General features: G+C 44.3%; 4 protein-coding genes across 6 annotated transcripts; 2 read left to right on the top strand and 2 right to left on the bottom strand.

Moving 5' to 3' along the window:
- Positions 1 to 15,683: 15,683 nt before the first annotated feature.
- On the bottom strand, positions 15,684 to 51,412 carry PDGFRA (platelet derived growth factor receptor alpha). Of its 2 annotated transcripts, none has more exons than XM_030013320.2 (23): positions 51,304 to 51,412; positions 43,477 to 43,537; positions 41,745 to 42,059; positions 38,481 to 38,744; positions 37,628 to 37,758; positions 36,074 to 36,245; positions 35,781 to 35,970; positions 35,140 to 35,255; positions 34,524 to 34,650; positions 33,328 to 33,521; positions 32,773 to 32,867; positions 32,530 to 32,662; positions 28,325 to 28,429; positions 27,499 to 27,609; positions 27,062 to 27,215; positions 25,803 to 25,969; positions 24,543 to 24,658; positions 23,856 to 23,978; positions 23,135 to 23,246; positions 21,306 to 21,405; positions 21,079 to 21,184; positions 20,137 to 20,372; positions 15,684 to 19,082 (listed from the first exon to the last, which is right to left on the bottom strand). In XM_030013320.2, the coding sequence occupies exons 2-23, from the start codon at positions 43,523 to 43,525 to the stop codon at positions 18,935 to 18,937; spliced, it is 3,264 nt and encodes a 1,087-aa protein (XP_029869180.1). In that variant the 5' UTR covers positions 43,526 to 43,537; positions 51,304 to 51,412; the 3' UTR covers positions 15,684 to 18,934. The 2 variants fall into 2 exon arrangements, with proteins under 2 accessions (XP_029869180.1, XP_029869169.1); XM_030013309.2 differs by lacking the exon at positions 51,304 to 51,412 and adding an exon at positions 50,791 to 50,935.
- On the top strand, positions 48,878 to 54,490 carry LOC115341132. Of its 2 annotated transcripts, none has more exons than XM_030013501.2 (2): positions 48,878 to 50,058; positions 54,185 to 54,490. In XM_030013501.2, the coding sequence occupies exons 1-2, from the start codon at positions 49,573 to 49,575 to the stop codon at positions 54,341 to 54,343; spliced, it is 645 nt and encodes a 214-aa protein (XP_029869361.1). In that variant the 5' UTR covers positions 48,878 to 49,572; the 3' UTR covers positions 54,344 to 54,490. The 2 variants fall into 2 exon arrangements, with proteins under 2 accessions (XP_029869361.1, XP_029869372.1); XM_030013512.2 differs by lacking the exon at positions 54,185 to 54,490 and adding an exon at positions 51,367 to 51,489.
- Positions 54,491 to 89,765: 35,275 nt separating this feature from the next.
- On the bottom strand, positions 89,766 to 91,619 carry GSX2 (GS homeobox 2). The gene is made up of 2 exons (XM_030013491.1): positions 91,017 to 91,619; positions 89,766 to 90,833 (listed from the first exon to the last, which is right to left on the bottom strand). Exons 1-2 carry the CDS (start codon positions 91,507 to 91,509, stop codon positions 90,493 to 90,495), a joined length of 834 nt encoding a protein of 277 aa, XP_029869351.1. The 5' UTR covers positions 91,510 to 91,619; the 3' UTR covers positions 89,766 to 90,492.
- A 16,211-nt stretch (positions 91,620 to 107,830) lies between these two features.
- CHIC2 (cysteine rich hydrophobic domain 2) lies at positions 107,831 to 140,629 on the top strand. Its single transcript, XM_030013528.2, has 6 exons — positions 107,831 to 108,149; positions 115,650 to 115,704; positions 115,866 to 116,021; positions 130,235 to 130,291; positions 130,458 to 130,517; positions 133,433 to 140,629. Exons 1-6 carry the CDS (start codon positions 108,031 to 108,033, stop codon positions 133,481 to 133,483), a joined length of 498 nt encoding a protein of 165 aa, XP_029869388.1. The 5' UTR covers positions 107,831 to 108,030; the 3' UTR covers positions 133,484 to 140,629.
- The last annotated feature ends 2,680 nt before the right edge of the window (positions 140,630 to 143,309 follow it).

Raw genomic sequence — 143,309 nt, 5'->3', positions numbered from 1 at the left:
AGGCTAGCTATTTCAAAAGCTTTGAACACCACCTCTGATGTGACTGACCTTGAAGAAATTTGTTATTTACAGTGCCATCAGCCAAAAAGGTTTGAATTCCTACCGAGGCTTTGCAGGGTAGTTTCCTAGGAAATTTATAGCAGTGGTAGCAAAAGCAGGAAAAGCAATTCAGATAAGCAAATAAGTAGAGCCAGACCTGCATTTTTCAGTGGATGTAAAACACAGAGCCAGAGAGAGAGCAGAAAAGTTCTGTTTTACCTAAAGGATAGTACTTATTAATAGATAATATATCATTAACACATACTTAATTTCTGAGGGACAGTAGATAGCTCATAACTATAGTGTATAACAACCATAGCAGCTTTTACCAATGGATCTCCACTTGCCATTAGGGCAGAGTAAACATCTGGGTGCTGTGTCATCTCTCCCTTTGCCAGCACATTCCTCGAGTAAGCTTTCTCCACTTCCTCCAGTGATGCACGCTGCTGGCCTCCCTCCTGGTCACACAGCCACCCACGCTCCTCCCCAGCCGCACCACCCATCCCATCGCAGGGTTTGGGCTTCTCTGCTCCTGCTTCTCGCCCCTCACCTCACAGCTCTGTTAATAAAGACCCTGACATAGCATTTTCAGGCACTTAACAATCCTTTCAAAATGGTGTATTAAACATACCTGTCTGTAAAGAAGAACAAAGAAATATTTGCTGTTGGTTCCACCTCCAAATCAATTTCGGAACAAGTTATTTGCAAACACTGGCAGGGTCCCCATCATGGGTTTCTTTACCCGTACTCATTACCACCAATGTATTTATTCCTGTTACTCCTGCATAAGCGTGTCAAACTTTGGTAATGCCTTAGAAACCACAGGAAGATTTCTGAAGGTTTGCTTGGCCCCTGCCTTCCTCCTCTTCCTCCTGCGGCCACCCGCAGCACCCCACGAGCCCCGGCACCCGCAGCACTGCCGCCGGCACTGCCTGATGGACCGATAGGCAGTGCAGGAAGCCCTGAGGGAGCCTGAATTCATACTGATTCTGGGACTTCTGGGCACTTCAGATAACCTCACCACAAGTCCGAGCTGACTTTTGCTTCGGTGGTGGCAATGCTCTGCTGTCCCCGTCGCCAGGCTGTTTTCAGCCCTGTTACTTAATCTGTAGGGCGATTTACGATCTTTGCTCTATTCAGAGTGAGGACCACTACTGAAAAAAGGACAGGGGGAAGGGTCTTTTAAAGAGACAGATGATTACAGCCCTCTGACAAAAGTCTGAAAACTTTTAAACACTTCTCTTGACAACAAATGAGGTATCAGATGTCACCCTAGGAACACACTGACCTACACATTTCAAGATACGCTGTCAAAGAAAATAACTACCTGATGCTTTTCCTTGTACAGCACTGTAAATGCTTCATATTCATGTTTCCATAGTTTCATATTTTCCTGTAACCGCATATACTTAAACCTGCTTAGCAATAATAAATACAGTACTTGTCGCATCCACAGCTACAGGACCTCAAAGCATTATCCAAGACTGACGTTTTGGTTGATCTTCAAAATCCTCTAGGTACAGGGTCTGCCTGCAGCATCCTTTAGTTTAATATGTCAAATGTGAGGTAAGAGGCAGAGGCACTGACTGGAAGCTGGGAACACAAATACCTGGGTGCCCCATTCCCCTTTCGGCATTTAAACACCTCTTGGTTTCTGCAGAAGTTTAGGCATCGCTACATCACCTCTCTCTGCAAAACCTGGACACAGCAGCATGCCTGCAATGGGGCAGTGTGTGGGGCTTGGAGAGGGCCGTCTCCTTGGGAGGCTCAGCTCATGCCCTGTAACAGGGAAGCAAAGGGGTTCCTCTTCAGTATCCTTAATTGTTTTAATTCCAGCTTTTGCGTGCATTGCTCCCAATGGGTGCCACAGCCTCTCCCCTCGACTGCAGCAGGGCCCGAGGGCCACCTTTGGGAGGTGCCCAAAGCCAGCCTGGACATAGCTGAGTGCAGGAATGCCCAAGGCACAAGTTAGAGAAAGCCAGGAGAAATGTCCAAGACACAGGCAGGTTGAAATCCAGAAACAGAGAGGGGTTAGAAAAGGAGCAAAGTAAGACAGATGAATCATTAAATGAACAGCAGCACACTGTCTCTCTTTTCATACCCCACTTAGGAAAGGATGTGATTTTTCTGATGAGAGATCATGGGACAGATCAGAGGCTAGCCAACAAGTGATTTACATAATAAGCTTACACTAAAGGATGTGATGCCAAAACACCCTGTAACAAGGATACTAGAGAACAGTTTTAATAACATATTCCAAACTTCCTGAGGTTGTTTATACCTTACTTCAGACTGATTAAAAGCTTTTTCTTACATGTGGACTGGTGTGAAATACCTTTTAGCTAGTGCTAAAAGATCTGGGGGTAGAACACAGCACATACTTTCTCAGCTGAGGACAGAAGAATTGCTTATGTACCTCAAGAAAAAAAAGAGTTGTGTAATTACAAGATTTGGGGTTTATTCCAAAGCCTTCCCTTCTATAAATTAACATCTCAAACAGGAGATTAGCTGTTATTTTTAGAGTAATTTTATGGTGTAGATGCGATTCTGCAGCTTTTTCTTTCTCAGACATTAGAAGGGCTCTGGGGATCAATAAAGAGCTGTGAAACATCACATGAAAATCATTAGTCTGGCCAGAAGGAGGGCCAGATTTGCTTCTGCACCCCAGATGTATGCTCATGCAAACCCCACTGACAACGGCTCAAAGCTCAAGAGTTACAACCATGAATCAGACCCAAAGTCATTACAGACTGAAACTAGTTACTAATGAATGGCTTGTTTGGTGAGCCATATGAAAAAAGATGGTGTTTTCAGTACAGATCCTAGAAGACAGATGTCCACATTTCAGAAATTACTTCCAAACTGGCACTACTTGGCACTCTCAGAAGAGAAAAAAAGATTTAAAAGAACACTCTTCATCTAAAAACATATTTGTGTCTGAACTATATTTACCCACTATGGCCTGTGAGGTTTTGAAGGAAAGACTCAGTTCTGCAGTTGTATTGTTGATTGTGGAAGTCTGTACACCTCAGAAATACTTTAATGCATCTCACCTGAACTGATAAAAGCCAAAAAAGCATGCAGCTATTTCTAGTTCATCTTCTTCTACTGGGTGTTGTGCCCCTTTACCCAAGCATCTCCTCCACTTGTTTCCAGCTCTTCTGATCTACTGAAATCCCCCCAAAGTTGCCAGGTGAGGACCCTAGTGCAAAGGATTTAAAATCTCTCATGTAGGCTTAGGCTTCTTAAACACTTTTCATGGTCCTTTGCATAGCTCAGAGACTGAAGAAATCTCCACACCCAAAGGGGAACCCCACAGACCCACAGGCTCGGCACATATTCAGGGTGAGGGAAAACCCAATTCTGCCCTGCTTTCCGCTGTACAAGGAGATTCATACCTGCACCCCTTCCCCAGGAGACCATCTTAGCCTTGCAAACTGTTGTGCAGCACCAAAAGGCTTCTGCAGTCTCTCCCCTTGATGTGGTCTCACTTTGCACATTACATTTGAACATGAATTGCTCCAGAGGGAGCGTTCCAGTGCAGTGATCAGGGCACCCAGGTGGGAGCTGGGACAGGCAGGACAATCGGCGCTAATAAATATTTAATCTTTGCACGCAAAGTGTGACAGCTTCAGCGAGAAAGACTCTGCACCTGCCAGCCCCACTCAACTCAGAGCCTGCTCAACCAGGACTGCAGGAAAATGAGGCTTCAAGCAGATGGCGGAGTTGAACTTGGATCTCCCAAACCATAAGCATGTGCTTTAGTCAATCTGCACGTTCAGCCCAATTAGTGAATAGTGCCAGATCCACCAAAGCCACATTTTTCTCACACTAAACGATTGATCAAAACAAAAGAAAACATCTCACCCAGGCTCACCAGTTAGTCTTGCTGCTGATCACGGCCCCACAGGCAGTGCCAGTGTTTCACAACAGTCGCTTTCTTCAGCTGTCAGCGTGCATCCTTTAGACACCAGCAGGAAATAAAGCACAAAACTGGAGACAGGAAATTGTTTAATGACAGAAATTGGCAAAGACATGTGTAATCCTCAAGCTACTTTTAACTCATTTTAGGAAATAAGCAGGTATCATTTTGACAGCATGCCTTTAGCAAACAAAGGTAGAGATTCCCATGGTAAGATGTGGTCTTCCTAGAGGACCCAGTTCTCTTTCTGTTGGTAATTAGAGAGTGCCAACTTTATCACAGCTGGGATGGGAGTTTTTGTGAAATCAATCTAAAGAAGTACATTTTAAATTCAGCTTTCAGTGCCATTTAATGTTATTGTTAAATGATGGCTATAGTGTGATACAAATTGAAGGAAGTCTATTAGTATGTGCCCTTGATTTCACAGCTGCTGTATAAACACAAGCTTTGCCTCTGGTATTGCCCTTTCCTTACCTACAGCTGCTCCTTTGCTGTAAACTTTGAGCCTGGTTTAACTTTGGTTCATTTAATCTCTAGCACCTTCCCTACCTGTGGACTTCTCTCTGTTCTTTTCCTGCCTCTTCTCATTAGCGTAAACTGGACAGTTTTATCATAGAAACATAGAATCATAGAATGGTTTGGGTTGGACAGGACCTTAAAGATCATCTAGTTCCAACCATGGGCAGGGACACCTTCCACTAGAACAGGTTGCTCAAAGCCCCAGCCAACCTGGCCTTGAACACTTCCAGGGATGGGACACCCACAAATTCTCTGGGCAACCTGTTCCAGTGCCTCACCACCCTCACAGTAAAGAATTTTTTCCTAATATCTAATCTAAATCTACCCTCTTTCAGTTTAAAACCATTACCCCTTGTCCTATTGCTACACTCCCTGATAAATAGTCCCTCCCCATCTTTCCTGTAGGCCCCCTTTAAGCACTGGAAGGCTGCTATAAGGTCTCCCTGGAGCCTTCTCTTCTCCAGGCTGAACAACCCCAACTCTCTCAACCTGTCCTCATAGGAGAGGTGCTCCAGCCTTCTGATGATCTTTGTGGCCCTCCTATGGACTCACTGCAACAGGCCTATGTCCTTCTTATGCTGGGGGCCCCAGAGCTGAATGCAGTACTCCAGGTGGGGTCTCACCAGAGCAGAGTAGAGGGAGAGAATCACCTCCCTTGACCTGCTGGTTACACTTCTTTTGATGCAGCCCAGGATATGGTTGATTTTCTGGGCTACAAAAGCATATTGCTGGGTCCTGTTGAGCTTCTCATCAACCAACACACCCAGGGCTGCTCTCAATCCATTCTCCACCCAGCCTGTATTTGTGCTTGGGATTGCCCTGACCCATGTGCAGGACCTTGCACTTGGCCTTGTTGAACTTCATGAGGTTCGCACGGGCCCACCTCTCAAGCCTGTCAAGGTCCCTCTGGATGGCATCCCTTCCCTCCAGCATGTCAACCTCACCACACAGCTTGGTGTCATCAGCAAACTTGCTGAGGTTGCACTTAATGCCACTGTCCATGTCACCGACAAAGCTGTTAAACAGCACTGGTCCCAATACCGACCCCCTGAGGATCATTTTGCTTCTCAGTTCTGCATTCCTCATTATTTTATTTTCCAAGGAGCAAAAAGTGAAAAGAATTATACATCTAAAACCCCAGGAAGTACCAAATTTAAACCAGGGAGATGATTTGTGTCCTGGGAAGAGTTTGAGGTCACACCTTTACTGCTCCTCGTTGCGACCAAGAGTCCTGCGGCCTCCTTGACAGCTTCCACTCACACAGACAGGGTAGCTGTAGGAAATAAAGGACAAACACCACCCCCTCTCCAGCTGTTCACTCACATACACAGACAAATCCTGCAAGGAAATGACAAGGAGCAGCTAAAGGAAATGGACTTCAGAGATATGAAACGCTCATCTCTGCCTCCCTAGGAATGGATGAGATGAAAGAGGAAGTGTCAAATCCAAACCAGACCCTGCATGTACACCTGTGACTGTGTACACACAGCCATCTGAGCCTGCAGAAGACAAAAAACAGATGAACAACTCAACTTGATAAGGAAATACGCATATTTATGTTATTACATATTAATGACTGCACATAAGCCAGAGTATAAACCTGACCTTTGTGAAAATGGGGGAGATAAATAGGAGTTAATCATGGTTTTCTTGCAGTTCTGCTTTATGGATGTGAATACTTGAAACTGAAGGCAGTGCCTGGATCTTCTATTGAGTATAGCCCTTGAACTTTCTTTTGGCTTAATTCAAATTACTGTTAATGATCAAAGCTCATTCAGGCAAACTTTAGTACTGTTTAGCAACAGCTTCTGTAATTCTTATTTTTAAAAAGTTACTAGCAAATTTAAAAAGACAAGAGGAAGGATTTTGTTTTTCTCTGCTAAAGCAGATAACTATGCACATAATACTATTTAATCAGCTGAATGCTGGTGGTTTTCCCAGAGAATGAAGTTCTGGAGAAGGAGCCCTAAAACCTGCTGTGGACTTCTGTTCTGGCAGGAGAGCTTGACCGGCTATGTGCTGTATCAGATTGCTTTGCCATGTCTTTGCGATGGATGGTGAAGTCCCAGCTGCTGGAATAACAGCTTCTTCCCTTTCATTTGTACATAGTGAATTGCTAGGTCTTATCATTGCAGATAAACGTTATCACATGAAGCAAGCACAACTTGAAAGTCCACCAAGTAGAACTGAAAGACCCAGCATGTTTTGCCTTGGTTTTAAATCATGCCTTGGAGGATCAGCCTATGATTTTTTTTATTGGGTACAGCAATGCTTCAGGTTTTTTCCTGAGCACCATCATCTTTTTGTCCCCTAGATATCTATCAGGGCTAATAAGGTCAGCCAGTGAGGAGCATATTGCACACTATGTAATCAAGACACACTTTGAGCTGAAATCCTTCTACGTCAGTAGGAATCTTTCCAGGCTTGTACCAGAAGATGAATAGGGATGAAACAGCATGTGAGGACATTTTGGATAACTCTTTGATAATATATTGGAAGCAGAGATGGGAATGAACCTTCATTTACAAAGGATTGAAGAGTCATAAATTCAGGATCTGGAGATGGTATTGGGGGGCTGGTGCATATTGTCCATTTATTGTTTTGATAATATTGTTTCTCTGCTTTTTCTTTCTCTTCTCCAATGGACAGCTCTTGCATCAAAACACTTATTTTTTAAAGAGACGATCTAGCTGTGTTCCTGGACAGTCACTCACATGTATGTCCCTTCAAAATCTGTAGGTTTTAAACCCAAGACCAAGCTGTGATTCAAAGTATTGCAATGAGCATGGAGCAAAGTACCACAGAGAGCACCAAGCAAAGCATCTGTGTCCTCCAGAGCAATGATCAGGCGAATGAGTCACAGCACCTGCAGGGAGGGAAGGAGTCAAACTGATTTTCCAAAGTACTGACCACTGACATATCATGGGGGTGATGTGGCCTTAAGGGAAAAGAATGACAAGAAAGGACAATGCTATTGCTAGTTTGTGACTTCCATGATATGTTTGCAAAATTAAGAAGGAGGGAAGCAGGAAAGGCAAGTATTTATCAGTTGCCACTTTCCAGTTGTTGCACACCAAGAGACCTTTGTGCCAATTTCTTTGCAAAAAGAGCTGAGCTTGCTGAAACCTAAGCTGGGGGACTTATATTGGGGCAGAACACATTGGAGACAGGGCACAGGCAAGCCCAGCCACTGCACAGATAGTCCCTGCTCCTCCTGCTCCCCTAGGACACTCTTATTACCTAGGATCCTTTGCTTTCATTACTCCATCCAAAATAATAATTTCATTTTCATGCAAAGTTTTCTCTGCAGAGAGAAACTATGGCCCTTTTGAGCAGATGTATAGCTGCACATCTACGTATTTAGCAGAATTTATTCTACAGAATTACTGACAACTAAGGTCACATGCAAAGGTTGATAAGCTGAAGCTGCATGTCTAGATTTGAGACAAAATTTTGACAAACCCTTTTGATGTAGTCATGTTAACATAATGAAAAGTTTGAAAGATGTATAACTTCTGCAATAAACTAATATTCTCTTTTGCTTTGAAGTATTAGTGCTTGTGTCCAGCCTTTGAGCACTTCCAATCACAGAACTACTAAAGCCAGAAAAATTCAGATGGTTAGCAAAAATGGTATGTCTTCAAGATGTGCTTGCTCTACTAAAAAGATTTGATCTCAGCCTAGGCTGTGGATAACATAAGATAGATAATAATTGATTTTCCTTTGCTATTGTTAAAAAGTTTTATATAAATGGTGGTTTTCTCACTAAATTAAACCTCTTTTCATCTTCTTTTTTCCAGATTCATAAAAAACTGAAAAACTTCCAAACATTCCCAAAACTTTCTGGTAGGTATTTTAATGAAATAAAAAAATAAGCAAAATGTTTATTTTCATTTCATGAAAGATGCAGAGGATATATTTCAATGCACCAGATGACAAATATTTGGAGTGCTTGACCATTCAAAGAGAGAAGAGGGTACGGTTATGTATGTATACATATAAACAATCCAATCTCATGACATCACATCAGGTTCAACAATACAAGAATATCCTATAAACATAATTTGTCAGTGTTTTAGCTGCTGCATGGCTACTTGATGTAAAACTCTAGCAAAAAAGAAGAATAGGTGTTTTAGGGAGTTGACAGAAGGATCAGTTGTCAGCTGTTGAAATCCAGCCAAGGTTGCCAACAGCAATAGTGATAGTAATGGAACTACGACTGCTACTACCTTCTGGCAGCTGTTTGACTTAAGTAAAATGAGTCAGTGGACTACTCCAATAGTTTTAAGTTACCCATCCCTCCGGTTTCTAGACGGTGCCTTAAAAGCTCTCAGACCACTCCCTAGAACAGAGATGTCAATGCACAAAATTCAGCAAGGGTGTCCTGGGTGATGTTAAGCACACCTAGAAGTAAGAAACTTCAAGCCAGAACCACAAAATCCTCTGAGCCCTAAAAGAGCTTCCTTCAGTGCAGGGCTGGGACAAAGTGGCTGCTTTTATGGTTTTCTGAAGTTCTCCTGGTGATTTCTTCAAGGCTAAATCCTTAATTGTCCCTCAAGGTGGCCCAGAAGTGTCACACTTTTGGACTTACTGGTCTTGGCCAGATCCTTGCTCAATGCTCCTGTGTGAATGAGAACAGAGGTGCTTTGTCCTGGACAATGGTGACAGGGTTTGATCCTTGCTAGGGCTGTGGGGAGTGTTATGTGATGACATTTATCCTGTCCCAGTGCTTACACGGTGCTGTTCCCTCTCCCACCACACACAACCGTACGGGGGTCCTCCTACCTCCCTCACCAGCAGCTGATTCAGTGCCACCTCCTGTTGTTGGAGGGGTCTCCTGGGCCAGAGCTACTGTTCCCCCCATGGTACAAGGCAGACAGGTCTCAGCAGTAGGGTCAGCAGTACACTTGAGGCTGGGGGACCTCAGCAGGAGCCTGGGGACAACGTGGTGGACAAGCTGCTGGGGCGAGACACATAGTGTTGGAGGGAGGAGGAGACAGGGAGAGAGGTTTGCCATGAGCTACATCACCACTGTTCAGTAAATATGTAAGAAAACTCTCCCTTTCTGCTGACTTAACACTCTCACAAGCCCCCTGCTCACTCTTCAGTGCGGGAGAAGACGACGACCCGAGCAGCGTCGTGACAAAATCCAGCGCTGGCGCAGCAGATCTCCCCTAGCTGAGACGGTCTCAAGATAAACGTGCAGGAGGTTTGCAGACAGACGTAGTGTCCTTTACGAGCCCTGCCCACGTGCCTGGCAAAACCCAGGCAGCACCGGCAGGCATCTCTGACCGGCGTGAAGTTGCAAGGCCACGGTGGGGCTCAGACCCCCTCTTCGCCTTGCTCCTGCGACATAAAGGTGAGCAGCCTGTGGGCAGGCGGCAGGCAGGCAGGCGGGCAGGCATGTGCCCGCACACAAGCACCGCCGTGTTCTCTCTCGCGCGTGTGAGCCCTTGCGTCAGCGATGCTCCCGGGAAAGGAGGCTCTCACCGGCTCCCAGAGCCGACCGCCACAGGGCAGAGCAGGGGAACAAAATGCATCTTTCATGCCCAGGCAGGCGTTGCCAGTCCCCTGCCCGCAGCTTGAGCAGCACCCCAGTGGGGGCAGCTCTCGTGCCCTTATGCTCTGCCGGCATTTTTTTTTTTTTTTTTATTTGGAAGCTGCCAGGATAAGAAATCCTGGTAAATACTTCCCTGGAGTTGCAAGGCAACTTCTAACAGCTGTTCCTATGAAAGGTCCTTGTAGCAGCGCAGTCTCGGTCTCAGCACAAGATGTCATAACATGCGGGATGGGAAGGGGGGTCCTTTGCGGGAGGCAGGAGGTAAAAGTAGATTTCAACAGGGGAAAAAAAACCAAAAGCTTGCTTTCTACATTCTCCATAGCGAACATGGCATTTTCAGGAGAAAATTTGAATACCAAAAATATTCGAGCCAAAAAATAAAGTTTTTAATTTTTGGCAGCTCAGGACAGGTTTGGGCTGCTCAGTTTTTGACAGTAAAGCAACATACATTCGCACCATTTTTTTTCTTCTTCTTTTACAGAATGCTGACATTTTCAAATGCTTTTTCTCTCAAAATGCAGTTTCTCTTGAACATTTTCAACAACGCTTTTTCACGGTATTTAATTCTGAGGGTTTCTCACTGCCAGGGGAACAGCCGAGGATCCAGGGAGGAGCTGTGGAAACACGTTAGCTATGCAGACTCTCGGGAGCAGCTTGGAGTGGCACTGGACCCATTCGACCCTGGCCTTTGACACCGACTGGTGTCGTCCGAGTCTGAAGCAGGGCAGGGGTGCGGCAGAGCTCCCAGCTGGCTTCTTCAGGGGGGAGGCTGAAAAGGGTGGACGGAAAGAAAAAGACCCAACTCAACTGCACCTTTGAAAAAATCGTGCAGTCTTAGCAAGACAGCAGAAAAAAGCAGAATATGCCATGCCCCGGCATCATCTCACTACTTATGCCAAGCCTTGCGGCCAGGGAGAGCATCTCCCAACCAGCCAGCCCACAGCTGCAACAGAGCATGGACAGTCCCCTGTGCTTGCAGCCAAAGGCAGAGGCCAAACCTCCGTGTTGCTACATTACGTTGTAGCTGGGATCGGTATAGAGGGTCCTCTGTCCACTCCTGCTTTTGCATACGTAAAAGCCAAGCGCAGGGAGCTCTGACTGTGACCCTGGGGGGCGGTCAGCAGTGGCACCCCTCCTGCTCTGCTCAGAGCAATCTCCCTGGGCCATCCAACAGAGAGGCACAGCTCACAAAAGCATGAGAAGGCCTTGGGACAGAGAGGGAAAACAAGTTTAACTAAATTCACCCACATTTTCTTACTGGGTAGAAATGTTATACGATTTTTTTTGGCTACAGGCATCTTTCCTCCTTCAGGCCAGTCCACCTCCACTAACTTCCAGCCAGAGGAACTCCTGTTTCATACACAGAGCATCAGAGTATTGTATACACATAACCGAAACTGCCAAAGGCAGCCACCAGAAACTACGCTGAAAGTGATTGAAATATGTTGATGAAATCCCACTCCCCTGCTCCACCCCATGATCAGACTAGAAATGATGGCAAATGGGTTTCTGAGCTCCTCTGAGCAAACAGTGTGGAAATATAAGTCTTGGTTTGGTGCATGCCCAGAGTGTTGAACTAATAACACTTGTCTCACATGTAAGCAGCTGCAAAACCTGATATTTACACAAGGATTCACAGAGATGAGAAAAGACTGCTTTTTTTCTAGATGACAGGCTCTGGTTCAAATAGGAATTAATTTGGGAAAACCCCCCTGGTCTGTGTTATACTGCATGCCAGGTTAAATGACGGCAGTAGACTCTTTTTTTTAATAATTGAAGATTGGCTTTAAAGCATTGACATCGTTCCCACATCAATATAGCAGCATTTTTACCTACCAAAGCACCCATCATTTTGCATGTCAAATAGATAGTGAGCAAAACAAAACTCTGCCTTTGAAAGCAATCAATCAATGAGCTCACAAATGCACTTGGTGTAAATACAATACACCCAAATACACTTGCTGGTGGGAGCCACTTTTTTGCAGAGCTGTCTCTGGTAGCACACACATGCTTGGCTTACCTTGGACAAGGTGGCTCCAATTTCAAAGCTTAGAGCTGCCTTTAAATAGGCATTTCTAAGACTCGGGCATCAGCTGGCGCATGCTACTGCTGGCAACACAATGGCTGTTGTCTCAGCCACCCAGAAGTAATATGCAGAAGATGACTTTTATGAGGCCAATTAGTAGAGCTGGAAAACACAGCCCAGTTTTTAGATACCCAAGCCCTACCTCAAGTCCTGACGTAAGTTACTTCTCGGTTTTTTTCAGCTGGTCTAATAAATCACATCCTCCTTCCTACAAAGCTTGCAACACTTTTATGGACAAATGATAAAGCAGGTGATGCTCCTGCTGGTGGAGCGCAGCAGTGCTAATGGCAGGGTGGATACGGCAATGTCTGATATGTCAGATTGCTGCAGGATTTGGAATAGCTTACAAACTCAAACTAACCCTCGAACCTGCATGCTTTCTGAGGGTTAGAATTTGGGAGTCTGGCTACATACATTAGGCTGGTCCCACCTCTTTATTTTTTTTAATACCACGAAGGCACATAAATTTGGCCCTCAGCTCAGAAGTGCTTCTGGCTCCTCATTTGACACCAGCATAACACTAAAGCAACAAAAGAATGAATGCAGAAGAGATGGACGTAGTCTCAGCTGAGTTTGGGATATCCAAGGTCTCACTCGTCACCATATTTAAAATTATATTTTATTCTAAATCCCTCCCTCTCTCCACTAGAAGTAAGTTTTTTGAGGCAAAAGGCAGAGTGTCCTTCAGTGCCATCAGGTATAGCATGGCAGTTGCCAGTGAAGTTTCCAGCTTTGCAGAATTTGGGCTGCATGCTGAAACACAAAATGGATAACTATGGCCCAGAAAAATCCTAGGCAACTTCCCTGACTTCCACTATGTTGTTTCAGTTTTCCCTTTTGTAAGAGTAGACTTGAGGACATATTTCATTCTTAAAGAGGACTGTGTATGGCAGATCTTATCCTATGGAAAACTATGGTTATTATAACATGTTCAAAGTTCTTCCAAAAAAACATTTGGAGTTGACGGACACCGTATGTAGTCCTTTACGTCCTATTGCTATAAAGGCTCCAGCTGCTCTGCCTCTGCAGTGGCAGCACAGCTGCTGTGGAAACAAAAACAGAAAAGGGATGAGGAAAAGAACTATTTAACAGATTTCTGTCTGATGCTTCCATCTTGTGGCCAACTCAGAAAAGAAAAGGTTGGCTTTTTATTTCAGTAAAGGTATTAACAAATGTAAGGAAACATTGAAATTTTTAAAAGTGTCCCAAATCCTTACCTGCAGTTATATGGATGGGGATGAATTGGGGTTGGAAGTTAGATGAGTTTTCCCTTTGAAAGGCATTGAACATCAATGCTGGTGGAGGAAGGGGCTGGTGCCCCCTCTGCCGCCTGCTGTTTTGGTCTCCTGTGGGCTGGCTGTGCCAAGGGGTGCAGGACAGAGATCGGGCCAGGTGGACAAGCCCATGAGTGCTAAGCCCAACCCTTCACTTTGCTGTAGGCATTGGTTGTGGGATTCCCATGGTGTAGGGACTTTGCTTCAGCTGTCGGCTTCATGCGCCAGCCCAGGTCCATGGGGTCACTTCTTTTGGTTTTGAGCATATGAATGGCTTTCCTTTGCTCTCCTCTGATCTTTCCCAGGAATTATGCCAGCACACAGCTCCTGTACCACACAACCCCCCCTCTAATGATGGGGATAGGGTGATGGGACACGGCTGTCACCCCGAGAGCTGCAAGGGCACCATATGCCTCAGGTTCCCAGAGCCACCAGGAGCATCTCGGGGTGGCTGACAAACCTGCTGCTCTCCTTTTGCACCACCCATAGCGATCCAGAAGCTTAGCCAAAGGTCTGTTTACGTGCATAAACTGAAGTCTCCTGCATAGGGCCCATGTGGAAAGCCATTCCCTACCTTTGCCTTCCCATCCTGGCCAGGAACCCACCCCTCTCTGCTGCTCCGGGCACAGTGCCGCTCTCCCCACAGCTCCTCTCTCCTGGGCAGACCGCCTCTGCCGTGTGCCAGTGCGCTCCCTCAGCACATTTCCAGCCAAACACTTGCACAGGCCTTGCAAGAGGGAGCAAGACAATGAGCAGGACTCCTGCTGGACACCCGGACTGTGGTTAGCAGCGGAGTGAGGGGCTAGGCTTTTGCCCAAAATGGATCTAGTTTAGCGAGAGGGTGAGACACTCATCATCCGTGCTCCCCAGTGTGGACACACGCTCACAGGCACACACAGCCATACCCTACACATTGGAGATTGCACTCCTGCTCTGCAAAGGGGAGGAAGAGGATGGAGAACTGAATCTGAGCTCTGTACCCAGCTGCAGGTTCTTGCATAGAGAGGAATTTTAGTACCACCACCCTTTACCATGCACAGCAGGAATAACGAGTCCATCAGTCCTCGTCTTACACAGCTGCTGAACTTCCAGAAGAGCAGGTGCATGGCTGAGCAGGACAGATGTAAGGACACAAGCGCTGCCGTGACCCTTTCCCGAACCCCTGCGGTGACAGGAATTGTTGTGTGTCAGTGCAGTGCGGTAGAATAAAGACTCCTCTTCGGCAAGGATGCGAAGGAGAGGGAACCTGCTTTAACTCTTATCTAAGGCACGGGCCAGGGCTGCTGCACCCTGTTTGAAGCAAGGAGGAGTTTTGCTTTGGAGGAAGTGGTGAAGGAGAGGGAGATGTTAGCTGGAGAGTTCATCTCCAAGCATGTTTTAACAACAGTGACCACTCCATGGACAGAAGGTTGCTACCCTGCCCATTCACAGAGCTTTCCCACAGCCAGCCTTGCCTGGCTCCTGCTGGCAAACCAGGAGAGGCTCCAGTGCAGCAAGTGCAGTTGACAAGTTTAGCTCTGTTTTCAGGTTGAAATCTTCTAATTCTTCTCAAATCCATGTTCAGTTACACTCACTGGGTAAAAATTAATTACTGTGGGAGCACAGAACCATAGGACAAAATCTGGTTTGATTCATAAAGGTGAGTTCAGCATAGGTTTAAAAAAACCCTGCAGCCAGAGGCAGAGAAACCATGACCATTTCAAGGTGGGGCCATCTAATCCTCTGTAATCATCAAAAGCTTTAGGCTGAAGACTGACACAAGTCACTTTTAGTCCCTCGTTAAAAGCAACCTTTGCATAAAAGCCTTTATTGTACAGCTGTGCTAGAAGCAGCCGAGAGCACGTATCACAGACAGGCAGTGCAGCATGTCCGTTTGCATCCCGTGTCCCCCCTTTCCTCGGTGTGTGCAGAGCAGCAGGCATCAAACTCCCCCAACACACACGGTGCCTATGTCAAGAAGGGTTTCATCTCATGCGGGAAGCCCAGTGCCCGCCTTGGGGCACATGCTCTGCTCCAGACAGCAGTTGCTGGAGCACCGCACCTGCTGTGTTTTGAAGGACAACATGGCTCCCCACAGATGCCATTTGCTGTCCAGGTCATTTGCTGCAGGTACTTCCCGACTATGCCCACTGGAAGGGCTGAGAGACCTGCTTGTCATTGCTGCCTGATGGATTTGCAGAGCACTCAACTAACCAAAAAACCTTTGGGGGAAAAAAAAAACCAAGCAAGACTGATTCTATGTAATCATCTTTCAATAAGTGAGTATAGACCCCTCACATATCCTTAAATTATATATCATTTATTGAAATATAGAGATCTTAATTTACAGGATTTTTTTCAAAGACAAAATATCAACAGGGGCATTTTTGAAATACATTTTGAGCCTACCATCACTCAGGCCAGTTTGCCCTTCTTCAAACATTTCACAACAGCCACCATTTTGGAAACACTTCCTTTTTTATTATTCTAAAATATAACTTTTGGACATTCAAAGTGCAACAGTTAACGTGCCTGTGGAATATATCACAGTAAAAAAAATATAAACAAAGGCAGTGATATAGCTGTCATAAATGTTTTGGCAGTATTCTAGAAGTCTATATAAAAATACTTATATACATATTGATGTATAACATCATCATATCTCACGTCCTTCATCATGTAATAGGACCATTTTGTACAAGTTGCAGACCACGCTGTAAGGAATTGGTTGGCCATTCCAAATCAAAAGCTGTGTTTCGTAGGCTAATGCTGATTGTCGTTATACAATTACTGTAGCAAAAGGTTTGGGAATATCTCTTCCAGTGGCTTCTCAAAAATTAAGCCGTAAAAGAAAAAGTCTGTAATACTGATAATATTGTAAAACTAAACGAATCATCCTTTCGTACTTCTCCCTCTCTTGTAAATCCCCTCTCTTCCTCTGCTTCTCATTCCAGTTTCCAGGCCAGCTTATCTGATTCCAAGCCTGCAGTGAGCTGGGTTTGGCTAGACCCCTGCCATGGATGCAGTGCATCTACACAATACTCATGACAGGATGGAGAATTTACATTACCATGCATCAGAAAGTGAGCCAGCTCTGGTTCACATCCACCATCTAGGTCTAGCCCTGAGATGTGCTGCGAGGTACAGAATGAAACCAGTGAGGGGAAAGGGAGACCGCATGAAAATGTCCTTAGATTCCAGTAGCTGGTATAATAAAACATGCTGGGGCTGATTTTCAAACCCTGAAGAACACTAGGCCATGTGCAAAAATGCAGGTGAAATTGCTTGCCTAATTTGAATGTGTAGTTGTGATGACTACACATGCAAATTAAGGCACATGTGGTCTCAAGTGGCCATTCAGATATCTGGGATATCCAATAGACAATTTGTGTTTCCTCAATTCATAGTTCATAGCTGGAGGGAGACTTCACATCGTCTCATCTGTCCTGGCTTTATCGAGAGTCTTTATGTTTCACAGTTGTCCCCATACAGAGCTCAGTGTCATGTGTTTGGCTAAAGCACGGCTCCCAGGAAGACACTTGGTCTTGATCTGTTGACTGCAAGAAATGGAGGACGCGCCATCACTCACAGTTCCCTCTGATTGTCAGCATCCATCACGTTGAAAATGTGGGTGCCTTGCTGCCGGTCCTGTTTTCACATCTGAGTATGTTTTTACATGGCCTCAGACAGGTGACATTTTGAAACCCAGACCCAGAATTATTTGCCTGTAACACTGACAACATTACATTTGCTTTCATTTGATTCACAACTGTCCACAACAAGTGAAGTCAAGGGGACTTGTGTAGCTTTTCTTTGGGCCATTTCAAGTTAAACTGTAGTTTAACATGGCTGCATGTTCTGTCGGTCACTGCTGGCCCGTCTTTCACACTCCCTAGGAAAAATACTGCAACACAGGGATGACTTTGCACTGCATTTGCATTGGTTGTGTTGTGCCGGAGGCTGAGCACGTCCTGCAACGCGCTCATCGCACTGGATTAAGGTTTAGTTTGAAAGTTGAGCACCAGAAAGGATGGGGCCCTTCGCAGTGATGTACCTTTTTTCACATGTAAGTCTTCCAAAGCATCATATCTCAATAACACATTGTACAGTGATAGCAGTAATCGTAATACTTTGTTCATAAAAGTGGTGTCAAAAAACAACTATTGCAGGCTGAGAGCAGGTTCATTTTCATGCACCTTCTTCCAAAAAACACTCTTGGAAGCAATTACCAGTTGTAGTTACAGTCTGCAAAGATAATAGAGTTTTCTGTTCCTGTTGAAAACTGAAAACTAAGACAAGAATATTTGATGCAGAATTATTTCTGCTAGTTTAAACTTGAGTTCCAGGCTGGGAGAGATGTCTTTGTTCCTTGAGCAGTTCAAATATCAAATCGATTCTTCACAGCTAACCCCAGGATAGGATTTCTTTTCAGTACCCGTGAAACACTAATAATGGGATGTTGCTGGTGGTTTATCATAATCTTCCATTCTCCAGCATCTTGGAGATCTGGCATAACTTTTATTTTTTTAAATTTAAATTTTTAGAACCTCCCTTAATCAGAGGACAATCATTGCTTCTAGTATACCTGATTAGAAAAGCTACTCAGGTCATGATAGAAAACAAAATCTTAAATTTTTCTCTATGTTAAAGTAGTTTTAGCTAACCAGAGCAGTTACCATACTGCATAGAGCCAAAAAAAAGAATTGTTTCATAAACATTTTCAGGTCATAAATTTTTTCCTTGTACTTAAAAAAGTTTCTTGAGACTGTGCTTTTACTGAAGGACAATGAATTGTAAAATATACATTTAGTGTTACTGAAAACAGTAGTAGTATTATCTTGAAAACAGCTATCTTCTATAGTTAATAAAGACTTACTAGGTTTCTAACACCTATCATAGACTGGTTTTTAATTATTATCATTATTATTATTATTATTATTATTATTCCCTGTTACTTGCATTAATGGTAAAAAGTAACATGTTTTGTAGTACCGGTCAGTCCCTTGTGGTTTTAGACCTTTTTGGTCCAAAAGTGGTTTTTGCATGTTCTTCAATTCACATGATAGTTAACAGCAGCTGACATTGAGATTGAGGGAGGAAGTACACAAAATTCATGAGCGATTTCTTCTAAAATCCATGGCATATGTTCAATGTGCACCTCAAAAGATCCTTGAGTAGACAGTTATTTACATAATTACAATGGTGAAGTATTGCTGCAGTGGAAATTCGATCCATCAAAGTCATATGAATGCCCTTGAAACACAAAACTGGTCTGTTTGTGGCCTTTTCCTTCGTCCTCCTACCAGTTCAAATGGCAAACAACACTGAGATGCTACTGAAGTACTGCAAGAAGCAACACTAAAAAAATCCATCTTCAACACGTCTTTATCATTCATAGGCTGATTCCTCTGCCCATCGCTGGGAGTTTCTCTGTACAAATCCACCTCCTCCTCACATCCTTGACATTGCAATAAAGTGGTTTTCTCTGGGGAGCAGAAGTCTGTAGACGACACGGCAGGCTTGCCCGTGTGCAGAGCTGGAAGGTGTCTGTGGGGTTACAGGAAGCTGTCCTCCACCAGGTCTGAGGAGTCGATCCCAATGTCGTCCATCATGTCAATGTCCTCAATGGTCTCGTCCTCTCTCTTGATGAAAGTAGAGCTACTGGAACCGGTTTCAATGGCACTTTCTTCAGATGTCTGGGAACTGGAAGAGACAAACATCTCAGAGAGAAAATACATGGCAAATGTGGCTGGATGAGTACTCCAGTCTCTAGCAGAACTGAACGCTACCTCCCCACATGCTTTCTGACCCACGGCGCAATCTTAGGTGACTCTGACCGCCCATTTCTTAGGAAATGACACATCTTGTATCTCAAGAGTAATGAACCACCTTGGAATTCAAAGGAGCGGGTTGTTCACATGTTCCTCCAAGCACTTTCCACCGGAGACTCATTAGAGAAATAGCTTTATGACACTGCTGTGACAATAGGTCACTTAGGCAAATCTAGGGAGGCCAGGTGAAAATAAGATAACAGTAACAGACAGTAAGATAAGAATAACAGAGAGTGGTAATAAATCTTCATCTGGATAGTGCTTCTTAGAGACTTCATTCATCCCCTTCTTGAAAATTGCGCAAAAATATCAAAAAAAGAAGTATCTAGGTTGCTAATTCTATATACTATGAATTAAGTGCTGAATTAAGCCCCCCCCCCTTTCACAGGAAGGGTTGCACAGTCTTGTGCTGTAGCAGAATCGGTCATGCAAACTGACTAGGGAGCAGTAAAAAGTCCTGGATACTCTGCTGTCAATGAAAAGAATACCATGGAAGATACTAAAAACAACTTCTCCCAAATTTTGGAGCTGGTCTTTCACAGAACAAATCAATCCCTTGACATCTCATATGCAGCTCCAAGGCATTGAGCTGTAGGCAAGACGTGTTGCAAAATGTGCCCACAGAGCTGCCAGACAGCCACTGTGATGCGGCCAAGCTAGCAAGAGAGTTTCAGTGACACACAGGAGCACCCTCCCAGAAGTCCCCTTCCCCTGGCCATCACAAAAAAGGCAAAATTAGTTTTTTCCCATTGAAAACACTGTGGCCAGTCATACTACCATATTTACATGGGACCTTCCCAATCAATAGTTTCAACAGAGCTAAGGAAACCATTCGTGGAGTAGGATGCTAAAAAGTGTTAATGCACAATGCCAAACATGATCCCGAACAGTGACTATGGGCTATATGATCTGCAAACCACACCTACCTGTGCCTGTTCCTTTTGCCAAGCTCATCTTCAGAAACAGGGTCAATGTCAGGCAGGGGGATGATGTATCCACTGTCAGCACTGAGCCTCTGCTCATCAAAACCGCTCTCCCTGTCCTTTAGCTTGTCTTCATTCTTGTAGGTGACACCAATGTAAGCATTGTCACAGTCCCCTCTCATGCGTGTGACAGCTGGGTGATCACTTTTCAGGAAGTCCAGGTGAATCTTCTCATAGCTCTGAAAATATTCATTTTAAACCCCTCATTAGATACTATTCACTAAGGCTGCCTTTCTTCAGTTGGGGAGCTGTGATTCATTAACCCAGCAAATATTCTGCCCTATGAGCCAGCAACACTGGATAGAGAAGCCCATCATCTTCAAATAATTCAAAGGGAGAAGTGACACGTAAGTTTTAGATGATGCAGGAGTGAGCGTGGCAGCACAGAGCAGACAAATAGATGTGAAAGAGGGGTAGGGAGAGGGGCAAGGGAGTGAAGGTAGGTGGGAAAATGAAACACTGAATGATGGGGCAGGCAGAGCTTGTCCAGAGGTACCAGAAGTACAAGGGGAAAACTTGCTGGTGTCAGGGTCCAAAGGGATAGGGAGATCATACACATGGGCCAAGTAGTCCCTTGTCTAGAATTCTTTCACTGCCTAGAAAATCCCATGAAAATATATAAAACCCATTCTCTGGTAGAAAAATTGAGTTGGTAGGATTTCATTAGAAATGGAGAGCCCTGCTTCCCAGCTAACACTGCAGAACTGCTTCTCTCAGTAAGCTTGCATGCAGAAACAGAACATGCAATGTCCCTGTCCAAATCACGTAATTCACGTAGGTTAGGATGTGCCGGTTCAGTGCTCATGGCTCTGATGGCTGGAACAACACTTATAATTACCTCTAAACAGTATCCAGAAAACACAGAGAAAATTTCAAAGAACAAACCTTTTTGTACTCTCCAGGCAACAAGCTCTCCACAATTTCACTCAAATGGTAAAAAGAAGGTCTTTTCTCTGGTTCACTGTTCCAGCACTTCACCATGATCTCATACCTGCAGATAAGATGGAAACCAATTTAACCAACTGGTAAAGGAAAATGACTAACCAAACAGAAACTAAAGCCAAAATCGTCTGGAGACTGGCCAGGTATGGAAAAGCCAAATGCACACATACACTTCATTGGTAGCATGATCAGGTTTGGCCATTCGGTATCCACTCTTGATCTTATTGTAGAAAGTAGAATCGACCATCATGCCAGGATATGGTGTACCACCTGCAGATAAAAGAGAAGAAAACATACTACTCTATACTTGACTATCCATGCAGAGTTCCCAAATACCGTCTTGCTGTTCATGTCAAAAGTGTTAATGCTATAATTTGACATGCCATCAGAATTAATCTTTCCTAGCCAGTGTTTCACATCAGAGCTATTGTCTTGACCACATTAAGCCCTGACGTGAAATGTTGGCTAGGAAAGATTGAAGTAGGTACTACTTAGGAAAAAATACCTTTACAGTGTCTATAGAATGTATTGACTGGGCACAGAGGTTGGATGATACCTGGATCACGTCATCAGCCTGCATTTGGCAGATCTGAGGTCATGGCTCTGGTCTGCCACTGACTTTCTGTGTGACCTTAGGCAAGTCACTTGCTCTGTCTGGTTTTATTGCCTTTGGCACCTGCACGACAGCTAAGAGTCTTCCCACCTGGGCAGCTAGCTTTAGACAACAGCTAACATTGGGTGCATGGGTTGTTGAAAAGTTTGGACTTGGCCCCTGAGCTGACAAAGTTAAGCGATCATTTGGGGCCACAGCATGCAAACATCATTGCACTCATGCTCAGTTGTCGCTGGTGTGTAAAAGGATCATTCAAGCTGAAGTCAGTGTTGCAACAAGATGTCAAAGTTGACCTTCTTAACAAATGCTGCTGAGGATATGTTTTGCTTCCCGAGAAAGATCATCTCTCTCAGGTGGAGGAGACATACTATAACAATACTCCAGAAACCTCAGCCCTTTCAAAAGCAGGATTTTCACTTAAAACTGAGCTTCAGTGCCTTCCTTACAGATAAGGCAGTGAAGCAAAGGCTTAGCTGTGCCTCTGTTCCTGAGCTATCCAACGGTACTCCCATGCCTCCCAGGGATGCTGGGGAAAGGATTTTTACAGGATCCTATGATGCCCAGAGATTACAGTAATCAATACCCTAAATAGTGGTGCAACTGCTGTTTTCTGAGAAGCAGCTATATGACAACTTATTCTAGAAAATAACATTAGGCTTTGGGTTGCCGTGGGGCAGTAGTAGATACAATACAGGCATGATTAATTCTGCTGGAAGTAAATCTGGGCAATGCACACTTACTGAAGCAGGCCAGCCACCCGCCCGGGAGGCTAATTAATGAGGCTGAGGAAAGAGCCAGGCTGTTCCCAGTTGGGAACTGTACATTGTCTGTAACTGCTATACATTGTCATAACCACTTTACGCTGCCATAAACCAACTGTGTGAACAGTGCTGACCTGGAAATGAGAAATCAGCCTCCCAGAAGATTGACATTTGTTTTCATTCTGTAATGGGAGTAAGAGGGGTTCTTTGGAAACACATATGAAGAGACTGTTTCAAACCAGCCCCTGGGCTGGGCTGCAGCCCCAGGCACCCTATTGCAAGGGGGAAGCATGTTCTTTCTCGTGTTAGCCAGAAAAACCATCCTGGCTCAGCACACCAATACTTTTCCACAAAAGCTTTTTACTCGGTGCTTTCTGTATTCTGGCAAAAAAAAAAAAAAAAAAAGTATCTTGCAAAAACAAAAAAAAATCTAAAGAGAACTTTGGGAGAGTATGGACATTTCACTTCATGCCTAACATTGGAATCTGAAGCCCAGTATAGAAGAATAACTAACAGTTGATTTCACACATATATTTTTACTGCAGAATTTGAAATACTTTATGGAGAACAGCTTGAACTGACAAAGCTTAATCACTACACATAAGAAAGTGTTCACAGTACGTACCAAGAGAAAATATTTCCCACAGCAGAATGCCATAAGACCAGACATCACTTAAAGTTGTGTACAGATTGTCAAAAATGCTTTCAGGTGCCATCCATTTTACTGGGAGGAAAGTCTGTAGCAAAAAGAAAGAAACCCCAAACCACTCAGATGAGTCATTAAAGAAATGCTTCCCATTACAACTGGTGTTTGATAGCCAGGATTAAGTTCTCTCTAATAAGAAAAGTTGTGTTAACCTGGCTAGTGTTTACTTTTGATTCCTTATAACACAGAGGTACCAGGACTATAAGCAATGCTGCTATTTGCTCCCCACAAAAACTAAGCCATAACTGCATTAATTTTATCACTAGAAAATGACCAGGCTGATTGAAGGTATGATACAAAAGCTGGCACTGCTGATCTAGATCTGATATGTCATTGATTGATGTGTCACTACTCTCTATATCATAGTGACAGTTCCTTAATAATTTATCCAGTCACAAAACTTGCCAGTTAAAATGTAAGCCTGTGACGTACTAAGTGTGGCCAAGTACTTTTTGGCTTTAAAGCAGAATTAGGAAAGTTACAGGAATTAATGAACTGAAGAAAAATTGTTCTCAGGAGCGTTCATCCCAATGGTCAATTAATGTAACGAACACTGAATGGCAAGAACATCAAACAGTATCTAAAACTGACAGTTCTTATTTCAGTTAAAGCAGAGCTCAGGAGATTAAGAAGTACATACGCTGCCCTTGGAGACATAGTTGGAATCATGCATGATGTCTCTAGCCAGCCCAAAGTCACAGATCTTCACGATTTTTCCTTGAGCCAGGAGGACATTACGAGCTGCCAAGTCACGGTGCACACACTGTATGGAGAGAAATTAAGTTGTTCAAGGACATACTAATTCCACGAGGGCCATTTCCCTTGCAAAGATCCCTGAAAAAGATCTGTTGACTTTCTGGACACAGTCTTAACAAACCCTTCTACTGAACAGGCACCTATATTGCCTCGCTAACAGGGGCAGGGAGGCACCAGTCCTCAGAAACAGCGAGGGCTCATGCGGATGCATTGTAGTGGGGGAGAGACAAAAGTGAAACCACCCTTTCCCCTTCTACCCATCATGTACTAATGATATGTCTATGCTTCTGACCATGCTGGTCTGCGGCTGTATGGACCCTCCACACAGACCCTGCCTAGATCCACCACCATCTCTGGCACCCTGACTCCATGAACGTCACAGGCTGCAACAGGAGAAGAGGACTGACTGCTGCTTTGATTTTTCCAACCATGGGGATCTCAGTTGCCAGGTAAGTGAGAAAGCTGTCTACAACCCCAAAAAGAATATTATATTGTGTCATGTTTTCAGAATCTAAAGTGAAACCCATAGCTGGCGATGAAGATATTTTTACACTCTCTTCCATTTACTTACATTTTTAGAAGCCAAGAATTCCATTCCCCGTGCAACCTGGTAGGTGAAGCTCAGCAAATCCAGTAGGCTGAGGCCCTCCGAACTGTCGTCTGAAAGAAGGTTTTTGACTTCTGATTCTATTGAAAAAGAGAGAAAAATGTGTTTGTGCTGTGGAGTGTGAAAGCAGCACCCATTTCTCCCTACCTATCATGATTCTGAGCTGATGATTTTAACAGAGTACCATGACCAAACCAGTCTTTTCATAACAACTAACCACTTTTAATGTCTGCATCAGTCACTGACTCATACTGCATTCTTAAAAACATCCAGTATTAGATATAGGTTTTGGGTTTTGTCCTGTCTGTGTTTTTTCCCCAGAGAACTACAGGGAAAGGTAAAGTTAAAAAGGATCACTGAAGTGTTATACAGGTTGTTTACAACACTCAGTGTGTGGTACAAAACCACTTATTTAGAGGTGGTGCCTTCATGAGGTTTTTGTGCACGCACGTACATTCTTATCCGTTTACTTTTGCTGAACGCTGTTATGTTTCCCAGAAAGTATTCACTGGGACTAATCCAATACCAGCAAAAAGGGTCAGGAATTCTATGGCAACCGTTCTTATTTTTTTATGAAAGATGTCAGCAAAAAAACAGTCAAAATGCAGTGATTCATCTACCCTGACTGTTCTAGAGCACAATATGAGTACATTAGTCTGCCATGTAAATCTGCGACTGGATATGGTTCAGTTTCTGAGGCCTAGAGGCAGAAGTGATGGTGCCTATTTTTAAAGCAAAGCATATTTGGTTTCTGAGAACAGGGCCAGGGAATGGGATGCATTCATTATCTTCATTACATAATCCAGGAAAGTATTTGGGAGTGTTCTGCATTTGCTAAGTGTCAGTTAATGTGAAATGTAAGTGGAAACAGAGCAATATAAATTACTATTATTATTGTTCATTGCTATTGCTCAAAATCTTGCAAACTAGAAGGCTGATAAAATCACTGCCTCCAAAGAGTGCCTACAGCCCCGTTGCAGAGCACAGCTGCTCAGCGCTTCAGCATAGACGCAAATACACAACTGGACCCCTTCTACTCCAGGAGCACTCACTCCTATCCCTGGAGCATAATGAAGAACACAAGCATAAACTTTTAGCTTATAGCTTATACTCACACGCTTGTCGAACACAGCTAAGTAGTTTACTAGGGCAAAAATAAGGTATGCATCTACGCAAGAATTATTTGTATCAATTATGTATGCAGAAGGGACAATTCTATGTTACCTGACATAGATTTCTTCTTATATGAAGCAGGACGATCATACACAGATCTCTGAATATCAGAGTACTTAGATCCCTCCTTCCTTTCCAGCATTGGCACGTACTGAGTGGTATCAGCTTGTTTCATGTCCATGTATTCTCCGGTGTTTTCAAATGATAATATCACATAACTGAAATTGGAAGAAAATACAGGTGTATCAGCTGCTATTGCCCAGGTGATTTCCCTGCCACAGGATCCTGTAGATCTAACAGTTCTCTTATGGGGTATAATTGTATTGCTCTGAAATATAAGAGCTGGCTTCTTGATAGGGAATACATAAAGATCATGTATTATGACATAACCATGTATTATCACATATTAGTACATGTTACCATGTATCACTGTAGTCAAACACAAGTGCTTCAAACTTATCCTTTTGTCAATAGTCAGGTATGTAAACATACATTATCTAACTTCCCCAAATCCCACTGAATTCAAGTATTACTACCTAGGGCTTTTAGTTCAAGGTATTCCGAATGATAGATGTAATTTATTCACCCAGACAGTTTGCATCAAATCCAGTCCTGCTGAACAAACCCATGCTCAGATGAATAGTCCTGGCTGTACTCAGCTACTGAGTCAGTTGATGTATTTGCCTGAGTGATTTTTTGAAGGAATCTCTGTTCACCTTCTAAATCCTGGCTAATTTTATGACATTGCTTTATTACTGAATGTATGACAACAAGCTTCCTCCACCATCATCTGGAAAAAGCTATGGGATGAACCGTAAGGCAACTATTGAGAGTGGCTAAGCCATTGGTAGATAAAGGAGAGTACTTGAGCTTGGACACAAACTCTGCCAGGTTGTCTGAAGGGGAGGAGTTTTAGACAGTGGAAATTCCCCAAGCAGGGAAACAAGGAAACCAGGTAGTCGCACTTTACTTTTAAAACTTAGGTTGGTAGAGGCAGAAGGATGTTTTTACAGGAAAGCTTTATTAATGGAAATGTTCTTTGGGACCTCAGGATGTCTATGGAGAACCCACGGTGGTCCTGGGACTGCAGGCATCTCTACACAGGGAGAACATGGATCTAGGACACATGTCAGGGAGACTGAACAAAAAATGCTGAAACCTTCCCAGATCTATGAAACCTGATAAATAAAACTCTAAAGAGAAAAATTAGGGAGGGCTCTAAATCAATGAATGAGAGGAATGGAGTAAGGGTTAATAATGACATTTCCTTAAGTTGCAGGTCATACTTTTTTTTCTTCCTTTTTTCCCACCTTCTTGTGCTTTCATCAGCTGGGTTCATCCCAAAGATATCCAAATCTTTCTTTGGCTTCTCTGGGTGTCGGTTCAGGAAATTGTCCCTGTTCTTATGCAGATAGTTCACCAAATCACCATAAAAGCAGTATTCAGTAATGATGTAAATAGGACCTGATAAAGCAAAATCATGCATTGATGAGTGGGGTCTTTAAAAAAAAAAAAAACCTCACTCCAAAAATAGTAGGAAATAGAACATAAAACATAAAAAGTATGGTGGGTTAATATATTTTTATTTACTAAGTTATGCCTGCAACTACTACCAAATATCAAGTAGGTTTGTGAAACCTTTTATTTGTTTATATTTATTGTTAAATCCTTTACTTGAAATTTGTGTGCTTGTTAAACGGTGAGTGATGGCTCCACAGGAAACCTCCATTTTGCCAGCCAAACCCACCTGATTTTGTACAAGCTCCAAGCAGATTCACAATATTCAGGTGAGGGCCAAGATGTGTCATTATTTTCAGTTCAGACATGAGTGCCTGTTTTTCACTTGATCTAGCTGTAGCTGTTGAAAAACAAAAAAACACCAGCCACTCAGTGAGAGCAATTGCCTTTTTCACAACAACAAAAAATTTCTCCTTACTTGCCTCAGTTGAGCATTGCTACCGTGGTTTCTTGAAGAAGACTGTGTCCTTTACTTGATAAGGGGCTTTCTTAAGTCTTGGAGAGGAGTCACAAATCACTAATAAAGGACTCACTTGATGCAGCTCAATAGCTAACCCAGTCTGTTTGTCCCTCTCCGGGGGTACAGTGGATTGCCTAGGTGGCACAGAGGCAATTTACAAGCTGCTTGTTTCAACACAAGCAAGTCCTTATGGTTCCTCCAGAATCACTGCATCAGCTTCTCAGCTTTTATGAATGGGGAAATCTTCAGTGAGCTTAAGATTCTCACATGAGACCTGCCTATTTCTCCTTTGTTGTATAGCTTTCACTTCTTCACAAACATTCATGGTTATTTTATCTTTTTCTGATCTCGCTGAGTTATTGTGGCTACTACATTCCATACAGCTACAACCAAACTTTGGATGTTTTCAGAAGCCTGGATACTTTCAGTCTTGAAATGCCATGAAGCAAGCTAAACTATAATTTTAAATTTCAGTCATTCCACAGCTCATTTGCAACTTCAGATATGGAGAATCTATTTATACCTAAGCAGTGCTTAAGTAACCCTGTGGGAACATGCCCTACCTAGCTGGGGAAATGGAACTGCGACAACTTACGTTTCAGCATTTTCACAGCTACTTTCATCACCGGTTGAGAGCGACTCAATCCATATGCAGTCCCTTCAACTACTTTTCCAAACGCACCAGAACCAAGGATTCGACCTGAACACAAAGGAGAGCATTATTTATTCAGAAAGTAACAGCAATTTGCCTCGTTTCCCACTGCCATTCCTCTACGGGTTGTGATTCTTGTGCAGAAAGAGCACGCTCAGTTAGCCAGACCAGTGGTATTATTGTTATTACCGTTGTTGTTAAGCAGAAAAGGCAAATATGAAATACTGTCATTAAGTACAATTCTTAAATAAAAACAAGCAAGTAAACATCAGGAGCACATCTGCACATGGGAGCTCAACTCATTCAAATTCGTCTTCTACTGTGCCCTGCCACCCTCACTTTATCCTTTCTAATCATTGATTCTCCTGTATTTAAGTTGACCTCTCTGCCTCAGTCAGCACTTGACTACAGTACAGTTGTGTCCTTTGCTTAAAAATCTGAATTGGACTCCTTAGTTGTAGTTTTGGGCCATTGCATCAATGCTGGATACGTCTAGCAGTACGATAGACTGAAGCACATCAACAGCACATTTAGAAATAGACAAGCAGGGCCATTAGTGATCTGCAAGAAGCTGAAATACATGTTGGTCACACATGAGGGGAAACTTCTCTGAAGTTTAATGTACAAGTGTGTTTCATATGCTGGAATAAATTTTATTGCAAATTTCCAAGTGCTGGAATGAAACAGCTAATGTTTATACACACTTAACTCTTCCCACAAATCAATTTAGACAAAAATTTTGGATTATCATATCCTGTCTCCTGATATGTATACAGTGTGCAGAAGAATTGTGTACAGATTGAGTGAGATTTTAGGAAAAATATGAACTGCACAAACATACTCCAAAATACTATATTTCATTGTTTCCGTATTGAAGAGCAAGTTCATCAAGGCTACGCTTACTCAGTGAACAAACCTGTATATGAGCTCCAGATGCTAGGATATTTTCATATTCCTGACACGCTCTCTATTTTATTTTATGTTACTTTTTGACTTCCAGCACAGAAAGAATAAGTAGTGACTTTTACTATGGAGATATATGGCATTTTGTCTTTGACGTTCGTTTGCAGTTTGAACTTGCCGCCTTTTATGCTTCTGAAGGTGTTATCTGGCATGCAATGCCATATGTTTCTGTTATCCTTTAGCTACAGCCCCCATTTTTATTGTATACATGCTTTTAAAAGAAAATTTCAACCAAACGATATCTACTTCACTAACAAGCACACGAAACGGTTAAAGAACGCTTAGCTGAGTTACCACTGAAGAACCTCTCCAAGAATATGACAGCATAGTTTGTCACGCACACAAAAACTATGCGATTTCTTTTCAAGATTCCTGTGCTCCAAAGGTTATCCTTCCCAATCAGGATGTGAGAAAGCTTCCCACTAAATTTCAGACTAATTCAAACAACCTGAGTCTGAAATTTGGCCCCTGAAACTTTTCAGACCGAAGGTCTGGGAGCCATATGGCAGGATGCAGCCCTTCAGAATGCGATGGCATTTGCTGATGCTCCTTGATCTTCTTGTCTTCACGAGCCAATTCCTCCCCAAACCATATTGTCAGCCGAGCACGAGGCGCACATCTCCCTCTCCATCACCTCTGCTGAGCCGGGGTGCATGTGGAGACAGTGAGAGCGCTTCCGGAGCGGCGGGGAGCGATCACTGCTATTTCCCCTTTTCACCCCTCTCCGCAGACGTAGCCCAAGCCCCATGTGTTTTACACTTGAAATTTGGAGCCAGGTGGGAGCTGACTGCTCGAGAGCTGGAGGCATCTGTAATGCCATCACATTCTTGATGTCGAGGCCTTCAGTGGAGCCCAAAGTTATAGCGTGTGTGTACTTTTCTTAGTATAAAGACACGGCTGTGATCCGCTCGCCGGAGGAGCAGCGCTGCTTCTCCGCCGCAGAGGGACGGTGAGGACACAGCCACAGCTCAAGGCCCCTCAGACTAATGGAGGAACAGCGCGTGGGGGTGAGAGCTATTTCAGCCTCTGTACCCATCCATAAAGCTTATCTGCTGAGCCTGTCGGAGAGGTGCTGTTTTTCTGCTCGGGGGGACACAAATACAAAGGTGAAGTGTGTGAGTTCGTTCCAGACACAGTCTTCTCAGCTGGGTGCTTCTTTGGCTAAAATTGAACTGGGATGATCAGCCCACCCCAAATTAAACCATAACTCTCTTGGTCTACATCAAAAGCCAAACAATCTACATCCAGTTTTTAGCCTCATGAGAAATTAGGTACCACATCCCTAATTGCCGTGTTACTTGAATCTTAACTTGCCTTTTGCAAATGGGGATGGGTCTGATTCTGTGTCAGACCAGCATTTCATTTTATTAAGATCACCAGGACAAATGGGTGGCTTGCTGGGAAGCGATAGGAGCAATTCTGCCCTCTCTTTACAGCCACCCCGAGATCCTGAGAAACAGTAGCATTCGGACCCCGTTCCTCAAAAGGCCCTGCCCTCTGCCGTCCAGACAAAGGAGGAGGTCCAGGTCCTGCTGGGACCTTGCCACTTCCCAGAGCCAGGAAAAGGCAGTGGCATTCAAACAGCTCACTGCGTTACTGCATTTCTCATTCTGTTACCCATCTCCCAGTCTTGGGCTGGCTGCTGAGTGCTTTAAACAGCCGCACACTACATACATTGTGGAGGCGTGATAGCAAAAGGAAGTTTGCAGTGTAACCCAAATTTATCAATTGAAGCTCCATCCAGCCAACATTCAGAGTTGGCATGTAACACAGCACTGCACTCCAGGCACTACTAGCTAGAAAAACAAATAAATGCCAGCTGGCTTACACAGCTAGGATGGGAAATGCTCATCTGGCTGAGCCAAAATGGGTTTGTATCCTGCTTCAGAGCCTCCCTGAGCTAAAGGTGTCATTGCTTTGCTGTTATCTCCCACTTCGATAAGAGAAAACCCGCACAAAACAGAATTACCAGCCCCAGAAACAAAAGAGGTCCCCACCAGCAAGCATTTCATATGGCAAAACTGCCAGCGGGTAAATGTTAACCGTGTCAAGAAGAATGCTTGGGCAATCCAGATCACTAAAAGGACATCTAGCATTAATATTTAAAGCAATGGCTGTCCTGAATATACTTGTAAACAGGAAGGCATTGAAGTAGGATGGTGCTCATGAGTCAGAGGGAGACCAAGTCACAGTGGTGGTCTGTTAACAGCTCAGATCTGACAAATCCTATTTAGGCATATAATTAAAGTCTGGGTTGTAATAAAATAATTCCATTAAATATCTACCCTCCTCTAGTTTTCAATTAGCAACATGAATTTAATTAAAGGATATCACTCCTGAACCAGAAATTTTTGTGCTGCTTCTTTCAAGAATTAACATCAATTCTTCCTCTGTGATGGGGAAGGAGAACTACACCAGGGGAGTATGTTTCTTAAAATATATCAAACAAAAAACATATTTCATCTTCTTCTCCTGTATTTTGTGATACAGCTTGGTGCACAGATACCTCCAAGAGAGGGAAACCTTGTATATTTAAAGCACTATCTGGATAAAGCATTAAATTTTCTATAGTCATTACACTTTCAATTGATATAAGTGACAGATTGGGCCGGCCTTGAAGAAGTAATTACAACTGAATTCTGTATGAACTCCAATGCAGGAATAACAAAGCAAGAAAGCAGAAGGGGAAGAAGGAAGAACAGTAGTCACAAAAATAAGTTATGCAGTTATCAGCACTGATATGTGCACACCATGGATTAATAATTTTAAAAATATTTTTAATAAAACTACATAACTACTTGCAGATTTCCCTTGGCCTCTGCACTTAAGTATATAAATGTCTTGCAAATAAAAAATGCTGGTGCACTTCTTACGGGTGCCTTAGCAGAAGTGAGTGTTGAAGAGGGCATTCAATGCTGGGAGGGGCCCCCTAAGCTACGTGGAGGTGGGCACTGCACGCAGGGCATGTGGAGGAGAGCTGGAACGGAGGTGCGGGAGACACTAACGCAAGGAGCTCAAGGCTGACACCACTGCAGGAGAAGAAGAGGATGCGGAAGGAGAACTGAGGCTCTGGACTTCATGGCCATAACTTACATTGCAAATCCTGGTAGCAGAGACCTCAGAGTTGTCCTTAATCATCCTTCTCTCCAGAGAAGAATGAGATTAGTCCCTTAGAGGAAACTTACCAAGCACTAACCCGTCTCGAGGAAACTCCCATCTGGAGTCATAAGGCAGTTGCATTGGGTCCACATAAATGTATTCGTGGCCATCAGGGCTGATAGACTCAATGACTCTCCATCTTATCTCATACCTCGGCTTCTGCAAAGCACAATGAATGCAAAACCAACCATTAGTCCTGTGCCTGACTTCAGACCAGATCAAAAACCAGCAGGGCTCAGCATCCAAACTGAAATACTTTTCTACATTACCTGTTTCCATATGATGACCAGGACAATCAGTGAAATTATCACAATCACTAACAGCACTAAGACTGCAGCAGCCACCGTTAGTTCTGATCGCAAGGCTATGGAGTAAAAAGACAGACCACATTTTCCTCCTGAGCTACGAGGAACACGACACACACATAAGACACCCACCTCCCCTACCATCGCAGTTCCCGTGTCCTGCAGATGTGGCAGGAGCAGATCCTGAGGCTGGTGACTGTGAAGTCTTTCCAAGCCCAGAGCTGCTCTGCCTTCCTGTTTCAAAACCAAATGCAGAGATTGTCTAGAAGAACACCCCATAGCCAGTGGCCATAAAATGATAAAATGAATCATGGAACCACATAGTAAGTGAAAAACAGATGCAACATAAAGACCCGTAGAATGCCTCATTCTCAGATGTTCCAGGGTGGAAAAAAATCCACTTTCATTTATTTTTATCTGCAGCAATTCATATTTTTATCTATTAAGACTGAACTGAGGTGTGTTGGAGAGGGGTCAAACTGGCTGCTGTAATTTCACGGAAATACAAAGCAAACTCACTGGGAGCCACAAGCTTCAGTTCCCGAGTAACAGCACCAAGGTCATTCCTTGCCACACATCGCACAGCCAGGGTTTCCTCTACCTTCTGGAAGGTCACCTGGCTTTCCACCATGTTTTTCTCATCCAGGTGGGCTTCCATGTGTATATCAGAGATATTGTTAGTCAAAAGTGTCCATGAGGTGTCGTTGCTGCACCTGCAGAGAAGAATAACAGGGGGAATGGGCGTTGGGCATAGGTATGGATAAAGAAGAGTGAACAGAACAAGAATCACCTTTCCCTACAACTTCCTTCTGACAATGATCCTTTTAAAGACCAGAAATGCTTAAGACCACCTCTGTGAAAAGCCTGCATCTTTCTTCCCTCAGAATAATTTGCCTTCTGATCCTCATTACCGCTGCCACTTTGAGGGCCTGGCAATGCAGTCCAGCAGGTCCAGTATAGATAGACCTTGGTGTCACTATATATCCCATAGAGCTACAGTACTGGATGGATCTCTATTTCTCCCTGAATCTTTAGTCCTGTACAAGGCTCGCTGGGGCAGTGCTAGGAGGACAATCATCCCACCAGGCAGTAAGAGGTTTTAGCACAATGAGAGCAGAACACAGCTGGGAGGTGCCCAGGGCTCCTAGCCTTCTTCCATGCATGGTCTCCCTCTCCCTGGTGGATAGATAACCTCTCAGGGAAAAACTAGCCTCCCAGTAGCCACAGAAAGAACCAGTCTAGAACCAGCAAAAATGGGAATAATTACTCCACGTGTCTAAAATACTTTGAAGGCAAAAATTATAATTAGGGGGGAAATAATTACAAATGAAAATTTAGACGCACAAAAGAGTATTAATGAAGCAGACTGAGCTATCTGTGAAATGATAGGAACTCCCTGAATGGAGGGACAGTTGCTTCTTGAGATCCTTACTCAAACCGGGACTGTGAAATCTGCTGAGTTCACTTATTGAACACAAAGCTTTTATGAGAGAAACCTCCTGAATCGATGCATTGTGTCTTCTCCTGCAGGATGCAATAGGAAGGGCGCTGACAACCTCCCTTGAAATATGAGCAATGTGCCTCTAAAAAGGAAAATATTATCTAGACCTTACTGGCCCTTGATGAGGAAAATGCAGTATGGTAACTAATAGTGTTAAGCTAATCAAGGACTCGACAAGTCATAATTTAGGTAAGAAAGCGCCCGCTCCTCTTACTTTTTAATGTCCTTGCAAACCAGCCATTCCACATCAGGAAGCGGGGTCCCCTCCGCCAAGCACCTCACCGTCTGCCCACCCGCAGAGCCGTGGTGATCGTCCACGAGGTCTAAGATCAGGGCTGGAACTGGGAAGGAGTCAGGAGTTTGTTAAAGTATTCGTCAGGGTCTACAAAAAAAACAGCCTGAAATTTCAAATAAAGCAGGTGTTTTGGTGGTGGTGTTTGGCCAACAACTTAGCAACAGCTAGAGACCCAGACTTGTCCAGGAGGTCCTTATCTCCTGTAGAATAGAGCGGATCCTAGGCTAGAGCCATGAAAAGGAAGTGCTGCGGTTATGCCACGTCCTCATGTCATACTAAATGAGCTATCGTCCCCGCTGTCAGCTGGAATAACTTAGGCGGGAGGATAAAGTTTCTTTTTGGCTCAAGGCCAGCGCAGAAGTGAAAGCCAGGATCAGGGTAGGAGAGCTCCAAGGACTCGGCAGGCATGCACTCCTCTGGACACCCTGGTTCACACCTTTCTTATCTCCACACTCCAGGCAATCCAATGTCTAAGTGGATCAAATCTTTGCCATGTGCCATCAGTTCTGGTGGGCAAGGCTTTGGGGCTCCTTACCTTGTATTAGCAAGGAGAAGGTGTATCTTTTAATCTCATCTTCATTTTCAGCAACCAAAGTATAATATCCGCTGTCTTCTTCCTTGGCCCGGATCAATTTTAATATACTCTGAAACCTGCAGAAATGAGAGGTTTTGTTTGTATATTTAAAGCAGGCATAAAAAAAATTTGCATTGGTGCAACATGTAATCTGGGTATGTAGCAATTATAATGCAGTGACATTTAGCATTTCTAGCATGCCTTTAACCAAAGTCACTACTTGAGTGGTAAATAACTACCAACATACAACTGAGAAACAAGTGGGCGTAGTTATATTCTGCAGGGATCTGACAAAGCCCTTAATATTACTGGAAATAGCCAGAAATTATTGGTATGGAGACATGTTGGAGGGACTGAAGAGGCTTAGTGCTCAGAAATCAAGATTTCTATGGTTTGGAGAGGTTGATGTTATGAAGGGAATAAGAAGAGGCAGATTAGGCATCGCCATTTAGAGTAGAAAACAACAAAAAAATATTTTTTAAGTGCCACTGAGGAAGAAGCAACAAACTGAGGTGGAAAGAGAAAGCAGGAGCAGTGCCCAGGTTTCTGGGGGAGAAACTCAAGTCAACATGGCAAAGCAAGGGTCAGAAGAATATTTTTACCTTGTTTCCTGGACTCTGTTGGAACTAGTAACAATCTCAGTAAGATTTTCAATCAGAGTTACATTATCCTTCAACCAGTACATTTTTGGTGCTGGGTATGCCTGCACGTCGACAACAAAGTTTTTGACTTCGTGTAGATTGACAGCTTCCAGAGGGCTAAATTGAGGCTCCAGGTGAACAAAGCCTTTGTCTGTAAATGAAAAAGCCTTGTGTAAACAACGCTGTGCAGCACTTTTCCAGAATGGTGTTTTCCAATGTGTTAATAATTTTTGGACACTAAAATCAGACTATACCATGAACTGTAATGACTACTTTCTTATTTTCCTTAACCTCCTTGGTTGCATGCCGAGCAGTACATTCATAATCCCCTGTGTCTTTCACTGATGCCTCAGGAATGGTCAAGGTGTAAACCAGCTTCTGCGATGGGACTTTGATATCATCAAGTTTTATCAGACCTTTTTCTTTCTGTAGTTTGGAGAAGGAAAAAAAACCTTACTTAAGTAACTGAGCTGAAAGCACACCGTTGAGGATCTATGATGCCACTGGAGTGAGAGCAACCATCTAAAACCTGTATGGCAGAAGACTTGTTTACTCAGTCAGGGACGTATTTTTCAGCCACAGGCACAAAAAGTATCTATAAAAATACACCCTTTTGGGGGCAGGCACAGAAGGACGAGGAGGTTGAGAGCTCATATTTTGTTCACTCAAAAAAAATACCATTCAAAATTTGGGTGAGCAGCCTGAAAGAGCATTTTACTGCTTATGCACTACCTTCTCCTCAGACACAAAAGCCACTTGACTTTTGCTTGTTCACTTCCTACCCATGAAGTAGGGTGAATTTTTATCCCCTCCACCAGACAAAAAGTAACCAGTTGCTAGATTCTATGTTCCGCGTGTTCGCAAAACAAGAATAATTTATTGGCAAGGAGAAGACTCCTGCAAGTAGAAGGATGGTGAGAATGGTAGATCATGTTATCTTGAGAGGCTGGAACAAAAACTATGCTGGGGCTAGTTTTGAAAGGTGGCATATAGCAGAGATTATGATGTGTAACATGGAAAATAGAACAAAACCTTCTCAAATAATTTTTCTTCTTGTGCTCTTAACTTACTTAAATAAAAAGTGGGATTTAGGGTCACAACTAGGTACACTTCAACTACCCCACTCCTGCAGTGACCAGACTTTTAACATGAGATACTCTGAAATTCTCCATTGACCGGGACTGGCTCTGATCAAGTTTCACTGAATAAAAATTTTCACTGCGGAAGGATGTTACGCCAGTTTGAAAATTTCCAAGGTTCTCCAAAAGTTTTAAGGTTTTCTTACTAGATGGTTCTCATTAGTGAGTAATTACACTGACTGTAAGAGTCATTTTAATTTACACCTGCATAAGGAAAAACAATTAAGACTATGGACTTGATTCTTCATCGTCCTTTATTATGCCCAAGAACCCAGGGTTTAAGAAAGCCATTTTAGAAGTTCAGATCTTCAGCAGCAGAGCTCTATGTGTTCAACACATTCCTAGATCTTTCTATTTCCACAACATTTCTTTTTTTGAACCAGCACAAGACTTGAGAGACAGCATTCCTCCATCAGAGGATGGACTCCCAGCCATACCTCTCCTTCCTCTCATGCTTTGCATACTTCCTAACACAAACTCTAACTTTTGGGACTGACTTTCTTTTGTGGTAACCTAAAAGTAAAAGAAATTACTTTGTTTTCTCTCCTCAGCTGTCCTTATTCAGAGAAGAGAAGAATATTTTACAACCCCACCTTCTTCCCCAATAAGTAACTACCAACATTCAAACAGAACAAAAGAAAATAAAACAACAAAAAAAGAGATATTTACCACTTTCCCAGGATAATTCCACTGTAGATTAACCACCTCATTGTCAAAGACCACACAAGTTACTACGATGGTCTCGCCTGTTTTGTAGACAGTTTTAAGAGCTTCAATTTCAACCGGCAGCTGTGAAGTAGCTAAGAGAAGAGAGACAGCAGATTTAGTTTTTAAAAGTATGCAATTTCACATGGTGCAACTTCAGGGGAAGATTTCCATTTCACTTCCTCTACTGAGGAATTACCTGGAAAATTCAGGGAAAGTGCTGCTGATTTATACTGATATAAACAATTTGTATTTAAAGCATGAAGTGTATGGGCATTGAGTTAAATCCCACAAAGAAATTATCCATGCATAAAATTTCAGTTAGAAGTTCCTATCTCAAATGCCCCTGTAAAAAGGCACTTGGTATAAAATCAATTTCCCATTTTGCTAATCAGTGACTGTCTTTGAGAATCCCTCGCTGGCCAATAAAAAACTTGCTTTCAAAATATTTGAATCATGCTGGTTTTCAGACTACCCAAAGTCCTATGATTTGAAGCAACTGGGAAACACCAGTCTTTTAAGTTACATTTCAGCAAACGGGATGAAAATACATGGATTATGGAAGACTTTTCTTGCAACCATTTGGGAGAGGAGATAAAGTTAAGGACACTTTATTCTCATCAAAATTTTATGCAACCGCTAAGTAAACTACCAACTAAGTACCTGGCAATACTGCCAGAGGAGCAAGGAGCTCATCGTTGGAGAAGTATCTGACATAACCCTGTGATGCTGTGTTAATATGGCTCTTACAGTGTGAGGGAAGAACGGGGATGAACATTGTTACTTTTTTTTTTTTAAAATGAACAAAACCAAATACCTCTCAAAATATAGATGAGGAATTCATCGGACTTGAACTCCACGCCTTTAACCATTGTTTTGCATGTATATGAGCCCGCAGGGAAATTCCCTATGAAGCCTTGTTTGCTGTCATAGAAAGCATAGACAGCCTTGTCTAAACTGTTAATTAAAGTCACTTGAGCATTTGGGTCACTTGTCCGACAAGGGATAACGGTGGGATCACCTTCTTCTACTAGGATGAACTGGTCTTCTGGTATAGAAGGAACAAAAGGCATGTCTGGGTCTGTAAAAAACAAGAGTTAATTTTACACTTTCTTGTACAAGACTTGGATATCAATGACTGCTTATAGATCGTAACTGAAACTGGTACAGTTCATTACCCCACTTTTTCAGAGATTGCAGGTTGGGCATGGTAATTGCATGCGGTATCTCAGTTTTGCTATTTGATCTGACATTGTAGTGAGACATTTGACCTAAGCACAAAATAGGAAAGGGCTTGGGCTCCTTTGTGACAATTCAGGATGCAGATTGAAAGATACAAATGATCCCTCCTCCCAAAAAATGCTAAGTATTATTAATCCCCTTAGACTTGGTTCTGACATATCTTTTTGCCCCCACTGTAGGAATATCTAGTGACAAAAAGCAAGAAAATCACTTCTGGGTGTGAAAACATTCATGCAATTGCTGAGGACTAAAGTAAAGCTGAATTCACTTTATCATAGACAACTCTATCAAAATATATGTACAGCAAAGATCTCAGGGAAGACTTTGGACTTAAACACTCTATTTTTATGACACAAGATTTTGCACTTAGGTGCAACATTCACTGCACAAAAACATTATTAAAGATCCTGCCTTTTATTGGCACAAATCACTCGTCTTCTTCAGTTAGATTTTTTTTTCCCTTTGGTTATAGTAGCTGTCTCCTAACCAATATATAAGCAGAGAAAAAAAAAAAAAAATCCAAACACTTTCTATGTTAAAAAGTAGAAATCAGTTTCATGTTGTTTACGTTGAACAACATTAAAGCCACATTTCATCAAAAATAGTTCAAGGTACTTATCTTCATGCATTTCTAACATGTCCAACACTACAGTTATGAGACACAGTTAATTATGGTCACAGCATGTGGTTTTCAAAACATGGTATTCAACCAGAAAAAAAGCAAACAAACACCTGGTAGTTTTATTTCTTTTGAAGTCAACAAAATATATGCCAACTTTCCAATCCAAAGTCTGAGTTTAAAACACAATTGCATAATATAGCCAATTTAAAAAGCATAGCCCTCAAATTATCTCCATTTGGCCATTTGCAATAAACAAATAATCCCTGCTAGCCTGAAGCTTCTGTGCAAAGCTTTATAATAAAATTTAATAAATAGAAATCCAAATCCCTCCAACAATAGACTTTCTGCTGCACTGGCAGGCTCTTTGTAGCAATATTCCAAACACAGCGCTCCATCCCAAAGATGCTGCCAACTTCATGTATTCATTTTCCCACTGTAATTTAAAACAGAAACAGGATTCACCTAGTTTGGTTTTCTGTGTGCTGTTAGTGAAAATAGGATATTGTGTGAAGTCTCAACATAATCCTCCTTGGCTAAAGTGGGTTGCTGCCACCCATTGCCCTCCTAATTCATTGCAGGAAAAACAATTGTAAAGACAAAGTTTATAGTGGAAACAGAAAGACTCTCTATAATTTGGAGAAAAGGATATGTTTCTGCATTTATGACATCTTGATGGTTAGTGAGTGGAAAAAATTACAGGGTGTCTCTGCCCTGCAAATCTGGTAGGCTGATGTCTAGAGGCTTTTAAAAACCAAACCAAAAAGCCCTCTTGAAGAAATCTTCCATCTCTTGCCTTTATATTCCTTCACTGAGTGAGTTACAAGACTGCTTAACACCAACAACATCTTCTGGTGATTTGGTTAGAGCTGTTTAGAAATTGAGATACACATGCCAAAGCCTGCAGCTTCTGCCGAAACATCCTGCTTCAAGAATGAACGTAAACACTTTACATTTGCTGTGGGAAATGGAGAAAAAGCCTTGGAAGAATCACTGTCCTTGAATCACACATCGTGAAGTGCAGAAACTTAATGCCACTGGAAAACAGCCTTTAAAACAAGTCCTGTTATTGCTTCTTGACTTTTTTCCCCTTCCACAGTCTTCCTTGCAGTGGCAGACATCATCTCCCTCACAACATACTGCAATTTTGCAGGATGATTTGCAATCTCTTCTTCTCTCTTTTGTTTCCTGTTCAAAATATTTACTGCAAATCTACTGGCTTGATCTTTCCTGGCCCTGTAGTTGTGTCACTCATCCCCTGAACCCCAGCCAATGCCAAGGAAACATCTAGACAGGGCTTTACAAAGGCAGTCGGTTGTGGCTTAGATGCTGGTGCCTATCTCAGCTATGACAATAAAGATCTTCATCCCATGGATAGCGTGGAAAGCCTTTAAACAGACTTCCAGTCGGAACAAGGGGGTGGGAGGGCAAAGCTGGGGATAGGTACTTCCAAAAAGAAGGGATGCCATTTCTTCTGGGTCCAACAAGTTTTCCACCACTAAAGAGAAAGGCGGCGCAGGACCTGGGAAGGCTGTGTTTGCTTTGAAAATTACAGGGCACTGCATGGTAGCACCATATTTTTAATCTTGCATCAGACTGGCCAGCAACAACACTTCTCATTTCACTCTCCCTTGTGACAGTCACCTCCAAGACATCTCTGTTGCTTTATACTTCCCAGGCCCTATGCACACACAAGTTTTTTCCAGTTCTCAGTTCAAGCCTAATTCCAGTTAAGAACGAGGTATGGCCTTCCTCATCTGGCAACTGCTTTAGTGTCAGACATGACACTGGTTTGGTCAGTACACGTCCCAAACCATCCACCCAAGTCACCCCTGAAAGGACTGCCATTGACGTTAACGCCCACCTGGGGGCCAGGCAAACCCGAAGGCTGGACATGCTCCCACAGCCAAGTTGACCTGGCCACCAAGGACTACTACCTAGCCCCTGGTGGTCAGAAGACCTGAGCTCTGAAGTTGCAAATTCATCCCTCTTCTTGAGAACTAAAACTCTTAGCAAAAAAACGAAAACCGATAGAAAGAAAGAGGAACATATCCGTAGACTCACAAGGGCTGGTCTTGATTTACACGTTAGGAAATGGCCCTGGGGTCATTTATCTTCTTCTGACAGCAAATTGCCACCAGCAATACTCCTCTTCTGAACATCCAGAGTTCAGCTCTCCCATCCAAACCTCCAGGTACAGCTGTGGCATCCCCCACTTACCAGGCACATAGATGTAGATGTCCTTCCCTTCCACTTCCCCATCCTCCACTTGAGTGTGATTATAATAGCAAACATATGAGCCCGTATGAGCAGCTGAGGCATTTCCTACTTCGAGCACCGTCACGAAGAGGCCACTGTTGTTTTCTTCATGTCTAATGTCTATCCTGTGGCTTCCCTCGGTCACTGGGTACTGCCAGCTCACTTCACTGTCTCCAGAGCATTTGAGCGTGAAATTGGAATTCAGCTGTACCACCATTTCATTCCTATTGGGAACAATAGTCGGCAGAGGAAGCTGGCAGAATGTTAGGAACGGTCCTGCAAAAAGACATGAATAAATAGCATATGAACACACAGAACAGCCTCAGCACGGGGATGTTAAAGCAAGCAGAGTGGATCCAGAGCAGCTCTTTTTCTGATCATTTCAGACATGCTGGTGTCCCAGGAAATTGGCCCTTGTTAAAAGCCAGAGCTTTGCCCAATGGATGACAAACGGCTTCCCTTTGAAATGCTAAGTGTTTGCTTGCTGACTTCTGTTTGTCAAATCAAGAGGTGAAAGACAGATGTGAAGTTAGAGATGGCTCCCAGTGGGCACCTCAGCTTCCCAGCCCCAAATGTGGGCTCGGCTCTGCTGCAGACCAGTGAATCCCACACCCTGGCTGCTGGGTCATGGGCATCTTACAGCTCCTTCCAGCAATGGTCAGGAAACCACCAGTTCTGTCAGCCTTCGAGTAAGCTCACAACCAAAAGTTAGAAACCACTTCCCAAGACCAACACCTGCGTTTTACATCTGGCTTCTATTTCTGCAAAAGGCCGGAGCAGGGGCTTACACCGAAAATTTGTGCATCGGGTCTACCTCTAGCCAAAATGTACAGAAGGTTTATAGCCAAATAAAACTGTAATTCACTGAACTAGCTGTTGTAGATGGCACTGGTTTTCAGATGCAATCTCCAGTTACAGGCTCAGATTTGCAAGCCTAGGTAATTTGTAGGTGGGCTGGTGCAGGTCCAACTCCCAGAAGCAAAATTAGGAGAGCCACACCCTAAAAACATAGGGAATTCACCAGGGAAACAGACATGTTGTTTCAGTCTATCGAATGACCCGTACAAAACAGTCCAGGATAAACAAGCACTTAGGCCCACGGCGTGAAAGTGGGCTCTGTGCAATAAACTGGCAGCAGGAATCCAGACTCTCTTTGAAACCAGTTTCTCACTCCTGCACGTGTTATCTCAGTTTACAGGCCCTTTCTATATTTGGCACCCTGTGGCAAACCCTGCCCTCCCCTCCCAGCACCATTCTCTCGGCAGATGTCGGGAGGCTCGGCAGGCAGCCCCGGCGAGGGCGGTTCGGTGGTGCGGCGTGGGAGGATGCGGGGAGCCCACACAGGCAGCCTCGCCTGCACCACACTGCTGGAGAAACCCCAGTGGGGCAGGGCTGGGACAGCTGGAGGTAGGCAGGCTCACTTTCCCTGCGCAAGGCAGAGAAACTGGGGCGGGGGGGGGGGGGCGGTTATAGCAGCTGTAGGGGTGCCAAAGTGGCTGGCACAGGCTAGCAAAAGTACTGCCTTCTCCGTAGGTCTGGTCTTAGCCTACCGAAGGGAAGGGCATTAAAATAGAGTCTGTAGCCAGCTGGCAACCATTTGGCATTTGTCATTGTGGGCACAATGAAAGCAAGCTTAAATACAAATTTACAAAGGAATAGCGGCGGAGAGGCTTAGAGGACTGAGGAACATTACCTGTGAGAAAACATCCCAGGATCAGGAACGTCCGTGGGGAAGTACCCATAGCTACCAACAACTGAAACAGAAAGGAGAAGGCAAGAGAGAGCCAGTTAATGGACTGACAACAGTATGAGAGGTTGCAGGACCCCTCTCCTGCAGTGCCCTAGCTCAGCTTCCCAGCACTCTGCACGATGCCATGTAGCGAAACAGCCTGGGGACCCCGGCTCCCACCCGCAGCCCATTGAGGGTCATGCCACCACCTCCCATGAGGTACGTGGGGCCACAGACACATCACCGGCACGGGGAATGCAGCTAAGGCACCATAACCCCTTCTCTCTACTGACAGCGTAAGGAGCCAAGTCCTGGCGCATCGCCCTTGCAAACAGCCTGCAAGCAGCTCCGATGCCCACTGCAGCACCCGGGACCGAGCCCACAGAAACACCCCTCCACAGAGGCAGTACCCTCACAGGCATCCCTGAGGATGCAATGGCTTTATGCAGTAAGCTCTGACCTTATAGCTGCAAGCAGCTTTTATGGGAGAAAAAGCATATTTTGAAGCTGCTTTTATTACAACTAGTACAATCCTGAGTGATATTTTTGTTTTGCCATTGTACATATGTATATATATAGCTTAGTGAATACAATGTAATACAATAGTGTTTATTGCTTATTTTGCAAGAATTCCCTTGATCGAGAGGCATGCTATTTAAAACATATGCTGAAATCTTCTAATGGAGTAAATCCATGACAGACTGCAGGCCAGCACTGCCACTCGCAGAGCATCTCTTCTCCCCAACACTGTGGAGAATCATAGATCGTATGTGATAATTTCCGCTTTCAGACACGTAATCCTAAGGCATCAGTCCTGAAGAGGCAACCATAGCAATAAGCGTCTATGTAATTTTTGTGCCATCTAACGACATTTCTACTTAAAACCCTCAAGCAGCCTGCTATGTAATTTCCAGAGGAGAAGCTCCTACAACCCCTGCTCCCACTGAAATCAATCGACATTTTGTTGGTGACCTTAATAGTAACTGGATTTGGCCCAGAGCCAATTTAGATTTAAAAAAAGACTGCACGGAAGAGCCTTTAATCTGAAACACAGACTGAGGAGTAAAATAAAAGATGATGTGCCAAGATAGGGACTACTTTTCAAAGGTTTTGGAGAGTTTCTATTCCCCCTCTGGTATCCAGTTCCTGATGCTGAGATAGGAAAGCCCATAGATCCATCTAGTTACTACGACTATGCCAGTGCCATATGGGAGTTAAATGCTTACATCATGCCAAGGGGTGTTTCTGAACTAGTCCTGCTTTCCTCCTGCAACGTGTGGAGCAGACAGCATGCCTTTGCGATGCAAAAAGTATTTGATACTCGAATCAAACCTAAGGGTCTCAGAAGCAGGATTAGAAGACTTACAAACTACCAGCCTCAAAAACATGTACAAACTACTTCGGAAATTCAGCTGACAACGTTCCAGCAAAGACAAGGCATTTTGCCTGATTCTTCAATTAGCAATAATTGCCATGTGTTTATGTATCTGTCTCCCACTGATAACAGACTCTTGGATATCAAAGAAGTCCCTCGGTTTCAGCCTCCTTACTCATTTTTATCACATTTATATCCTGAAATTTTTTGTGATAAAGTAACCCGCTGTAAATCTTTAAAGACTTACCATGGTCTGCCTTATTGATCTGACTTCTAGCCTCCCAGGATCCACAAGACAATGTCACCCCACTGTCTGCCAAGTTTCCTTCTGCTTTTTCTCTCAGAAAAGACAGATCTCTCCCCCTTTTGTGTTGTTTTTCCAGACTATTCAGTGCAAGTGATGCAGCACAGAAGGAGAAAAAAACAAAGCTAGCTCATCTCTTGTACACCAGTCTGTAGAAGCTCTGCTGAAGTGGACTTGCACTGTTGCAGAGCTGTGTAAGTGAGAACCGAAGCCCCATGGCTATACTGGTGTAAGTACAAGTGATGGCATTTCCAAAGTGCTACTTTGAATTTGCTGTCTTGGTTGGGCTGTCACAGAAATCAGTAAGAGCTGAGTGCCTCAATCTATTGTTGCAGTTTGAAAATACAAGGACTTAACTAAATTTGCATTTTTCATTTGGCTATTCTTTCAAAACCCAGAGCTTTGATCTTTCCTCAGTGATCCGTTAATCTCATCAAGACCCAGCGCAACACTTCCTTGCTGTGAAAGACAGAATAATGTACTAAGGGTTCACCATCATCCGTACTCAAAATCTATTTGAACTGGATTCAGTTGCATCATGCATCTGACTTAAGCTTGCTAGAGTCCCATCACCAGCATATCCTCGCACGTCAGTGCTGGAGGCAAGGTTTAACACAGGTACAATTTCAAACTTCTGGGCAAGAGAGCATTTACTCGTTCCCACAACACCAAGCAGGTACACTTATCGTGTTTTTCTTTATTTACAATCACCTAATTTTTTGTATGCATTTATTTGGCTTTTTTGCCTTCCTTACGGCAGAGCAGCCCTCATCGTCCCAAATCACCCAGATCTCAGCTCTGAATAAATACATCAGGTTCAGTTCCCAACACCATTCAATCAAATGACAAATTGGTGCAACCTCACTGAAGCCAGTAGATTTATGCAAGCTGAAGTCCAGTATTGACAGCACACATACAACGTAAGTTTGAGCCAACCTTAATTCCTTGCATACCTTGAACATTGCTAGCTAAAATAGAAACATGGACGTATATAGTGAAAGCTTGATGATGCCACAAGGGGTTTGCCAAACTCTCTGCAGGGGATGCTGATTGCCCAGGGTAAAACAGTCATTGCATCTACTTTAACCACTGGGTTTTGAAAGGATCTGACTAAAATCCTGGTATCTCTCTTGTGTGCTTTAGTGATAAAAAGTCAGGAAAATAACATCTGAAGAACTGTTATCAGTGAGGAGCCAATCTTCCAAACACTCACTGCCAAGCGCTGGCTTCCTACCAAGAAGGGTTTCATTGACTGCACCACAGAAGACAAAGTAAAATCAATATCCAGAAAGCCAATGGAAATATGTCTGTAGAAAATGGTGGTTTTCCTAGGTGATTGCTCTACATGTCCTAAAGAGAAAGCACAGTGGTGGACCAGGACGAGCCAACAGTATATATTTTTTCATACTGCTGTAAATCAAACAAAGACCTCTTTCTTTCAAGACAGAAAACTAGCCCATCTACCAGAACACTAGAGACTACCACACTGATTTCCTGCCAGCTACCCAGTCACGACAGTTCATCCTCTTGGCCACAGGATGGCAATGTTGATCCACATTAATGAACCAAATGTCTTGCCGAGCAGAAGGCAATGCTAGTCTCCAACGTAGCAGATGGAATCTAAACTGGATCTCCTGGATCAATTTAAAATTCAAATTTTGTATATTTTAATTTCATGCAAGTTCACCAACTTAAAAAAAATAGATAAATAAAACCAAACTGGTCCCTATTGCTCTGTATTTACATAAGTGATAGGACAGTAGTTGGATTGCTAATCTTGGCATGTAATGATGTGATTATCCTTGTTATGAGAGGGCTGGATAATTTCAGTGGTGATTTTGTCAGAGTGGCATTCTGTCCTTCTGGGAAGACTGATCTTTTCCAGGAAGAGCTAAGGCCAGCCCAAGAAAAGAGGGGAACATTTCCTCCTTGTGGTATATGTCACTAGCTGAATGTAAATGTTCAGACAGGAACTCCTGAAATACGTCTTGGTTCTCAATTCCCAAATTGCAAACTTAGTTCTCCACAGGAGCGGAGCTGCCCTGCAGTGCCCACAGGTGGGTCTGAAGGTTTCACTGGGGGAAGGCTCAAATAATAAATGAAAATTTCTTCAATGAAAAAGACTGGCATATTCTCCTAAAATGAGGCTTGTTCCACATCCAAGTTATTTGCATCCAGCATAGCCTGTACTCAGGAATAACTACGCACCAAGACTAGCCCAGTGCTGGGCTCCTGCAGAGAGCTTCGGGCTCTGCAGGACACGCAGTGATGGCTGCTACCCGATGTGCCTTCAAGCCAGCCTCAATTCTTCAGCCTAACCCTCAAGGACAGACTCCACATGCAGCCTAGGAGCTAAAGGTGGGGAGAAATTTGCAAAGTCTAAATTTCCCCACTTGGTCCAAAGAGGATTTTCCAGACTGTCTCAGCAAACAGACAAAAAGACTGGCACTTCCAAGGAATACATCTCACTTAGATTCTCGGGATCAAATCAAAGAACACCTCAGATCGCAACTCAAGTGCTCAGAAGCATTGCATGGAAAAACCAATCCATCTCTGTTGACCACAAGAGCTAAGAAGCCTAGCTGTTGCAAACTTTTCCCCTGGGTGCCCATGCAAAGCTTTATTGGCTTGAAAGAGATGAGTCAAGCAGGAGAGCAAGGCAAGAGGGAGAGAAAGGATTGTTTGCTTACTTACTTGCTTTTTTAAAATTATCATCAGTTTTTGCCACCACCAGGAAAAAAAACTCTCAGGAGTCATTCCCTGGTCTTTAAAACAAGTGGAGCAAATGTCTTCTATTAAAATTTTCAGAGTTCACATGCAGAAGTAGTGCCATTGTGGCCATGATGATCTAAGGATGCAAGCAAGGCGAGGACTGTATAAAGTTACACATTTCAGCCTCACTTTCAGACCAACTGGTATAGCTGGAAATAACCAGCAAGGTCTAGGGTATGCAATACTTTTTCTGTCTATACACATTGTACTCGAATCCTAGCTCGATACTGTAGTACTGTGGAGAGGCATTTTATTAAAATATTTATTACTTCCTGCTTTCTTGAAACCTAATACCTATATATTACTCTCACAGCCGCATGAAGATTTCCCATATATCAACGAGCAAATAACAGCGAAGACGGCCCCAGTGCCCAATGGCAGCTGGACTGGCACACCTCCTGCCCCTTGGTGCCTGGAGAGGAGTACCAGAACAAGGGGTCTCATTTTAAAGCAGCGGGAGAGCGCCTGCAGGCTGGGAGAGCTGGTGTGCTTGTGGACTGCTAAATCCCAGTGCTTTGTGCGGTCTCATTTTTCTTCAAACTTTTTTTTTCAAGCTTTGAGGTTGGCTAAACCGCTGTTTAGCTGAGGGCCTTTCTAAAATGCTCTTTGTTAACTAGAAGCTAAAACTGAAATCCCTTGCTGGGAGATCTTTCCCTAACGTTTCTAGACCCAGAGTTAAAAGTGGGATCTCCACAGTTCAGATTTTGATCTGCCAATGACAGAGGAACCTTTGATGCCTGTCTCCTTGCTTTGATCCCGTCCCTTGCCCCATCCAGGGACACGGAGTTAAGGCAGCCGAGCTGGAACTCCAGCTGGGCTCTGCATCGGCCCTGGGAGGGCATAACAAGCCGCCCCCCCTCCCCCGGTGCGCCCCGTCGGGGAGACAGCGGGCTGCCTACAGCCAGCCGGGACTGGGGTGGAGATGGGGGGGGGGGTTTACGTTGACACTCTCCAGCCCCCATCAGGCTGCAGGCGCTTGCCAGACCCTGCGTGGCCGCAGGGAGCCCGAGCGGCAGCCCCCAGGGAGCGGGAAAGGGCCGCGGCTGCCCCTCGGTCCGTGGCCCTTCGGCGGAGCCCGAAGGCTAGAGCCGCTGCGGATCAAAGGCTGCCCGGGGCACCGAGCAAACCTAGCAGGGATGGCAACTCCCAGCCACTTCGCTGTTTGTCTGGGAAACAATAGGAAAGCCTTTGCCAAGCTGGAGCGATTTCTTTTTTTTTTTTTTTTTTTTTTAATGCGAGGTAGCCAGGAAAAAGAAAAGCGGGGTAGGGGAGATGGAGGGCGGCAGAGCAAAGCCGTGTTTCCCTCCGGGGCTGGCTAATTCTGTTGGCGCTGCGACCCGGGGCTTCTTCTCCAGCCCTCTCCGTCGGGCGAGGCACGGACCCCCAGGGCGCGGGGTCCGGAGAGTGGGCGGGCGTCTCGGCGGGGCACAGACGTCGTGCCCCGGCTCGGAGCTGCGGGACCAAGGGAGAGCGACCTGCCCGGAGCCTTGGGGACGGGTCCGCCGGTCCCCACGCGGGCCGAGGCGATGACCTGTCCGCCCCAGGCGCGCAGCCTCGGGCCCCGGAGGAGCACCAGGGAGCTGTAACATTTGCAAGAGACGCGCCGAAAATGCCGTCGAGGGGCGCTGGAAACGTGCCCCCCGGCGCGGGCGGGGGCCAGGGCATCGCCCCCGCCTCTGCCCCGCAGCCGCCTCCCCGCCGGGATGCGGACAAGCCCCGGGGGCTGGCGGCTGCGCCCCGGGGCTGCTGCTGCCGCCTCGCTAGATCTGTCGCTGCTGGCTCCAGAAAAAGCTGTCCAAGTCCTGTTCTCTGGAACGGCTCCTGGGCCGCGGGATCCGCGTCCAAAAATGTTGAGCAATGCCGCGGACAGCCAAAAAGCCATTTCCTACTTGCTCCTAGGACTTTTCCAGGGGACTCCAGCCTGGCAGAGGCTGGCAAGTTTGCAGCCTCCGCTCTTGACAAAATCCAAACGGTGGCCGCGAAGACCGTGCCCTCCCCCGGGAGAGGAGGCGGTGGGCTCCAGCAGTCCGGCGGGGCATGCGGCAGGGCTGGCGTTCCCGTTGCGAGAGGGGGCTGTAAGCTGGAAAAGCTCCAGGTACCAGTCCTGCCTAAATTCAGCATCTTCCCTTCGGCTGAGACGTGTAAAAAAAAGACGGGGCGCGCAGGGACGGAGATCGGTTTGCCTTGGGGGGGGTTGCGTGCGTGCCCCCGCCCGGGATCTCGGGGCATTTTAGGCTAGCCGGTCAGGGGGAGAGAGGTGGGAAGGGGGATCTGGAGAGGGGAAGGTGGTGAAAAACAAAGGGTGGGGGAAGGGACGGGAGAGCAGCGGCGTGAAGCAAGCAAGGGATGCGAGAACAGGGGGAGCCGCTTACTTTGCCGGTGCGCGGCCCCTCGTCCCCCCGGGCGGGCACCGCCGCTGCCCGCGGAGCCCCGGCGGGTCGCTCCCGCCCCCGCGGCAGGAATGCGGCGCGGTGGCCCCCGCGGTCCCAATGTGTTTGTCATTAGCCCTGCCCGCGCTGCTCGCCGCCGCGCCCCGACGGCCCGCGGAGCGCCGGCTCCCCGCTCCCCTCCGCGGGGGCCGCCAGCGCCCGCCGCCCCCCGCCGCCTGCGCCCCGCGGGAAGGAGCCCCCCGCCCGGCTCAGAGCATCGGGGGAAAAAAGGGGGAAAAAAAGAAAAAAGGAAAAAAAAGCCCCAAACCAACAACAAATAAATGAAGGGGGGAAAAGAGAAGAGAAGAAAAAAACCAAAACAAAACACAAAACAAAAAAGAAGCGGGAGAAAAGGTGAAAAAAAGGAAAAGGTGGGGAAACTGCCCCTCACCTCTTACCTTCTCCTTTATAATCCGCAGCCCCACTCCTGCAGATTGTAAAATATCCAAAATATGTCCACGTCTTTTGTGACTTTCCCCGCTCAGCCGCGCTCTTTCCCTCCCGCTCGCCCTCCCTCCCGATCCGACTGTAATGGTCTCACAAACCGCGTCCCGTAATTGATTCAATGTTATAGTCCATCCTTCCAAAACTAATCATTTGCTTTAAGTAAATAGCTGTCAGGAAATGAAGCCCCCCTCCGGCCCCTTCAGAATAAGAGCCGCCCTGGCTCGCCCGGCGCCCCCAGCCCCGCGGCCGGAGGCGGGCGCGCCGGCGGGAGGCTCTTACGCAGGCAGGGGGGCCAGTCTCTGCCTCCAGATTTCACCAGCCTTGCAGGGGAGGGGGGAGGTTAGCCATATGGCAGGGGCGAGGGGGAGGAAAGGGGGAAGCGGAGAGTTTTGCACTGCAGGGGGAGAAAATAAAAAAAAAACAAAACTAAAAAAAACCCACCAAACAACAAAAAAACACCCGACCTAAAAAACTTTCATGAAAACTCCGAGTGCTCCCAATTTCATGAATGAGCCTTCCCTTCACAGACCCTCCAGGATGGTGGGTCGGGCGCCGGGCTCGGTGTCCACGGTCACAGTGTGAGTTTATGGATGGGGAGTTTGATCTGGAAACGAATTTGCGGCTTCCTCGCGTCCTTTGTACACCGCTGAACTCGGGCTTGGGCTAGAGAGCGGGACGGACGGACGGGAGCCAGCCAGGAGCAGGCGGCGCTGAGAGAGAGGGGAGAGAGGCATCACTAACTTTTATGAATGAAAGACACAACGAAAGGTAACCTTCGCCTGGAGCCGGCCCCCCCAAACCCCGCTGCTCCGATGGGACCGGGAAAGCTCTTCTCTTCCTCTCCGCCTTTGCTTTGCCCAGCGCGAACAAACCCCAGTAACAACCGAGCCAGGGGGCACGGCGAGGGCCGGAGGTGCTTGCGGAGGCGAGGGCAGCGCACGTCCGAGCCCGTCCTGTTTGAACACGCTCCCGACGGAGCTTTGATCCCCGCCGGGGAGCCAGCACCGGGTATCTCTGCTTTGTTGGCCGTCGCTATCTGCTGGCGATAAGGGGCGGCCGGGGGAGCTGCCGGGGAGCTGCCCTCGCAGCCCTTCTGCTGCTGGCTCCGTGCGGGAAGAGGCGAGCGGGGCCGGCGGGGCGATGCGGCGGCCGCGGGAGAGGGGGCAGTGCAGCCCCAGGAAAGGAGCGGCGCGGGAGGCCCCTGCCCGCCCGCCTGCCTGCCTACCCGCCTGCCCGCCTCCTGGAGAGGGCACTGGCCCGAGAGCTGCGCCCCGGGGCTTCTCCCGCTTCCTCCCCTCCCCGGTCTGGCCCTCCCGCCCCCCGCACCTCTTTTTTCCTTTTAGTATTTAACAAAAGAAAAGTTTGTTCTCGAAGTCAAGCGCCAGGATCCGGTCTTTTTTCTCTGTCCTAAGCGAAGGGGAATTAAACCTCTGAAGCGAAGATGTCCCGAAGGGAATGGGGGCAGAAAGGAGACCCGGCTCCCGTGACAAGCGCGCTCAGGCTGAGGTGCCCCGGGCTGGGCTCGCAGGGTCCCCGGCGGCGCTCCCGGCCCTTTGCACGCCCCTCCACTAGGGCATCCTCGGCTCGGGTGAGTGCACAACCCCGCTATTGCTTCCACATGTTCCTCCAGGAAATCATCGGAGTCAGAGCTGTGAGGAGCCCCTGGACGGAATGCTAACAGGATACCGTAATGCTTGTGAATAAACAACAGGCTCCCAGTGAGTCAAAAGCATGGCAAAAAAAAAAAAAAACGCAAAACAACCCAGGAAAAAAAAAAAAAAAACCAACACACCCTGGAACTCTCTACCTGGGGGGGAGGGCGGCGAGCGCACCCAGCAGCCCGAACCCCTTAATTTGTGGAGGGAAAAGTCCTACCATCACTTGGGTCGGAGCTGCGGGCCCCCGCGGGCTTAAGCCCCACGAAGATGTGAGGTTCAGGCCGACGGCAGCAATCGCCTGTGAGCTCCGAGGCGATCCTGCCGGGCTCGGGCCGTGATTTACCGGCGCGAACGTATCTGGTTGAACGTGCGGGGAGGTTGAGGTGATTCCTGGCCAAGTACCGTCAGGGTGGGACGTGATGCGAGAGCTGCTCTTGCAAACAGAAAGGAGCAAAAGGAAAGGGGAGGAGGCGCCTTCTGGTTGCAATTACCTGCCTTATTTGAATAATGCCTTTGTCATGATCATTATCGAGCGGTCGTTAACGGCTTCCACGTGGGATCTCACAAGACCCAGCGAAAAATCAAAATTGCAGACTGGGGGGGACCGGCAAAGCTGCTTGCCAGGCCAGGCCGGCGCTGCGGGCGGGGAGCCCGACGGCCCCAGCGGGGACCGGGACGGCAGGGTCCCGTCGCCCAGGGCCCCTCCGGGGGAGCGGCGACACTTTCCCCGACGTGGCTTTCCCCATTCCCCACGCTAAGGGCCGAGCCGCGCCGCGCCGCGCCGGCCCCACGCCCGCCGCCGCGGGGAGGAACCGGCCGGCGGGAGCCGGGCCGGGCTCTGCCCGTACGGCCAGGGCCGAGCAGCCGCGGGGCCGATCCCCCCCTGGGAAGTGCCGGCGGTGCCTATGGATTGATGCCGCGCAGAGGAGGTGGCAGTTAAAATAAACCCACCAGGACGGCTGCTGAGCTCTACCGTGTGGCGCAGGGGGGTCCCGTCCAGGGGGGCGCGGGGGACTTGGGGTTAGCGAGAGGACAGGCTGGGGGTGGGGGGATTTTTTTACCACTGCGGCCCCCTCTCCTCTCCCCTCTCCTCCCGCCTTTCCCTCTCCCGAAGGGCTGGAGCATAAGGCATCCCGCTAGCCTGTGTTTATGCGGCAACCGATGCAAGCTGCACATCTTCAACAAAACGGCGGCGCTCGGCCTCTGCCTGTTTATGCTCCCAACCTGCCCCCCCCCGGGGGGGTTCCCTCCCCGGGCCCGCAGCGCCGGCAAGCTCCTGGCAGCAGGCACCGACGGGGTGGGTTTTTGCAGGGCGGCCCGCTCCGTTCTCGGGGGGGGGCTGGGAGGCTGCCAGCCGCCCCGCTCAGCATCGCCCCCCCCCCCGAAGGAGTCCCAATTTGCTGCAAGTAATGAGCCCTTTCCTGCCGCTCGCTCCCAAGGGTGAGCCGGGCAGCGTTTAGCTGGCTGAGGCTATTAGACAGCCTAATAGGTGGCTCATGTGGGGTCCGGGCGGCCTCCTGTGGGGCGGGGGCGGGCCAGAGGGAGTGCCCCGGCTCGGGCCCCGCGGGAAGCCCCGCCGTGGGGCCGCAGCCTTTTGTCTCGGTTTGATTATGGTTACCAACGTTGCAGCGATGCACTGTGCGGGGGTCAGCCGCAGCCTGCTCACCCTTTTCACCTTTTGGAGCAGGAACCCCTGCGTGATGAAGAGCAGCTACGGCCTGGAGCAGAAACCCCTCAAGCCCCTGAGAGAGGGAAAAAGCGGAGCGGCCTCTCATCGCTTGTTGCTATAAATCTGCGCTCGCATCTGTCGCAGAGGGAGGAGAACACAGCAGTGAGGCCTTCCTGAGACAGAAGGGGAGCAAGTTAGGGGACCGCCAAGCCCCCCAGGCCCCCCGGGAGATGCGCGCTGCCCGCAGGAGGGCCCTGTGTGCATTTACAGTCCTACCAGGGGTGGGTTTTTTTCTTTCTTTCCCTCTTTCCACAACACTAGATTCCCTCATTTTGTTTGTTCAACAGAATTTGGCTCTGAATAGCAGGGATCCCGTGTCACCGAGAGAACAGGGAGCCAGACAAAAGAAATTAACGTTGCACAGCCTGCCCTCCCCAACCTTTATTTTGATTCCCCACATGGTTGGTTAAGGTAGTTCCCCATGCCCGTCGTTTTCCCACTGAGGCTGCTGCTGCCACAACGTCGAGCTGTTTTGCTTTCGTTGTTGCGTTTGGCTCTTGACATTAAAAGATGCCAAAACAGCCGTGGAAGCCTTATTCTTTGAAAAACAGGCTTTGTTTTTCCTTCTGCTCCCGTCCTGACTTTTTGACTGGGGCAGGACAAACAGGCAGCTCTGGCCCAGAAGCGGCCCGAGGCCCAGATGAGGGCTGAGGTAAGGCAGCCCAGAAGGCAAAGGCCAAGCGGGTTGTTCCTCCGGCTAGCCCTCCACCGGCGCCCTGCTCTGCGCTTCGCTTTGCCCCGGCCCCCCCCAGCCCCCGGGTCGGGGACCCCCGGACCCCGCCACCGCACCGACGGGGCGGGGGGGCTGGGGGCAGAGCCGCCCTGCCTGCCGGCACCCCCGGAGCTGCCCTTGGCCCTGCAGCTGCCCTTCGCCGCTGGCCGGCCGACCGAGTGTTCCCGCGGCAGCCCCGCCGCCGCCCGCGACACTAGAGGGCACCGGAGCCCGCAGCGAGCCCAGCCCAGCCGGGGCACCGCACGCCCCGCCAGCCTTTGGTGTCCCTGTTGTTAATTAAGGGATCGACCGGGTTTGGAGAGGATGGTGAAGCGGGGCCGGCCTCCCGTCCCCGAGAACCTGAGGGCTTCATCCCTGCAGGTCCAGCCCTGCAGCAGCTCGGGGGATGTGGCGTGCTGCAAGTAAAGCAGAGAGAGCAATTCCTCCCGTGCCACAAATGAGAAGTTTTCCCTCTGAAATCAAAGGATCTCCTCTGCTGATTCAGCCCAGGTTTGATTTCGGTTCATAACTCCCGAGACCATTATCTCTGCCTTTGTTCTTCCAAGCTGCAGCAATTAATGGATTACAGCAGGACGAAAACACAGCCAGACCAGGCTGCTTTGGCTCTGCGTCTATTTACTATTAGTACCAGCTTTGCCCCCTCGGGCTGCTGTGCTTGGGACCCAGCCCTGAGTTCTGCACGGGGGAGCTGGCTGCACGGCCACCCTGGCCATAGTGGTCACAGTCACCCTTGATGCGACAGGCATGGGCCAGCCCTGGTCTGTGTCAGTGTCCATCCCCGTGCGTGCCTGGGCTGACCATGTCCACCATACATCCCTCCCACGGGCATGGAAGAGCCAAGCTAGGCTGAGCATCACGAAGTGCCAAACTTGGGAGAGACCCAACATGTCTATTTACTGACTACCCTGAACTGCCCATGCTCCAGACATGGGATGTCATTTTTCTGCTTCATCCCACAACAGATTTTCTTCTGATGCTTAGTGATTAACGATACATCCCTTCGGGATGATTTGCTGTAGAATAACTTGAGCCATGGCCAAGGTTTCTGAATTGTAATTGGCTTTCTAAAAGGATCCCTCTCCTCCCTGGATGTTTCATGCTCCAAAATACCATCACAAACAAAACACTATCCCTCTTTTTGTGGCATTGAGAGATTCTGAGCATGCGTCTCCCCCATCCCAAGGATAAAGAGGAGGGAAAGCTGTCAATGCCTCCTAAGAGCTTGCAGAATTGGGGTTTGTGCGGAGACAATGGAGGTTACAGGTTTCACCCAATACTTTCCAAAACAGGTCGACCCCTCATCCACCATTAGGAATTGCAAGAACCAGCATCCATGTTGACACAGTCAGCCAAAAGCTCCAGACCTGGAAACGAATTTAGTTATTCCTCTTAGTCATTGAATTCATTCATTCATTTTGCTTTTATTTACCAAGATTATGCCGGAGGCGCATTGGCAGGAGGTGTGAATTACGTTGTCTTTCTTCTTGCAGCACTGTGTGTTTCCTGTACTCAAACACAAGATTGAGGTTAGTTCTGTAACCCTAATCTGTGATGGAAGAAATCAAGCAGGCGCCATTCGCACCTAGAGCTGTTCCAAGAGTGCCAATGACTGAAGCCTGAACGTTCAGCTTGCTTTCTTTAGTTGGGAGACAGGAGGGACTGACACACTGAAAAGCCAGGGGAAAATGTTCCTCTCTTTTCTGTCACTTCTACAAAAGGCTGTTTGGGCTTTTCCTTTTGTCTGAGGTCACCAGATTTCAGTCTGTACCACCTCTAATTCTGCAGGGAGCACTTTCTGCTTCAGTTACATGTTTATTTGCCTGGCTGTTGTTGGCAGTCTTTTAGAGTACTCAGTTACATGCACTTCACTTAGGCAAGGTGGTTGCAGAGGGAGAAATGCGAGAGTGAGATGAGAAGAAAACGCAGGTACGGGTCCCTTCCCTGCAGATGAAAAGCTACAGCTCAGGCTTAGCTCAGACAGGGGAGCACTGGCATGGCTCAAGAACAGGGGGTACGGCAGCATGTAGGTAGGTTTTGATCCTTGGACTGCTGGCTGTTTTAGTCAGATACTCTGGTTTTTAACCTAAATTATCTTTTGAGAAAGAGTCTAATGTGGAAACCGGGAGAGATTCTGCTTTGTGTAAATGTGGTGTAACTCTAACTTCAAGGGAAATATTCCAGATTGAATCTGGTATAATTAAGATTAAAAATTGGCTCTGGAAGTCTTTTCTTTGGCAATAAACTTAGAGAAGTACTGTGAAGAAAAATAATTCAAACCAGAACAATGTTTCAGTGCTCTTTTAAATAACATATGCTATAGGCACTTTGAAGGCATTTGTTCTCCATGGCAGCAGTATTTTAAAACTTTCACTTTGGTTCCACTAACCAAGTTAACCCTTGATAACCAACTGTGTTTAAAATAAGTTATGTACAGAAACTTATCACTTTGCAGGACATTGTCCAAATAACAAATAAACAAAAAAATTCCATTAAAATTATACAATTACTGCTGGGGCAGTAGCAAGCTTCCTCTTGCTGGTGAAGTAATGAATTTCATTTTTCTAGCCACAAGACAGGCATTGCAGTGAATCTGAATTTATACCTTACTTGTCAACAGGTTTTTTTCATGGTGCAAACTTTGTTATTTGACTGCTAAACTCAACACACTGAGAAGGAGCAATTTTCAGAAGGCAGTTGCTTAGTATCCCTGGGAAGCAAACTCTGAAAGGAGTCCCTAAAGGAACGCTGAAATATTGAAGACCCATAAATTACTAGACATTTTTCTAGCTCCCATGAATCAGACAACAAGATGTCCATTAATAGTTTCCATGTCCAATATCACTTCATTTGTTAGGCCCGTGTCCCTAATAGAAACTGTTTCACCATCATTTGTTTGCAATTGGTGAGAAGATGCTGGCCAATTTTTTCCAGGTCTGGCATTCAACACCAACAAAACCACAAGGACTTTTGTCATTCTCTTGAGTGGTCCCAGACTTTCACCACAGGTTAATCAGATCTTTCTTTAGGGTGTGTAGGAAAAGGCGGGGGGGGGGAGAATCAGCCGTCTTTGATTCCTTGTAGCGTATGAAGAATACGGATTTGGAAAATGTGTTTTGCTCTTTTTAGGTGGGGTTGGGATGTAGGAGGAGTCAAATCTTGTTATTTCAAAAATACAGGAATATCAAGCTTTCCCCCCCCTTCTTTTTGCTAGAGGACTCCTTGCTGAATCAGTGAACAAAGACATCATGGTGAAACCGACTCTTTCACAGAGCAATCTTTTAAGCTGTTTGTTGAGCAGGTTTGTACAGTTAGGGAGCAGTGAGACAACCTCCTGCTGCGATGAGCTTATCCACCATCCTTTCTCTGCCCTGCTCAGGTACCTCAAGAGGGATGCAGGAAGCAAACGAGGGAGAGCCCAGACTGCAGCTCTGAAAGGACCTGTACTGCAAGAGCCGCGAAGATGGGGTCCATTCTGGTTTTACCCATTTGAGGTTTCTTTCAGAGAAAGGGAATCGTGGGATAATCCCTCACCTTCCTGGCCCCTATTCCCATCCATGTTTTTCTTCCTTTGTCCCACGTTAACAGGCTAAGTGCTGAAGGAATAACAGTAAGGATATGAAAAATGCCCAAATCAGGACAGTGCTCTTTGCTGGCTCTCTTTGTCCAGCAGTCAAAGACACTGCAAAGAAGGAACAGAGTAGGAACAGGCCGTTTCACCCCTATTTTGTATTTTCATAGTCAAAGGGAATAGAAACATGCTCTCCTCATTGTCAAGAGAATACAGAATTTCCTTTCCCTCTGTCTTTGTGATGGGAAAAAACATTTGTAGAGCCAAAGTAAATCAAAATAAATTCTTGCAATTCCTATCCATCACCGAACTTACATTTTCTCTTCTCAGTTATTTTTCTCCCAATGTGCTTTATACTACTATAAGAAAAATGTATTCTTTAAATCCATGCCTCTATGAAACTTTGTTGGGAAGCTCTCGTTAAGAAAGCTGCAAGCAGAGTCTCTGGTGGTCTGAATGAATCTATGAAGCCTGCTCTGATTATCCTTTTCCAAAACATAGTAGGATTTAGTCAACTTGACAAGATGAAGGATTTGAGGAAATGTTTTACTCCAGAAACATCAGCAGCTGTACAGCTGGGGGCTGATCAAAACAGTGCTCGGAAGTATAACTGTAGCCTCCGCCGTTAACAGGGAAGTCAGAGGCATGCAGTTCTGCTTACGGGAGGTTAAAATATATAGGTAGTTAGACAGTTTGAGTGGACAGAAGCCATTGTAAATATCTGAAGAGTCGAGTGCTTTTTTTTACTGGGAGACAAATGGTCCCCCAGCCCACTTAGCACCTGCCAGTGCCTCTCTGCTGCCCTTTGCCCTGTGGGGCTGCTTCTTCTGACGGCTTCTGAAGCTCTCCCGGCTTCAAATTCCTTCTCCGTATGTTGGCTTTTTTCTTTGCTGCCTATCCCAATATTGACTTAGGAAAGAAGGAGAGTTAAAAATAGCTAGCTCCCGTACAGTCTACAGACCTTCTGCCTAGCTTTGCTTTAGGCCTGTGAATCACAAACATTGGTTTAAACCATCATTAGCATCTGAATGGAGATAAGGGGGACAAGAGGAGCTAGGGTAGGCAGTCACCTTGTGTAAGTATCACCCCTCAATTATTTTGAAGAGTAGGAGAGAAGCAGGATCACAGTGGAGGATGTTTGCATCCCATTTCAGCAGCGGGGGTTATTTGGAATTAAGGATGTAACAAATTTGCTTTCAAAAAACCATCTTGGATCTCTCAAAGAGTCTACTGAAGCCTGCTGTCATTCACGGGTAGCTTCGTTTCCTTCCTTCTCCTCGCTGCCATCCTTGCCTCTAAACTGCTCTGCCTGCCCAAACCCAGGAGAAGCAAGTGTGAAGTCCCAGGTCACTGGGGTACACAGTGTGAAGGGGGATGTGTGTGGCGTGGAGGGGGGTCTCACTGCAGTGGGTGGCACAGCTTTACGAAGGTCAGTAAACCTGGGCTCCATCAGACCACCAGAGAGAGTGGGTTTCCCAGCTGGAATCACTCAAACATGTGGCCCTGCACTGAAAAACACCCTCACTCCAGTCTCTAGGAATGCATCTCTGCCATGGTTAGTAAAAGTGTCCCAGAATATCTCAGCGTCGCAATGTTACACAAGAAGAGAGCCAAACTCTGAGAGAGACACATTCGAATTGGGATTAAAACCAACTGCTGGCTTCCCACCCAGAAGCAAAAATAAACCAAGCAGCAGCGGTAAGCACAGGCACCACGGGCTCCCTCCGCCCAGCTCCATGGCTTCGCCAGCTCTGCAACTCCTGCAGCATCTCCAGGACCCACAAGCAGAAAGGAGACACCACAAAAGTCAAACCCAAAGTAGGCTGTGGTAAGGTGTCCTTCAGGGAGAAAAGCTTTCAGATGTCTATAGCGGTTAAAACATGCCGGGAGTGACTGTTTTGACCCTGTTTGGATTCTGAGAGCAGGTGGTGAATCCAAAATATCCCAGCAGTGTGGTTTTCTTTGGCGAGGAGTCAGCGGTGAGAAATCTGATGTCATCCTGATGTCAGAGCTTGAATGTGACACATTGATATGGCAACGTAACGACTAACCCATGTGGACTTGGGTCTCTACCATTTGCTGGGGAGGCCCGAGGACGAGTCCCAGCACACAATGAGCCTGCAGATATGGCCAGAGGGGCAGGATGGTAACACGCTCGAGGGGATGCTTGCTGGCATGCCCTGGCAGCAACCTGGCAGTCCTTGAGGCAGAATGTAGATGGAAGGCGTGCAGCCACCAACCACACAGGCCACTGGCTGCTCACAAGGCTGCTCTTCCCTCGTCATATCTTTGTGTCTTTGGAGCCTGGAAAAGAGCATCCCTGTAGCTCCAGCCATGGAGCATCAGGAGGGTTCAGCTCTGGGAACCACAGGAAGGGGGAAGGAAGAAAGAGGGATTGTACAGAAGCTCTAAAATAGCCAAGAAGCAATTTTATATTTATACTTTATTTCATTCTTCAGTTTAACAGTGGAGGCAGAGCTGAGACAGGGTAAGATTGGGTGGTGTTGCACATCTATGATCCCTCCACAGCAGGCTGCAATGCCGCTGCATGACATCTTCTGCAGGAAGAGGGACTGAGTTTCCTCTGCGTGGTTAAGTAAAACAGGAGCACTAATGATAAAATGGTAAAAATCCACCCTCCCTCGCTCCTGTGTTCATTACCACCTGAAGCTTTGCCCACTCCCAAAACCTGGTGGAGCGCCCTTGATGCCAGAGGTGTCGTGCGGCCTGACAGGCATCTTCAAAACTAAGCTCTGTTGGGAAAGATCTGGGCACAGTCCGTGGTCTCCTGAATGCAGGGATTACGCTGAGACCTGGAACCTGAACCAGACCACAGTGCAAGAAATGCTGCATGCAGAGGGTCCAGGCAGAGCTTGCATCCTCCTAGTTTTTACAGTGGTGGTGACAGGTCTCCAGGCTTATTGAAATGCGTTGATGCCAGCCCTTAAATTCTCCATCTGGGTGGGGAGTGGTTTTGCTGATGATTAGAGCAGACATAGTGATCAGGTCCACATTAGGAGCATGAGTTTGCCTGGAGCAGGGAAAATTCAGGGTAGAAGGAACAGCTAAGCCTGTGGAGAAAGCATAGGCAGAGGCTTGTGTCCTCTTAGTGGGATTTAAGTTAATTATGCACTTAGCAATTCACTAAAGCAGCTACAAGGCTACAAAGGTGCAAGTTTAGACTGCCTAGCATTTCTGTTCATATTAGCTTGGAAACCTTTGGGCCCATGTATATCACATATGAAATACCTGTCGGAGTTACAGTCCAGGAGACTGGGTTTGACCAAGTAAATAAAATGGATCAGCTTGTGTTTAGTGCTAGTTGTAAAGGAAAAAAAGACCAGTCGCTTCGCAGATGCAGTGACTTCACTGGTGTGAATGATAACTGTTGAAATCCACAAAGTTGCAGTGAGCAAAGAACCGGACCAAGAGGATAAGCCTGCTTTCTTTGAAGTTACAGTGATCACCCATTATGTTTTTCATTTTCGGAAAACTGAAATGGTAAAACAGAAAATCTGTGAGGACAATATTATATGTAACATGCTGTATCTACAGGGGTTGGTTAGACATCTCTCAGAAAAAGCAGCTTCCTAAAGGTGGGGTTCTAAGAAAAGTTTCTAGCGTTTTTGTTTCGCTCATTCAATCTATGTTAAGAACACCACTGAAAGGGCTTTGTTTTGGAAACACATAAAAACCAGAGCCAACTTTCCACTTCCAGCATCTCCCATTCAGAAGGAATGTGCAGAAGACCTTGATATGATATGAATTAAAAGGATTCTGTCTTTGCCAGCCCTAAATTCCAGGAAGTGAAACACAGCATCCTCATCTGCTCTTGCAGGGAACATTTGTTTTTACTCTAGCCTAAATACCAGACTGTTTCCTAAATCTCAAGAAGTTGACCGTTTGCTTAGATTCCTCAACCTCTCACAACAGAGCAGCAGGCTCTAAGCAGGCATTTCAGGCGCTCTTGCACGCCGTCCAAAATCAGCTCCTGCCCCTGGGGATTTAGAGGCGCCTCTGGAAGAAACACAATGGGACTCCGCTGTGAGCAGAGCTGGTGGGACAGAGCTGGTGGGACACACAGCTTGCCCAGAGGCCCCTCGGTGGCAACGCGCAGAGTGATGGGGCCAGGAGATCCTTTGCTATCCGAAGCCAGGCTAACACACCAGCTTGTGACCTGCAGGGGAGTAGATTTCATAAAGTAGATTCAGAGCTTCATTAAAACCTTCCATAGCCCTGCAAGGGCTGCTTTTGGTTATTGCTTCTTTCCTTCCTCTCTATAGTGTCTTCCATTATTCTTCTTTCTGTGCACAGGCAGTGGGCATCCTACCCGTCTAGCACACATAGTCCCAAAAATGTGCAGAAATTTTCTGGCCCCAGCTTCTGAACTGGCGGATATTACTGAGCCAGTCCCTCGCTCCCTGCAGAGCAACTGGGCTGATGCTCTCCGAGTGCGAAGCGCATCACGCTAGCAACATCTGACACTCTTCAAAGAGGTTGTATACTGCATCTGGTGGAGACGCTGGATTTGCTGCTATCATGGAGAGGAAGGATGCAGATAAAGAGGCTTCTGCAATCACCAGACAGCTATTAAAATTTAGAAGCCCTGATCCTGAGGACAATTGGGTCAATAAAAATCTTAAATTTGTCAGGATGCCTATGCCTGCTGTCAGCTGGTAAACCACCACCCTGCCTGCTTCCCCCTCCTCTCACCAAATTCTGCTGATGCTGGCATCCCAGAAGCACAGGACTGGGGCAGCAGAGCAAATAGTCAAGCATGATGAAGTGTGTGGGGTTTCTCGTGGTTTAAAAAACCTCACAAAAAAGCAGTAAGATACCAAATATTTTCTGAAGTTGCTGAGGGATTTAAGTAGCGGGCAACATTACTCAGAGGTAGTATAGTAGCTTTTAATCTTGAAAAATAATTAATTAGACACAATAGCATATTTTGGCAAGCATTGCTCTTTCCCAAACATTTTAAAAAAATTATCATTGTAATAACTACATAAGAATTAATCAGAGACTCTGTAAGCATTTGGTCAAAACCCGTACCTCTGGATATCATATATAAAAAGTCTTTCTGCTTGGCCGTGCTACCTGGGGCCTGGGTTAACATCAGCATTCCCAAAACTCACTATAAGGTGGTTAAAAAACTTCATTGTGCTATACCCATATATACATCACCTCCTGTCAGAGGTTCTCTTTCAGCATCACTATGGAAGAAACTTGGGACAGTGAGTGTAGCTCAGTAGGGCGTCTCCCATCCAAAATCCCTCTATAGCTAACAGTGTAAAATCACTGCTCCACATGGGCTTCTGGCTGCTGCTAACATAAATGAAAAAAGCTTCAACTAGCCAAAACAGGTCACTGCTTTTTGCTGGAAATTTTTAACAGACGCTGGTGGGAGTTTTTTAAATTTTCTCCAAGAAATCTCTTCTTTTTTGACAAAATTATGAAAACCCAAATTGTAAACTAGAAAAATCTATTTAAAACACTGTCAGGTTCTCATTTTCCACATTTCTTTATGAGTTTCCTTTTTCCCTTTTTTTTCCCAAAGCATATAGAAAAAAAAGGGAAAAAAAAAAAAGAAAGAGAGAAGAATACAAACATCCCTGCTGCATGGTGACTCTCTCCAGCTCGAGAGTTAACACTGAACACCAGGGTTATCTCAACTCCGTACTCCAGTTGGGCTTGTTTACTACTTTGTGCAACGATGCAGGCGTGCTGGCTCGCTTTCAAGCTGTTGCAACAGCCAGCCACATCCTGAGATTCTTCCTCCATCTGTCTGTTGTCAGACTGAAGCACGTTCCCATTTACTGGACCGGGGACAGAGAAAAATTGGGTCAAGAGAAAGACAGGTCGATGCTCGCTCCTTTGTGGCAAAACCAGCGCTGAAGCTTTGAGCTGTGCTGGTGGCTCAGGCAGAGCAGATGCTTGCTGCAGTTCTGGACTGAGTCAGGAGATACATGCCCGAGAGAGAAGGAGATTGGGATGGGTTTGGTCTATCTAGGGATCCAAGACTTCTCTAAGCAATTTTGAGAACAGAGAGCGGTGAAAAACAGGGACAGGAATGAAGAAATGCAAATAGTTCCTTTCCAGCTCCTTCTCCTTCTGCCACCAATATCATCTGGTTAGAGCTGATGTGGCTGAGTACAGGTTTAACAGGCAGAGTGACTGTAATCCTAAGTGTTCCGATAGTACATCAAAAGACAGGATAGTGAAAAATACATAATTTTATGAAAATATTGACAAGTGTATGGTATGCTGCCTTAAGAAAATGAGATATGCAGTATTTTTAGTAACACGGATAACAGTTATACAAGAAAAACTTAGAAGAATGTGACTACACACAATATTTAGGCTGATTTTTACTTTATTTGACAACTGCTTTGAACAGAAAATAGCATTTTAGAAAGATTTTTCATTTCCTATACTCATATCAAAAGGATTTTGAGGTGCAAAGGTCACTCATTTTTCTAAAGGGTGTGGTGATGTAGATCAAAAAGTTGTATCATGGCATGAAATTTGCTTCATTACAAACTTTGATCCCTATCAGATTGTTATGATTCCTATTGGAGAAAAACTTTGAAAAAATCAAGTCCCAATAGCACAGTTCTGAAATGCTATCTCTAGCATTTCTTTTGAAATCCCTTTGAAATATTTTTGTCACACTATTTGTTCTTACCAGTTTGTTTTTCTAATCTTTGAGTTTAATCTTTTTAGCAAAAAAATCTGAATAGCTCCCTCACAAGAGAGAAAAAATATGCCAGGTTTGTTTAGTATATTATATATTACTTGCCACTTCGATAATTACCTAATTTGCAGGCATGGGCATAATTTCAAGTTGGCAGTGTCACCTTAAACTATGATTTCAAGAATGCTGTTTTATTAACATGACCTGACAGATTCCCATAAACCAGCAAAGTTGTGCAATGCTTCTCCTGTGTTTTCATCCTTTAGCACAGATCTTTTTTCTCAGAAAAGAAGGGCATTGCAGCATTTCTGGAGCAATGTAGATAACTTCACAAGACACCTTTTCTAGAGAAAGATTACCATAATTCATTATTTCCTCCTCTAACTAATCCAGGAACTGTCAAAACCAGCTTGATTTACTGTCTAGAATAAATGAATGGAAAAACAAAACATAGGGAACCATAGGAGTAAGCTACATACAGAAGCAATTTATTATTGTACTTTTCTATGCACTTATATATGCAAGCATACTTTTCTTCTGGCAACTTTCTCGATTTCTCTACATTTTCCCTTCACACTTGAGTTTGTTTCCAACAATTGTTTGTTTGCTTTTAGCATTTTGTCATTTATTTTTTATTGCAGTAAGTACCAGTCAAGATCAGGGTTCTGCTGTGATAGATGCTTTGTATACACACATGTACATATATATGGATATATAAAAATATATATACAGCCTGTCCCACAGCCTGCAGTCACATGAGTGTGACAGATCAAGTCAGAGGCTGCGTGACAGTCCTTGTCGCCAGCTCCTGTCTCAGACCTCGGTCACAGGGGCAGTCAGCAGAGCTCAGCTCTGGCTCAGCCGCCATGTGGAGGTGAAGCTGCTCTGGCCCTGGTTTCGCCTGAGATGGAGGAGCTACTGAGCAGTGAGTGCCGCTGGACCACGATGGGCTCTGCGCGTGAAGCGATGCCTGTTCTGCACCAGGCAACGCTCCAAGCAGACACGCCAGGTTTCACAAGGGGACATTTCACTTAAACGAGAAGCTTCTCAAAATGTTAAAGTTAAAAGGAAATCAGAAAAGGAAGAATCCAGGATTTGTGGCCAAGATAAGACTGTAACAACAGCTGTACCAAGTCAGATCACAGGCCCATCTTGTCCCTGACCATGGCCAGCAGTGAGCAACACAGAAATAGAGGCAAATGCATAATGTTACTTTCCTAGAGTACCACTGTAGCCTGCAACACTTTATATCTCAGAAGGAGTTCCTTCATGTTTAATAGTTCCCAATGTACATGAATTTTTCCAGTTGCACTTTGTATCCCAGCAGATTTTTAGCCTCTGCACATCCAGCATCAAGGAGTTCCTTGGAAAGAAGTGTCAGCAGAGCCGCAGGAGAGATGAGTACCACTGACAACGGTATGGACACTGGCAAGGTCGGACAGACTCAAAGACAAAGTCAAAATGGGGAAATCAGATTTTGGGGGTGCCAATAAAGAAAAACATAAATTACAGCAGGCAAATAAGAGGAAGGAAACTAATAGGAAGAGTCATCATAAATTTCATAAAGAAAAGTACAAAAAGTTTAAAACAAACAGTAAGGGATTCTTTACCTATATCGGAAAGAGGATCTCATGGGAAGAACCCGGGGACTCACTGGGTTGCTGAGGGTAAAAGGAAAAACTCAAAATAAGCACATTGCTAAGAAGGTAAGTAATCACCCTTTGTTTATGTTTATCATCAGAAATATGGAAAGATGCCTGCTCTGAACTTGGTCACTTCCTTTAAGAAACATGAGGCCATCTTGGAGACAAAGAAGTCAGAAGAAACCAGAGTTTACAGAGCAGTAAGTTGCCAGTTCCAGATGTTGTGTATCTAAAAGCTGTGATGAAGCTCAAGGCTGGAAGAGCTGAGCAGCCTGGGACAACACACAATCTCCATGGTGGCTCTTCCAGGAGGCCAAAGGACTGGAAGACCACAGCTGCTCTCCAAAAGCCTCTCCAGAGCAGCACAGCAAGGAAAAGTCTGCCAATAAAGTCTATTGAGATCAAGTTGGGAAGCATCACTGGTAGACAAGAGGACCGGGACAGTAGGCAAAAAAGAACTTAAGGACTGAAGTGAGAGAAATGAGATGAAATCTGGCTTGAGAATGTGCAAGATCATGTACCAATGGGCTATGAACAGGTTTTGCTGTGGAATAAGAAAGACTGTAGACTGATGGGAAAATTTTGAGCTCCTAGACGTGTAATGGCCAAAATAAAAAATTTTTAAAAGCAAACAGGTAACAGGATGTATCAGGATAAGAACTGACATCAGAGAGATGGAAGAATAAATGCCTCTCTAAAGGCACTGGGTAAGATCTCAACTGAAATAGCCTATGCAGCTGTACTCAAGCACACCCAGCCAAGGTAAATCCTAGGTACAGGAGAAGGGCTACCTTGAAAATGGAAGGATAAGAGGACACCTAAGGAGCTTGGGTATGTCAGCCTGGCAAACTGAAAACTGAAGAAGTATAAATGTCCTGTAAATGTATCAGCAAGAGTAAATACCAGAAGGGAGAAGATCCCTTTAAGAAAAAGCAAAAGAATAAATGCGTTAACAGGTATTGGTAAATAAAATAACAGTAAAGAAGTAAATATTGATCATGCCCATATTTAGGCTGGTAATCAAAATGTTTCCAAGCACCAGACTGATGAGGTTAGAAATGGTTCACTAAAATGGTGGGCTAGTCACCTGGAGCCCTGCAGCAGCCTGAGAGCAGTGAGGACAGAGCCGTGCCTAGCTTCACCTGGGAGGTGAAAGACCTCTCATGGCCCTAGTCTTGGAGGACCAGGCTCCATATAATCCTGAAGAGCATTTATTTTGCCAGAAGGATGGAACAGCAAAGGCAAGCGTGGCATCAAAACTTTCGTATCCCATCCCCAGTTTGGGGAACCAAGCTATGAGGCAATGGCTCTTGTTATGGGGAGGAGGCATCTCCCTCACCAGTAACCTCTGTTATATACACACCAGTTCTTCCCTTGCTGGTGGCTGCAGTAATGGCAGTCTGATTTTTCAGAGCTTTTAGATACGTAGAAGAGGCAGAGATTTGCCCATGCTGAGAATTAGTGCTGAATTATGACACTCCACAAACCACTGCCGTGCAGAGAGGAATAAATCTCTTTATCACTATGTTTAAAGGTCCTAAATAAAAGGAAACCATTAATTGCACCGATATTAACTGGCTTGTTAGAAGCTCAGTGTTTGCTCAGGATTTCCTAGGTTACTGGGCAGGTCATCAGAAAGATTACACTTTTCTGAAGCTTGCAGTAATTGGCTGGTAGCTACGGCTTCTCCCCAGTATTGAGTTAAAATGGTGGGGGAGGAGACAGAAAAAAGACCGGGAAAGGAACCAAGACTGCAACCTGTTAACTTCACTGAGACCTGGCACGCTCCTCTGAGAGCAGCTCAGCACATTGTTAGTGCATCAGTTTGTGAAGCCTCCCTTCTCACCACACAACCCTTCAGAAGTTGGCTGGAGATGACAGCATAGCGCAAAATACCTTGGCGATGTGCTGGATTGTCTTATTACACTACCACGAGTAAAAGAACGCTATTAAGTCAGGCATAGCTGGAAGCTGTATTTGCAGAGTGGTCTGGACCTCATGTTATTTATATCTGTAAAACGATTAACCCTTGCACTCTTCTTTCAACACGTCGATTCTATTTTCTTTTTGAAATGATAAAGAGAATGAAGTTTGTGAGTATTTCTTAAGTAACTCTACACACAGCTGCCATCGTTGCTTGCTCTCGAGGGTTTCTCTCTCTTCAGCACTCAAATCTAAGTTTCTTCAAATAATTGTATATAGGGGCTGGTACTGTGCCAGCCTCCTCTCACTTGGATATACATGTTGCCTTTTGGTTGCTGAGAGACACAGAACAGAGATTTCCCCAAGGTGGAGGGAAATATTTCCTTCTGCTTGCTCAGGCTCACAGGGCAAATGCCACCCTTGCTTTGTGAGTTTACCTTGTCAGCTCTCTCTCCCCTTCTTCTCTGCTGCTTCTAGAAACAAAAACATTTTGCCTTGAACCAAACTTCCTGCTTTCCACTTGTTATTTTTGTGAATGGTATAAGGGAAATGCCTGCTATTCTTTACTCTAGCAATCAGCCAGATATTTTTGCACAAAGCTTTGGGACTATGTAGCTGGACAGGGATGCTTCTTCACCTCTGCGGGTGTATGACTCACCCTCCACCTCTGGGGACACCATCTGTGACTCAGGGGGCAGAGATCTGTATTTTGAAGCTGAAGGAGGATACTTCTGTTTCTATACTCACAGCTCATTGAGTTTTAGAAACAATTTATGTCAACTGCGTCCCGAGTCTGTGCCACATGGCTCCGCTAACATACCCACAAAACCTATTAGAAAAATACACTGGTTGACTGCATCGATTTAAAATGTTGCATGTTTCCTGCAGAGTGACAAATTCCAGCATTAACCAATGGAAAATGAGGTCTCTGTATCAGCACACATGGAAGCAGGAGGGGATTAGAGTCCTTTCAATAATCAAAAATGTATAAAGTTAAGGCTTGATTCAAAGCCTGAATCAGAACCCATTGAATTTACTGGAGTAAGTCCAGAGGCTGCAGTAGGCTTTGGATCAGTTCCAGCCTGCAAAAAATAAATAGGTGAAATTTAATATCCTGAGATATATGGGAGCCCACATTAGATGAGCTAATAATTTCGTTTCAGACTTCAACTGTGTGCATCTTGTCAAGTCTGAGGCTTTTTTAGCCTCTTAAAAACAGTTGTAGCATGAATGGTCTGAAGAAAACACAAAGTAGATGACTACACTACGCAGCAGGGCATGTTACAGAGATCCCAGAGCCACTGCTGACTGCACGCTGTCCCCTCAGCTGCATGGCACTGTGCCCAGGCTAATAAGACCTGCTGAGCGACAGAGTTTGTTAGCGTCATAGCAGCTTGGCTTTTAGAGCTTCTCATCTCCTCTACTTCTTGCATGCATCCCCACGTGGAAACTCCACCAGTTTCTGTCCTATCTGCTCAGCTGCTCATGGGATTGCTCCCTGATATGTTTCTCACAAAATGGGTCAGGTTAGCAAAAATCCCCTCTTTAAACCAATTAAGTTAACCTGGTCCATCTCTGTTGACTATAAAAAGGGAAGGGCTTTATGGGAGCCGCTCCACAGGCAGATGCAAGCAGTAGGGAGCGCTAGCGGGAGGGTAAGGACAAAGAGCTGCACCAGGCCATCTTCCGCCACCCAGCTGCCACCAAAGTATTTACCCCAAAGAGTTTACTGCAGAAATATTACCATGGTCTGTCATCTAAAAATGCTTGTGCCTTTTTCTCTCTTAAAAACAGTGCACCAAGTCCTGAACATCTTATTCTAGGCAATGCTTGCAGCCTTCTGTAACCCAGATTCTCGGACACTGACACAACTGTTTTGTGTTTGAGCAAAGCTGCAGCTCAGCTCACAGTCAGGAATTTAGGATTCAGCATGATATTGATAAGCAGGCATCAAACAGCATGTAGAACAAACACAAAGAAAAACAGAAAAATCCTTTACTGATTTGTTTCATCACACTTCAATTCTTACAGGAGAGAAAGCAAATGTAGAAGGAGAATGGTATTGCTCCACCTGCTATTAGTTTCAAAGCAGAAAAACTTTCCCATCATCATAAACACACAAACACCAACATGGTGGGATAACATTTTTCCCAGACTTTGGTTTCATCAAGTCTTATTCCCTCTTGAGACAGTTGATTATGTTTCTATGCAAGAAGAAAGACTATGATTGCAGGATTCTTGCTAATGTTGTGCTTTCTAAATATTAAAAGGCAGCAGTGGCAATTTCGCTGAAAGGAGACGTGGTATGTAACATTTTCCCATCATGCTTTAAAGCTGCTTTTAAAGTGGAGCGAATCAGCGCTGTTTTCCAAATTATGCCAGGAAGAAGCTATAACTCTTAAGAACTCTGGAGGAATGGAAATAACAGTTGGTTGTTTTACTGTAAAAAACAGTATTACTCTAATAATGAATCATTTCAAACCTTCACACAGCCCATTATAACAATATTTTAAATCAAACTGTAAGGGAGTTAACCCCATAAATCTGAAAATGGGCTAAGCCCTCTGGGAACGACAGTACTTTCTTGATAGGCCAGATTCTGCACCACTGAAATCAAGAAAGATTTTTATTTTCCTGGGAAAAGGTATGAGGAATTTATGTTGTCAAAGTTCATCCCACTGTTTTAAATGACAGCAATGCCAACTGAACGTATTGAGTGCTCTATTATAGGCATTTTCTCTCATCAGTCAAAATATTCTCCTGAGCAGTTTAACAAAACATTCATTAGCTCAGCATAAAGAGGTCCCACTCTTGCCTACATACATCCAAATCAGGAGGAGTCCCATTGGACTAACACCACATCACTGCACGCCTGATATATGAAAGGAGAATCAGGTAAGAGAACGAAGAAGGTGTATGTTACCTGCCATTTAATATAAACTACTCCAGGAAATGTCTATTCACATGAGAGACTTCTCGAACTAAACACCTGTTCACATTAATTTTATTCAGCTGTATTGTATGTAGTTGAAAAAAATCTGTATACATATATGTGTTTGGCATTTTAAAATATAGTTTCTTTTCCATTTAAAAAGGCATCAGTCTTTCACACCCATCACAAGAAAGGCTCTTGCACCATCCCATCCCCAATTTCTGGTGTACAGTATGGGTTTCCCAACCTTGTGGTACTGCAGAAGTGCTCTATGAATTAGCAGTGTTTAGGAAGAAGAAGTAAGAATGCCAAGAAACCCCAGTCCCAGTCCCGGTTTAGACAATATACCAGCAGAGTAAATCTGGGGCCCGATATGGAAACTTATAAAGATGACTTGAAACTGAGGTCAACATTAATATAAAGAAGTAATGTCATTAATAAAAGTGCATTTAACATTTTATGCTATATGTGCTACCCCCATCTGGAACTACTCTATATCATGTGCAAAGGTGCTTCTAGATAAAAGCTCACAGAAGTTAATGTGTAGTTACTGATATCATATCATTCTGGTACTACTGTCTTTTTTTTCCTTATAAAGCTGTCAAAATAATATAGTAGATATAAATCAGACCTCTTTGGTTTTGGCCCAGTCTTTGCCTCTTTGCCAAGGCTGCATGAGCAGCATTCCCTCAACAGCTCTTGACTTCATGATGGGGAGAGCAGAAAATCCCATCTAATATTCTTTCATCACATACCTGCCGTACAGCAACCAAGTGTGAGCTGCTCTATGAGCTCACTCTGAAGCACACCCCGCTCTCTGACAGCCATGGTATAGGTTGGATGGGGATGGAGGAGCTGGGAGGAGCAAGGGTCTTGACCCCACTTATTCCATGTTTGCTCGCCAGTGAGTTTCATTTCTTGCCTACCAAAGGAGTAATGGTGAGTTACTAGCCCAGACTGCGTATGCATCTACACGTAATTGCTATTCCTAAATCAAAGGTATTTCAGATTTCCTCTGTTAGATCCCCTGGTTCAAAATAAAACCCCTTTGAAAGGCTACTACTCACTCTAAGAATAACCTTCCCCAGGAAGAACCATAAAAGGTTCACAAGCAGAAGTGAAGATAAAGATATGGAGTGAGGAGTGGGCAGGACTGGAAATTAGACCTTCCACCCACATAAAAAAAACCCCAAACTGAAAATCCTCCCACCTCTTACTACACCACCACCCTGTGCTCAAGTAAAGCAGGAAAATGTAGGAAAATCTAAGAAAATGTAGGAAAACCTAGGAAAATCTCATCTTTGCCTTTGTATGTCCCTCTCAAAGACAGAAAAGTTTCTGAACTGGCAGGGAATACATCCACAATTGTTTTTCTCCCAAATGTTAAGGGTTAACATATAGTAGTAAGAAAACAAACAGGGGGGCAGACAAACTTGTAAGCACAAGGCACCTCCCGAAGAAGTCTGCTGCAACCTTCAGAGCTATAACATAAAGAGCAGCAGAACTTGCCCAAGAGAGTCTAATGCCAGTTTGAATGACATTTTTATGCTGTGAGCCAGACCTGGAGAGGAAGACACTGGCTGATGGAGCTTGACATAAGGGATCTGGAAATGGGAAACTGTCCAACTTTATTTTAGGTTATATCCTAATATATCTCCTTCGATATATTTTATATATCGAAGGAGAAGGAACTTAAAGCAGCCAGCTCTAGCCATCTACATGCAGGTACCCAGGCTGAGTTGGTTGCCTCTGTATTCATGGAAAGAGAGAGGTGTCTCCAGTGATTCAGGAAAACACTTAATCACATACTTAACCTTTGAAGTGTGCTTAAACAATATTGAATTCTCTAATTAAAAGCCTGGGTACATTTCCAGGGTACAGTCCTAGTGATGAGAGATGATTCAATGGACACGAAATACTAAGAGCATCAATCTACTGTTCCCTCCTATTATAAACTGTTTGCAAGATTTCTTTTTTGCCTGAAATGCCTTTAGCTAATCTGGCCTCCTGCAGAAGTGGAAGCAGGATCAGGTCTGTAAAGAAGTCATCAAATAAGAAAGTCTTCTGATTCAAAGGCTTGTTGGACTTGGTTCCCAAGGGGAAATCCCTCTACACTGATGAGTGGGATTAACAATAGCACTGTCAACTCTTCTTGTAAATCCACTACAGTACCTCTAAAAAGGTTCACTTGAAACACTATAAACAAGACGGCTCTTTGTGCTGCAAGCAAGATAAGTGTTTGCTTATGGTGAAGTGTGTGTGTGCATGTCTTTCTCTGATGCTCTTTTGAGTATTTCAAGTTGAAATCGTCTATGCAGTATAATGATTATGTTTCTCAAAGAATTTGAACACACTGTTGGGTATTCTAGGCACCTTAAAAAGTAAAATATTCCCTTGACAATGTTGTATCGCAAATGCCAAGGCATACTTACAGCATTTTATAATCATTATTTAGAGCAGAGGGTGGGAGGTTGTCTTGTCTTTGGCAGTTCTCACATTTCTGCAGTCTGAGTAAATGTGAAACAACAGGAAGCTCTGATACCCTGTAAAATATATAGCATAGCCAATTCTTGTGCTTTCATTTTCTTCCATCCAGTGAGGGTTCATTTTGCCTTGCTTCAGGCATCCAATCTAAGAATTTATTTAAGCAGGCTGGGATACAGTCCATGGAGGAAAGTAAGGGTGTTGAAGTGACCTGAGCCTGTATTTTTTACATGTTATTTTATTTTTCCTTGGGTTGTCCTGCTTACAGTAAAATTGTTTTCAAATGTGTGCTTCAATTATTACCATTCAGTACTAACAGAAAGTAATTTGTGTACACATATCACCTTGAAAACAAAACCAAACTAAACCCGATAACAATGAAATTTCTGCCCAAGGTGCCTTATAATCTAAAAGTGTATTTGTGCTTCCTTTGTTTTGAATAAATGGTCACTTGTTATAGTGCTTCACCATCTTCAGAGTGCAGACTGCAAGTTTTCACACCGAATACCAGAAATATGTTTATCTTTCTGAATTTACAGTAAGGCTTTAGTAGTGCTCCTGGATCTCAAAGCCAACGGTCTGATGGTGACAAAATGACAGTAAAACCTGGCGAGCACAGTAATTCAATGTAAAAATTCTCTCACTGAGAATTTAATAAAGACAGTCATTTCTGTTGTTTGAAAATGTGGGTGTTTGAGGAATAATGTATGATTGACTCCATAGAAGAGTATCATAGGAATAGCTGTCTTGTGTTATACTACAGTCTAGGTTTTATATGTTGAAAGTTCTTATGTCAGTCAATATTACCTTAGGAGCTGACCCTGCAGCCAATGAAATCAGAGAGTACTTTGTCACTGATTTCAGAAAACCATACTCTAAAAGAGTAGGCATTTCTCAAAGCAAAACACTTTCTTCTTCCGAAGCTTTTAGGTGACCTATAGGAAGATGTGGAAGACTGGAATGGCAATCTGTTGAATGTGAAAGTGGAGATGGCTTAATGGTATAGACAAATGCACCAGCACTCCTTCATATTGGGCTGATCTTGAGCGGTGAGTATTATAGCCAACAGCATTTCCAAAATTTGGTCTTTGTCCAACAATCTGTACTCAGTGGTCCATTACTTTCATCCTCCTCACTCAGTGTAAGAATGAGGAATGTCAGTAATTGTTCCTTAAGAAACAGATCAGGGAAAGCTCCGACAAACAGTACTTTCTGCTATTGTAAAAAACTGAGAAACTTAATAAATAAAATCAGGTAAAGAAGAGTAAATGCAGTGATAGCTTTCCATTCATGTTCAGCAGAGAACTATTTTGAACCAAGGTGCAGTAATGCCTAAGGGTTTGCTCTGCATTGTGAAGGCAGCAGTTTGGTTCCTTGACGCTTAACATTGGGCTAATAAAACCTTAGAAGAATAGAAAAAGAAAGCTGATGGAAAGTGTCCTGCATTGCTTTTATTTTTGGGTTGCCCACAGCATTGTTGATGACACACTGCAATGGCTCTATAAAAGCATTAGCTCCTTTTTCCGCAGGTATCTAAAAGCAATACAAACATCAGTCTCTTCAGATTTGCATCTGAATATAAACCTTCAGAGAGAATCCGTTTCATTTAGACAACAAATTAGCACCTCCTGCCATTTTATAACCTGTATATCTGGAAAATTATCTTGCCTTAATGTTGCTGAGATGCATGAATGCATTGTGATCCATTCAAATAAACAGTTGCATTTATTTCAGTGTATAACACTTCGAGTCTATTCCTTTTGTTGAAAATCTATTCCTTTTACTCAGAATACTGATAATAAATTTAAGATGAGATCACTGACTATACATACATGGTGGGTGCTTTCCAAATACCACAACAGCAGAAGGACAATAGGGTCCTAAAAAAGACAGCAATTTTTAGATTATTAAGTCCCAGAAAGTATTGAAAAATGCAAATGAGCTAAAATAGCTAATTCCTCTGGCATGGATAATTAAAACAGAATTATACAAATTTTGTGTGTGTGTGTGTGTTAGATGGAAAACCTAATTAAGCCCTAAATGGGAAGCCATGACCCCTCCCATTTCTTATCTGTACTATGAATCTTTTATTAAAAACAGTGTAAAGTACATTATAAACTTAGCCTGGGTGTATCTTCCTCCATAAGTACCTCTCAAAGTTGTCATTTATTTGCTAAACAACACATAATGCTGGGACTTCCTGAGTGTTCTGATAAGGTGCCAAGTGTGCATATATATAGGAGTCACACATCTTTTAATCAGGTTTTAACAAATTCTGTTAACAAATTTAAATGTTCTACAAAAAATATACCATGAAGAGTTAGAGGATCACCTAACTGGAGAGACTTGGCTTTCATCCTGGCCCATACTTACTCTCAGTCCTGCTCCAGCCCTACTCTGACTTTGGCTTTAAGACTTAGCACATCTCTAGCAGTCCCCAGGAGGTTTTCCTGTAAGGACTTCTTTGACCCTCGCTGTCATTCTCTCCTAAATTCCTGTCCCACTTCTCCTCTAGCTGGATACAAACCCAGCAAGCTGTACTTACAAACTAGCAAAGTCTTCCTGGTGCTTTCCCAGGAGAGTGGGAAATGGCTAACAGCATGAAGTGGCCCAGGTAAATATCACCATCCTGCTTCACTTTCTAAAACAATTAAATCAATGCTTTCATGCTGTTTTCTGCTCCATCTAGTTAGTGTGTGTGAGCAAACTCCCATTTACATATACACCCTGCTTTGCATGGGCAAACACATGCCTGCACGGACACCTCAAGGTCTGTTTGTGGGTCCAGTTGTGTTTGCACTATCTGAGCCAGACACACAGTTTGAAATATTTGTCCCTTGACCTTTTCTGCTGAGAATAAGCAGAACTCATCTCAGACAAAAAAATCTACTTTTCTGAGTGCTCTAAGTGGCTGGAATAGGCTGACATAGCAAGTATAGCCTTAGTCACTGTAACATCGCTTCCATGATGCTATAGAACAGTTCAAAGATGTTTACAGATTAGCATTAATGTAATCAAAGTGGAAACCTCTGTTCTTCAAAGATGAAAAAGTATTTGCTAATGCACTGCTCCAGGGCTATGAGCATGCAGTCATTCTAGCAAAGAAACTGGCGGATTGCACAAAATAAAGAGCCAAAGAGTGTTAGGACCACACAAGTGTACCTTGTTAGGACTGGAACGGGTTACCTTTATGCCATTCCCATTCTCATTTACAATCATTGCCCCTAGAATGGATTCATGTTGTGCCATTTTCTCCTCTGGCTACAGTAGGAATGAAGTTTTCAAATCCGCATCCCCTCTTTGATTTGATGGTCATTCCTGTTCCCCCTTTTTATACAGTCTGGCAGCTCGAACAGTAAAATCGCCAGTGAATCAAAATACTCCTTTTCGTAGGGAAACCTTTTGTTCTCCACTTTCTCTTTTCAACTTTCACCTTTTGCCTTCACCATACTTTCCAAAGAGGGCCCAGGGGGGAACCACGACCCAGCTCCCCTGAACTGACCCCAAACTTCCACGCTCCCTTCTGCTGCAGTGGTTCCCACTCTCCATTAGGTGGCATTAGTTCAAATTCCCTCTTGGAGCAAATTACTCCAAGGACTGTGCTCCCCCCACCAAAGTCCCCTCTCGGAGTTGGCTGGACCCTGTCTTCTTTCACTCCTTGTCTCAGGCCTGGATGTCGCCCATCCCCAGAGCTGTTAATTCCGTAGGCTTGCCAGCGTCCTCTGCCAAAACCAGGCCTTTTGCAAATGTGTACCTTTTTTATGCGTAAATAATCTTTTAAAACACACAATTTCCTATGAGTTTCTATAGCTCCTTTCAGTGTGTAGAAAGAACTGTGCATGCACTTATGTGTTTAATAGAAAGCATGTGTATAAAACGAACAAATGAACTATAAACTGGTATCCAATATTATTCTGCTTGCTTCCAAAGGGTAAAGATGTTAGAAGGTGAAAGAGAAGCAAGTGCTTTCTTAACTCATTCCTAAATGACCTCCAAAACAGAAAAAGGGAATAACACAAATCCAGCAAAACAAGTTGGTTCTGTGTTGTTCTGTGAAAGGCAGTGTTACATAGTAAAAAGACTGGGGTATAGTACACCCCGCTTTCCTATGCAAAAAAAAAAAAAAAAATTCTTTCTGCAAAATACGACCCAGGAGATTCCCAAGTTCCCTCAAGATAAACTGAAGCCTGAATAAGATGAAATGGTAAGGCCAAGGTGAAGACACAGAGGGGGACATGCTGACCAAGGACTGCGGCTTGCTGCAGAGCCTGGGGAAGCTGAAGCTCGCGGTTCTAAATTAAGGTAAAACAGAAATAGTTTTCAAATATTTGTATCTCCTGTTTACTTTTTACACAGAATTTACTCTTTAATTTCAAATGTCAAATTTCTTCAAATGCCCTGGAGCTTGCCTCAGGGGGGAAAACACTAACATAAGGAAAAAAACAGTAGAACTCTTCTACTTCCCTTCAGAGTTATGGGAAGAACTAAACACAAGACTAACAAGGGAAAAAACAGTTATGAAAACAACAGAACTGTGCTGTCCTTTGCTCTAAACATGCACTATGTTTACTCTCTTCTCTTCCTGCAGTTTTATGCAAGTCTTTTCTTTGCAGGTCAGAACCCCCTAGTCTTTAGGCGCAAAGGACGCCCAAAGTATGTCAGCTTTATGGCTTCAGGCACGGCATGTTCCTGCTGATATTCCTGTACCTCAAGCATGGGAGAAGCCTCCCTCTGGAAAAACCTCTTTCAAAGGCTGCATTTACACTGAATATTTTTTAAACCATCTCAACTTTGACCTAGCAACTATGGGAGTACAGTTGCTGCCAGCAGCTGATATTGTAAACCTCATTTTCTAGAAAGATTAAATTTGTGAGAGCAATCTGCCTGTCCTTCCCTCTGCCCGTCTCTCAAGCTTGTCCCACCCACTCAGCTCCTCTGTAATTTTGGGATCTATTAGCCAATGTCAATTAGAAAGGAGTAGAAGTCTTAAAGATATACTGATGCTCTCTCCTCCCATGTAGGTGCAGGGCTGTAAACAGGATGACCCAATGACATCCTCTACATCTTTTGTGTACTAGTCAAGAAACGGGATGAAGGCAAGGGCAGAAGTTTCCATAGGAAAGAAACAAGTGCAAAGGATGGGACAGCCACAGAACAAGAGGCAGGGAACGACAGGAGGCAAAGGCCGGCTTTCCCAGCAACAACACTGGCTTCTTTCATGAGACTCCAGCATAAACAAGGCTGATACACATCATCCTGGCAGACTGTGCTTCTCAGGATTCACTTTCATTTACTTTCACAGGGTTTCCCTCCATGCAAAAAGTAGCATTGTCCCCTTTGCTTTTCTGATGGGCACAATGGCTGGTGCCCTCAGGATGGTGAGCTCCAGCACTGCTGCTCCAATCTCAGCAGCATCAGTGCAGCTGCTGAGGTCGGCACAGTGGCAGGGGACACATGCCCTCCTACCCCTTGGAGTCGTGCATCTGCTGCCCCTATTACCCATACTGATAGTATATGCAATAAAGAAGCCCTCCAAGAATCAAGGTGATGATCTCAGTCTTGTTCCCAAATGTTTCCAAGAGCATCAAGTCCTGAATCAAGGTGTTTGAAGGACTTGGTGCCTGTTTTGTAAGAGGTCTGTAACTAACTGGGGTTTTCTTTCTTCTCATGCTCACCTATAACGGCAGCTATCCCGCAAAGTCTGAGTTCTTTCCCTAAAACAAATTCCTAGCTTAAACTCATTCTGAAAGTTAGTTCTGAAGATAAAAAGATCTGCTCGTTTTATCACAAAGTGGGAGATTGCCTTGAGAGGCAATCCATTGCTGAGGCAGCCTAGTGTAGATGGACACACATTTGGAACCCACTGGATTTTACCTTTGCCTAAGAAAAAACCAAAAACTTGAGAGCTACTTTCTGTGCATGCAATCACTTACTCACATTTAATAGCAATTGGGAAAGAGAAAAAAACTTTGACCACTTTACTGCAATTCAACAACTTTTGCTGAAAACCCAGTGGACTGAACTGCCACAATCTATTAAACTGTACATTGCTTAAGCCCACTCAGTCTTGCATTAATTACAAAAGACAAATCAGATCTTGAAAAATGGTTTTATCAAAAGAAAACAGGCAATACCACCCCCCCCAAAAAAAAACCAACCCTCTGCCTTGTGATCTTGTCTTCATGGCAGAAGCATTTTAATATAATGATTTTAGAGCTGGTATCTTTTGCCTGTGAAAAATTGGCAGGTCTTGCAAAAAAAAAAAAAAAAAAAAAAAAAAAAAAGGAAATCCTGATGGCTGTTCATTAACTCATTAAAGTCCATCTTTCGTTTGACTGAATTAAAAAAAAAATGCAATCTCAAAACTATGGGAGCAGGTGAAAATGATGACAGCAACATGAAAATTATTGCTATAGGCATCAAGTAGCAATTTCTTCCGCTACCACCCCAGTTTCCCCTCAGAGGTATTGCAGTTTTTACACAAGCAAGACTGACTCACCAACACAGTTCTCCTGTATTCAGCTGAGACACTTACGTGTCTAAAGATTTCGTGGTGTCTTTACTATTACTAGTTTAATGAAAGTCAGCGTAGGATCCCTGTCTGTCCACTCCACAATGTGCATCAAAACCCAGGACTGGTCGTTCAGGGGAGCTGAAACAAAAAGCAATATATTCCCCCTTTGCGGTACCTAAACTGGGGGTGTCTACTTGGTCTTCTGTGGCAACACTGAGAATATGAGGCCATGACTGCTCTGACAACTGTTCTAGAAGAATAGGATAATGGTGGTAGGTTAGTTAAAATCTAAGCATACTGGAGAAAAAATAGAATACCAAGGTTTTGTTCAAATGCATTGCACATGTCTTATGCCAAGTATACTTCTTGGCTCAATGGTGTTTGCATCTTCTGCATGTATGGTTGACCACATTCTGGCCTAAACTTCATGCCATTTTGAGAAGACTGGGAGCACTCATAGCACAAGACCAGCTTGAATTTTCTCTGTCATTGTATACTGCTATAGAAGAAAAGGGAAAGATCCGTGGTCACATCCATGCATTTGTGACCAGGGTTGAAGTCTGCGTGATCCCAAGCACAGTTCTGCATGCAATGGTACGTAGTTCTGACTAAAACTCATCTGCTATAACGAGAGTTGGATTATTTCGAGTAAGATGACTATGTCATGCAGGATATTTCTCAGACACGTTGGATTTTGGAGTCTGAAATTGTGTTTTACATACCGACTATAGCCATGCATGTATTATGGCCTGTTGGCTTGGGAAGATAAAGCTGAAAAGCAAATGGAGAGTCTGAGTCAATCGTAAAGTTAGGTCTCCAGCATTTTCTCTTCTTTGGCTGGCCTTCAGCCTGCCCTGGGGTTTCACGCCCCTCAGCCTGTGAAAGCCCTTTGGCAGGCTCACAGTTGACCCCTGTTGAGTGGCAATTAAAAAATAAAGAGAATTCTTAGAGAAACCCGACAGCTTTGCTAGTAGTATATTAACCGCCAGTTTTAGCAGAGCCGTAGCCCTCTCCTGCAGCCTGGCAGGCAGCCTCCCTTGCTCCTCTTTGCAAAGACCCCGAGGCCGGCGGCGGATGCTCCTGCGGCTGGGAGCGGGACCTGTCCCCCCGCGGCCGGGGGGCTCCGCGGCCGGCAGCGCCCAGGCGGGCCCGGGGCCGGGGCTTGCGCCCCCCGGGCAGCGCCCCAGCCCGCCCCTCCGCCTCCCACCGCCCCTGCCACCAAATACATACATAAATAACGGGGCTGACACGTAAAAAACCAAACAAACATACCCAACACCCAACCCAGTACCGCGGTTGTCGGTATTTTTCACCGCCCCTTCGCATAATTAATATATTCGCGTTTCCTCCCACTCTCCCAATGGGCTACCAGCTGCAGAGGTCCTGAATAGCGAGCTTAATTGGGCTTTGTCATGCAGAATACTCCTTTTTCTATAGCAGGTTACAAAGGGGCCCTTGGCAGACGTGGCGGGCTCCCCTGGCCGCGGGTCCTGCCCGCCTGCGCCCATCACCTCTCCGCAGGCCGCGCAGGTAGCGCCCGCCGCCACCGGTGCCCGGTGCGGGGTCACCGCCGACCCACCCACCCACCCACACCCCTCACACCCCGGGTGCCCGGTGCGGGGTCACCTCCAGCCCGCCGGTGTCCGGTGCGGGGTCACCTCCGACACGTCGTTTCCCCGGTGCCCGGTGCCCGGGTCATCCCCGGCGGTCGCTCCCCGGAGCTGCCCGGTGCAGGGTCACGGCTCCCGTCCCGCTGCTCTCCGGGATGCTCCCAAACGCCCCCGGGACACTCCGACCCGGCTGGGGCCCTTTCCCTTGCGAACACGGCAAGAGTCGCTCAGCCAGGTTTTACTTCCGACACTACCTAATCTTTTATTAAAACTCGGACCTTATGAACAAATGTTCCCGTTTCATAGCAAATCGGGGTGATTAGGGTTAATTGGCAAACCCCCGACTCAAAAGAGATTTGCCATTATAGGCTAATCATACATTCTCTATATGACATAAATAGCGTAGAGTGTGGAGTGTAGATATTCACCGCGAATTACAGCTAATTATTATTTGGATACCAAGCTACTCCTTCTGCCCGCTGATTGGCACCGTTGCCTTCAGAGTATCTTTTTTCCCCCTCTTGTTTCTTGTTTTGACAGTTTAAATCCAGGTCTATGTGACATAGAAAGCTAATAAAATTCTCATTTCATTGTTAATCTGATTTCATCGCAGCATAGGTTTTTACCCTCACACCTGCGTAGCAGGGTGTAATTCCATTAATAATAATAAAAAAAAATCAACATATTCATTGCATGTCTTTTCCCTGATGATATATTGTGAGCAGTGTGAGTTGAAAAAGAGCCATTTATTCTCACCGTGAATGAGTCTGCCTGGAACTGAAGACTTCACCTGCCTCCTCAGTCAATTAGGAATGTATCGAAAATTCTACCAGAAAACGAGTTAAATTAACCGTTAGCTAATTTCCTTGTGTCCCTCCTACATAATCCCCCCTTTTCAGCTTGCCCCAGAAATTACCACATGTTGCAAGGTTCAAATAGTGCCTAATGAAACAGTGACTAAATGGTTCGCTCAACCCCACAGCGAAGCCCTTTCGCTGTGCCTTCAAAGCCTGGGGGGCTGCAGCGGTCGGGGGTCCCCATCTTAAAAAAAAAAATAAAATATATATATATAAAAAAATATATATATAAAATCCTCGGGTTTGGCAGAATAATCTCCCCCGGCAGGGCTGCGCCCTTCCCCCCGCCGCACACACCCCACCCCGGGGCTGCGGCACCCCGCCTGCCCCCCCCACCTCCCCGGGCAGAGGAAAGGTGTCCTCCCACCCGCGGCAAGGCGCCCGGGGGACGGGAAAGACCTGGGACCTGGGGGGACGAGACCCGGCGGAGGCCGTGCCTACGGGCGGGACGGCCGCCGCGCGTGGAAGCCCGCCCCGCGCGGGTGAGAACACGCGTGAGCTGCCTGGGGGATTACGCACAACCTTATTTTCACACACACACCCTCTCAGTGTTGGTGCTTTCTCCCAGGGTGCAGAAAGGGATTTAGAAAGGACCGCCCCCGTACCGCCGCGGTCTGCCGGGAGGCAGCGTTTCTCCCCGGCGTTTCGGGATCTCCCCGCCGCTTTCTTTACATTCATACGGAGCCGGAGCGTTTTCTCGCTTTTGCACAGCGGTTCCACGTAAATTGTAAACCTTGATCAAACTGAGGTTCCTTAGTCTGAGGACAGAAAGGAAAACCAGCCCCGGGTCGGCAATCTTCTTCGCCAAACCCGTCGGAAGAGGAGTTTTGCCCCGCAGCTCCCAGCTCTTGTTCCTGTCCAAAGCGGCTTCACTGAAGTGTCATCGCCTAAAACTCGGTGAATTCCGCAAAGAGAGTCGAGTCACTTATTTGAAACGGTGAGGCTAATACAAAGTCATCAAAGCACTATGGTTCTTGTCTTTAAGTGACAACCCTCTTTATTGAACTGTTTGAAATACGCCTCCTGCTTTTCAATGTCTCTCTATCCATCTTTGTCTGCTCTTCAGAAAAGTAGACAATATAAAGCAAAGCCTGGCGAGCTCCCCACGCTCTGGCTCGGGCAGTGCCAACGTTAGCCTTGAAATTGTCACTCCTTCATTAATCTGAAACTAGTTATTTTTGCAGAGCACACAGCACACGCTTCCGATTTCTTTGGGTTCGCTTCCAACAGCTTAAATCCGCCCCCCCTCCCCCCCCCGCCGGACACGCCGGATGGGGTCGGGGCAGGGGGGAGGCGCGGAGGGGCCGGCGCATCGCCCGGAGCGGAGCCGGCTGGAAGGCGCGCAGGGGGGCGGAGAGGGGCGCGGAGCAGATCCTGCGTGAAATCGGCGCTTTCACGGCGAGGGCCGAGCGCGCTGCGGCGCGGACACACGCCCCGAGGTTTCCCGAGTGGCACGTTGGGTTCGGGCTGTTTGTTATTCCGCTGTCATGCGGGACCCCCCGGCAGCTGCCCGGCGGACGGCTTTGCGCCCCGCGGAGCGGCCCGGCCGCCGGCGGGGGGGCCCGGCGGGGCGGGTGCGGCTCCCCAGGGCTGGGGTCCCGCCGGGCACCCCCGGGGCCGGGCTGCAAACCCGCCCCGGGGTTTCTCCCCCCGACCGAAACCCAGTTCAGCGGGCGGAGGTGCGCGGAGGCTGCGGGGTGCTGTTCCCGCGCTCGTACTGAGAACCTTCACAGGCACCCCGGATCCTTTTCGAGCAGCCGCGGCCGGGTTTCTTTCCCGAAGGACTGCGTGCTGTCATCTTCAGGCCCCGGATCCAGGAGGGGAGCGCTCCCCGCCCTGCCCGCGTCCTCCGGGCTGGTGGCAGGATGCTCGCCGGGTTCCCGGGGCGGCGGCAACCGGACCCGTCCCTTCCCGGCCGTCTTATCCGTGCGGGCAAGACAGAAACTCCCGAGCGGGCCTGATCCCTCCGGCCGTGGCCTCGTCCCGCGGCTGAACCGTCGGGCTGAAACTCGCAAGAAGGGAAGGGAACCGGGCGCTGCCCGCCCCAGCGCCCATCACCGGGGAGCCGCTCCCGGCCAGGGCCATGTCCCAGAGGGGTCGGGTCAGCGGGAGGGGCGGGAGTCGGAAACTGGGACCAGCTAGAGATGAATGCAAGGAGATTAGATAGATCGTCCCCGCTCTTTCCCCGCTCCAAAACCGGAGCTGCTGAGGAAGGAGAGTTTCCCGCAGTCCCCTGGCCTGGATATGAGGGTCCCTGCGCTGTGAGCCCTCCTCTCCGTCAGCCCTCAGGCCCTGGCTGAGGGGGCCGAGCCCGCTCCGTCCACCCCAGGGCGGATCCGCAGCCGGCCGGCACCGCTGAGCCCTTCGGTTCGGGGCTCCCCGTCCCCGCGGCAGGGGCTCAGGACGAGCCACGGCAGGTGGGAGCAGGGAGCTACCACCGAGGGCTGCGCTCCCCCGCGTCCGGGGCGGAGGTGCGAGACGCCGGTGATGGGCGCTGCGGCAAGAGCTCCGAGAGCGCGGAAAGGTTTCAGCAGCGCCCGAGGGGGACTCCAGGGCAGGACTGGAGGCAGCGGCCGGGAGAGCACGGTGCCTCCAGCACTGCCGAGTGCCGGCAGCTGGCGGCCGGCGCTGCCCTTGGGCAAACAGGTCGGACCAAAGCCCGGTAGCAGGTTCAAATAGGGGATTCGGAACCGGAGAGGCCGGTGCCGTGGATCCGATCTCGGCCGTGCAGCCCGAGGTCAGGGAGGCTTTTCAAGACGGATGTTTTCCTCCTCCGAGTTCTTTAATTGGAAAGAGTTAAATCGAATTAAAGTAAGCAAATTAATATCTAAGGGGGGGGGAGCTTCGCTGGAGGAATGCGATGTTTGCTCATTCAAGCCCCGAAAGGTTACAGAAGGTCGGTAGCGGGGTCACTCGCACAAACGTAACCCGCATCCCTCGTGCAAATGCACGGGCTTTTAATTAATTGCGCGACCTTCCCCTTGCGGCTCCCCGCCCGCGGGGCGGGGGCGGGGGCGGCCGCGGGGGCTGCCCGGCGGGTCTCGGCGGCCCGAAGGGGCGGCCGGGGTGTCGCCTTTGGGGCTGTCCCATACCTGAAAGCCACCCGGGACACACACGGCTGCCTGAAACGGCCACGCCGGTGAACAGGCAGCTCCTCTGCCGTCGAGTTACGCCAAGATGAGCGGCTCCAGCAGCAGCGGTCGCAGCTAGCCGCCACATGCTCCTCTTTTCCTGACTGCCCGGAGTGGGGCACATCTGGTGGATAAGGCGCAGTGAGTGCGGTAACTACAGCTGGAGTATGTCGGGACCGTGCCTGGGTCATATCCGGTGCTAAAAACGGGAATAAGGCTGGGAAGTTGCCTGGAGGCTCACGATGTGAGGGCAGTGCCGCAGCGGCGGTCTGAACCTCTCCGAGGCTTCGTTCTCGACCTCTAAAGAGAAGCGAATTTATTGCTCCCACGGGAGCGATAAAGATAAATGCGGTCATGTTTCCAGTGCTCTCAAACATCGTCGTGACAAGTACCAAAGGAAAATAAGAGGGTAGCATTTGTTTCTCATTCACTGCACTTGCAACAAATAAGGCTTTGGATCACCCTGAACGGTAAAAAGAAAAAGCTGTTACCTGGGTGCTGTCCCATGTCCCCCAGGCCCTTCAGCCTCCTCCACAGCTTCTACTCCCAGCCCTGTTGCTGACCATACCCTCTGCCTCAAGGTCCGCCTCTGTGATACCCTCTTGTTCCTCTTGTAGACATCCTCTTCCAGCAGGCTGTTGGGCAAAAGACATCCCGCTGCCCCCCCAGTTATGGGTTGCCCGATTCCTGCCAGGCTGGGTGGTGGCAGCTGAGGTCTTTCCCATGTCTGTCCACCCCACCCCAGCCTGCTGCTGAGCTCTGCAGAACTCAACATCTTGAAGACCCTCGCGGAGCTATCATGTCAGCCCGCTGGTTGGTATTGACCCCAGGGTTTAAGAGTTATGAGGGAATGAGCCACGGATAAGCAGAGCGACTGCATAATACGTATTTCCCTAGGAAACTAATGGTAAGAGGAATATTAAATAGGGAGCTGAACACCGCCTGTCTTGGGCACTGAGTGAGCGGGGGGGGGGGGGGGGAAACCTGCACTTCGCAATTTGTGGGAGAAAAAAAACAATGGAAAGAAGAAGAAGAAGAAGAAGAAGAAAAAAAAGAGGAAAAAACACCAACATATTATAATGTCAATTTGCCTAAATTTCTAACTGTTGAATGCTGGACTCCAAAACCCTGCAGTACATTTACTGCAAGTTAGGGTATGTACAACTTCCAGCAGTGCTCCTGTCACACTGGCTTGGACTCCCCAGTGATAGATCCAGGTTGAGCTGGTTGTACCAGCCTTCTGAGATGTGTCAGGGCAAACCGTTGCATCATTCCTCTTTTCCAAAATTTTTAATGTAAAACATTTACTTTGAAATAAAAAGAAATCTGGTGATGACACAACAGTTTGAACGGTATAGCTTGTATGTGATAATAATATGGCACTATTTCCTTTCAACCCTTGAAAGACACATGCAAACATTGATTACTACAAGAGATAGCAACTAATTTCATTTTCCTTTTATTTTTAAGAAATTGTTAAATACTGCAATGAAGTGATCCCTTCTTGTGTATCTTCTAGAAGCAGAGGGAAATACCCATTTATTCACTGAGATGCATGTTTCCAGAGTTACGCTGAAAACAGAAACACTCTACCAAGAAATATCTTCGCAGTTTTAAAATAGCTTTGAGTTTTGCAGTCACGCAGTCTTAAATTTCAAAGAGCGTGATGCTTTTTTTTCCCCCAGCAAAGCTTTGCCTTCCCAGGCTCTGGCAGGCCTGTTGGCTCTCCCCTGTTACAGGAGGGGGATGACACTGCCGAGAGGGTGGGCAGGACTTTCTGTGGTGTTAACGCCTCCTCCCAGAGCTTCTAGGTTGGAAAAGACCCGGTGGGATTATAGCAGCAAGCTAGACACAGGTGAACTGAAGCAGAGGAACAACAGTTTCCTGAGCCCACTTCAGCAGATTTTAGGGTAAGGGGAGGCAGCCCCCTCAGGCAGGCCCTCTGGAAGGAAGTCACAAGGCCCACAAGGCTTTGGCCCTCTGGTCTCCCCAGCCTGGCAAGTGAGGGGACAGCCACTTGGGTAAACAACATCCCCACTCGCTCAGCTGGGATGTAGGCTGCTGGCCTCCGTACAGGCCCTCAGCTGAGGCAGTGAAATGGTTGTGATATGGAAGAGTGAGATTTTGTATGGGTTTTCCAAGTCCAGGCTAGAAACTTGGGTCCTGCTTTTCCTTTCCCCTCCGGCTCCACTGCAGGTGCGCTGGGCACTGCCTCTGCCCCCAGCCCTGGAGCTGGTGCAGGCTGTGGGGCAGTGGCCACACCAGGCCCTCTCCATCCTACCCCAGACCTGCCCATGCACCTGACCTCTCCTCCAAGGCAAGCAAGCAGTGAGAGTGTCACTGTGCTGGGGCTGCATCTCTCTCCAGCATCCGGGGTGCTTGGGTTATTCACGCTGCAACAGAAACCCCAAGCAGGCTTATTACTTGTTTTCTGATTAGAAGCAGAGCCGGCAAGTGAAATTGGAGACATACCTCTGAGTCGAAGCTCCAAGATTAGGGATCAAACACGAGAAACGTGGGGCTTGTTCAGGGAATTATTTACCGAAAAGTTCTTGCAATAGTTTCGGAGGCTGAAGTCAAAAGTGTAGGTTGGGTTAGTGGGAAACCCACCCAAGGAAAAGCCGTGAGTGGGGAATAACATAGCGTGCAAAAGGCACTTCCGATCTGCTCATATGCTGTCTGCCAGGACTGCAGGAACTAGGAAAAAATTTATGAAGAGGCTCCTTTGGGACTGATCAGCTCCAGCTCCATCCCACTCTGCACCAGTCCCCTGCAAGGAGCTGAGGATAGACCGCCCAAGGCAGGGGCAGGATGGGGCCCGCGGCCGGGCTCTGCCCAGCACAGACTGCAGACCACTTCAGCGACATCTCAGCCTGACCCCACGAGCAGGTTTGCTCTCGGATCTGCTCCCCGAGCCCGCCCAAGGCACCTGAATGAAACCAGCACCGAAAAGACTGGATACTGTCCCGGGCGCCTGGCGGGGGGGACGGGGGGGGGGGGGGCGGATTTAAAATTCTCTGTTTCTGATCGACATCGTCCCGGGATAACATAAGCCGAATTTCAGCCTGGCGAAGGGCTGATGTGCGCAGGTAGCCCCCCCGGGTGGGGGAAGAGCCGGGTGGTCCCGGCCGGGGCAGCCGGGCCGGGCAGCGTCGCCCCGGGGCGCAGCCCCTCGCCCCGGCCCCGCTGCCGGGAACGGCGGCCCCGAGCCAGCGGCAGCCGGGTGTCCCCGGTGCGGTGCCGCCGGGCGAGCAGACGGGAGAAAGCTGTCAGCCGCGGGGAGGGCGTGCGCTGGCTCCGGCTGGAAAGTAACACAAAGCTGCTCGACTCAGAAAAGCGGCATTCATTTGCATTCCGCTCGGCCGGAGCGGGGTCCCCCCACCTTCCTCCGCCCCCCCAGCCGGCCCGAGTCACAGGGGAACAGAAAACGTATTCGGGTTAGTAGCCGATGGCATTTATTTCTAGTCTTTACGGAGGTCTGACACATATACACCAATGCTTTCACCGTACAAAGGACTCCGAAGAAACGCACCCTGCCCCAGCCAGCCCACCTTCGCTCCTTGGACTAGGCTGGCACCTGGGGGGGCGGCGGGGAGAATAAAAGAAAAATTAAATTCTCGTCTGATCCCATTTATTTAAATAAATATAAATATAAATTTTATATAAAACTATTCACAAACAAACCGCCGTCCCGAACGCAAACGACCGATCTTTATTTCTTTTCTTATTTTTGTTAAGAAGTCCGTCTAGGAGGTTCTCAGCCCTACAGGTTTTTATTTGCTTTTCAGTTTTTTAAATGTCTCGCCTTTCGGTTCCAGATAAGGTTGGGGTTTTTTTCCTTTAAATTGCTTGGGAGGAAGGCGGGGGGAGGCACCCTGGGCCGTGCGAGTCCAGTCCCGTGTTACACGTTAGGAAGGGCAGGTGCCCGCTCCTGGGGTTACATAAATAACGTTTTAGCTTAACTCTCACGACTAAACCATTTACATTCCAAAAATATATTTATATATCTCTCTCTATGACTGCGAAGGGATGGAAATGAACCTGCCGGCTGGCGAGAGCCAGCCCGCTCCAGGTCGGCGGGCTGCTGTCCCCGGGGCAGCGGTGCCAGGTGAGCCGCCGTGCCGCCGCCCCGCTCCGGGCTGGGACCCGGCTGCGGGAGCGGAGCTCCGGGCCGGGCTCATAACGGGGAGATTTCTTTATCCTCGGTAGCCGATGAGGGGGATAGAGACTCTTCGTCCTCCGACCGGGGATAATGCCCCTGGCTGGTGCTGCACTTGCAGCCCCCGTGCGAGTTTCGCTGGGTGCCCTTGCCTTCTTTCTTGTGCTTCACCCTCCTGTTTTGGAACCAGATTTTCACTTGCTTCTCGGACAGGTTCAGGTAGGTGGCTATCTCGATCCTCCGCAGCCGGGACAGGTACATGTTGGAGGAGAATTCCCTCTCCAGCTCCAAGAGCTGGGTGCTGGTGAAAGCTGTCCTCATCCTTTTCCCGTTTTGAATTTGGCTGGAATCGGAGCCTCCTGGACGGGAGAGAAGCACGAACTTCAGTGGGACGGGGGAAGGAGGGGAGGGGGGGGAGGGAGAGAGAAAAGACATTCTCCCGCAGCTTTCCGTCCCGGGGCAGCCGCTCTCCCTCGGGGGGGGGGGGGGGGGAACCCCTTCTCCCGCTGCCCTCCCCTCCCCGGCGGCCGCAGGTCTCCTACCCATGCCGAGGCAGTGAAACCTCCGGGGGTCGCTGACGCTGTAGGTGGTGGCGGCGCAGGCAGGTGGGTGATGCGCCGGGTGCCCCAGGGCGGCGGCGGCGGCGGCGGCTGCGGCGGGCACCGAGGCGGCGGGCGACGGGTGCTGCGGCGGGTGGTGAGCGTGGCCGGCCCGCGGGCAGCACTGGGCCTCGCCGGCGGCGGCGGCGGCGGGGAACTGGCTCTTGAGCAGGGGGATGGCCCCGCCGCCGCCGCCGCCGCCACCGCCACCGCCGCCGCGGGAGGAGTGCAGGTGCGAGGTGACACAGAGCGGGCAGACGCAGAAAGCGCCGCTCTTGCGGGACGGGCAGCCCGGGCCCGACACCGACATGACGAGGGGGGAAGGCATGCTGAGAGGGATGAAGAAGTCCTGGCCGTGGTGATGCTCAGGCAGGGACGGAGCCGGCCTCGAGGAGTCTTTGATGATTAAGGAGTCGACATAGAATGAGCGGGACATTTCGGAGGGCTGCCGAAGCCGGGGGCGGCTCTCCCGAAGTCGGGGTTTTCCTGCTTGGCCAAGTTGCCACTGAAGTCCTGGCGAGGCGAGAAGGTGCTTATGTGCGAGAGCTGAACAAAAGGGTCCCTGGAGAGGGCTGGTCTTAAAGTCCCCCCGCCTGGATCCCCTGCGCCGGGGTTTTATATCAACTATTTAAACACGTGATGGCTGAAAGCCTCGCAGATCTAAATCTCCCCGGCTTCCCAGGCCGGCAGGAGAGGCTGCCGGGGGGCGGGGGGGCCCAAAGTGTGCGTGCTCGCTCCCGATGACTTCAGTCCTCCGCCTCCGCCCCAGATAAATTATAGGAGCGGGGAAGCCGGGGAGGGGGCGGCTGCCCCGCGGCCCCGTCGCACGTCGCGCTCGCAGGCACACCCCCCTGTCAACACAGCCCCCCGGGGGGGCGGTTAAAATCCCTCGGAGGGAGTTTCTGCTCAGGGGTTTTCCCCGAGGAGCACGCTCCTTTCCCCCGCAGGGAGGGACGGAGAGAGGGGAGCAGGTGATGCGCTGAAACAAGCGGGTCAACGCCGACCCCCTCCAGCCCCCCCGGGTAAAGTATCATCCAAGGGGCCGTGACTCCCACAGAGGCGTGGGACCAACACCTTTCCCCGGTCCGGTCCGGTCCACTCGCTGCAGGCAGGACTCCTTCAGGAGGCCCTTTCCGCACCAGAGGAGCCGGGGTCACGGATACAGACACAGATACAAAGTTAGGGATCGCGCGTGTGTGTGTGTCTGTGCATATATATGCATGTCGGGTGCGTTGTTGGGTTTTTGTGGGTTTTTTTTTTCCTCGCCCTTTTCAGCCCGAGTGAATCTTGCCAAATTGGCAATTACTCCAACGGACAAAGCCTTCAAATATCTGGACACTTCTCAGCCAAACGGTATCAAAACGGAAAACTTCCAAGTGAACTTCCCCGACCGCTTCAGGACTGCAGCGCGCAGCGCTAATGAAAGGCGAACATGTCAGGGGGGGATTCTTTGATCTCCACCAAGTTTGCTGAAGCAATCATTCAAAGTAAAATTGGATAAACAGCTAAATACGGTCGGTGGCTCCGGAGCATTTCAGATTGCATTAAAAAGCCAAGGTATTCGCAGCATATTACACGATTTTCCAATGACCTGTTTTATGGGAGTTTAAGAAGAGACTTATCGTTAATAGAAGGGCGATCGCGTTCTTGTTTGGCAGATGCGAAGCGGCGTTTAAAACCGACTACGGATCCCATCCCACTTGACTGGGGAAAGGAAAGCGACAATTGTGCTCTAAAGCAGAAAACGCAGGGTACGCCTGATTACCAGAGGCTGAGTAGTGAATCAATAGCCGTAACGTGTTCAGAGGCGGTTATCGTGCACAAGGGCCGGACCGGGACTCCGACATCCTATCAGCCCTCCCGCACACCCACTCTCCTGCTGTTAAAACCCAGCAAAATAAAATTGCTGCCCGCCTTCTGATGGAGGCGGCATTTTTCCTCGGCCCTGGGACCAGCGAGGCTCAGCGGTACAACAGTAGCCTTGTCAAGAGAGGGGCCAGGTCTCGCCTTGCTGTCCCGTCACCGTCCCCAACCTGCCGCGGGCAGTGCCGCCGTGCGCCCCCCCCCCCCCCCCCCCCGAGCAGGGGCTAGCTCGCCTTTCCCCCCCGCCACCTCCCCGACGGCCCTGAACAGGCACGGTGCAACAATGTTTTTAGGGACACCCCGCACTCGGCGATCTGAGGATTTATGGATGGCAATTAAAGTTTTATGAATTGCAGCTGAGGCTGGTTATGGAGCTATTTGAATGTGATTAGAATTCAATTAGAAAGTGTTTACCGGCCGGCGGGGCTCCGGAGTGTAAACAGACAGCTATTCCAGCAATGCGCTAATCCCGCGTCTTGTGACAACAATTAGGGACTCGCGGGGTTTAGGCGGGTCGGCTCCGACCTCACCTACTTTTCCCCAAACTGCTACCGAGGGCTCAGCCGAGGCCCCGGAGCCGCCAGGCCCCGGAGCCCCGGGCAGCGGCGGGGCCCGGGACAGCTGCCCGCGCCGCCGCCGAGGCCTCCGGCCGCCGGGGCGCTGGGGACCGCGGCCCCCGGGATGCGACGGGTGCCCCGCCCGGGGGCTCTGGCTCCCGAGCTCCGGCGGGGCCGGTGAGGTTTTAATCACCGTCACAGTGCACAGGCATGGGATTTTGCCCGCCTCTTCCCGTTTAAAACACAGTTCATCTGCCGGAGATTTGAATTAATCTCTGCGTTTTCTTTTTTTCTTTTCTTTTTTTTTTTTTGTCCCCCTACAAGACGCTATTCTGAAAAAGAATAATAAAAAACCCACCATCGATCTCAGCGGAAAAAAACTGTCTGCAGTGATACAGTCGATCTGGGGAGGGGGCTGTCGTAAGGGAAGGCAGACAGAGCAAGAGTCGGATCAAAATTGCAATTTGTAATTGTTATAACAAACCAAGTGCAGTGATAAAAGAGAAGGGGGGGGGGGACACACCACAAAGAAAAACCCACCCCTGAAAGCCAGAGCAAGAAAAGAAGTCATCTGAAAGCAAAGATATCCCAAACCAGGCGGAATGATGCAAGGCGTGCGCCCACATCACATCGGCCTCGTTACAATTTTATTTTTCAATAATTCTGTCCGATAAAATTTCATTGTCCATTAAGTAATCCCCGAAATGAGAGCTCTTATGAGCCTATAATGAGCTCTAATTGCTACGACTGGGAGAGCCACGTGGAAGGATTTAGAAGGTATTAAGCAGTTGGGTACAGAGCACAGGCTGTTACCTAGCCATTACTTTCATAATTCAAGGAGAAAATTAGTCCTTTTAAGGGAAAATCCTTTGATTCCCTTCATTCTGCTCGGGGTGACAGAGTATAGCTTTGTCTGCCTTTAGTTCAAGACAGTGTAACAAATGAGAATGTAACGAAATTGCCCCCTTTTGAAAGTGGAGCAGTTCAAAAAGAACATCAGAGCAGCTCCCCTGGTCCGCCGAGCGCAGGACTGGGTGCTGGTCCCTCTTTTCTTCCAGATGTCTCTAACACCTTTATGTAGAAGAGATTCACGGCTTAAATGACAAAAGCAACTCTTTCCCTTCCCTTCCCTCCCCCAACCCCCGCAGCTCCCGGCAGAAGAAAAAGCCCTGCCTGCCCGGAGAAAGCGCCGGCTTTCAGGCGCGCATCTCCGCCGGGTTCACGGGAGGAGATGCCTCCGTGGAAAGCGCCGCAGCCCGGGGACACGTTTCGACCAGCAAAAAAAACCCAAATCCGACAACCCCCAAAACCCCCAAACCCACCCCAAACAACCTCTGCAGAGCAGCCGCGGTGGCAAACATCACGCCGGGGTGACATGCGGTGGCGCTGGGCAGGATGCGCCCCGGGCTGGGTCAGTTCCCGGGCGGGAAAGCCCCGCTCAAAATAAAGCCGTGCGTGGGTAAGCGAGGGGCCGCGGGCTCCTGCGCTATAATCGCATTTATTCGCTAATCTAACATTGATTTCCTATTAGTTTCCAAAGCGATCGGCGATCTCGAAGCCGGGTTTTGTGAAGCGAACGCAAGCAAAAGACAGGACTTGCCCCCAGCTCCCATTAAGGAGGTCATTATAAAAGCGTGAACAAGTCTATTAATGTTTTATTGAAAGCGCATCGTTAACTTGTATCCATCCTTTTCTGAAAGTGGCATTGTGATATTGCTGTCTGTGGCACATCTTACCCAATATAGCCCGAGATTTCTCCATTATCTGTAACCAAGCAACACTTTCTGAATACCAAAAATTGAAAAGAACCGCTTAGTCTTCAAGAAAGTCCTCAATAATAGTGGAAAAGAACAAAGATCCAGGAGACAACAAAATGCCACAGGGGTGACTTTTCATGAGCAATTATCTCTCATTAATCAGAAGAACAGCTGCAATATTAATTTTCTCTCTTTCTTCCTCTCTTTTCACAGTCCCCAACATTTGAATAATCATAAATTTTGATTTCATGGAGCAGCAACATTGCCAGCGACTTCGAGACACAAGCTACCTACGCAGGGCGCACGCTTTGCACATAGCTCTTATTTTAAGGCTGCCAAAGAATAAAGTGGAGAAAAGAAAAGAGAGGAAAAGTTTGGGCTGGGTTGCTTCCCCCCCCTTTGCCTCAGAGAACGGATTAAACCAGCAGCCCGTTCCCTCCACCCCTGCCTCTTTCACTCATGGAAAGTAACGGGCGAATGTACCGAGTGTCTGCGCTAGCTTAAAGCGTGGGAGTTTCAACAACCTCGCTGTCCATTTAACTTCCAAACATGAAGCCAAGCGTTGTAGATCTGTCCAAAGAGACAATCTTTGGGCGTAACACGCATTGTGAGACATCAAAAGGCCCTGGCGTTATATGCACTAAGAAGTGCATTCAGCAAGAAGGGTGCAATGCCTCTCTTTTCAGGGGCTCAGCCGCTGATTGTTTAACAAGCGACGTCGCCGCGGCAAGAAAACCGCGCTCCTCCGAAGATAAGGATGCAACATTAAAACTCGCTTTTTTTGGATTTCAAAGAATCTCATTAAAGGCGAGGACCGGCGACCGCCACGCCGGGGATGGGAGCGCACAGTGCCGCCTGCCCAGCTCCTCGCTGCCCGGGGGGGACAGGGCAGAGCCGAGGCCGAGACCCCGCCACCCCTCCAGCTCTGCCCATCTCCGGGCACCCGCATTGCCCTCTCGGCCCCGGCAGCGGCCAGCGGGCTCACCCACGGGTTGGCGGGCTGAGGAGGGGAGAGCCTGCTTCTCCCCCTTCCCCGCAGATGCAGCTCCCCGGTGCCCTTCCCTGCCGTGGGAGATTTCCTTTGCCCCCATCCCCGGTCATGAATTACCCCACCTCGACTTGGCAGAGCAGCACCCCCCCCCCCCCCCCAAGAAATCGGGCGGTTTCCGAGGAAATGGAGGGGTTGGCTGAGAGACCTGCGGAGTCTCACAGGAGAAGGACAGAGAGGACAGAGGAAGGACAGCCCCCTGGCTCTCCTTCCCCAGGACCGCCGAGTCCCTTTTGCCCAGGGGCCCTCCCGCACCCCGCCGTGTCTGCCAGCGGGGGAGCGGGGGTGCTGGCGGGCGGCGGGGCGCGGACCTCCGGCGCGGCAACCCCGGGTCCTGCCGGAGCGTGAGCGGCCGCTTCTTGCTGGGGAGAAACCGGCCCCCTCCTTCACCCCCTCGCAGCCCTTGGACACGGGACGCTGCTCCCGCTTCACGTTGTTGATGCTTCTCACGAAGTTTTTTTTCACCCGATTTAGAAGCGAATTTCTACGTGAGTCCTTCAGGGCGGCTCTGATCACTCGCATTTGAGTGAGTGCTTCAAAAAAGCCCCAGCAGCAGCCTTCAGCCTGCCCTCTCCCTTCAGGGCCTGTTTCTTCTACCTTCACCTGCAGGTCTACCGTGATAACTGTCTTTAATACAATGACCAACCGGCAGGCCTTATTCTGCTATCGGTTTTTATTTGGAGTGGGAACTTTCATTATTTGCTTTGCAAGGTTCTTCCTAAGTGAATCAGGTCTGCACCTAAATACGTGGGTGTAAGCCTTAATTCTCTCCTTCTTCAACCCTCTTAAAAAGTGTGCTAGCTCCGTGATGGGTTCCCTTCAGTGTCTGGATGCAGAGGAAGCTTCTCGTTTGCGCCTTCTCACCACAGTGCAGGCTACAGTGGTGTTTCTCCACTGACCTCCTACAAGAGATCGTGTGGAGGAGCCGAAGGAGGAAATGCCCAGTGAGATTATTGTTATCCGCAGTCTTGTCTGGTATTTCTCGGAGCCTGGCTTTGCCATGTCCCTAGCACTCTTCAGATATGGGGCAACAGTGGGCCAGACACTCCAGGCAGTCTGGGCCCGGGTTTCATTAATGACCTTTGTTTAGAGCTCTAGCAGCTACAATTGTTAGCTGCTACCGATGACGTGTATGAGGGAAAGCTGTGATGGTGTATCTATAAAGGGGATAAAGCTAAATCCCTGCAACAGCCTCGGTGGTGGTTTATGGTGAGAGATGGATCTGAAACGCCAAGCTCACGTGAGTCAGAACAAGGATTCAAAATGCTGCTGTGGACTCTGGAACATGCCAGCCATGACCAGTTTCGTTTTTACATTGATGTATCACAAATCAATATGAGAGTCACACTTTGCAGTCACATAGGCAATCTCAATCCAGCAAAGAACATGAGATTCTGTGTAATACTAACCATCCTACTTCTCATGCATTTTGATCCTTAGAGGTCATGCTTAGGTTGAAGCATTCTGCTTGACAGTGACCAAAAAGCAGTCTTTTGAATTTGCTACCAGAGGAAATGTTGCTTTTTTTAGCCAGATTAACGAGTATGGACGTTAAACGCTGCTTGTGAGAAAAATGAAGAGGTCGTCAAACATATCATCATATTACAAGAGCTAGCTGTTTCACAGTCTGAAAATGGTATGAATTTTGAGTTCAGTTCATCCAGCCTAAACAAATAAAATGGTTATAATTTCTTTCCTTTTTCCTGTAATGAATGTATGAATGTGGGATAATTCAAGAACTCTAGAGCGATGAAGGAACGACCTAATGGAGAGATGATACTACTCCTACAGATTCAGGAAGCAGAAGGGAATACAGTTAATGATGGAGTTCCTCAAGGATAAGTCTCAGAAGCAGTTGAATTACTTAGTTTAATTTGTTTTCTTGGCATAGCCAATAGGACTTCACTATTAGTAGGAATCAGAATTATAGAACCAGAGAATGGTTTGGGTTGGAAGTGACTTTAAAGATCAGCTAGTTCCAACCCCCGCTGCCATGGGCAGGGACACCTTCCACTAGACCAGGTTGCTCAAAGCCCCATCCAACCTGGCCTTGAACACTTCCAGGGATGGGGCATCCACAACTTCTCTGGGCAACCTGTTCCAGTGCCTCACCACCCTCACAGTGAAGAACTTCTTCCTTACATACATCTAACATAAATCTACCCTCTTCCAGTTTAAAGCCATTGCCCCTTGTCCTATCACTACATGCCCTTGTAAAAAGTCCCTCTCCGGATTTCTTGTAGGCCCCCTTTAGGTACTGGAAGGCTGCTATAAGGAAAGAGGTGAAGTCAGTATCTGTGGAGGCTGGAGTGCCATACTGGAAGAAGTGGATTCTCTGAGAAGAGGAGTAATAGAAGTGCAATGACAAAGCCAATATGAACGAGGACTCCATGGCTGAACATGACGTTGTGACTGAGGCACCTGGGCACATTAATCCACGTTTGCAAAGCATCACTGTAGCATGGTCAGGCAACAGGTATCACAGAGCATAACAGGCAAGGCCATTCCACTAAGGAGATGGAAATTCTAAAACCACCGTGCATGGGGAAACCTTGTCTGGGATAGCAGACAGTTTTCCATGTCTGTCTCAGAAAAGACTAGATCAGAGCAGGTCCAGAGAACAGCTTTAGTAGTACAGTGTTAGAGGAACATGGACACTCATGAGAAGACTCAAAGAGAGGAGACGTGACTGTTGCTTATACCAGTGAGGTAATTATCCACAAGACAGAAGAGCTATTCCATCTAAAGACGAGTATCACCACACAAACAGGTGGATATACACTTGCCATGTAGAAATTTAGCCTGGAAATAATTAAAAAAACCTTCTAAGTATGAGAGAAATGAAGTTCTGAAACTCATTGTGGGATTTACCAATGGGAATATGAAATGGAAGTAGTTTTACAAGAAAACTTGACACATTTCTGACTTACATAAAAGTGCCTGAAGCTATGGGATTTTTTTCTGGAGTGAAGACACACACAAAGGCTGATTAATATCCATTTTGACATAGTGCTAACTTAAAATTAAGTTGTTGATTATTTGAGAGAATGTATTTTCTAAGAAAGATGCTGGATTGGTATTCCTAGAAAGTAAGGTCCACAGAGCAGCTAGAGCATGGCTGGAAGGAGCACTCTACTGCATCTTCCCTGTCGTCTATCCTGTACCATCTGTGTTCATTGCCTGATTAGTGTTCTGGATATTGGCTCTGCACCAATAGGAACTAGTTTGGGGTTTTTTTCCTTTCTACATTTGCTGATAAGATAATGGAAGACAAAAGCCACACGTCCTAAAATGGTGGGGTTTTTCAGATGTCAGAATAAACATTGGTCTGATTTTGATATGATCTGGAAACCTCTACAAGAAATAAACCTACCATCTCATTTCTTCAGCTTCCTTTTCACAATATAGTCTTAGCTTTGTCCAAGCAGCTGTTATGCAAAAACAAATTTCTAATGCCTGTGACTGGAAGCAGCCCTTTTTCAGTTTCATCCTTTTATATGTATTTGTATCCTCAATTTAAAATAAAGGAACAACTCTAAAAGTTTCAGGAAGCAGAGTCTCAGTGAAGTACAGGCTAGAGGTACCCTAGGTACCCTACCTCTTGCTTTGCTAGGAAGAAAGTAACGTATTAAAGAAGCACACAATATGAGCATATCAAAATGGAACCAAAATGAGATTTTTATTAAAACAATATCAAAAAGTTTTCCATAGCCTGCCTCTTCTTATTTATAATGAATACATTGTCCAAGCTTGTATTCAAAGCTTTCTCTTTGAAAAATCATAGAAACAAAGTCATTTCATATATTTTACGATCTTGTGTAAGTATATTAGTTCAAAGCTTATTTAGTCTGCTATGGTGTTGAGGCTATGCCACAATCTAATGGAAAAAGAATGACAGAAATCCTGAAAATTAGTTTATAAGGTTCAGAGCACTATTCTAGTGAAATGGAAAGACATTAAAATGGAAAAAAAAATACAGTATGAAGCTTCTGAAGAAGGAAGAAGTATTGGAACCCAAACCACCACAAGATGTAACCAGAAAGGTGTAAGTCACAATTTTAAAGTGCAAACAAAATATAATTACTATTATACATTGACCAGATGAAAAAGCATCAGACAAAAAAGAGTCCAATGCTTGAAGAGCAGCTCAGACTCAAGTATCTCCACTTCAGCAGTCCGGGTTCTCTCAGTTACACTGCAGCTGAGCCAAAGAACTAATACTCCTATTAAAATACCTGTACATCTAGAATACAGTTAACACTACAGTGTATAAGAGGTATGACTGTCTGCACTCTCAGACATTCTGAGACAGACTTGTTACAAGTCAAATGATGGAAAGGTTTGGGTAAAATACTACTCTCAGTTATAGAGCTGTAAGACAGAGTTACTGTGCAGCTATTCTGCATGGTGCAGTGGGAGTAGAATTTGGCCTTGTGTTTTCAAAGGTTAGTTAAACAAAATATGACCTTTTTCAGGCTAGGGGAACAAAAAAGGTCAGCTCATTCTCCAGAGCTACAAAAGGTCTTTCAAGGGTACCAAAGAAATAAAAATAAAAGCCATGATCACACTTCCTAGATGCACACATAGAAACAACATTTGTATGTTAAGGTATCACCCAGTGGGAAAAACCCTGGGAGCTTCCCAATAAATAAGGGTCCTGCCAGTAATTCACCCACTATGGGAAAGGTGTACAGATTCAAACAATCAATTTTGTCCAAGATCCCAGAGCAAGATAGTTGTAGAGCTCAATTTTACCCAAAGTTTCCTATCTTTCAGCATCTTACAGTAAATAATGGTGCTTCATAAGAGATCTTGCAGAACTGCAGTCTGCTGAATCTGATTGCACTTTAATAACTCCTTGGGCAAAGGAAGCCTAATGCAGCTTCCCCATTGCTTTGTGAGTAAGAGTTTATACAGGCTATTCTCCTGCTTGCAAGGACATTCTGGTAAAAGTTGTCCATTGCATACAAACAGATCAGTTACCCAAACTTCACCGATTTCATGCTCTGCTACAGGTTAGGATTGTTACTCTAGTCTCTTCAAGGAGAGAAAACAACCCTATTCCAATGTCTTAACCAAGCTGCAATGAGAATTACAAATCTGATCACAAAGTGCCTTTGAATCATGTGTGCAATTCTTTCCTCTGCTGCTTCTTCACACATGCATCAAGAAACTGTAGCATTCATATGGTGATGGGATAAAGCACAGATTTTCACTCAGCTACATGAGGTCTGACGCTTGGGGTGAGACAGCTAGCAGCCAAAAATGAACTCAAAGAAGGAACTGGATCCTGAAGAGAAGCAATTCCTTTCCAATATCTCTCTTGCTTCGAAAGGAAAGTGAGTTTCTTTTCAGGTTGCAGCTTATTTCCATCTCTCATGTTTTACCGCAGATGTTGGAATTGTTATTTCTTTTTTACCTTCCCTGAGGACCTCATGTTATAGGAATGTAATATATTCCACTATAAGTGCTTTTGTCACACTTTAAACAACTTCTCAGAACAAGAGCATCTATTTTTTTCATGCTTTGTGGCTCATGCCTCATACTATCAGAGAGAAAAATATCTACTTGGAAGCAGAAAAGATGTTATTTTAAAGATATTCAAAAGGAAAAACAATTGTCATATCTGAAAGAGACAGGTGCTAGAAATCTCTCTTTGCTTTTATGCAAGAGGAATGAACATGTTAACATGCCCAATTATTAATGAATGTTAAAGTGTTCAGAGGAAATCTCAATTGTTCATGTTTTGATGATTTTAAATGAAAGACATCCTTCCCTGTTCTCTTTAGATCAACATTTGTCACAGTAATTAATGAGGAAGTAATTATAATGTAATTTGTCAGAATAATCTGACAGGCAAAGAATTATGTTCTCAATCCTAAAGGAATACATAGTTCTAGTTTTCCAACAGATTGGGTACATGTGGGTGGCATAGCAGAGGGTATTTGCCTTTAAGCAGGATAAAAACTTTGGCACTTTCTATTCTCAAGCAAAAATGGAGAGAGGCATTGTCTAATTCTCTAAAATATGTTACATGGAGGCGTTTTATCTTAACAACAGATTAGTAAATCTGATTTTAACACTTTCCTCATATAAAAGCTACTTCTTTTTATAGTGACTTTGAGATTTGCAGTTCAGTTGCAGTAGTTTAGTAGTCACTTGCTGTTTCTTTAAGATCGTGAGTAAACAACTTAGTCATTCAGTCATATTTACTATGAGGAAAATAACTGTCCTCGAATAAAGTACGAGATGAGGCACCAAAGGATGGAAAAACAAAGAAACAAGGAAAAATAAAGACCTTAAATTAAAATCTCTGCTAATGTTCAGGGAGGTATGACTGTTCACTCCAATAGCAGCTAGAAGAGCCCCACATTTGTCATTGGCTTTATTTTGTTTGTTTGTTTTGTATTTTTTTTTTGTAGGATAGAAGTTGACCACAGCTTTACCCAACTAACAGCATCTGTATCTGTAACAGATACCACAGAGGATTCAGCCCACAGTACTCCCTGACACTGGTTTTCAGCACTTCCAACAGATACCGTTCTTAAAGTTGATCTTCTGAAGAAAGGTTTGATACTGTACGTTTGCCATTTTAAGAATGTCTTGAAAACCTAGAACTTGCTGTTCCATTTGTATGTTTATATGACTTTGTTTGTGTTTGGTTTTAGTGGACTTTATGCTTTTGTACTTGCAGCATTGAAAACCCCTATTGATTTCAGTGCTACATCTGTCTCACGTAAAATGAGAAACAGAGACTTTTCATGTGTTTCTGTTTAATTGATGTCATTATAGAAAAAAAAAGCAGCAAGGATTCTGCTGTATTAGATTCTCGTATTGATGGGAAGGGAAGAAACAAGTGATCGTACATATTTCCTATGTCAGTGGGTCCTACAAGAAAAAAAAAACAATGTCATGCCTAACAACAGCCAAGAGCTTATCTTGCCTGTAGGTTATGTGGAACACAAGCAGATCTTTAGGTCGAGCATATCATAAGTTCTTTTTGGATTAGGAGATTCTGCCTTCACTAATGTGTTGTCATGTGGTCCTTGAAAGAGCAGGAGTATCCAACTGCACCCGTCCACAGTTTTAACAGACTTGAAACTACAAGGACTCCATTCTTCATTTTGTTATATATTAAGGCAAGTCTGAAAAGGAAGTATCTGTTTTTCTCTTTACATGAGATCTATGCCTTCCGTACTTTATTTATGACTTACAGACTCTTTCAGAAATACTATTTTCTATACAGAGGTATCTTTTGAATTCTCCTCATTAACCTCATATAAATGCAATATAGGAAGCTGGACCAAAAGGAAAACAAAATAAATTGCTTGACAGGAGGAAAAAAGGCTAATAAAAATTAAAGTGAATTGGAGCTATTCAACATATCTTTTCACTCTAAGAGCTCACTCAATTCTGCATTATAAAGTCAGCAATATAACTGACTTATTGTAATGGTTTGGTGTCAAGACATCCCTTTGCTTTTCGCACAGAAAAACCTTGGTTAGTTTACCTGTGGCTGTACAGAGATTTTGCAAAATAATCAGTTAATCAGCAAGAAACAAGGCAACAAAATTGGTCAGAGAAACAAATGCAATTCTGTGGCTCTAACAGTAAGTTCTGCTGTGTTATTTGTAGCTACCTACCTGTTCCTGACTTTGCCTTTCCACATTTCTGCGATACTGTAACTAAAATCTCGGGTTTAGGTTTTGTTTTGCTTTGTTTTGTTTTGTTTTGTTCTATTCTGTTGAAACTCAAGGGGTGGTGGTGACTGATGCCATCAGCAGGAAAATTTACATTATCAGTAGCACTTTAGCCAGGCTTGTCGAGAGCAGTGGGACATTTAAGTAGGACAGAGGAACCAACCCACAGATGAGAGGCTCTGTGTCAAGGGAAGGGACTGATGTGAGAGGAGGTCTTGAGGCAGAAAAAGCAAAGCACAGCCTGATGTGAGTGAGTATCCTTGGAGGTTTGCTACAGTCCTGGTAGCTTTGCTAAACTCCCTCTGTGGTGGCAATGAATGTATGTTATAGCCTATTATTTCTGTCTTCCTCTCCCTTGCTTCTGTACCCCCCTATCCTCCCCTGCTTGCCTTCCCTTGCTATCACCACCCACTCTTGTTTTCCTTCTTACTACCTCTCCTCTTTTAATTAATCAGGGAAAGAAAAAGAGAAGCTGTTCCTGCCAGCTTTGCTTTGCTGTCAAGTGGTAGTAGGAGTTCAAAGAACAAGGTTACTCCTGCACCTGCTGCTTGTTCTTTGATGCCCTGTTGCATGAAAACAGTTTCTTTCAGAAGTCCAAAAATGTACTAATTAACAAAGGAAAAGACAGGGAGAAACAAGCCAAAGACTGTGGGAGGAATGAAGCGAGTGACAACAGAGAAGATGTTAGAGGGAAGCAGAGGGAAGAAGCAATGATAAAGGGGGAACTGGGAAAGAAATGCACAGAAAAAGGAGCGGGACAAACAATAAAGGAGAGGAAAATAAAGTAGGCGGCAAAAGAGAGGGAACCGGAATAAAGAGCTACAGAAAAAGAAACGTGACAATGATCTAAAGTCCCCTTTAGATTACAGTACGTGGTCCTTACAGAGAAACTCTGAGGACAGTGAGTACCTCGGTCACAGAGAGTTGTGTGTGGCACCAGTTCTCCCCCACTGAACTGCTAGGTGCAGCAAGCAAGCTCTCTGGGGAGGGCACTCCTACCTGGAACAACAGCACGGTGCTCTTCAAGCTGGACTTTAGGCCTGCCTTCTTTTGTTTAGATATAAAGAGAGTAAGTGGCTTAAAAATACAATCAGTACAAGTCTGGCATTACTCTCACTGTTCCCAGAGAAAGGACAATGCACTGTAAACAGGAGAGGTGTCCTACCATTTTGGGTCAGAGTACACACCAAAACAGTCACAGGCAAACGCTGTGATGTGAAGGCATGGACTTGGGAGTGCGTGGCTGGTGGGGCGTCCGGCGCATGACAGTGAGGTGACAGCAGAGGGGAAGGAGCGACTACTCGCATGATACTCGAAACAGAGGAGAGGCCTATGGTAAGACCTCCTTCAGTGTGCGGTAGGATGCCAGCTGCACAAAACATAGAGTTTCCTTACTGCCCCTAAGGGTGGTCCAGTGCTGCTGAGACTGCTACTGAAGGTGTTGGCACCAATGAGACAGAGAGAGACAGCAATCTCAAGATTAAGGCAGCTGATTTCTGCGTGAAAACCAAGATTCTAACAGTGCCCATGCGAGTTGATGAAAATGTCACTTAAACTGAATTTTTCATAGGTGGGTATTGGCTGTGTGTGCTTCAGTTTTAGTGCCTGTCCCAGAAATTTGATAGGCTGAAGTACCTTGCACTCACCACTGCAGTCAGTTGCAGCGCTTTGAGCACACCAGGTGCTACAGAACACATGCTGAAACATCACGGGGATCTCAACCTAAAAACTTATCTCTTCCGCTTAACATCTGCCACACCTCTTCATCTGTTAAAGGCTACCACATCCTGAACAGCTGGAAACACAGACCATGGAACAGGTATTTGTTAGGCAAGTAATGTACACCTAATGCAATGAACTAATCAGGGTCCTGACACCTCCCTTCTCCTTATGTCAAACCCATCAAGCGAGCAAACCAGGCTTGTCACGCCATGCAGCACAGGGATCTCAGACCTCAAACAGGATAGCTGGCCCTTGCAGCACTGCTACAAGGGCTCCAGTGTGATGTAGGTAAGCCCATCCCTTCAACGTCATTTCCAAGATTTCCAGCATAGCACTGCACAGCATTAACTCTGAATTCCTGGCTGCTACTGTGAAACAGTCATCTGAAAACAAACAGGCTACCAAATTAATCTGTAGAGTGAGCTAGCACAAGGAGGCACAGCTTCACTGAAACCAGTGGGTTTCCTCTTGCTTTTGCCAGTATTAAATTTGGTCCATTTTCTCAATTTCAGGACTGTTAGACAGAAGCAATGAGTCATCAGTCCTGCTAAATCTGATTCCTATGTGTGAGACATATGCAAGAACAGTAACTAGGTGAAAAAAAATATGCGTAAGCATACTAGTATGAAAGCAAACTATTACTTGGGGGAATTCTGTGTTATTCTGTAGAATTCTGTTATTTGGGAAATGAAACCTGTTATAAGTAGCTCATGACAGAAATACCGTCACACTTTTCCAGTGTGACGGTAAGAGATGCTTTTTTCCTTTACAGCAAAGACAGTGTCATGGACTATCTCACAACCACACTGCTTCTACCCTGGTTTTACCTAGAGCAGTAAGCACCATCACATCTTTGGATACACTTTATTACTGAGAAATACACCATGAGGATCTTGAGCAATGGAGATTAAGTGGCAACGTCGTTTTTCAGAAAATAAGCTGATCAGTATATATACTGTAACAAGACAGGAAAAAAACCCTGCAGTTTTCAGAGGAAAAACGATCTGAGAAATGGGCTACTGTAATTAAGATATAGGGAGTAAAGTGCTAGGAAAGAAAAGGGGAATGTAGAATTCTCTTCACACTCATGAAAAGTAGATTCAGCCCCAGTTTCTTGACTGTTTGGGGCTGAACCCCATAACTGACTTTATCTATACATTCAATACTGCTGCAAGTACATGATTCACTAGTCTACTCTGTCAAATAAAAAAGATCTGCTCTCCCTTTTTAAAATGTCACGCTGCTACTGCTAAATCCCATGTCAGTGCTGCCTTCCCCTGTTGTCACAACAGCCGATGGCCTACCTGTTGCTAAGGCCATCATGCTCGCACTGGCATTTTCCAGCCTTTGCTTTAGGTTTTGGTTATCACAAATACCGAAACTGCAGAGAGGGAACAAGAGTCCTGTTCATTTTTAGGGTTTTCTGGTTAGCTTTCATATATATATATATATATATATATGTATATAGCTTTCATATATACAGTCCTAAAAGGGGCCGTTCCTCTGCAATTTCATTTGTTTGCCTGCTCTGCACTCTGTGCAAACAACGGTCTCGGTGCAGCGCTTTCCACAGAGGGCTGAAAGGCTACTGGTGGGATGGCAGACCCGGACACCGACAGCACCGAGGAACACGTGAACATTTGGCACCAGCCTTCATCCGAACAGGCCGGCCTTGGTTAGGGACCGCTTCCCTCACATCTCCCTGAACCAAGCCAGAGGGCCCAGCCATCAACCCCGCAGCTAACAGCAGGCCCCCAAGCCCCTTGTTTGCTGTCACGGATGCCCCAAAAAGAGCGGAAACGAGGGGAAAGAAAAGGCGCGGCTCAAACACGCCCACAAAACCCCGCGCAAAGCTCCGCTAAGGGTCACGGCGGGGCCTGAGGACGGCGACGCTCGCCCCCGCCGCCTAACTGCCGCCTAACTGCCGCCTAACCGCCGCCCGCGCGAGCCCCTCCCGCCTCACGCTGGCTGAGGCAGGCGGGCGGGCGGGCGCGCGGGCGCGCGCCCCGCGCCCCGCCCCGCCCCGCGCGGCGGGTGGGCGGGGCGGGCCCCGCGGCCGGATGTTGTTGTTGTTGTTCCTGCCCCGCCCCTCGCCCCCTCCCCCCGCGGAGGGTGACGGGCGCTTCCTCGCCCGGAGCCGCCGCCGCTGCCGCCGCCTCCTCAGCCGCCGCCGCCACCGCCTCGCCGGGGCTCCGCGGCCGCCCGCCCCGGCACCGGGGCGTCCCCGCCGGCCCCTTCCCGCCGGCTTCCGCGGCCGGCCTCGTCGCGTCGCCCCGGCTCCTCTCTCTGAACGGCCGCCCGGGCCCGGCCATGGCGGACTTCGACGAGATCTACGAGGAGGAGGAGGACGAGGAGCGGGCGCTGGAGGAGCAGCTCCTCAAGTATTCCCCCGACCCGGTGGTGGTGCGCGGCTCCGGCCATGTCACCGTGTAAGGGCTGCGCCGGGGCCTGCGCGGCCGGGGCGGGCGGTGGAGGCCCGGGCGGCGGGACGGGGGCGGCTGCGTGCCGGGCCTGGGGGCGGCGGCGGGGGTGGCCGGTGGCGCCGAGCCGGCGGCTGCAACTTGGGGCGAGTCGGGGAGGTGGGCGGGGGGAGCACCGGGCCGGGACTGCTTCCCCCCCCCTTCTCCCGTGGGAGGGCGAGGGGCCTCTCCTCGGCCCCGCCGGGCAGCTGGGTGCCGCCTGGGACTCGCAAGCGGCCGTAAACCTCTAACGAGGCGCAGAGGAAACAAGGCTGGCTTGGGCTGTGACTGACAGAGGAATGTGAAGTATTTGCCCATAGTGATGAGCTGTCAGGAAGTAAGGTGCCTGGTGCCCGTGTTCTTGCGTATAACAGGTATGTGCCAGCACATGACCGGCTGGACTATTGCTTAGGGTTGTTTATGTACCTGTTACCCCCTCCCATTTAACGTGTGGCCGCTAGTATAGCTCTGAGGACTTTTAAGAAAGAAAAGGCGTCTGTGAGTCAGGTAGGTACATGTAAAATCATGTTAAGTTGTGATTGATATGTGTTGTTTTGCTGTGTTTAACATGGGAGTGACTGTGAGTTTTGTTTTCTGAGTTTTGTTTGCTATCCCTGACAATCTAGCAGCAAATGACTGTGAGTTAGTGTAGTACTTCTCAGTAATGTAACAGATGAGGGTGTCTTTCTTTCAGTCAGTTCTGTCAGGCTCACTCTGCTGAAGTGTAGCTGTTGTCAGTTATGGTGTACAGTTTCAGAGGCTGAAATATCGACCTGGAGACAAAATGCAGCAGTGCAAACTTTTTTTTTAGTATTCACTGCTCAGCAGGACTAGGCTTGCAATAGAAGCACAAAAGTTGAAGGTATGGTGGTCTAGTGCTCTGAGTCCCATGAACTCTACTGATTTTCAGATACTGACCTGTCCAGAAATCGGGGGTTAAATTTAGAGTAGTTTTGTGGCACTTTGTTACTGCTTCAGTATTTGGTTGACATTAAGTAATACTAACAGCTGAGCAGTGCAGTTTGCTGTCTGGTTAGAAACAGGAAGTAAGACATGATAGACTGAGAGAGGTTTGGAGGGTTGGAAGGACGTGGCTGGGCAGGAGGCTGAGGAGGCCTGGTAAAGGAACAGAAGCATGTAGCCGAAGTGTTCAGCGTATGACTGTTTATTGTGAACAAAAGTTGTTACCATCCAGTGACCTCTCTGAAAATAAGCTGGTCGCCTTAGCCTGTTTCTGGTGAACAGAGCAAACCCCCAGTTAGACAGTTTTCATATTAGCAAATGCAAAAGTGTAAAGAACTGAAATGGAGGCAAACACTGGTTTCTTCTCCAATACTGGAAGGGAAGTTGTGTGAGACAAGATCAAAGCCCGTTAGTGGAATTGTGAGGAAGCTTGCGTAGCGTGTCTGTGACTAGTAAGGGCATTGTGGTTGATGAAGGATGGTTGCGTCATTAATTGTTCATTAATGGTCAGTAGCTCGTTATTACTTCAAGGTCTTCCTTAAAATATTTGTTTTTAGGTTTTGGATGAGCAATGAAATAGGAACATGTACCTCCAAAATTAGGCAATTGATCTTCATCTACTTTATCATGCCAGGTGTGAACAGTTCACTAAATAGCATCAGTCACTTTTACCTTTGTAAGGCCAATAACTTTTTTTGTCATTGATCAAGAAGCTTATTATTAAAAGTTAGATCACTGTCAGAACGTTCACTTGGTGGATTTAAGGAATGGGTCAAGTCCTATGTATATAATGAATTAGTCTTGCCTAGTATAAAAGCATATATGCATTTTGAAGGTCTGACAAAAATTAGCAGCTGTTAAGCAATACTGGATTGATCTGTCCCTGGCTCTGCAGTTTAAAGAGTTGCTGACTGCTTCTTCTGTGTGTGTATTTAAACAGAAGTTCTCTTTTCATAGTCTATTGTCATATCCTCTCTGATCTTACACAGGAGTCATAATGTTGAGCTTAAAATATGTCATTTCCATGGCTACAGATTAATGTCAGAAAGACATTTACTATTACTTGATTTCATCCAAGAGACAATGGAAGTGTGTGAGAGTCCTTTCTAAGCTGAATAGTTGAAAGTAATTAAAGGAAAGCAGGTAAATATTATCCAAATAAAACATGAAGGCCTTGCCTTTCCGGGGTGTGGGGCTTTTGGTTAGCACTAAGAGTTTTCCTCTTAAACTCTCTGTTTGGACCATGCTGCACACAATTCTAAAATTCCTTTTTTTTTTTTAATTGTCTTTTAAATATTCAGTTAAACTGTTTTCACACCAGCAGAGTTTAGATAGCTCGGTAGTCAGGAGTAATATTTGACCTGGTTTCTGATAACTTGAGGTGATCTTTTCTAATGGCAAGAAACTGGATAGCTGGGAAAATAAAGAACTTTACTTACAACTGAATTGAAAGTCCAAGGTATTTCGTGGCTGTTTCTAAAATCATATTAGGGTGGAAGGAGAGGTACATGATGAGTTTGAAACTGCAAAGAGAATATTTGTGATAGGTCTGATTGTGTTTTTTCAGTGACGTGACTGTTTTCCTGTGCTTTCCTGTTCCTTGACCAGTGAGACATAAATGCCTTATATATACAAGACTTTATTAGCTAGTAATATTGGATTTATTAGTCTTTTGCAGTGCCGGAATGATAGAGAACCATTGTGATGTGCTAGTGAATGCCTTTCTGTGCTGTTTGTCATCTGAGCGCATTGTGTGTTGATGCAAGATAACTGTTTAGAGGGGAAGAAACCTCACAAAATATATTTTCACCCTAGTCAGTTTCTTTAATATTAAACTTAAGTCTGCTTATGTATTTTTTTGAACCTTACTTTGTGAAACCTCACTTTGAGTGAAAACAGGGCTATGTGAGAAATATGCATGGAGAGTGTTAAGATTTGTGGAATATATATTTATTTTGTAAGGGTTGTGAACATGTGGAACTAAAAAGTATGGTTGAGAGCAGTGGAGAAAATAGTTTAGTGTCCCCATAAGAGAGGGCAAAGAGAAAGAGGATAGCATGTGTCAGTTTTGTGTGTTAGGAAGATCTGAGCTGCAAGCTGAGAAAATGTTGCAGATTGGCTGTGTCCTATTCTGTAAACTTCTGTACTTTGAGGTTTCCACCTCTCGCTATTTCTTTCTCCACTGTACACAAGGGCAGGAACTCAGCTGAACCTTTCAAGCAGAGTCATGTTCAAGAAACACTTTTTCAGGTTCCAGGAGGGTTAAAGAAAGTACTCAGGCATGAGGTGAGCATGGATCTGTTGAAGACATGATGTAGAATGGGAAAGGCACAGAGCAAGCAAAGAAGAGTACGTGTCACTGAAGATGGAGTATTGTACAAACGAAATCTAGTGCTATAATGAGGACAGCTGTCTCAGGAAATATTGATTCCCAGTGTTTGATTTTAAGACACTTTTTGCTGCTTTTGTGTCAGAGCTGTTATGTCTTTACAGTGAACGTGTAGTAGTGTTCTGTGGAGTTTCTAATACTTTAATTTCCAAATTGCAGCTTGCAGTCAAAAGTGATAATACTGAGATCACATAATTACTTACCAAAGCTTTTAATGTACAGATTCACCCTTTTTTACTACCTGTATATTGTAACAAAACTGTAATATGGAAAGCTCAGAAAGATGTTGGTAGCTGGTTGAGTTAGCTTTGATGTTTCAGTTTTGCTACTCCACCAAGTATTAAACATGGCCACAAGCCTAGAGTACGGAGTCTCGGTCTCATTTGCTTGTAACTTGACCAAAGTGTAACTATTGGTCAGAAGTTTCTGTACCTCACTCTGTCTCAGAGTGTTTGTAAATTCAGATACCTCTACAGCTTTTCCAGCAGGGATGTCTTTGTCAGGCATGGCTTTTGCCATCTCTGTGAATATTTGCTTGTGTTTGATGAAGCTGTCAACATTTGGATACTTTTGGAACACTCATTCACAAAAAAAGCCTTGTTTCTGTCCTGCTGATTTCTTAGCCAGTCTTCAGTGTGAGACTGAGCAGGGCTTTCCCTGCAATTACATCTTTTTGTGACTTAAGTGAGAGCAGGGAGACTTCCTTGTGCCTTTGACTTAACCTGCTCATGCCTCAGAGTAAAGGGCTTCCTTAGTATTCTGGGTAGAAGGACAGCTGAAATTCTGTCTCGTCTTTTGGTCAGGGGCTCAGCTTTGTTTTAGCTCTTGCAATAAGAGCTGCTTTGGACTGACTTATCCTTGTAGTTGGCCACTCCCTTTATTACACACTCAAATTTATATTTAATTCCATTATTCATAGTAAATCTCTTCTGGATGTTGAAGCATCAAGTACATGAAGATCATTCTTTGAAGAGACATCTCTTTAGATTTGATGAATTAATTATACAGTAAAGTGGTGTTAACTTTTATGTTTGAGACTTCTGGTGGCAGCTGTGTATCTTGAGCTTGGAGTCCTTCTCCAGGCTTGGCTACTTATGAAATGTGTATGGATCCAAGGGATTTTTTCAGGCTTTGGTTTCTACTTCAAACTACTAGCAATTTTAAGTAGCTTAACTGATAGGGCATGACACTTCTTTCTGACAGCTACTTAACTTTTGCCTCAGCACTTGATTTCACTCAGGATTTTGGGGAAAGGGTGGATGGTCCTCCTGTCATGGAGTATTCAACAGGATTTTCAATGGTAGAGGTATGTTTCCAGTAAGCATGGGTTTTATTTGTTCTGTGTTGAAGTGGTCAACTTGCCATATGTTTCTTTGGTTAACAATTTTCATTTCTTACTTCACCAGTTTTGAGGGTTTTGTATGAGTTGCAGAGCTACTATTCTAATTACAAATACTCAGATATGCTAGGTAACTTATGTGTAAGTAAGGTCTCTGGGGAGACCTTTTTGCGGCCTTTCAATATAGAAAGGAGGCTTATATGAAAGATGGAGAAAGACTTTTTACCAGGCCCTGTAGTGACAGGACAAGGGGCAATGGTTTTAAACAGAAAGAGCATAGATTTAGGTTGGATATAAGGAAGACATTTTTTATGATGAGGGTGGTGAGACACTGGAACAGGTAGCCCAGAGAAGTTTTGGATGCCCCATTATTGGAAGTGTTCAAGGTCCGGTTGGATGGGGCTTTGTGCAACCTGGTCTGGTGGCAGGGGTGTTGGACTAGATGATCTTTGACAGTCCCTTCCAGCCCAAATCATTCTATATTTCTATGATTCTACTGCTGCAGTCAATGACAGGGAGATGACTTTTTTTTTTTACTTAAGACCATATGTAAAAATTGCCTACAGCATCAAATTCATAAACTATCTAGCCCAGTGTGCTATTACAAACTGGCAACAGGCATTGCTACTTATGGGTTATGTGCAAGTCTAGCTGTTCCTGGTGTCCATTCTCCTTGTACTCTGGCATCTGCAAAAATTGCCTACAGCATCAAATTCATAAACTATCTAGCCCAGCGTGCTGTTACAAACTGTGGCAACAGGCGTTGCCACTTACGGGTTATGTGCAAGTCTAGCTGTTCCTGGTGTCCATTCTCCTTGTACTGTCTGGCATCTGCAGTTGTGTGAGGTGCTATATACTTCAACATCATCTTTCCTTTAGTGTCTGTTTGTCAGGGAACTTGTGTAACCTCTCTTCAAGTCTGTTGGCACAGTTTGTCACTAATCTGAAGTGGAAACAAACCCAGAATTTTGCTGCTTGCAGCTTAAAGAAGCACTTTTACCTGTTTTAAAGCAATCTCTGACTAGTTTCAGTGAGTGCCCTCTGTTGTGGGATTTGGTGATTAACAGTTAATCATTCACCTTATCCACTGCATTCCTGAATCTTTGCACTTTGATCATATACCCCACCTCAGCCTTCTCTTTTCCAAGTTAGTGTCAGCCTTGTTAGTCTCCTAAGGCAGCTGCTTTACTCCCTTAATTATATTAGTCTTTCTTCTCTCTGCTTTCTCTTAACTCTGCCATGAAATGTGGGTGCCAGAACCGCACCCAGTACTGAATATGTGGGTATACGAGGGTTTTATGGAGAGTCAAAATGATGCCCTTTGTGATGTTCTTTATCACCTTCCTAGTGGTGCCCAGTATTTTGTTGCTATTTCTGGCAGCTGCTGTTTGAATTGAGCTGATGTTTAAGAGAATCATGAGTGGTGATAAAATATCTCTTGTGAGCTGTAGCTGCCAAACTTTAGCTGAGTGTCACATAAGCATAGTTTAGCTTTCCCAAGATTCACCACCTTTTATTTATCTAGGCAGAAGCTCATCTGTCGCCTTTTGTCCACTGGGTTTTGTGAGGCCCTTCCACAGTAGCTCACCGTTTGTACAGCACTTAACCGCCCATTTGATTACTTGGACGAAGTTCTCCATTGGCATAAAGAACATTCAGTTCAGTAAGGAAAAAAAACAAAACCAAAAAACCCCCAAACCCCTGAGAAACACCTAAATGCTCAATAAACATATTGTCAAAGCAAATTATGTCTTTAAAATCTTCAACTATCAAGGCTCAGGTAAGCTTTTCTGCATACAACTGAGCAATGTGTGATAGGTCTTGCTGCCGATATTCAAGTCCTGAGCAGTTTAATCTCTGATTTGTGGTGTTTGTAGTATCTGACAGTAAGACTGCTTTGGTTTATATTCAGAAGGTTATTAATTACAACTTAAATTTTACACTGACTGCTGTTCACCAAATTAGTAGCCAGACATACAGTTTCATTAATGACTTTGTTAGACTGTATAGTCCTTATTAGAAGTTATTGCCCATACCAGATGCCAGAAAATATTCAGATTTTCTTTGAGGTTCATCCATTCATGAACCCAACCAGCCAACTGTAGGATAAAAAACAATTTTTTTTGTAGACAAGGTGAAACTCTTCTAATCTTTAGATCTTCTGAAACCCAGAATAGTCAGTAACTCCAGCTAATCTCAGACTGCTTCATAGCTTTACATTTGTAATTGGTATGTTTCTTTCAAATTAGTTACAATTTAAATCATGCTTTGTCAGGTAGCGTTTTGTGTTCTGAAACTTAATAGTGTATTTTTTTTCTGAATAAACAAATTGGTATTTATGCTTAGAACAGTTATTTAACACAGCCTGAGTAGAATAGCACTGGATGAACTTTCCTTCAAGATACATCTGTACTGGTGGAGGAGGGGGGGTAATTCAAACTGTGGCCTTAACTTAATTCCCCTCTCCCCTTAAGTACTTCCCTTCACTTTTCATGCTTGCCACTATTGCTTATAAAGATTTTGCTGACTTTGGGGAGGAGTCAACAGTATCAACAGAACTTTAAGAAGAGACTATAGGCAAGATGGATTTTGAACTGTGTACAATGGTGTACTTTTGTCTGTTAAGATAATTTTAGGAATTACTTTTAATAACAAATATTTTTTCCTGAAATTAACGCTGTTGTGTTACAAACCCCGAAGTATTATGAGGTGCTTGTAACTCGTGGCACGGATTGGGGTTATTTATAATTTTGGTATGATCTTCTTTTTGTTTTTGCAGGTTTGGACTAAGCAACAAATTTGAAGCAGAATTTCCTTCGTCTTTAACTGGAAAGGTGAGTGAGTATCTGTGAATAGGCATTTGGAGTTGGAGTTAAGATTTTGTCACAAAACCAAGAGTTCCAGGTGTAGACCACTGTAAGAGTAATAAATAGCACTGCTGTGGTATTAGTTTGCTGTCTTGTTTTGTTTTGTTTTGTTTTTTTTTCCCTTGTAGGTTGCACCTGAAGAATTTAAAGCCAGCATCAGTAGAGTTAACAGTTGTCTTAAGAAGAACCTTCCAGTTAATGTACGATGGCTACTATGTGGATGCCTTTGCTGCTGCTGCACTTTAGGTTGTAGTATGTGGCCAGTTATCTGCCTCAGTAAAAGAGTAAGTTGAACTATTCATCTAACTTTTGATAGTTAGAATGGTACTGGGTTTGTTCTCATTTTGTTGTTTTTTTTTCTTCCCCACATTTAAAAACTGTGTGCTAGAACATACTTTAATCAGTTTAATTTCATACATTTTAGTATCAGTTGTCTGTCATACTAGTTAAAGTTACGACAGACACGAATGTCTCTGCTAGAACTGTGTACTGTACAGCACTTATTATTATTGAAGTAAATTTCAACATACTTTTTTAATAGCTGCATCTTCTCTGTGATACATTGTTTGGGATTATCAGAACTTGGCAGTGACTGAGTGGCGGTTTGTTTTGAGGAGCTTCTGATTACACTGTAGCCCAAATAGCCATACATTTTTGTTTAAAAAGGCAATTTTAAAAAGATAATAATTGATTTTTATTTCTGGATTTTCCTTCCAAGCTGTAGATGAGTAAGATTTTTTTTTTTTTTTTTTTAACATTAAGAACGAGAAAGTGGTGTTTTGTCTGGGCACACTTGGCACTTAGTGTATTGTTCACAACAGAAACTCATTGCACGTGCCTGTTTTTCACTTCCTTTCCCTCAGTGCAGTTAATTAGGCTACCTTCCTGTCTCTTCTGTTTTCATGTGTGTAAAAATTGTCTTTGGCTAGTCCTGTTTCACTAATTTGCAAGAAGTCTCTGTGCATTCCCATGCTCTCCTCACTATTAGTAGTGTTCATATTTCCATTTCATGGTAAAGCTTGTGTATATTCTCTTGTGTAATACCTCTTAATGCTACAAATTGTGTACAATTCAGTACACTGAACTTCATAATGATTTTCTTTATCAAAGTCCTCATTTTACAGGGTCAGTAAATCAAGGCATCCTAAAAAAAAATATTTATAGGATGAACACCGATCATAACAAAACCTGTATGCATGTTGTATCATCTAACTTCCTGTGTTATGATCTTAATGCTTAGTCCCTTTGAGAGATTACTTAAGGCTAGTTTTAATTAAGGTAGAAAAGCCTCCTGGTAATGTTGGTGTCTGTGGAGGGGGAAAAAAAAAATGTTGGCATCGGTGTGAATTATATCAAACCCTAGGTTTTCTGTCTTTAAGCTGTCACAAACTAGTAAGTCTCCTGTAGCATGTTCATATATCCATATCCTGAAAGTCTGTTACAAGAAATTAGAATTTGCTGATTGCTGCAACAGGTAAGTTGGTGTCTTAACTAGCTTGCAGAGAAGACTTACCTTTACCATTCCAGGCCTAGCTCTGTTCATTATAAACACAAGGGAAGCTTGCATTGCTAGTCTCCCTGTTTAACTTCTAAAGGAGAAAGCTTCTGGTGCTCTTTAGTTTGACCCATTTTTCTCACATAATGTGCTATTGTAGCAGGAAATGATAGCAGGGTGTAACATGGTAGGGGCTGATGCCACAAGCCCTCATCTTCTAAATTGGGGCTGCTAAATCTATTCCCAGAAGTCACAAATAATCAACTTTTTGTACATTGTTAAACAAAGTCAGAAAAAAGGCAAGGGCTTGTAGCATCTAGGGCCAGAAAACAGAGTTTGAAGCTGAGGAAGGAGGTTCTGTGTGGGAACCCGGTGAAGCAACAGTTAGACAAGTGCTTCCATTGAAGTTTGCATAGGATAGGAGTTAGGTAAGCTCCGTTCCAAAACAATAAATCTGAAAAAAAAATACATGGATATTCTTTTCAGCGGAGGCTGGAAAGAAGTTAGTGGTGTAATTGTTGCTGTAATACACAGACTGCATAAAGACAGAAGAGTCTTGGAAGGAGAATGAACAGCAGGAGCAAGGACAGAAACTTGGGCTTGAAGTTCTGGAAGCCATCCTAGAGGTATGGCCCAGACTGTCAGTAAATGTTGCATTTTTCCTGTTAAAGCTGGTACCAAGAGGCATTTAAGGACCTTCACACCTCTTCCTGCACTCAAGATGGGGTGGCTCAGGCTGAAGTTGGATGTCCAGTATTAGTGAAGTTGAGGTTAGGACTCAGCTGCCTTAACACAGTATCTTGTGCCACTGTGGATGGCACAGTGGCGCTAGACACTGGTGGCAGTGAATACCTGTGTTTAGGCAGTTTGATTATTCCTCCAGAATGAAAATCATTTAAGTCAATCTGGAGACTTCAGATCTTGTGACAACATTATTTGTCCATGTCAGCAGCTCAGCAAATGGATGTCTGCTTAGACGGTTGTCTGTCAGAGAACTGTCATGGTTTAACCCCAGCCAGCAATTAAGCGCCATGCAGCCGCTCACTCACTTCCCCCCCACCCAGTGGGATGGGGGAGAAAATCGGGAAAAGAAGTAAAACTCGTGGGTTGAGATAAGAACGGTTTAATAGAACAGAAAAGAAGAAACTAATAATGATAATAACACTAATAAAATGAGAACAGCAATAATAAAAGGATTGGAATGTACAAATGATGCGCAGTGCAATTGCTCACCACCCGCCGATTAACACCCAGCTAATCCCCAAGCGGCGATCCCCCGCCCCCACTCCCCCCAGTTTATACACTAGATGTGGCGTCCCATGGTATGGAATACACCGTTGGCCAGTTTGGGTCAGGTGCCCTGGCTGTGTCCTGTGCCAACTTCTTGCGCCCCTCCAGCTTTCTCGCTGGCTGGGCATGAGATGCTGAAAAATCCTTGACTTTAGACTAAACACTACTTAGCAACAACTGAAAACATCAGTGTTATCAACATTCTTCACATACTGAACTCAAAACATAGCACCCTACCAGCTACTAGGAAGACAATTAACTCCATCCCAGCTGAAACCAGGACAGAACCCAGAAAATGGTGTCAGTTGGGCATCTGGAGAGTATAATATAGAGAATAATTAATTAGCTTATGTTCTTAAAGGCAAACTGAAAGGGACAAGAATGCTTTCCCAAACTATAATTCTTAATCCTGGACCTGGCTGGGAAAGACTTTTTTTTCTGGTAGAGGAGGTAAGGAGGAAAGCTGTGGAATATTTTCAAGTACATATTTGCAAATTCTAGTGTAAGAAACAAGCAGAAGAATTTGTAATGATTCTAGTCAGGGCTGCTACTCACAGAAAAGTGGTGAAAGTTACTGCCGCTTGAGTTGCTTTAACAGGGATGGGTGGATTCAACTTTATTTCTTGGTGGACTCAAATAATTTTGTACTTTCCTGATCTAAGTTCTTTAAATCCGTCTTACCTGGAATTACAGGTTTTGTACCCTTTAAGATCTCAGTACTGAACTGCAACCACAAGCTTGTAAGACGTTTCTTTTATGCAGGACTTTCCATCAGTTTATGTCAAAGTGCTATGACAAGTGCAGGAAACTAATCATATGTATTTTCCTAGAAGTGGGGAAAGTGAGAGACAGTGCATGATGTGAATTACCTGGAGCTGCTCAGCAAATTGACAGCAGTTGTAAATACAGCCTGGTTCATCTAGGTTCCAGTCTGTAATTTGCTCAGTAGCTTCCAGTAGAACTGTGACAAGAAGCAACGTCATATTCTTCTACTAAAAAAAAAATTTAAATCCATAGATTATTCTGGTTTCCTGCTAGTGCCACAGTTTTGCTGATATGTAGCAGACTAATGTATTCCGTGTGAAATAATCATTTACTTTAAACTCTTGTACTGCTCATCTCTGACTTTACTGTGTCTTGGAAGAGGGTTGTGTTTATCAGATGATCTTCCATGCTTTGACTTCTTCAGATCTCCTTTCACTGGCCAGTCTCCAGCCATAGGTATAGACACAACAGCCAGGATTCACTTCTTGAGGAAACAGGGATCCAGGATGACTTGTGCCCGTTTCTTTCCTTCAACTTTTTCTTTCCCACTGACACTCATAATGTAAAACAATTATAACAAATGAACAATAAATAAAAGGTTACTTATTTTACAGCACCTGCACTTGTCTGAGAAGTGTTGCCCAGAGAGCTTTGCTAATTCAGCCCTGTCCTAAGTGATTCCTGGTGAAAGGACAGTTACTTGGAACTGGCCTGTGTTACATCCTTTGCTGCAGTGATCACAAAAGACTCCCAAGACCATATAATTAGAGTTTGATTTCTGAAAGCAGGATGGGAATGTTCCCATGTAGAACTGAAGTTTGTGTAGAACATGTTTTAATTGCAGAGTAAAAGTATACCAGCCTTCATCTTTGCCCTTTTCTACTGAAATAGACGGCTTAACAAATTTGTTTTGTTGAATTGCATATACAGTGAGCTAACAAGTGGGAGTGTTTCTCAGGTTAAGGATTTTATTAAACGAAACAACAGTTTCAACTATACAATTGCTTACTTTTAATACAGAAGAGTAATTTTCCTCAGAATGACTGATTAAGAAATGCCTGTTTTAATGAGGCTGAATCAATCTACCATGCTCTTAAATTGCTGGTATACTTTGCAGCTCTTTTTCAGAGAAACATTTTTTTAAGGTTCATATAGACAAAATGAAAGCTGCAGCTTCAGAGTTTATGAAGTTACAACAATTCTCTTAATCTTTCTCTGTATTCTGTATTTTTAATGCCATTCATTGACTTTTTAAATTCTAATGTGGGAGTGTTACCACAAATGTAAATATGATTTTTGAAATTACAATTATTGAATGTTTGTGTATAATGGGAATATATGCTTATTTTTGTGCAGTGAAAAATAAGTTATGGGTTTGTCTCCTTAAAGCAGCAGGTGCTTCAAACTAGGAATTTGTCACAGACATTTGTAAGCTTAATTGTTAATTATATCACTTTAATGCATCTCCATGCAATGAAAGCTTTCCCTTCACTGTATTTTTCTTTTCAGTGCTTTGTTCAGTGCTAGTTTTGGGAGTCTTTGTACATTATTGTTTCCTTTCTTCTTTTGCATTGAGGTATTTGAGAAAAAGCCTGCTACTCTTTACCACTAGAATAAATGTTTAATTTGATTCAATATCTTATTGCCTCTCTCCTTTTATGTAGTCTTGATTTGATTTTAATGAACAAAAGCTGCAGAAAGTTACAGGAAATACAGTCCCTCATTTACAGATCTAGATCGTCAATGATCTTCAGCAATTTTACTCATATATTGCACCATCCTTTCTGGGCTAAGTTCCATATTGTACAAATGAACATTAACTCTTTAAGTTATTGTTCTTTAAATAAAAAGAATGACATAGTGAATTATAATTCAAAAAGCACTACAGGCTGAGGTGCCTATTTGGAGCCACTTTTCAAATGAGTTGACACTCATTTTCAGTATTAACTAAATGCTGTAGTTCCTGATGTGTAAATAGGACAAAATTTCAACAGAAATGGTAACAATGAAATGATAGAATTGCAGTATTGCTAGATTTCTTAAAAGCTGGTATTGTACATGTAAATTACATGTTTCAGAAGGTTCATGGGCAATCTCTTAAAATGAATAGAATGAGATATTTAATAGCGATCTGTACTAATACTTTCAAGAGCTACTTGTTTGTTTGTGAATTCACACAAAGCTGATGAATGCTGCTTAAGCCTCATCATTAGTTGTCACTTACGTAGCAGTTTACATCTTCAGAGTGCTGTATAAACATAAGCTAATTACAACTTCCAAAGTATTGATTAAATTAAATATGTGGTGGAGGAGCTGGAATGAATTTTCTTAAATACAGTAGTCTTGCTTGCCAGTGGGTGATACTGATGTTAAAATACATCAGCTCAGTTTATTGAAGCTGTGAATACATTACATTTGTTTTCAAAACTGAAGAAAATATATGTTTTTCTTCTCTGCCTATCTGCCAGGGACTTGGCACTGGAGATACTCTAATATCATAATGCTTTTCCAAGCAGTTCCTCAAGGCAATTACATAACATGGAAGGTGCCTTGTTTCTGAATTCTCTGTTGTGACAATTTACATTGTAATTCAGTTTGGAAGAATCTTTAAAATTGTAATGTAATTATTATGTTTATCCTAACCAGAACACATGTGATCTCTGTATTGGCTCTAGTCAGCTTAGTAAAACTTTTTCAAAGTAGAGCTTGCATGTATTAAATATATTCAGAGGTCCTTAAAATAATCTTTTTTTTTTTTTTTTTTTTAAATATTAGCTATGAAATGAAAACTTTAAAAGGATCAGAATATTCAGACCTGATATATTTTTCTTGAAAAATTGTTTACTATAATTCTGGTCAGAAGAGTCACTAAGTCGTCCACATACTGAACTTAAAGTGGCAAAGCTTGTATAACACTATAAATGTGAAATCATCATGTGTATAGCTCTGTGATCATTATCCTTTTTTTCCTATCACTGAAATCAGATTTTATTTCCTTCAGAGCACCCTATAAAGGTTAATCAGGTTTTCATGTATTTCCTAAAGGGTAGAGTAGTGCCTTGGTGCATAACAAGGTGCGGGAGCAGATAGTTCTGCCATGTCTTTTAATTTGTAAACCTGCTTGGGGGGGCAGGGCAATAAGGTTGGGATGAAGAATACTTACAAATATAAGTAAATCAAAAAATATTAGTTTGTTTCTTTATAGGTCAAATGCAAATCCTTTCTTTTAAAAATATGTATTCTAAAGTTAAATTTGTAATTTCATGTATTCTTAATAATAGGTTTTATATTAATCTTAAATGCAGCATATATCTTTGGTTTCTAGAGTGAATATTCTAAATGCTATTTAAAATTTAATTGCATTTGTAATTGGAGTGATATCTCTGAACATTCTAATATTAATCAAAAGAATACTTGTAGGATTAATATTTCCATGTTATAGCGCCTTTTACATTGTGATGGCTAAGGTATATAGAGGGAGCCATAGATCATGCAGTGGTTTGGTTTTAATACTGCTTTTTTTATTGCTTTTCATGTCCAATTTGACACGTTTCTGAAAAAACAGATGTGAGCTAGTTGAAATTCACATAGAGCTATTTTGAAAGAGTATGCTAAAAATGGTCTAGCTAGTTGTCAGGTTTGGAAATCAGGTTAGGAAGGGTCACTTTTAGGATTCTGTCTTTAGCAGCTTGTAGATGATGCCAAATAGGGAGCATATGCAAACACTGTTGAGGAAAGAATTAGAATGCAAAATTATCTGAAATTCATGTGATAAAATAAGTAGAAAGTCCTTCACTGAACAATAACTTGTTAGACTATCTTATAGTAGAACAAACAAAACTAGAATAGGCTGCTGGCAAGTGTGAGGTAGTGACGCTTCTGTGCCGCCTCTTTTGCTTTTTTTCAAAGTAGTCTTGTACTGGGATGTATTCACTTTTTCACTTTATTAAACAAACCAGGGTAAAAAGTTATTTTCTGTGTAAGTGGAGCACTCTCAGTAACTCAAGCACTATGTATAAATAAAGTAACTTGTTACTTAACAACAACAACAAAAAAGTAGTTCAAGAAACATGACTGCTGACAAAACATTTGGGAGGATGAGGGAGGCAGTTCTTCTACAAAAGAGAAAACTGAAGGAGTTGATAAGTCTTCTACTGTACCAAACATACATGTGAAATAAAAAGTGACTAGGTACTTCTCATTTTGTTCCCCACAAAAATTATTTTTGCTGAATTTTGGAGTAAGTTGCTGGATTTGGAACAATAACAATAATGATGATGGAAAAGGTTTTTTTAAGTAGCCAGATTTATTTTTTCTAAATTGTTTAACTGGCTACAGGATCAACCTACTTGGAATTCTGTAATTTCCTGGTTCAGTCCTAGACGGGCAAGGCACTGTAGAGGCTGTCCCTTTCAGAGGGATCATCCTCTTCAGCATGCACACTAGTGAAGTGTTGGATTTTACAAGGCATTCTAGAGTTATTTTGTTAAGTTGTGCTGCCTTTCAGTCTTCCTGGCCATGTAGCTTCTCTTCCATTCTTGGCCCCTGCCCTTAGACACTCCTAACAGCAGGAGTCAAAGGCTTCCTAGGTACTAATAAATTAAAACTGGGAGTGTTTGTAGGAATTGACGCTTTATAATTTGTACCCTTAGAGAGGTCCCTCGCAGGCTCTGGGTCTGCACTGTGTAACAATTCCTAGGCATTATCAGAATGCTCCAGGCACTATGAGTGGTTCACAGGTTATGAAAACTTACTGATATAGATGTAAGCTGTTGCCTGCCAGCTGGCTTCAAGTGAATGGGAATGTTTCTGGGCACAGTTTCATTTCCTAATAGAGATGTAACCTGAGATTCTTTAATTGCTCCACCTGCACTGGCCTTGAACTATGTTCCATAGCATACTACTGGATATTTTGGAAATAAACGACAGAGACCCAAATTAACATCTCTGTAACCTTAAAAGAGAAGATGGAGATGGAATTTTCATCCATGTTCAGTTTATGATTTCCCACAGTGGGTGACACCAAATGAGTTATTTGGTGGAGATTCAATCCTATTTTCATTCCTGTTACGGTCAATTCTGTCTTACGTGTTCATTTTGTGTGGCCCTTTCTGTGAGAATGTCCTTCAGCAGGAGGTGGATGCTTTAGATTGTCATGGCCAGATTTGAATAATTTGTTTGGAGGGAATGGAGCTTTATGGGTTTTGTTTCCTTATAATAGAGAATCAGAGCTAGAATTTAATCCTAGAATAAAAGAGTTAGAAATCTTTATTTACAAATTTAAGTAACAACATTAGTTATACTCCTGATGCTTCATGGATCAGTTCAACATCTGTCTGCCTGTGAAATGTGTTTTTCCACACCTCAGCTAGGCCTTCTCAAGGGAAGTGTGTTAATTTTGCCAAGGTCAAGACTGTTTCTTCTACAAGGCTTCTCCATAGTATGAAGTTTCCACAATGGTTGGCTCTAGTAGCTGTCACCTTGTTACAGAAAGTAGCTAGATACACTTATTTGGTGACTTAGCTCTTATAGGACAGCTAAAATATCCAGTGGCTAAAATATCAAGTTAGCATCTTGAGTCTTTTGGATTGTCTATATTTGAGAGGAAATTTGTATAAGACTTTTGTAATCAACTTTTAGGAACTTTCCTTGATAATTTCTCTGCCACATGTTTCTACTGCAGACCAAAATGACTTAGAAAAATACTCATCCAGTATCTATCAGTTAATATGTTGGTAGCAATACTACAAGATGTTCTCCATTGTACTCCCGGATAATGTACACGGGGTGTATGTTTCTGTACATCTTCTCCATTCTCCACATATTTCGTGGCTTTAGTGCTTTCTTAAATGGTCTAGGAGTTTGAGAATCAAGGTAACCAGAGTCTCTGAGGAATCATCTTTGGCTTAGATATTAAAAAACTGTTACATGCAGCAACGTCAAATACGCTGCTCTCCTCTTTATATCAGCAGACAATGTGGTGGAAGAGACCTTTCCAGAAAGTAGTTGATCTGATTTGATTCATTAAGCTTTAAATTCATCGCTCTGTGATGTACCAACCCAGGGTTGAAACCTGTACAAATTAGGTCAGTTTATGGATCATGTGAGGGTATGGGATAATATCATCAGGGCTATCTTTTAGAACAGGAAGTTTCCTGAGGTGAACTTGATGTTGTCAGTACTTCTCTTCCAGAATTCTGATGATTTTATTTCTCCTTGCCTGATCACGAGCTTTGGTCTGTGCTTTGGTTTAGGCTCACTTTCTGCCCAGAATCATCTGTAAGGTAAGACAAGATGCAGCAATAGTAATCCTGTTGGACAAGGTAGTTATTTCAAGATCATACAAAAAGCACCAGAATGCTACATTTATTTCCAGATACTCTTTAATCTGTGTAATATGGGTTTCACTCACTTTCTTGTGTGGATGCTGCAGTGGCTTCTGGGATAAGCACCCTTACAATAGTCTCTAGTAAGAAATATCCTAGCTACTAATAGGAAAGATGACGCAAGATACACCTATGTGGTTGAGCAGACACCTTTTCAAACTACTGTACATGTTGAAGCAGATATTCCAGGATGTCAGGATCTGAAATCAACTCGGGTTTTACCTTTGTCATCTTTGCCCTTCATAAATAGAGAATTCCTCAGTAAGATGGGAATCCTACCAATTTACAGTTTCTAAAGGGTTTATTTGTGATACAGTGTTCAAGGTGGGGACTTTATCTGTGCTGAGAAAGATACATGTAATTCAGTTACGTGTGTTCTGAGTACAGCTTTGACATTTTCGTGGGACCAATATGGGCCTCAAAATTGACTTGGGGGATGTTCTGACGTGTTGAAAGTGAGCATACAGTTGTGTGACTCAGTTATCTTCTAACTTTATATTTCATTGTTTGTGCTGATAACTAAATTACTTGGGTATCAGTTTTGTAGTCAGATATATCTTTGTTTGGAGGATGAACAGAAATTCCTGCTTCTGTCATTTCTCTCTTTGAATGAGCAGAGATGGTATAGTTCAGACCTCTGATAGGATCCTTTGCCTTTCTTCTGTGGGGTGTAATACAAATTCTGGCCATATGAGAATCAACAAAAATCTGCTTAAATTAGTCTCTTTGTATCTTGAAATTTCAGCATAAAGTGTATTTTTTTTTTAGGGCAATATTCAAAATTATTAATACTTGATTGTAGTAAAGTTTTATATGAAGGAATTTGAAAGTCTCCATTTACTATTTATTGGAATAATGTTGCACTATACTTACATATGTTTTGGAGTTTTCAGATGAGAAGTCAAAGATTAAATGCAGGTAGTGGGAGATTTTTCTTTTGTTCCCAGACTACTATGAATAAAATTGATAGTGGAGGATTGTGTTGTTACTGTCCATGTTGTTTCCCCACTTAAATAAAGACAAAGGGAGGTACTCAAATTAGCACCGTTTTGGGAGTCATGTAAGATCCTTTTGTTTAATATTGTACCAGTCATTGACTGATTTACAGCAGGAGTTGAGGGGGCTTTGGGCCATTCACTAGTACTGTTTAGTGTAGTGTGCATGTTCCAGGTCATGCACTGCAAGAGGGGGCCTTGTGGCTGCACAGCCTCCCAGTCCAGATCATAACTGCATCTGGAATTGTAAGCTAACTTTGCTAGACACTGCAGAGACATAACAGAAAGGTCTTGTAGTTGGTAATACAGGTAACACACTATTTGTATTCAGTACTGCCTTGTTTCTGCATGAAAAGTTCATACTTAGTCTTCCTATTTTTTTCTTCCATGTTTAAGGGCAAAACTTTATTTTACTTTCAATTTAATTTAATTTAATTTTTTTAATTGGGAGCAATAAGCATTGGTGAAAGTGTATTCTGAGTTGAGCTTTTTTAGTAGTCTGATTTCAAAAGATACTGTCAAACATGATTATCTTGAATGAATCAGTTATTTTACAGGAATGTTTCATTAAACATCGCATCTAGATAGTAGAAGAGGTCTATTTCACAAAATTCTGTGGATAACATTAAAGACTATCTGCTTTTTTCATGGAATACGTTACAAAGCATACTTTCTTATCATGGGTATGCTAAAAAGTGTACTTGAATTGCAGTTTTAGCTTTGCTCAAATATTGGATTGGGATTTTTAAGAAAAAAAATTAAAATCTGGATAGTATTAAATCTTTCTAATAAGCAAGTCTCTCTTCCACTTAATTTGTGCTTTTGTTGTGGCTAACAAATAATTTGCTGTATGGGTTTTTCTGTACGCCATTGATAGAATATATAAGCTTGTCATCCTAGTGTGCTGGAAATGCTACACTCAAATCAAGTGTTCCTTTCTGGTTTTGTATATCCTCACCTGCTCCTCACTGTAAATCATTGAGATGTCAAGAGCAGTGATTAATTAAGCTGCACGTGCAAGTGCTTTTTTTCACCTGTCAAGTAGGAAGAAAACTTACTATAGTGAATTGTGTGATGCTGTTTAATTAATTTCTTTTTATTCCAAGCTCCGAGGTTTGTAGAAATATTTTACAGTCTAATTTTCATTAACATTTCTGTATTGATATATGGCGTGATTTGGGAGCTATGACTATTCCAAATTATACTACAGGAAGGATTGTATTTAAGACTCTGGGAACATAAATAATTGTGGTCTCGAGGCTGCATGTGTTTTTATCTCATGCTAGTCAAATGACTTTAAACTGGCTTCTTATTTAAAGAAACCAATTAATAGTACATAACCACCTATCAATTTCTTATTTATGTGTATGTATTGTAATATATATGTAATTTTATTGGAATTTGAAAAGCTTGGATGTTTTTCACACTCTTTGGGGCTAACAATGAAATTAAATTGTATAGTGATCTTAATCTATTATTAAAAGGTCCTGGAAAGGAAGATTACAAGGTAGATTCAGGTTTTGAATCAGTTTTGCCATTGGTTTAGCAGCGGGTGGGCAGGCAGATGCCTGCTCAGAGTAGAACCTATTGCCATTTTTCACCATTGATAGAGTAGCCTTTCAGAGTCAATGAGCTCTGTCAATGTGAGCTTGTCAAGGCTACAACTTCATAGACCTGAGAGGCGGTTTGAGAGGTCAGCCCTTTTCAGGTTTGCTGTGATGCAAATGAACTTTAATGCTTAAACAACTATTGGAATTTTTATGTCTGCTCCTTGTTCTTTTTTCTTCACAAAGTCATTGACGAGACATTCAGTGCTTTTTAAATTGGAAGTTGCATTGTGCTAAAGACCTAGTACAGATTTACGGAGGGCTGAAAGCAGTTAGATCATGTTCTTTTCATGGTGCGATTAGAATCAAATCGATTTCCCTACAGCCTTCAGCATTCAGATGGCAATTTTAACAAAGCTTGGGGGCTAGACAAGGGACAAAACGACTGAACTGAATGTTAATTACACTCTGCAGCCTTATTTTCTTTTGATTTGGAGCTGACTGGCAACTAAATTAACAAAAGTGTGACCATAACTGCTGCCCTATTTTCATTTAAAAGGAGAGCAGACTCTAAAAGGCTATCTTTACAAAGAAACAAGTGAGGTCTACTGATTATTGTTAAAGGGCACTGTCTTTAAAAACATAATAATAACAATAACCCCCAAAATACTCAATTCCCAGTTGATGTGATAAATTAGTCACTGGCACATCCACCTTCTGATAATTCCTTGACTTGTGCTTTTTAAAATAAAACATAATAAAAATTCAGTGTAATGATTACTCATAGATAGCAATGATCTAATTTTTAATCATGTGACCACAGTACATGCTTAGATATGCTTCCCCACAACCACTTCGGTATTAAACTAGAGAGAAACTGATGTTTGAAAACAAAGATGTTAATATTTGGTGGGAAATGAATAATTTGTTGTCTAATTTTTATTTTACTCAGACATTCTTGTTTCTTGTGACAGCACTTAGTTTGATTTGTTAAGGTTCATTTACAGTACTTGTATTTTGTAGTAATAACAGCAAGATGCTTTCTCATCCCTTCCCCTCACCCCTCTCTGCCTTGTAAGGAAGCTGCAGCTGCACTAAGTTGTATTTGATCCTTGTCATTGCTCCGTCCTTTTGCACCTGCAGCTCTGTTGGTCTCATCTTAACACCTGGCACCATGAATTATCCTCTTTTTATTCATAGTCAGTAGCAAATCCCATTTAGAGCTAAGCAGTATATATTCTGGCAGTCAAATGACCATAAATGTCAGAATGTATTTCTCAAATGTAAATATAACTGAATAATTATATTCAAAATGCTGTGAAACTTTATAGCACAGAATGTCCTTTAATACTAGCGTGCAAATCTTAAAAAGCTATGCAGAACAGCTTTCAGGATTCTCTGTCTGAAGTGTCAAGTGTGGACAACATAGGCAGTAAAACTTTGCCTTAGAATCTTAAATATTGGGGTTTGCTCTTTATACAAATCACAGATTTGGTAATATTCAATTGTGCAGTTTACTGTAACTTTCTGCATTTGGTTTTCAGTCTCTAAAATCTGGATATAAAAGTAACAAAAATTTTTCTTTTGTTTAGAGTGTTGCGAATTTGTACTTGACCTACAGCACTGCAAAGTAGTTTGCAACATTTCTCAGTTTAGATGCTGACCTTCTTAGAAGCAGTGCATTTAGACCACTGATACTGAAGGAGCAGTGTTCCTGCTTTTATACTTAGGTCACTTTGAAATTTCTGTGGTTTTAAAGTTATAACTGCTATAAGAACCAGAAAGCATATATATGAACAGTTTTTGTTCCAAAATGGTTGAAGATGGTTATTTGGGTGTCATAAAAAGTTGTTTCTGTTCTAGTTACTATTTAATACCCGAGAAGTTTTGATAGTACTACAGACCACCCTGTACTCAGTCACTGTCCTGTACCTCTCTCCTTTTCACACAAAAGCAGCTGCAAAACAAAGTTTTTCTAAAACCAGTCAAGAGTAAAATTCTTTCTCATTTGTCTTCCAGACACGAAGATCGATTGAGAAGTTATTAGAATGGGAAAACAATAGGTTATACCACAAGGTGAGTGCCGCAGGGAGCAGCTTCGTACTGTTGGAGTTTGAATTGCACAGTATGGAAACAGATGCTTTTGTTGAACGAAAAATATGAAAGGTGGACAAATGGGCTAGTCTGTGTGCTGCAATAAAATACAGCTCATTTTTCTTCTTTTTCTTTCCTCCTTGTCTAGCTGTGCTTGCATTGGAGACTAAGCAAAAGGAAATGTGAAACGAATAACATGATGGAATATGTAAGTTAAAGGGCTGTTTTGTGAGTTTCTCTATTAAATGATCATTTATTTTGCTTCTGATCTTATTCTTTTCATGATTATTAATCAGTAAAGGTGTCAGGAGCTTAATCGCCTGAGTGCAAGGATTTTCTACGGTTCACAGATGCATGGTTTCATGTGCAGGACTGATTTATAAAGTTATGAATGACTTGAAAACAAGGCTTCACTGTGTTCTGAAAAATAATAAATTAATTGCCAAGATAAAATAGCTTGAACATGTGCTGATGGAGTGTGAAATTTTAGATGCTGTATAAAGAATAACCACAACTTTGGTTACGCAGCAAGTCAGATATGGCTGTTTTATATAATGCTAATCAAGTCTAAAAGTATGGAAGAAGACCTTTCAACTAAGCTGTTGGAGCTTAAGAAACCTTTAGCCTTTTTAGATTTTAACTGCCCCTTACCTCAACTGTCTTGAAAGTATCTTTATCTCCCTCCAATTGGTGTCACTAAAATTTTTCGGTCTCTGGAGTTTTAACTTACATCAGCCTTTGACTGAGACTCCATAAGCCTGTCTTGGAAATACACAGCAAGAAGTTATATGCAGTTTAAAATGAATGATGTCCAATGCGGGATTTCAGCTTGTTTAGCTTGCAACCTTTTTGCTCTTTTTTGGTGCTGTTTTTATTTCCATTTTCAAAATATCTTGGAGGTACATAGAATAGGATGAAATTAAGCTGCTAAAATGTAAGAAACATTAGAATTTGCATAATTTCTTTTAATGCTCTAGGAAGTAGGCCATAGGAAGGGTTAACTTTTTTAAAATAAAGATTAACCTTTGAGAAATATCTACTGTGTTAGTTTGAACTTATCTGTGATCCTTCATTACATGGTACTTTGAAACAACAAAGCTATCATGCATATGAAAAAATTTAAAAGTGATTAATTAGTTGGAAATTATATTAAAATAATCTTTTTCTTTTAGTCTTCTCCTTTTTCCTGTTTCTACATTAGATCTTATTTCTAGCCTGAAACAAGATCTTTGAAATGTTTTTTACAGAATGGCTCTATTCAGTTCACTGAATAAGTAGATTTTTTGTAACATCTATTCTACAACATTTTTTGGTTTAGATGTATGAGATCTGAGTGAAAATGGAATAAAGCAAATTTCAGAAAGTAGATTTGAGTTTTACCTAAATGGAGGGGTTTTTATTTCACGTTTCTACAGGAAAACCTTGTCACATCTGATGTTTTGCAGATTCAATTGAAAAAAACACATGCAATGCTAGTTTGTAAATACTATTATCCAGCAACATTTACAGATGAACATTCATTCTATTAAATACAATTTAAAATCAGTTGACCTGTTTATATTAATAATATGTAAGCATGAGCATGTAGTTTTACAGGATAAATATTGAAGATATTATTTTCAATTTGTGAAACATCTAATATCTGGATGTATTTAATGAGAAAATTTTTACAAAACTTCTCTGTACTATTTTCTGATTTTTCAGTGAACTGATTTGCTAGTATCTTAAAAACTGCCCTTATTGTTGTGTTCACGATTTAATTTTAAATAATAAACACTTATCCTCAATTTTTTTTCAAAACAGGTGATTTAAATCAGACTCTTGTACCTCAAACTTGGTGCTTTGCTGACTTGATGTTCTAAATCCACTGTTGCAGATACTAAATAAAATAACTAATTAAATAAATTAAAGACAGACAAGATAGTCTTACACCTTTGGCATAAACACAATGTTCCAGCTTTACCTCTTGCTCCCTTTTTGAAACCTTGCCTGAATATCAGAAGCCTGGTATATCTGAAACATCCAGTGGTTGACTCGTGTCAGTGATCAATGGATTTTGATCAGTTTGCATCACTTCTGAAAATAAGTCTCTTCTGAAAATCTCTAAAAATAAACTTATACACCTGAATTTGACATTGAGTATTTCAAAAGTGTTTACCTTAGAAATAAAATCAGACTTACTTCTTTTCTGATGTTCAGTATCCTATCAGAGATAGAAGTGTTTAAGAAGCCAAGTTGTGTTCTCCTTTACAATCAAAACCATTCAGAAATTCTTTTTTAGCTTCTTAGAAAGGCATGCTCCCCTTACAAGTAAATAAAATTCTTAGATATGTTACCACATGCATTTACTTGTTTATGAATACAGTCACGCTGCTCTATTATGACTGTCTCGCTGAAGAAAGAAAACGCACATGTGAACATTTTCTTTAAGCTTTCTATTTGAAGTAGGATAAATACTTGGATTGTATTCTGGAGTGTACCCTACTATATATACATAGCTCAGAAACACATAGTTTCAAATTTGAATCGGGACCATAAGAATAATCATGCAAAAGCATTAGTCAAGTTTCTTGTTAACTACTTGCAGATTTGTTAGACATGGGAACTCTGCAAAGGTTGATACACCTTTCTGTATGAGTTTTGAACTAGAAACATGATTTAGAATCCTATACTAAGTGGAAAAAATTTTGAAGTAGAGGGAATTGCATGAGTAATTGAAAATTAACTTTGCATACATCGTGCCTTCTGGTGGTTTTTTACATAACTGTGTTTATCTCTTTCATAATTTTTTCCTAGTAAAGTAAATGAATTATATTAAAGAATAATTATGTAGTAGCTTATTTCAGTTTGTTTAGATGTGTTAGGTATTGGTAGGCAAACTTTTCCAATTGAATTTGATTCTTCAAGAGTTTTGATTTTCTACCCCATAACAATTATACCGAACATGACTTTTCTAAAGGTCTCCTACGTAAGAAAAGCACTGTGATATTTGATCATCATCATCATCACAACTTAATGTACTTAAAAAAAAAAAAAAAAAAAGGCATGTGAATTATCATTGTAATAGATAATAGGATTGCTGCCATCTTCCATTTAATATATATTTGTTTTCTTTTTATACAGGTCATCCTTATAGAATTTTTACCAAAGACACCGATTTTTCGACCAGATTAGCATTTGATTTATTTATAGAGACTTATTCAAGTATGTTGTCTTTCCAATGGTGCCTTGCTTGGTGCTCTCCTGGTGGTGACATAGCATTGGTTCTACAGAATCTTGTGGTGTTTTCATTTTTTTGTTTGTTTGGGTTTTTTTTTTTTTGTTTTATTTTGTTGTTTGTTTGTTTTTGAAATAAGAGCATGTTCTAAGTGCAGTTGGTCAAAATCCGCAAAGTAATTTCACGCAAATGTTAACTACTACTTAAGTTATTGTTACTTTTATTACTTCTGTTTATTAATGTATCTTGATTTTCAAAGAGTCTTTTATATGTGTGCGCGCGCGTGTGTGTACATATATATATTACTATAAATACACAGCTGAAAATGGTATACAAGTGAGCAGGTATTTTTTTATCCCAAAATGACACAACTGATTGACTGTACATTGTGTAAGTCCTTTTAATCATTCATTTACATGCTGAAGTAAGATCTTCCTAAATTTTTGTCAGTGACTTGTCAATTGTAACTATTTTTATTTCGTTTTTGGATGTTGGCTAACCTCTTCCAACAAAAGAAGGAGATAAAGTTCTTTCTGAAACTGCTTTTTGGAACCCAAATGTCATTGCATTAGTAGCAATCTCTGTGCTTTTCATGGTGAAGTCCTGTCAGCTGGTTCTGAAAAAGTTCTAATTTAAAGGTTAAAAAAAAAAAAAGCAGCAAAATAGAATTATTTTACTAAGACTAGAAGAATTGCTGAGAGAATTGCATGCATCTGATTAGTAGAACTCAAGATCACAAAAATATATTAGTATTGCAGTTTATAATGTAGCTGTTTTAATTCAGGCTAATGCCCATGTATCAGCTTTATTCCTACTGTTTACCGGATCCTGTACACAGAGGTGCAGAAGGACTTGTTTTAGTAAAACTTACTGTCCAAGAGGACCTTTCAGGGTTTTTTTTTTTTTTGTTCGTTTGTTTGTTTTAAAGCCACATAAGCAGAAAAAAGTTATTGAAGAAGTCTTGAACAGTACAGTTCCAGATGCAAATGCAGATGCTGTGTATTAAAAATAATCAAAGCAGGGTACACTGGACAACAGTGTAAGTTTAAATGTGTTAGATAATTATTTATTGCACCCTTGCTTCTGCTCATTTTGGTTTACAGAGCTTATTTTCTGCATCAGTATAAGACTTTTTAAACTGGATATATGATGTATGCTTGGGTCAGGCCAGTTGTATTTTGTTTCTTCTACTTATATCTTAGTTGTACATATCTTCACACATAGGTTGTTTGTTTTTTTTTTTTAATTGCAACTCAATCATATTTTTAAATTTGTGTTAGGTATCTAAAATTACTGTACATGAACATTAATGTAAGTTAAGAATACGTTCCTTGTACAGTTGTGGTAACAAGCAATAATGTGAATATATGAAAAACCAGATATACTCTGCTTAATATTTGTATGAATGAAAAGTTGATACCACTACAAGAACAATCTTCTCTTTTTAATCTTTTAAATACAAGTTTTATTTCAAGGTAATATATTACAGGTACCTTGATGCTGTGAACTATTTTTCTATGTCTTCAAAATATTTATTCTCTGTAAAATACTCTCTAGTGAGTATTATATTCCTAAATTGTTGATAGTGGGAGTGGTCTAGAAAGTTTAAGTTTTCTTAAATCTAAGCCTTCTGTATCTGTTCCCCAAACTCATCCTTTGATCAGCTTTTGGCTGTGGATTCCTACTGTTTACTTTGAAAATAGCTCGGCTATGCTTTTCATACAAGCCTACATGTGTGTTTCCTTGACTTGACGGGATATGGTGTTTAAATAACAAATACCAGTTTTGTGCTGCCTCAATCTTCTGGGTCGCACAGTGGTTTCTCTCCAAAGTAACTGCTTATAATTTTTTTTAAAAATCAATTTCAGCCTCTTCTTTAGTACAAATCTGGGTCTGCAGCACTCCTCCTCTCACCCAGAAGTATTAGTTAAAATCTTGGACCAGTTTCAGTCTGAGAGGGAGGCGAGAAGCCTAACATTGATGGCAGCTGAGGTTTTGGAGGTTGGAGGTGCAGGGGAGAGGTTGGAATTGAACAGAAATGGTAACTGGTGATAAATACTGATGACCAGAAATATATGTTGATTTCTTCAAGTGTCAGTTTTTAATAAAATCAATATTGAATCATACAAGGCCTAGATTTTATTACCAAATTCTCAGTTGACTGTACAGATAGGTTTGTGTCATGGATGCAGTTTTCCACTGGTATTGTGGAGAGATAAGTTGGATATGGCTTGATATGTTCATAGCAGCACCGCATTGAGCATGAGCTATTTGCCTTAGTTTACTACCCAAACTTTCCATACTACATTCTGTGACACCACAACTACCTTGCCAACAGCACCCAAACCTACCTACAGTAAAGCTAATTTGAGCGTGACGTGCTGAAACCAGAGCAGTGAATAGTGTGGCTTACAGGTTTACAAAGCATATCTTGTTAGTAAAGCTTCCATATAAGCCGTAGTGTTGGTTAAGATCTTGTCTATTTCTAGGTGCATGTGCAGTCATCTATTTGGTTAGCAGGCATTTCTGTATTTTAGCTATGACTTTTTCTCTAAGAATTGTAGTATAGGAGTCCAAAGTAGATCTCTGAGCAAATACAGTCAAATCCATTAGCAAGGAGGCCAGAGTAATTGCCTCTTAAAGCATTTCTGATATTTTATTAAAACAATGTGTCTCACTTAAAATACAACCAGGAAACTTGAGAAGTTTTGCTCAAAAGTGTAGCTCTCCTGATGAGGTATTACACTCACCTAGTAAGAATGTTATAAAACATTTTCATACAATCCCTTTCGATTGATTAATTACAATGATAGAAATTGAACATGGCAGGAACTTTAATCAACTATTTAATGCCTGCAGCAGTCATCGGGATTTTCCTTTGGTGTTGTTTCTAAAATACTAAATCTATTTATTTTGTGTGTTAGTGAGAAGACATATATTACCTTTTTTTGTCCAATTGGCAAAGAATGAAGTTGCAACAGTTTGAGCAGGCCAGAAGCTATAGTAGGACTTCCAGGACATAGCCTAGTCTTTGCTAAAATAAATATTACATTGTACTAACTTGTTCAGCTTCTTGCAACTCAGCAATTTCTACAAATAATCTTAATTGTTTCCAGTTTCTTTGAATAGTAAGAGTTAGGTACCCACTTGATATTAATCATTTAACAAATGATGCTAATTATGTCTGTTTCACCTTTAGCCTGAAAAGCTAATGGTAAACGCATCAATGACTCCCTGTGAAAGCTAATTATTATTTTTAGATATAGTGGCCTTTAACTGGCCAATAAAGATTTCTTTCTTACTGTAATATAATTGAAATAAATGTTTTTTAATCTTTCAGTGATAGGTAGAAATAAGTCCTGAGGGAGAAAGGCTTTCTGTCTGACCCTACATGAAGAATTCTGTAGAGCTCATCTGTTGTTAAATAGCTATGATTTGAAGTTTCTACTGTGATTGGCAAACTTCACCAGAAATTAAAATGTTTATGGAGATAGGTTACAGAAAGCCAGTAATTTTTTTGTAATAGCTCGGTGAGTCATTTTATAAAACTATGTATGCAAATCTAAAATTTCCCATTATACTCAGAGTAGATTGTAAAAACTTTTTACAGTACTTAGATGTAAATTATAATCTCTAAATCAATTTGTTAAATGATACTTTTTTGTAAATCTCAAGACTGTGGTGTTTAAATGTAATACTCTATCTCTGAGATATATGCTTACTTAAAAGTCAGTTTTCATTTTTTTTTTTTTTTAAAGTCATTATTTAGCCCTGGAGATTGTAGGGAAGAGCTTTAAAATGCAATCTGTAACTACTCAGAAGCCAGAAGGCAAAGAAAAAGAACATGTCTTTATTCCCTTCCCTCTACCCCCACCCCAAAGTCTTAATTTTAAATTGGTCCCCTTGTTTTGGGAGCCCTAGCTTATGGTTTTTGAGCAGCTGGCAATAATGCAAATTGTCCACCAAAAAAACCCATTTGAATTCTGAACAATTTAAAGAGATCACTTTAATTGAAGAGGCAAAAGACTTGTTAAGCAAAGAAAATCCCTGGTTCTTTTAAGTTCTCCCAGCACTGCTGTTGAGTAATTAAAAGAAGGATCATGATGACCCTACATTAGGTCAAAATCCAGATGATTTTATGTAAAGGAAATGCTCAATTAGAGAGGTCTCAGAGCCCCAAGTGTCTTGGATTCATAGTAGCGACTTATTAAGGGTAACTGGCGCTGGCTAGTTTTGTATCCGTGTCTGAAATAATTTATGTTGCTCTTCAGCAACCTTGCTTATGAAACGAAAGCATTTTAGAAATAAGATCTGTATTCATCACCGCTAATTTGCTGTAATTTCTGTGCTTCTTTTCCCTAAAGCCGCATTGCATTTCCATCACAAACAGCTAAGTGTATGATCATTATAATGCCTTTAATAGCCATATTGTAGGTAGAAATATTAAATTCTCAGGGACTAATAGGAAATACGAAAATGGAGTTAATGAGCTGAATGCCTATCTGCATGAAGGCTTACTTTGCAAACGGCACCCTAGAAAACTTCTGATTGTAATATGCATGACCATTATGAATGTTATCAATATACAGCTATGAGAGCTCCCTTTACCCTGTATTATCAGGCTGCTGAATGTCAGAGTATGTTGGATAAGGATAAATGAAGGTTTTTTTTGCTGATTTGGGTAGAGGGATTATTTCTAATGGTGCTATCTTCTTAATTTCTCTGTTTATTCTTTGTAAAGTTCTCTCTGTAGGCTGGGTGAGTCAGGGGATACTGGTGTAATGAGAAAACAGTATCCTTCTGCCTAAGAAAGTAGAAAAACTTCAAGGGGAGAAGTACTCTAGAAGCAAAAAATTTCACTGCTGAAAACATCATGCTTTTATTCTTCATTAGTTACAGATATCCATTTGGGTTGTTTTGTTGGTAACAGTATTTTGCAGTTTAATTTTTGAACTTCATCTTTTTGCACACTGATGTTTCAGTCATGGGCTGAATTAAAGACTATTTTTTTAAATTAAAAAAAAAACCAAACCAACGTATCCTTGCATGAAACTTCATATGTTGACACTTCTTGTGCTGGTGTGTGTATCTCTACCACATGACACCTGGGTAATACATCCTTTATAAACCACATTTTATTGTTTTCATGGAAGATGTCCTTTTAAAAAATTCTTCTACTTCATTTAGCTTGTTATTATTTCATTAAGATTTATTTTCTTGAAAAAAGTTGCATAAATGCTTGACTCCTGAAAATACAACAAACCATTAGGAAAGATTGAGTAAAGTAAAAGATGAAACATAGGAATTAGCAGAAGCAACACCCAAACGATTGAATTCGAGGATTAGGTTTGGAATTCTCTTGAGTCTGATGGAAAATAGTTTTGAACTGAATGAAATGGTACTGAATAATGAAAGTTAAGTAAAAGCTAGCAATCCGTTTCAGTAATTATGTAGACTGTCTTAATTTCTGTTACATTTTTTTATTTTAACAAGTGTGTTGTTATTTTGGTTATGCCCTAATTAATAGACAGTTCTGCTATTGTGCAGATTTTGAGGTAAGCTTCCTTCTAAACTCAGCATTTTGTAGTTTAAAACATCTAGACCAAAACGGAATTGCTGATGAGAGCTGTGCAGTGAGTACAGAACAGTCTTTTCCTAAGCTGGAGCCTGAAATGCATGGCTAATTGTTTCCAAAGGAAATTCTTGACTTGTCAGACAGCTCCTGTCATGTGACAGTATATCTAAGGCCTAGGAGTAGGATCCAGTTAGGATAATTTAAGTTCAGGTAAGTAAGAGAGACTTTTACAGTTAGTTGTAGCTTTTATGGAAAAGGGAACCATTGACAAATGCTCACTTTTGGAGGGCAGATAGTAGATTTAATAATGTTTATTGAAACATGCTTCCCCCCTTCCCCATTTATAACTTCATCATTGAAAGTTACTTTGCCTTGTGTTGGAAACTAGACTTGGTAGTTAGCTGAAGGGTTTTTTTTCTGTTACAGTGTTTTAGGTTTGTGAATACTTTTTTTTTTTTTTTTTTTAAATCGTGTTTAGAAATTTTTCAAAAAGTCAGATATCCTGATGCAATATAACTGATATTTTTAGTGGCTGTATGTTTAAACTGATTTCGTTGTACCAATATAAATATCTTGCTCATCTACTCTAAATGTTTATTTCTGATCCTTCTGTGCTTGCAACAGGCTTTCTAACTTGTTAGGATATGCAGTGTACCTACTTGTTAATATTGTCAGTGAGCAGTTTGGTTCAGTGAGATAAAAAGGAACGCAGAGTAGTTCCTGATTTGAAAAGTGTAACTTGGATTCTTGTGTCCATAAAAGACTGAGTACGGCAGTCAATACGAAACTAATTCCAAACATAAATTTTAAAGAGAACAGTAAACTACAAAACAGTGCCTAAATGTTGTGTGCTAAATTAGTCCTGTGTAATTCATGCTGCTTTAAAAGAATTTGCAGAGAATTGCATCAGATTGTATGTGCTTAGGAAAAACCTGTTAAATGTACAAAGCAGTAATGGTAAATAAGTCACTGAAAGGATGTTATCTTTCAAGTAGGCAAACTTTAAAAACAATATTTTGGACTATGTTAAAAATCCTTTTCAGGCAGAAAATGCGTAAGCAATAATTTACCCTAGAACTGGATATTAAGGAAGCTGCTATTTACAGAGAGACTTGATGGTAATTTTGCCTTTTGGGCACCTCCTCTCATGAAGAGTTTAGAAAGATAGGGTTGCTGCAATTTCCACTATTGTAACATTCCTCTTCAACTATTTTAAGTCCGGCTGAGAGACTGAAAGCTTAGAGGCCAGTACTGTGTTCACAGGGCGCATGGCTTTGGGAGGAGAAGATAGGAAGAAAAGGACTTTTTTTAAGGCTGCACAATTGTATATATGCATATTTAGGAGTATTTAACCATGTCTGCTAAATTACTGAAGTTAATCTATTGTTGAATTATAGAATATTATTTAATACATCAGCATTGTTTTTTCCTGACCTGACCTGGAATTGGAATGGACTCCAATATAAATTTTTTTAAAGCATTTCTTAAGTTGTATGTATTATAAACTAATAAAACAATTGTTAACCTATCTCCTAAGCCTTACCCTTTTTCATCTATCCAGTATGTTGGGGGTGTGGGGGGGGGGGGCGGCGGTGGTAAGGAGAGGAAGAAAAAGAAAGAGGAAACCCAGACTTCTGCCTTACCATACAATGGTCTCTTCTCATTTCCAGTTGATACTTTTAGTCTAAATCGGGGGGAAATAAAAAAAAAAAAAAAAAGAGAAAATGTTTTTGCATAATTTGGGTGACTCCAGGACTAGAATTACCAAATTTAGAGGCATTCCCTGCCTTAAGTGTTTCAAACTGGCTTTTCATTAAGTCTGCATTTGGAGTTTAAACTTTTCAAGCCCTAATGGTGGTAGGATTTATTATATGTATTACTACTATGGTTGAATAGTAATGTTGAAGCTGTTTGTATGCTTTTTTTTTTTTTTTTTTTAATACACTAGTGGTCTCAAACAAGATATAGTTTCCCTCTAGTTAAGGCAGACACCATGTGTTCAGAAAGGAATCGTTCCCATCTATGTAATTGACGTGTTTTTAAGATGCTCAGATACGAAATGGTGGTTAACCTGAACCTTAGGAACAAAACCTATTCCTACTCTCTCCGGTGCTCCGAGGACGGTCTTGATTCTCATCAGCCAGCTGCTTTTCTTTGTGCGAAACATTTTACAGCTCTTGGCTTACTCTAGTATGGAAATCTTAACAGCCCCTTTATAATGTCTCCGTGTATAACGTAGACGATACAGATGCGTGTGTGTTCGATGTGCACATGTATAAAAAAGTGTGCGTGGGGAGGGGTGCTCCTGCCAGGCGCCCTGAAGCATTCCGGGTGTTGTAATTTGGGCTTGCAAAGCGGTATGATACAATGTTGCTGAGCAGAAAAGCGCACGATAGATTTAATGTAGCCAATTGTGTAGTTTTGAAAAAAAGAGTAACTGTTCAGTGTGAGTTAATTTTGGATTTTTTCAGCATCTCTCTTTTAGGCTTTGTGCTGCATTCTTCTAGACAAATGCGTATTCCATGTGGGCCACTGTTCTGCTAAATGCTCTCAGTTCTCCTTTTGCAATCAAGATTATGTTGCTAAGGAGATTTTGCTTTTATTGGTGCCATTGATTTGTGTTAATACGTTTTGAATACCTCTCGGTATTCTTCCGCAGACAAGGCCAAAAGAAAAACTTCCCTGAGTTTCCCGATTTACATTACAAATGGAGCGGTGGTGTAATGAAGCCGATATAAAGTGGGCAGTTGAAAGGGAACTAAAGAAGGGCACTCAAGTGAGAAATGAAGAAATGTGCCGAGAGCGGTCTGCGGGCCGCCTTCGGCCCAGCTGCGGGAGCGGGCCCGGGCCGGCGCAGGGGCAGCGGGGAGAGCCCGCGCCTCCGTCCGCGCAGACCACCCACTCGCCGCGGCCCGGCTCCGCGCATCGCCCCGCCGCTTCCGAACGGCCGCGGGCTCCCCCCTCATCCCGCCCCCGCCGGGCTGCCGCGGGCTCCGTCCCCCGCCGCCCCCGCGGGTCTCCTCCGCGCCAGGCAGCCCCGTTCAGCGGCAGGCAGGGCAGGCCGAGGGGAAGCCCGGCGGAGCTGCAGAAATGTGCCCTCAGCCTCTCCGCCGGGCGCCTGTGCCGCCTGCCTTCCCCCTGCCCGCCGGGCAAGGGACCCCCCCCGCCCTTGCACAGCACCGGGGCGCCCGGGCGGGGCGCAGGCACGGAGCGGCGTGACCTGCTTTGTCCGTGCACCGCCACGGCCGGGCCGTGCGGAGAGCCGGCTCCCGCCCGCTCCGGCTTCGTGGTGCCCCTGACGAGGGGGCGGTGGGGCTGCCTGGGCGCTGCCCGATCCATCTGAGTCTGCCCGCGCTTTAAAAACAAGCAAACACACGCCCCCCCCCCCCCCCCCCAAGCAAAAAAAGAAAAAACAACGCTGTCAAATAAAAAAAATTATTTAGAAACACCCGAAGCCTTTTAACCTTGTGTTCGAGGATGGCTCCGCTGAAGGCGGGGCCCAGGAGGACATCAGGCCTCCTGCCCTCGTGTATGGGGACAGGACCTCCCTTGGCTGCTCTCGCTCTTCCATGTTACGTGGACGAGCTCCTGAAGGACTCAAAGACCTGGTGGTTTTTTATATGAAAAGATTATTCTGAGAACATTCACACCAAAAAGCCAAAGAGTGTTCCCATCTTCCAGGATCTGCTGTCACAGAAATCTTCTGCCTGTGGTGATCTAAACCCCCGGCCCCTGCTTGACATCGGGACGGCATGGAGAAGGCCTGGGTCTACATCCACAAACAAGGTAAAGGAGCCTTTGCGGACTGATGTCTGTACTTGCAAAGCACCTTGGTGGTTGCACTGCAGGTATGCAGAGATGAGTGAGGACTTCTGTTACGCAGCCCCCTGCCCGGTGTCACAGGGAAGCAGCGTGAGCCCCGTGCCACACGCTAGTGAACGAGCTGGGATAGTAACTGGCTTCAGGCACCTCGTTTAGGTTTTGTTTATCTCCCCTGACACAGGGAGGTGACCCAAAGTCACAGTATGGCCTGACTTCTGATCCAAAGGAGCAAATGTGTTTTGAAAGAGAAAGGGTTGCTCCACCTTTTACATCAGGACCAGCAGTCTGCTTTATGTCGTATATTGCTTACAGCAAAAACGTCCCATTGCATTTATGTAGGCTCGGCTTGCTTCTTCACATTGCTCCACGTTGTTCAAGCCAGAGAT

This window comes from Aquila chrysaetos, chromosome 1 (assembly GCF_900496995.4).
Source record: "Aquila chrysaetos chrysaetos chromosome 1, bAquChr1.4, whole genome shotgun sequence".
NCBI lineage: Eukaryota > Metazoa > Chordata > Aves > Accipitriformes > Accipitridae > Aquila > Aquila chrysaetos.
This window is presented reverse-complemented; position numbering and strand designations above follow the sequence as displayed.

Bases quoted from the DNA above. Each gene is read 5' to 3' on its own strand.
- GSX2 (XM_030013491.1), bottom strand. From the start codon at position 91,509: ATGTCCCGCTCATTCTATGTCGACTCCTTAATCATCAAAGACTCCTCG. The intron at 90,834-91,016 runs GTAGGAGACCTG...TCTCCCGTCCAG, and splicing joins GTTTCACTGCCTCGGCATGG to GAGGCTCCGATTCCAGCCAA.
- CHIC2 (XM_030013528.2), top strand. From the start codon at position 108,031: ATGGCGGACTTCGACGAGATCTACGAGGAGGAGGAGGACGAGGAGCGG. The intron at 108,150-115,649 runs GTAAGGGCTGCG...TTGTTTTTGCAG, and splicing joins GGCTCCGGCCATGTCACCGT to GTTTGGACTAAGCAACAAAT. The intron at 130,518-133,432 runs GTAAGTTAAAGG...CTTTTTATACAG, and splicing joins CGAATAACATGATGGAATAT to GTCATCCTTATAGAATTTTT.
- LOC115341132 (XM_030013501.2), top strand. From the start codon at position 49,573: ATGCCGTCGAGGGGCGCTGGAAACGTGCCCCCCGGCGCGGGCGGGGGC. The intron at 50,059-54,184 runs GTACCAGTCCTG...CTTTTGGAGCAG, and splicing joins GTAAGCTGGAAAAGCTCCAG to GAACCCCTGCGTGATGAAGA.
- PDGFRA (XM_030013320.2), bottom strand. From the start codon at position 43,525: ATGGGTACTTCCCCACGGACGTTCCTGATCCTGGGATGTTTTCTCACA. The intron at 25,970-27,061 runs GTGGGAAAAAAG...TTCCAATTTCAG, and splicing joins GCTGATGAAAGCACAAGAAG to TTATGTGATATTATCATTTG. The intron at 19,083-20,136 runs GTAGGTGTGGTT...TGTCTCTTCCAG, and splicing joins GGCAAAAGGAACAGGCACAG to TTCCCAGACATCTGAAGAAA.